Source organism: Bombus vancouverensis, chromosome 6 (assembly GCF_051014615.1).
Source record: "Bombus vancouverensis nearcticus chromosome 6, iyBomVanc1_principal, whole genome shotgun sequence".
Lineage (NCBI taxonomy): Eukaryota > Metazoa > Arthropoda > Insecta > Hymenoptera > Apidae > Bombus > Bombus vancouverensis.
Genome location: NC_134916.1, coordinates 16027272 through 16137258, shown reverse-complemented (window position 1 = coordinate 16137258; position 109987 = coordinate 16027272). Strand labels below are relative to the sequence as shown.

At 37.8% G+C, this 109987-nt stretch overlaps 4 protein-coding genes and 1 long non-coding RNA gene across 10 annotated transcripts; 2 read left to right on the top strand and 3 right to left on the bottom strand.

Moving 5' to 3' along the window:
• The first annotated feature begins 32768 nt into the window (after positions 1-32768).
• LOC117157742 (tRNA (guanine(6)-N(2))-methyltransferase THUMP3) lies at positions 32769-34775 on the top strand. 3 transcript variants are annotated; one of them, XM_033336010.2, is made up of 7 exons: positions 32769-32926; positions 33004-33116; positions 33243-33705; positions 33775-33953; positions 34034-34213; positions 34296-34433; positions 34502-34775. In XM_033336010.2, the coding sequence occupies exons 1-7, from the start codon at positions 32833-32835 to the stop codon at positions 34658-34660; spliced, it is 1326 nt and encodes a 441-aa protein (XP_033191901.2). In that variant the 5' UTR covers positions 32769-32832; the 3' UTR covers positions 34661-34775. The 3 variants fall into 3 exon arrangements, with proteins under 3 accessions (XP_033191901.2, XP_076475752.1, XP_076475753.1); XM_076619637.1 differs by lacking the exon at positions 32769-32926 and having other exon boundaries at positions 33231-33705; XM_076619638.1 differs by lacking the exon at positions 32769-32926 and having other exon boundaries at positions 33037-33160.
• On the bottom strand, positions 34689-36489 carry LOC117157743 (putative ribosome production factor 1). Its single transcript, XM_033336013.2, has 3 exons — positions 35403-36489; positions 35050-35314; positions 34689-34980 (listed from the first exon to the last, which is right to left on the bottom strand). The coding sequence occupies exons 1-3, from the start codon at positions 35977-35979 to the stop codon at positions 34803-34805; spliced, it is 1020 nt and encodes a 339-aa protein (XP_033191904.2). The 5' UTR covers positions 35980-36489; the 3' UTR covers positions 34689-34802.
• A 172-nt stretch (positions 36490-36661) lies between these two features.
• On the bottom strand, positions 36662-37848 carry Bet1 (blocked early in transport 1). Its single transcript, XM_033336014.2, has 4 exons — positions 37707-37848; positions 37276-37353; positions 37037-37200; positions 36662-36953 (listed from the first exon to the last, which is right to left on the bottom strand). The coding sequence occupies exons 2-4, from the start codon at positions 37292-37294 to the stop codon at positions 36798-36800; spliced, it is 339 nt and encodes a 112-aa protein (XP_033191905.1). The 5' UTR covers positions 37295-37353; positions 37707-37848; the 3' UTR covers positions 36662-36797.
• Positions 37849-38251: 403 nt separating this feature from the next.
• On the bottom strand, positions 38252-107450 carry Kank (KN motif and ankyrin repeat domain-containing protein 2 kank). Of its 4 annotated transcripts, none has more exons than XM_033336006.2 (10): positions 107266-107450; positions 66133-66240; positions 62511-62710; positions 61614-61842; positions 45615-45733; positions 45437-45517; positions 44110-44337; positions 41688-42925; positions 40286-40883; positions 38252-40202 (listed from the first exon to the last, which is right to left on the bottom strand). In XM_033336006.2, the coding sequence occupies exons 2-10, from the start codon at positions 66176-66178 to the stop codon at positions 39756-39758; spliced, it is 3186 nt and encodes a 1061-aa protein (XP_033191897.2). In that variant the 5' UTR covers positions 66179-66240; positions 107266-107450; the 3' UTR covers positions 38252-39755. The 4 variants fall into 4 exon arrangements, with proteins under 4 accessions (XP_033191897.2, XP_033191896.2, XP_033191898.2 ...); XM_033336005.2 differs by having other exon boundaries at positions 107270-107450; XM_033336007.2 differs by lacking the exon at positions 107266-107450 and adding an exon at positions 71323-71470.
• Positions 55541-58926, top strand: LOC143302881 (uncharacterized). Its single transcript, XR_013058726.1, has 3 exons — positions 55541-57077; positions 57400-57950; positions 58754-58926. It is a non-coding gene; the product is annotated as an uncharacterized LOC143302881 (long non-coding RNA).
• Positions 107451-109987: the final 2537 nt, after the last annotated feature.

Sequence of the window (109987 nt, the reverse complement as noted above, 5' to 3'; positions counted from 1 at the left end):
TCCATTATAACTATTCGATTATACTATTCTAGGTTTCATAAGCGAAAATATCGTAATGTATAAATGGATAGCGTGATAAGTACCATTACTCGTATATCTTTCTTGACAGATAAATAGATAGATAGATAAATTAGGCCAATGCTTAAAAAAATTGTGCAAATATTTAGCCAAAACCTCACGATGCCAAGTACACTACACTATATTCTGTTCCTTATCATTCTTCGGAGAATCGGAGGATTAGTCGTAAAGACAATAATAATCTACAAATATCCCACGTATATCCACGTGTTACCTAACTATTCGACAAAAATTCCACCTTATTACGTTTAGCTGTATCTCTCGAATCAATTCGCGTTATCAAATAATCACGTATTCAAATAACACGCGCGTTGTATATTCTGTGAAAATCGAACGATTACGCAAACTAAATCAGCCAAACCTGGGCAAATTTCTCAATAAAAATACTACGCGTCTAAAGGTAATACATGCTTTCTTTATTCCTGCAAACAGCAGATACCAATTACTATCATCAGGACCAAATAAAGATCAACGTTGCTGTTGCCACGATGATTCACTCGGTACAACGTTTCCTGGCCTAATAAAACAAGTCGATATGATTTCTTCCGAGGTCCTCGATGCGATTAAAGGAGGTTAAAAACCTCTTCCGTTCCTTCCTCCTTCGTTTTCCTCTTTCTCCTCATTTTTTATCGATCACCTCGAGGTATATACCGTGTCTCGAACAATCGGTAACTTCTTCACGGATCGGCGGAGATTAAAATATTTGCGATACGACGAGAGATATTCCAGTGACGTTTCGGCTTTCCCTCGGATAGAAGCTAATAAACGACACTGTGGCGAGCTTGTCGCACCTGAGCCACGTACCGTTCTCCGTTCGATCATTCATCCCGGGACGAATCCGATTTTAATGGCGCGCGCGAAGCTCGCGCGTTTCGAAACAGGGATTTTCCCCTTGCTTCCTTCGAACGGCTCGATTCGATTTAGACTTCAAAAACGCGCAGCTTTTTGTCGACGTCTGGATCGAACGATCTTCGACCTTCGAAACGCGAAGCATCGCCGATCGACGCGGAACAAAAGAGAGAGGGGTGAAGGGTGGCGCAAGCTGGGAGAGGGAGAGGAAAAAAGAAAAGAAAAAAAGGCTTTGCACGGGCTGCATGCTATCACACCACCTGGATCGCATTGTTCTCCCGGATGCATTCATCAAATAAATTGCTTTCATCGAGCCGAGTGTCGGGTTAGCCTCTCGATTCGCGCGTTTGTTACTTTGTTCTGGTTTCAGGATGACGATATGTGTTATAGAGATATAGTATATATATATATATATATATACTAAAAAAGAAAGAAAAGGGAACGAGAGAGGGGTGAACGCGTTCCTGGTAAACGATTAGAAACAGCAACGGTGGAAATTTTGGTGTAACAGTTTCGAAGGTGAAAAAGCGTCACGTTTTTTTTTTCCTTCTCTCTTTTTCGGTCGAAGGGTGAATTCGTGGCTCGACTATAGGGGTGAAAAGCTTCGCGTCATCGGTGTTGCGTACGTGTGTTCGCCGGCAGCCACTCGCAAGATGGTTCCTTCGGCTGGAAAAAAAAAAAAGGGAGCATTACCGTTGCTTATCCCTATCCTGACCTATCGTTACCATGGTGACGCACACCACGGCCAATCCCACCCTTTTACGCTAGGGGAGTCCTCCAAGGACCACGGGAAATTTCATTTCTCTCTGATCAACGGACAAAAAAAATATATAGCTAACTGCGTATTTTTTTCTCTCTTCTCTCTTGCACTGTCACCGGTATCCGGGTAATTTTCTGTACGTTCGTTCGGCCCTGATTCTTTTGTCGGTTTAAAATCCACCCCGTGGATACCACGGGGATGAAAGGTTTTCTCCAACGAAAAACCCGAAAACATACCGGTTTCACCAGTTTCAAAGGCTTCATATTATTATTCCCTCCTCTCCCTTTCTCTCTCCTTTTTTTTCTTTTTTTCATCGTTAGCCAGTTCGCTAACCGGAAATTTTTCGATATTTCTATACGGACGCGACAAGAGCGTCGAGTATATCTCGCGTCATTGGTGTGCACAGCTGCGAAAGCAGATACTCGCGGTATTGTACAGTTTGTTCAACTTCGTATCAAAAATCTCGAAAGTGCCACTGTACGTTTCCATCGTATGTAGGAACTTCCAGGTCTCTCCTCTTCTCTGTCTTCGTCTTCCTTTTCCTTCTCCTTCGTCGAGCCTTCTCGACGCCACGATTGTCGATGAAACTTTCTAATTAACCCGGCAAACGTCGAGTCCCCGTTCCGCGAATTTCTCGAAGCTCATCCGCAGCCCTTTTAGCAGCGTCCGAGCCACAGACCTCTTACGATCCTGGTTTCAGGCTTCGTAGTTTGTACTACTTATGCTCGATCGTAGACCGGTTCGACTCGACGCTTTTTACCTGCTCGGCTATGTATGTATGCATGTTGGTCTTTGTAAATCACGATATCGGTTATTATCGAAGCCTCGGAGAGAACTGGCCTTCACACGTCACTGACGACCAGGCGTTCTGACGAAACCGCGATTGTCTTTCATCGAGATGCCACTCGAGAAGCTTTCGGCCTTCGATCACTTTTTCATCGATCCTCTTTTGTATTGTACGTAACCGACGGGGCTTGCTGCTTCGTCGAAGCGAAGTTTCAAGGAAATCGTAAATTCTTAGATGGGTTAGATGGGTCTTTTATAAAGTACTTTGGAATTGAACAGTTTTCAGGATAATATCGTTTCGTAGCTCTTTGTTCGATGGTTCAGAAGTCGATTCTGTACGGCTAGTTGGACGTTTCATGAATTGCAAGTACTTTGATCTTTCAGGAATTTTACAGTAAATTCGTTTAGTAACTTTTCCTTTGCCGCGTTGTTAAACGTTTTTCTACGGCTATTCCGTGGCGAGTGTTTCAGTCATATTTGACAATTTTTCAGAATAAATTTAGTTATCGGGACCACAAATTTAACGAAGCAGTTGATTCATTGTATAAACTTAACGCACGATTTATTGCACGTGTGTACACTTGTACATTTATGGAAAATTTGAAAGTGCGAAATTGTACAGAACGCACATGATACGAGAAAATATATAAAAATATAAAACAAATAATATATACCCAGATTACAGTGCTTTTTATAACATTTGATAGGTAAGAGGATTCTCTTCCAAGATTTTAGTTTCTTAATTATATCCTAAAAAATATCTGCGTAAAAATCCACAGTCTACTTATACATATAAATAATATTGTACTGGGTATAAGCCTCGTACAATAAATAAATAAATAAATAAATAAATATGTATAAACACGTAATAAATATTATTATTAATGAAACCTTGTTTACTGTTTCACGATAGAAGAAGGAAAAATGGTATAAGCGAAACAAGTCAATTCAGCAAAAAAAAAAATTTCAATAGAAATATTTGGATTGAAGTGAAAAGGTCTGGAAATTCATATTAGAAGGAAGAGCAGAAGATAAATACGAATTCTATATAACGTTTCCTATATTTGTCTCGCTCTTCAACAAATATCACTTGTCATCTTCATCTCTCAGTTGTCTATTTTATATTCGATCGACGATCGAAATATTTCTATCTCTCGTATCCAGAATCTGTCAGTCTTCATTCTCAATGAAATTCCCTCCTAATTTACCCCATTGTTCTCTAATTGCAATATCGACAATTTCGCTTAATCCCTCGATAGAATCGAGAATATTTTATCTTCAATTTCGTACTGTGTCTTTTTACCGATGTCAAAGTTACCGAAGCTGTTGCTGTTAATACGTCACTGTATACGTGTACTATACAGATGTTTGGTCCCGTATATCGAACGCTGGGTTTATAATGCCAAAGAGAGACGCAGACAGAGAGACAGAAAGAGCGAGAGAGAGAAAGAGAAAGACTGAGAGAGAGAGAGTGAGAGAGAGAGAGAGAGCGGGGAAGACTACGACGCGAGGGTTAGCGGATTATTCTCTACCCAACGGGTGTAATTGAATTTTAAACTCCCCAAGCCCGCGTGCATATGCGCCCATTCATGGCTACGTAGAGTTCAGCCGCTTCGTAGAAGTCGCGGATTTCATACGTGAGAGAATCAATTGAACGTTTCCGCGCAGGAAGTGTTTTGTCCCTGTCGATATCCGTCAACCACTGTACGTACACTGTACCACGTGTTCCGCTATTTACACGGAAAAAATGTGCATGGTTCGTCGTAACCCGTAAAAGAAAAAAAAAAAAAAGAAAAATAATAAAAGTCCAGCGTTGCAGTTTCCATTGTGATTGTACAATGTGCACATAATAGTATCGCCTTATCGGACGGTATTTCGCATTCCTCTTGCTCAGCAGCGAGGAGACAAAAGGAGAGAAGACCGTGTTGCAAACGAGAAACGCATATTGAGTGGTTTTAGTGCGCTTTAGTGCAGCTTCCGTGGAAAAATTGTACGATTCTTGAAATGGCAAGTATGCGGTCGACTTGTTAACCCTTTTATTCGTAACAACGATTATGACCAACGTTCGCAAAGCGACTGTGAGAAGATATTAGGATTGAATTTATAGAGTGACCGCACCAACAGTCTTTGCGGACATTGATTATGTGAATTGCTTTAATGTTTAACATCTTTACGCGTTCTCTGAATGCGTGTACGCGTCGCATCTTCGCTTCGGAATCTCATCTCGTTGGAAACATTACTTTTTGAGAAAATGCAAAGATATTTTCGTTTATATAGCAATTATATAGCAGTTATGGTAATATATATAAAATACAGTATTAAACATGGTAATATAATAATATTTTGAATATAGTAATATTATTTTGTTAATTGAATTTGTCATTAGCTTATGCAGCTATAAGAATATACTTTTGACGTGGAATCAGAAAATGCTCGTACAATTTCTTTTTGTAGCGATAATTCTACACACGCATTTTATAGCATAATTGCAATATATACATATTTGATTGGTAGACGGCGGATGTTTATCCACTTGTGAAAAATTTTATAACGCAAAAATGTACAGAATGCCCATAATGTTATGCTGTTATAGGGAATATATAAAGCAAATTAAACATCATAATATTTCATAGCGTAAAAGATCACTGTTGAGTTTTTATTTTTTCAATTACCTTCATAAAAATGTAATTTTGCATAAACATCCGCAGTCTATTAATTAGCTACTATTCTGCCGATTCTGCGTTATATTTTTTTCCTTCTTTTATATACTGTCATAAATTCTATCGTTCATACACGCGAAGATAATAGCAAACATACTTTCTAGAATATCCTACAATAATTGCTTTACCCATCGTCCGCAATCTTATTTTTATTGGCGTCGTAGATGCACTTTGTTTAAATATATTGAGTTTTTTCAGATTTTTATGGTTTAATAAATCGCCAAGAATTCTTGAATACTCTTCCAAGTTTTTGAAATATCAGCCAATGATTTTTATTGCCGTATGTTACCTTAATTTTCTGAAGGAAGATTTGTCGTGTAACAAGTTCGGAAAATGGAAAACATTTTTTACGTAAATCAATAATAAACCATTTCAAAAGAATACTTCAAAAAACTGGACTCTAAAAGATAAAGAAGTTACAGGCTGATTTGTGAGATGCGTCACAGTTCAAGAATCATCGACGATGTACTTTAAACGCGATATATTTTCACGAAGCTGTGTCGTTTAAACAGGTGTGCACGAGAGCTGAGAAACTAATTGGTGAATCAATTTCGAACAAAGATCGTTCAGTTTCTTACAAATTCCTCCAGGACTGGAACCTCAAATTTTTATTTGCTTCTTTATTTATAATATTCTTCTAAATAATACGAACTCTACCTATTCACAGAAAAATTAAATTTTTCTTCTAAACGCTAGAACCTTTTTACTTTTCCATGTAGAGATAGATTCAAAAATAGATTCACAAAATAGATTCAAAATTTCTTAACTAAACAATAACGAGTATACTCGTCAAACACAGAGTATGCGTGGTTTCTATAATGTATTAGGTTGTCGCCAAAGTTTCTTTCGTTTTACAAGGAAATAATTCTTCTTTGTATCTTTTTAAAAATTTACTCTTCTAAAAAGGAAGGAATTATTATAAAACGAAAGAAACTTTTGTAGCAACCTAATAGAATTAAATCGTAATGAAATAACTCTTTCATTTTTTAATTTTATCACTGACAGGACTCGTGATAGCACAAAATATTGCCATTTTTTCACGACGAGTATACTCGTCAAACACAGAGCATGCGTGGTTTCTATAATATATTAGATTGCCCCAAAAATTTCTAGAAGGAAATAATTCTTCTTTTCATCTTTTTAAAAATTTACTCTTCTAAAAAGGAAGGAATTATTATAAAACGAAAGAAACTTTTGAAACAACCTAATAGAATTAAATTGTAATGAAATAACTCTTTCATTTTTCAATTTTATCACTGACAGGACTCGTGATAGCACAAAATATTGCCACTTCTTCACGACGAGTATACTCGTCAAAAACAGCTAACTGTTAAGCAAAGCTAAATTTAAACAAAAGTACGAAAAAAGAAATGATAAATTACTTAAAATTAACGGTTACGAAAACATGTCAATATGCAGATGGAAGGTGAAGCAACTTTATCTTAAAAAATGATGAATATACCAAGAATAGAAGAAATTTCAGGTTACCCAACTAAATTACGTAAATTCGTAGACTCTCTATTAATTCGTCTACCTGAAACGTTGGGAAATATCCGTCGAACACCCGCCAGACATCATTTTGTTTCTAGTCCCGGGATAAAAGCCTTTGAAAATCTGTCTTCTGCCCCACGTATACGCGATCTTGAACGTTCCCTACTGCAGATCGAGTGTCTGTACGTGAGATGGTGCGCGGAGAGGCAAACAAAGCTGAACGTTATACGGGGTGAGCCTGTGGGACTTGGTTGGTCGCAAGGCTCCTCGATCGCGTGGAAAATACGAGATACAAGTGTTTGATTCGTGGAAAATGTTTAATCGGCGAAATGCACGCTCGTTTTGTTCTCGAGGATGATAGGATCGCGGGAGTGTGACTTTCGTAGCTAATGTTTCAGCTAAATAGGCTAATGCACCGGGGACAATAGTGGTTCTCAACACGGTGATCTTCTTTTCGATGCGCCACGCTCTAGGACGAACGACTATTTTGTGTAAAACGGAATTTAGGGAAAATTCCGAGGTACGAATTTATTTTACGTTGACGCAAAGATTACAAGTTGCAGAAAATTTCGTATTAATATCATCGATCATTTAGTCGGAGGCTTATGCTCGATATCGGACTTATGACCTTGATTGTCATCAATCAGCTGAAAGGCTTTCACGCTGACTATGACAAATTTACACACTCTGTTATTTATACTTTATCTTGGTATCGTGTGCGCAATCTTTCCGAATCTTTAAATTTTAACGCCGACGTTCTTTACAAAATTCTTCCATAATATAATAGAGCTTTGAGATCTAAAATCAAATTTCTGCAAATCTTCCGACTCTTCGAAATTTATTAACAAAATTCTCCAGAAAATCCACTAACGTCTAACATAAAATTTCCGTGGATCTCCTGATTCTTCTTCAATAAGGACCGCAAAAAGAAATTTATGGAATTATCATCGATCGAATCTTCATTCTTTATCCGACTTTCTCTCGGAAGAATCGCTTGATCTAAGGGGATGAAACGATCTTCAGGACGTTGTTTCCAGGTGGATCGTGGAGAGCCTCTGCGGGGAATGCGCTCCTCCAGCATGACTCGTATTTACCAGACGCGGTTCCTCTGCCACCGCCGCAGATTCTTAACTCGTCCCGGCGACCCATCGTCGGGCCGGATCACGGACAATGTTTCGGATTTCCAGCAATGCGGTTCGACGTATTACCGGTATCCAGGTAGGAACATAACGCGCCGTCTTATCGCCCAGGTGAATCCAATTAATTGGGAATCAAATTCTAATTAAGGAACGCGCGCCTGAATAATTGATGTGCGTGTACTCAACAGAGCGTGATCGGTTGCCATATTGCAGGCGGAACGCATTTCCGAATTAATTGCATCGCGGACTAATCACCTGAAATAAAACAAGATTTCACCGACGTTCGTAGCCTCGATGATGTGAATTTTTCCTTCTACTTTTATTCCATTTCTTTCGTTTTTTATTTTTTTGAAATGTAAAAGAAATTTCATACAGCGTAGAAAATAAACATATTCGAAAATTAACTATCGACGATAGGAATAGAAGATAAAATTTCTATTCAGTTAGAGGAAAATATTCTTCGAGTTATTTTCCTAACAAACCACGTAATCAGACTAGATAGACTCTCCAAATTTTTTTACAGTTTATATATTCTTCTACATATTCTTCGCTTTGTTTCAAGCTTTCGTCGATATCTTATTTCTTAAAGAATAATAGCAAAACGAGTTAATATAGAAAATATTGCTTACAACAATTCTTTTAGGAAATTCAAATTGTACAAGTACTTAACTGTATAGTACAATCTGTCTCAAGTTTGGGAGTTATGTTTGACTAATCGGTAGATTAATTCACGATAGACACGAGAATTTCGAGAGTTTCGTAAATTATCATACAGTATATAACCCGGTACATAATATGTTTAACCCACTGTCTTGATCCTTGGAATTAGGTAACAGACCGTCTTGACTTGGAAACACTTGGGACGCTCGCGGAATTCGCACCTTACCGCGCTTCGCTCTTGAAACTTGTTCTCCTAGAGCGATGAACTTTGTGGTATCGCTATAGACCAGTTGGCGCTCCTATGTAGCTGATTCTATTACTCACTGCATCTAATTCGATGCAATTTCATTCACTGTATTTCAAGCTTGGCAACGAAGAACAATACTCTACATTCTCCTCAAAAAGATACAGATATTTCGTACACGTATGTAAATTATCTGGGTTAAATCGAACGTGTATTTAAAAAACTTCTCGAACTCGAATCCTACATTTTTTAATCTATATATTTTACGTATTTATACATATATTTATATACATATTACATAGTTGTACAATTATCAGCAAATTTCTCATACTAATTTATTTTGACAATGAGAACTTTCTAAAATATGAAATACTTCGATAAGAAGTAAAATCGTTCGAAACTCTATGCTTTGAAGTTAATACAAAAGAAATATCGTAAATTCCAACAAAGAAGAGGATTCTCAATGTTCTAGGAAAGACTGAAAATATATTTTCTTCAAACTTAATGGAATTTCTTAACGATAGAGAACCATAATTGGATTATGTTCCAAAATGATTCTAAAAATGATAGCAAAGTTAATGCTGAATTTATATAAATCAGGCCACTGTTCAAACTATCTTCATCTCTATCTTCATTCCTTTCAATATATCACCTGACAATTTATACTTCAATTATACCAATTATTGCATGAACGAACTCGAGTCTCGTTCCACGCCTTATCGAATGGCAGTTATATCTGTATCGCGACGAGCAAAGGAAAAAGACCGAAAAACGAAAGAATAGAAATATTTTACGATAGCGGTGGAAGAACAATCGCTCGATTTCCTTTGTTACTTTCGGTGTGGAATTCTCGCAAGAAGCCCAGGAAGTGGCGGGTTAAGCGTTCCTCGCCGCACGGAATCTTTGCCAAGCGATGCTTGCATTACGTTTATTGCCGCTCTCTCGGAGGCCGAGTTCTCGGTATTACATCGTTTCTAAGCGCATTTGCAACCGCCGCCTTCCTTCCTTCGGGCTACGCTCGCAGATGCTCAAGGCTGTACGACAAACGGATCTATCTCCTACCTTTCGAATTTTCCATTCTTTTATTTCAACGTCAAACGGATGAGAAGAAACCGTATCTTCCTTTTTATTCCTATTCGTCATTGTTTTTATAGCTATGTTGCAGTTACTTTTATGGGATAGTTTCCGTTCTTCGAACAAAGAATTTTTTACCGTCGTCAAAATTCTCTTTCAACTTCTTCCATCGAATTATCCTCATATCGTTCTCCACATTTCGGACAATGTTTCTGTACTAGTTTTACGATACGAGAGTTTCGACAGTCGCATTTATCTTCCAATATGTTTACCGATATAGGAACAATTATTACGCAACGCTGACGTTTTATAACGACGACATTAAAAATTTTATTTCGCTTTTTAACGCAATACCTAACATCGTAGATTACATCTATGCCTAAACGAGAAATATACGTATAAGGACGACAGGAATGCCTTTTTCTGCTCCTCGACTAAATCGACGAACAAAAACTCTGACGCTAATTCGAACAAGGTAACTTATCTCTTTCATTCCTCCGATCTACGTGTAGCTCTAAGCGAAGGATCACACGAATCTAAGTAAAAAAGCACGTGAAGTACTACGGAGACGGTTTTCAAGTTAAATTTCTTGGAAACCAGATCGAGATCATGTTCCAGAACGTGCAACACCATAAAAAGTCGAAGGAGTTTTGCATCTCGAATGACATTTCACACATTCTCACCATAAACCAAGAAAGTGATAATACGAGCCTGGAAAAGTTTCTCAAAAATCGGACACGAAGATATCCTAACGCGATTGAAACTATAGAACCTCGACTCTCTGATGTGCCACGAAATCCAAAACGACTAACGATCCAAGTACCGCGTATATAAAATCACCTTCTCCTTGGGAATAAACTTCCAGCAAATGAGAAACACAGGAATCTTATTTCATTGCAGAAGCTTTCAGTATGAAACACACGGACGAATTCATAAAGGATACAACCTAACAAACACGAGGATGGTACCCCGCTGGGAGTAGCCACCCACGTGATAATCAAACAGCTAAAAAATTCTACCAAATGTCCAAATTGGACAAATTGCGAATGTGAAATATTAAATAAAAAAAAAAAAAGAAAAGAACACGGACGAATGTCCTTCGACCGTGACTAAAACTCGAACTATATAAAACGCGCAAGATAAAAAGTCGATAGTCCACTAGCTACAACTTTAAAGTGGACTACCCAACTATAGTCAATGTACGTCACTTTTGGCACATCTAGTCAACAAAACACCGACTTTCAACCCACGCACACACAACCAGTCGACTCGTCGTTCGTTCAACTTCCTTTAATCGCTCAATTCGCTTTAACACATCGACCATACTCGGATACAATTAAAATCCTACGCGCAGGCTGTCACTGTACAACCAGAACTTAGCGACCAAGTTTCAAAAAGCGATTACCCTCGATGAGATCATCTGCCAAATCAAAATGTGTACAATTTAAATCGTATCGCGTGTAATTGTAGGCAAAATGTGAAATGTAAAAACGTGTTATCAAGCTATAAACATTTAGTTGAAAGGCTTGAAACACGCGCTAGTACATTCGAAAGGATAATATCTTCTTGGAGACAAAAGCGTACATTAAAAAGTGTTTTTTTTTTATTTAGTTGTTTACATTCAGAATTTGTCCGATTTGGACATTTGGTGGAATTTTTTGGCTGTTTGGTTATCATGTGGGTGGCTACCCCCAGCGGGGTACCATCTTAGTGTTTGTTAGATTATATCCTTTACGAGATCTGCTGGGTGTTTCCTTTTTAGTCTTCTTTCTATGCTTGATGTGTACATTAAAAAGTGTGCAGGAAAAATTCGAAATCGATTTTTGAGAGTCGCTGCAGTCGATGTGACTACAGTATATGGAAATTATACGAGGATACAAAAATAGCTTATCTTATTACTTTACGCGTAAAACTTTAAACAAATTGACATTGCGCTAGTAAACGAAATAGCCAGCTACAAAATTCAGGAAAATTCACTTAAAAATATTTAGACGAAATATCTCTCAACTCCTAAAAACCCTGATCTCACCTATTTAGCTTACATACGTACATGGTTTTGAAACATTCTCCTGCCTCTTGTTGATAAAATTCTAATGTATAAAAAAAATATAAAAAAATCTATAATAAAGTTAATTCACTCTTATAGCAATTAAACTCAGTTAAGTGACAGAAGTCACAGAGGAGAAGAAATCAGAGAAGAAGAAAGAAGCAAAAAAATATACACACTTATGAACTTTTAACAATCAATATGAATAATATGTTATTTTCGCCCAAGTGGGTTTGTGCATTGACCCTTTTCTCTTGGTCTTCGTGTCGACCTACAAGTTTTATGCGTGTTCTGAACCATCAAAGCCACGCCGAAGTAAGCACAATAGCAACTACGAATAAATCAAGTTGCAGAGGAGCCGGCTGAAAAATCGACTCGGACGACTCCATTTGGGACTCGAGCCGAGGAACCCTCGATTATGAAGCAAAGCCAAAGCAGATAATCCATTCAAATAGAGCCATTCGGATGAAAGAGGTGGTCATTCCTTGCTACATCGAATTTCCGCGAACTTAGCATACGAATCTTTTAGATGGCGCAATACCAAATATTCATTTTCTATGATATCTGACGATAATTTATGCAAAAGAACCTGTCAGGTCGAGTCAAATCCATCCGAATAGCTCTATTGACCGGATTAACTCTTTTATTTCAACGTTCAAGAAGAAATTGTATTTTTTTTCCCCCCAATATTTTTATACTATTTTTATGGAATACTTTCGTCTTCGGATAGCCGATTTCCTATCGTTATGTTTCTTCTGATCTTGCTGCTTGGAATTATATTTACAGAATTCTTTAATAAATATATATGTATATATAGTCGTCGTTATTTTTACGCTACATTTATACGACAGCTTCATTTCTGAAATACGTAATTAGTTTAACTACCATTATCGAAGTTTATTCTCAAGTTTCTTATCGTATCGCATTCAGTTCTCGGTTCAGCATCAACTTTCTACGTAGAATCGTCGTTATAATATGTATCAATATGTTCATCGATATTTCTAGTACGCGAGAGTCGCATCTTTGAGGTAATTGGTTTTCTGCCTTCATAGAATTTTCCTCTCGACTTTCTACCATATTATCCTTGACTTGTCACTTACGATGGAATCATGTTCGCAACGTTGGTCAATATTTTCATCAATATTTCTACGCATCTTCTTAATAATCGCCTCATCTTCGAAACAGGCAATTTTCTATCGTCGTTCAAGTTTCCTCTCAACTTCGTATTGTTCTCAACTTCTCACGTGGAATTATCTTTACAGTCACTGATGACACGTGCTACGCCGATGGCGCGGTGCTCGTTTCCACGAAAAACCATTATTCACCGTTAGCAATCATCGCATTGTGCCTTGGCAAATGACAGAAAATTATCCTCGAAAGTAAAGTGTTTCCTTAGGAGGACGACGAAGAAGCTGGTTTCTAAAGCTATACATCTAGAGACCCTGTAAGCAAAATATCGACACGCTTACCAATCCAACAATGAGCTTTTTTTCTACAAAGAATTGCGTTACAGACAGGTGAAATTGCAGCTGTCTTTAATTAATCGCGTCTTGTTGCATGCAACGGCACGCTTTCAATTACACCTTATTATTGTTTCTTCGTTTTTGGAATTTTCTTCGCTTTCGTATTACGAAAAAGGGTTGAGACAGAGCTATGTCTAATTTAAGAGAGTTTGGAATTTTTTTTTCGTACATCTTCTTCAGGTTGTTGCGCAGAACCATCTCAAGGTAGACGATTGCTTGGCCGGGCCCTTTTATAGTGACCATTATAACGCGTCCAGAGAAGTGTAGGGTTTATCGGCTATCATGACTTGCCGTATTATGTATATTGCTCGCCCGGGTCTTTCCACCTGCGAAACCACAAGCTTCTATCTTCTTCTTCCTTCTCGCTCTTGACCAGTCAATTTTTTCGTTTCCGATCGATCTAAAGTTTTCTGTGAAAAGATTCGAAACGATCGTATCCACCGTACCCTTAGCATCCTACACGAACCTCGACTAAACCGACTGCTTCCTATAACACTTTGGATACGTTGAATTTTCTATCTCCTGTTAACTTTGCCCTTCATTTAAACAAGAGAATGCGTATAGACCAGAAATTGTTTTTTAAAATAAGAACTGATATACACAGGGTGGTTGGTAACTGGTGGTACAAGCGGAAAGGGGGTGATTCTACGGGAAAAAAGAAGTCGAGAATATAGAATAAAAATTTAAAAATTTAAAAATTTTAAAAATTAAAAAAATAACGTCAATCGAGACAACGATCTATAGTGTGATCCGTTATAACGAGACGCGATAAAGTGCACGCGTACCGAGCGAAAATTCAAAGTCGATTTTCTCGAAAACAAAGCCTCGAACGAAAAATTTGTATTCTATATTTTCGACTTCTTTTTTCGCCTAGAATCACCCCCTTTCCGCTTGTACCGCCAGTTACCAACCACCCTGTATATTAACCTTCTCTAGGCAAAGCAGTAAAATTTCACCCTTAAATTTCTTTCCTCTGAATTTGTGTTTTTCTTCGTAAATATTTCAAACATTTGGCTTAATATAAAAACGTAGGTCTGCGTACGAACGATTTAATTTGCCTATTTGTGGATCGACTTTAAAAACTAGAAATTTGATTATTAAGAGAAAAAGAGCTTGATCGTTGAACGAAGTAAATGTGAAATTTCAAAGCTGTTTCGCGATAAATATTTCCCAATTATTTCAGCTCAGGAAGCCAAATTACCAGTGCAATTATTCCCGCTTCAAACGTAAAATCCTCGAACGTAAATCCACGAATAAACTCGTTGACAATGGAAGCCGCATAGTAGCTCATTACCGCGTGGACCGTGTGATCATCCCTTTAATTAAAAGCGCCGATTGTTCCCCGACAGTCTATGCAAACAAGCCATCATCTGTTGATCGACGTGGAAGAAACGAGAAATACAGATATTATGTCCGCAGGAACTTGAAGAAATATTATTATAGGATAAAATCCGACGTTGCGTCCGGATGAGCTGGGCAGAAATAAAGGAAACGGCAAGGACGGGTCAATTATTTTTCTCTCGTTTGTCGTTTATTGGCAATGAACGGTGTAGCCGGTAATTGTTCCATCACGGCTGGCTGAAAAAGCGCGTGACCAGCCAGCCGCGAATTTCTCAAGAAACGAACGACGCAAGAGGCCAATGAAGGAGCCGATGAACTTTTCTTCCGATTAATGAGCAGCCAGAGGAGGCCACCGATATCCGTCCGCCTCTCGAGAAATCTAACCTAGTTGCCTTGGAACGGTCTTCAAAGCTTTCTTACACGATTCTTCTTCTTCTTCTTCTTCGACTCCTCCTTCTTCTTCTTCGTCGTCATTTCAGTTCGTTCAGTGGCCACGAGCGTAACGTGGATTTATTTCACGAAAGCCAAAGGACGGGTTATTTTATTACACGTCGTATTTCATAGCGCCAAATCGTTCTGTTCCCTGTCACGTTTGCGTCACTGTGTTCACGTATTTTCCTCTCCAATTATTTTTGATTTGTTACGAAACAAAGGGAAACATCGAACAGCCCAAAGAGCTACAGGCAAAATGGACGTGAGATGGATTATACGGATGGATAGCGGTCAGCTGTGCCAGCGATCATACGTTCGTGCAGTGAACTACGTTTCCTCGAATATTATGTAATTGTTATAATAAGATTCTTAATAAGATACCTTTGTAGCTCGCGACATTTTCCAGCCGCGTAAATTACTCGAATCAAATTGCGCGTATTTAGAAAATTTCACAAATTCGAATCTCAAAATTTTGTTAATCGTTTGTGAGCAAATTTCGAAGACCAGTTCGCTGAAGCTCTCACGATATTAAACGCTTCGATAAGAGATAAAATTATTCGAGTCCTTTTATTTCGTATCAACCAACAACGTGAAAACCTTTGTTGTACCTAGGAGATGTCTTCCTCTAAATTATTCGTCATTCGTAAATTGTTTTATGCGTCTCTTTTTAAATTATCTATCTTTCGTAAGACGTCTCTGTCTAAATTATCCTACATTTCTCATTTCCTTAACGATATCGTTACAATCGTGAGTATAAAAATCCCTGTGCTCGAAAGGACGTTCGATGTAAGTCTTCGGTAATTCTACGATTCGCCACGGTATAAAATAGTATAAGAACCGATTTGAAAGAGGAGACCGTGACATTGGACCGAGATTTTTCCTCGGCGGAAAGATCGAGCGATTGTTCGCGGGCCAGCGTTTCCGGCGCTTCACTCTCACGATCGAACCGTTCGATTTCTTGCTCTTGACTCCTCGCGGATCTCTCCACGAATCCAATTCAGCCGTTTCCTCGAGGTATCCGGATAACCGTGGCGAGGAATTCTCCGCTGTGGATAATAGAACCCGTCCTGTCGTTTTCTGCCGCATCACCGTGCGTAACCGTGTTGCCCTTCTCGCAGTTTCTTCGGTAATAGCGTTCTAATGTTCCCCGTGGTCCCCGATTCCGGGCCCTTTTTATTCTTTTCTCCTTTTTTTCTTTTTTTCTATTTTCTCATTCCCCGTTTTTACTCCACCTTTTTTTTTCGCAAACAGACGTCAACGTGTTATTTCGTAAGTTTCCTACTCTTGTCGAACGGTGACGCGACTTTTCTCACCCGTGGAAAATAGGATTGCTCGGAGAAAGTTTAATTAAGTTCGAAAATCGAAGCATACGGTGGCTGGGTCGTGTTCACGCTCGATTTTTCGGGATCTAATGCGTGTAGGCTTGCGGCATTGTGAGGATGAGCGAGGAACGACGCGATAAATGACTTACGAAGATATACAAGCCCATACAGAAATCCCAAAATATCTCTATCCGGTGGAAATATTTTACTTTTAAGAACCGATACCCTTGACGTTATTTTAATTGCATCGTTCTTTATTAGGACGAATTTAATTTATACAAGGTGGTTGGTAACTGGTGGTACAAGCTGAAAGGGGGTGATTCTAGGCGAAAAAAGAAGTCGAAAATATAGAATAAAAATTTCTCGTTCGAGGCTTTGTTTTCGAGAAAATCGACTTTGAATTTTCGCTCGGTACGCGTGCACTTATCGCGTCTCGTTATAACGGATCTCACTGTAGATCGTTGTCTCGATTGACGTTGCTTTTTTAATTTTTTAAATTTTTAAATTTTTTAATTTTTATTCTATATTTTCGACTTCTTTTTTCGCGTAGAATCACCCCCTTTCCGCTTGTATCACCAGTTACCCTGTATAACGATAGCAGACTCAGGGAATATTTCTTGATTAGACGAATTAATCTTTTCGTTATCTCAACTATGGTAGTTTCTTCAGGACAAGAATCATTTTTTGATACGTCTATTTTCGTTCGATAACTCTAATAATTTTGTTAGCTCAATCTTTTTTTTTTTTTATAAAACTGACTCTCCTTTATAAATTCTTTTCCTCTTCTGACTTCTTCTAAACGATCTGACACACATGTTACAATAATTACACCTCTACTTGCTTCAATACTTTCGAAAGTTTTCATAATTAATAGAAACTATCAGCTATGAAAAAAAAGGTAATATCAGGAAGAAAGCATATTAAAGTTGGCCTCTGCATGAAATGCGAAGATGTTTTCTAAAAGTATACATACAGTAACGTAAATGGTCTAATACTTTTGCACAGTGCTGTATGTTAGCCAGAGGGGAAGGTTAAACAGCCAGAAAGTATTAGATACCTGAACAGAGTCGTATCCACTTTTATTCGAGCGATGTTTGCCTTGCCTTGATACGCCGTGAAGGTGATTTATCGCGCGGAATTCCAGACCGTGAAAATATTTCGCGGGAAAGTTCACTGTTACGCTTTTTAATTATCGAAAGAACGATAGGATATCCCGAGAGATTAAAATCTAATACGCAAAAAGCCTGGCGCAATTTTTCCTACAAGATATCCATCCAATTTACGTAATAAAAAATCAATATTGACCTTAGCGTATTTCACCGAGGAATTTAGAAACTCACGTTTGAACTATTTAATTCACCCATCACCGACCGTGGCTATATTAATAAATCACGCGATTGTTCGGCGAGTTTCGAAGCTATTGAAAACGTTACAGCTGCGCAAACACGCATCATCAGGTGAAATCGTTCACAGTGCGCACGATTTCCTGCCCCGTTTTTCCTCTATAAAGAAACAATTTACACGCGATCCTGCATTCGAATACATTTCACGGAGATCAAACGGAATCGCGTTCGAAGATTATCCATGTCGAATATATCATAATGTAATATCGTAGAATAGATTTGAATTAGAGATCGGTTGAAAATAGAAAAAACCGTGTACGTCGTCCTTCTGTGGTTCGTTTACATTTAAGAGCGCCTATGTGACTAAAGTCACCTAGTTCTTACAGAGATATAAGAGAAACAAGAAACAACGTTAGAGCAGAAGGACGATTTCGTGTTTCAAGGGCGGATGACCGAGAGGTCAGAGTATGCTACTAATTGAGTCGTTGAAGAGTAGAGTCGTTAGAGGTTTCGAGTTGTCGAAGAGTAGAGTCGCTAGAGGTTTCGAGTCGTCGAAGAGTAGAGTCGTGAGAATTGATAGAGTTTGTTAGAGAGAGAGAGCGTGTGTGTTAGATTCGTTGTGACGAGAGTGATCAAATAACTGTAAAGTTGTTTGATATAGATACGAGTATTGCATTTAGTTTCGGTTAAATAAATATCGTTCTCTGTCCAATTTATATCTGTATATTCAGTTTAATATTAATAAATTGTAAGTAATCGGAAAAAAATTTCTATCCTTATTTTTCGATATTACAATAAAACGAACGTTTTACGTGCGGTTTAACGTTTGTGAAAACTTTTTACGAATATACTATGTTTGTTATACGAAACATTTTGAAATGTTATTCAGGCTGTAACGAAACACGACCATCACGATCGTATCGATAAGCCGTAAAACGAATCTGAAATTTTATCGTACGTAGAATTTATAAGATTTTTATTCGCATTCGAATAGTCGATAGTTCGTTACGTTGATATACAGAGTGTTTGATAATATGCGAGACCCACTTCAGTACCAGGCAGGCGACACGGAAAGAACGAAAAAGATTCCTACAAACGCGTGTCATATTTGATCTCGTTTCAAAGTTATAGCCACCTTTGTGTTACAATAATACGCGCCAGATTATTTTCATAAAATGTACTCGAAATGGACATACAGCAGGAATTTTTAAAAGATCGCGAAATTCTCCGATACGGCGACTTGCGTGCAAACCGAGATTGGTAGTTTCATTTCTTTTACGAAGATAATTTGTCCTGGGTTACTGTGGCACAAAAGGTGGCTATAACTTTGAAACAAGACGAAGTAGGACGCGCTTTTATACGAACTTCGTTCCTTGTTTATTCCCTGTCCGATGTTGGCACATATTGTGAAACACCCTGTATACTTGGAATAAATATATCTTGCAACTTCTATATACGTTAAGAAAATACCGATACAATTATGACAGCCGTGTTTCGTTATAAAATTAATAAAATTTCAAAAACGTACATACAATATATTCGCAATAATTGTTCACGATAAATGTCCAAATATTTCCTTGACTCGCTGTACGTATCTATATCGTGATTATCAATATCGTAACGCAGTTCGAACTTCGCCAACCACCCTATTGATACTCCTTCTATTACACGTTTTTCCCCGTAAACGCAAGGTACTCGATTAAATTGGCAATCCAGGGACGTTGAATTTCCTAGGCTGTGATTAGTCTCGCGTTTGTTAACCGGTTTGCCACGTCGGACGTCCCGATATCGAAACGTTAATTAGAGCCGATTAGAGGCCAGTGGCGATCGGATCCATTAACGTTAACGTGAGCGGTAGAACCGCGCAAATTGGACCACCCTATAGATGGCAAGTACGCGGTACACGTTCGAGGATTCTCCAGCGAACATGATTTGCTTCTCAACTCGGTGCAATTCCAAGTTCAAAGCCACTGTGTGTGCGAGCGTGTACGTGTCTCGTTTCCTTCTCGGTTTCACGGATCCTCTTTGTCTTCACCTCGATCTGCACTTCGTGGCAGACCTTTCTCCACGTCGCATTCGTCGCTATAGCTTGCGAACCAGTGACGTAGCCAACGTGGCTGCCAGCAATTAAGGGCATTCGATAATGATGGAACTGTGGCCAACCAGGAACCGCGTGTATCTCTGTTACTCACTTTGGACGTCTTCTAAGCTGCTTAGAGAGGAGAACAAATCTGTCACTGTCAGACGTCTATTCACGATCGTACGGTGCGCGCTAACTCGATGAAAAAGCAGAGGACGTAAAGCAGTGAAATCGCGGCAGCCGAGCCGTGGATGGGCTTCACGGTGATTTTAAATCGTGTTTTATTCAACCGCGCCGGGGATGTTCTGTTAGAAGGAGTGGCTCGATACACTGGATTCTGGCGAAATGACGATTCACGTAATTATGTAGAGACGTTGGCGAGAGGTTTGCTGGATATTTAAGACGTTCCAGAGGTCTCAGAGTGGCTGGGAATAATTCGTTTGAAGGATTATAGCGCCGAGTAGCGGCGGTCCAATTCTTACGTTTCAAATTAGACTCGATTTCCTTGTCAACCTTTTGTAAATTCCAATTAAATTCCAATCGTCAAATACAAATCTTGCTTTCGAATTTAAACTTTTTTATTCGAAACTCAAAGGAGTTTGATATTTTTCAACCACTCTGTCCCGATTTTTCGTTTCATCGTTCACTTACATTTTTTCACACGCTAAACGTTTTCCTCGGCCGGCTATGTATCGAACGATTTTTTCCCCTCTTGCCTTTAAAAACGTGTAATTTGCAAGGTTCGAGCGTACCTTTAAGAAACGAAAATTATAGATCGAAACTGGAGATAGAAGGTAGCGATAGGTTTTCGGAGCGGAACGACGTGCGAGCGTAACGCGCGCACAAGAGGGGAACATTTTCGATTCTATTAGGCCACGGTTTAAATTTGACGTGCAGTTCGTTCGAAACTTGAGGTATTTGTTTAAGGATCGGAATTCTATCAGGCTTGGCAATTGTCATCGATGCTTTTCGATCGAACAGATTTGCCTGGAGCGGCTCGTGAATATTATCCTCCTTCTTTCTCGCTCTGTCCCGTTACCTCACCGTTTTTTCTTTTTTTCTTTTTGTCTCATTCACCTCTCGAGGACTCTCTTCCTCGAGTAGAGCTAGCACGTGCTCGTTTCTCAGCGTACGTACTCGATGGGCAGGATTTTCGAGGGTAAAAAACTCGTGTTCCAACGCGGGGACAAGGCTAAAAGCACGACACACATCGGATTACGTGTCTAAAAAGAGGAAGAAACTGATCCACGGGGAAAAACTGAAGCCTACTTTATTTCAAAGCCTTTCCCAACCGCGATCTCCTCAATAATCCGTTATACGTCTGCCGTAAGAAACTTTCTCAAGTTTTTAACATTAGGTCGCAACATGCGAATAACGATCCTTTTCTTTCGTTAACTTTCTGCTAAATTTGATTCTACTTTCCAGTAGAGTACGGCTGTCGATTTATCGATCAGGTTACCGGCTAATCGGAAGTTTCTATAATCGGAGAATTATCAAGATGGCTAAGCCTGGAGTCAGGAAAATGACTCATATTACGTATATATTCGTTGTATCTATGAAAGGAGAATCTAAGAAAATTGTACATATATACTGTACTATGTATTTTGGTATAATATGCGAGATACGTTACTCGATACAACTTTGAAGTATTTGATATATGAAACAGGAAATATACTGGATAATAAACGTCATAAATATAAGAGGCTACAAAAATAATTCCACTGATAGACGATATATTTACTGACGTAAGTAGAAGAATGTAATGCGTTCGAACGGACATTTTATTTCCTCGTATTAATCAACCTTTGCTTCCTGAAACCTGAAAAGGCAACAAAAATCAAACTTAAGAAGCGTCGTAAAAATCGAAGAGCCGCGTATAACCTTGACTCTGCATGACTCCGGGACGATTAGGACGTCCGTATTTTAAGTAATAAGGACAGAAATCCAGAAGGAGAAACACAGGTCCTCGTATTTCGGTATAAATTAAGCATCTGTCCTTTCCAAGCAGAGTTTAAAAATATCTCGCTCGTACAAATCAATATTCCTGCACGTGTCTCCCTTTTGTCCATCTAAAAATCATTAAACCCCGTTTAAACTGCCTTTGCCAGCATTCGTCCGGTGTTTTTGTTCCATGTGCATCGCAAAATCCGAGTTAATCCAAAGGTGGTGTGTTTCAACGGTCGTGAGGCGACTAAAAGGACGTCTGGAAGCGAAGAGAAAGGAAGAAGAGACGCGGAGAACCGACACCAAAGGATTATCACAGCCGTGTTGCATAACATGTCGTTGACCAAGCAGGCTGGATTACTCATGCTCCGCGTCGGGTGACCTTGTATCACAATCGAGCCTCTAACCCGTTCAGGCTAGGCCGATTCCCTCCGAGAGCCGACGATCCTGGACCAACCGGTGGCCCTGGATTCGAGGGCAATGCACCTTCTCGCCGGCTTCGTATCCTCCTCTTCTCTTTCCCTCCTAGAACAATGCTATATAAAGATCGTGTGTCACGCGTGTCTGTCAGGATTTACACGTTTTGCTCGCTCTAACATGATAATAACGTTGGGCAAATTTCTTCGTCGATGCACTCGTAGTCGTTTTATTTTATCGAACACGACGCGTCAACAGGTCGATGCTACGTTTTAACGATTTGCAAGATTTCCTTCGATTCAGCAAGAGTGGGGGATGTTGATTTGGAGAACAACGATGCGAAATCACGTAGTGCGTATTTTTGGAGTTGTTGGTTGCGATTCTTGCTTCTTGAATACATCGTAGAATCGCCTGTGATTCTCATTCTTTCGACGGAGTTGACGCTTTGACCTTTGGAATTTGCGACTTGTTCGAAGTCTTTGGAGTTTGTTAGAAATATTTGGAATTTGTTGGAAAATGTTGTATTTGCGGGAATAGAAGAATTCCTCTGGAGACTATTCCCCAAAGAAGTTTTTGTAATACGAAGTTTCGTGCAGTGACTGATCGCGATGCGAGCGTTTGGAAAGTAAATATCCGCGAAGTGGGTATTTTTAAATCGAATACCTGCAATGTGAATATTTGGAAAGTGAATGGTTGTAAACTAAGGATTTCTAAAGTGAATGCTTGCGAATAAAATATTTGTAATAGGAAAGCTTGGAAAGCGAATGGGCGTAAATGAAACTTGGCAACTGGAATATTTGAAACCCGAAATGCTTTTAAATCGAACAGTTGCAAAGTGACAACGGGGCGAGCGAGTGCTTTCGAATTAAATAATTGAAAAGTGAATCCTTCCAAATCGAATAATGGCAAAGTGAATGCTTTCAAATTAAATAATCGCAAAGTGAACGCTTCCAAATTGAATAATTGCACGATACTTCCACGGTACTCTGTTTTTAACGTAAACTAACTTTTATTAAAAAAGACGAAACGTCGATAATATCCTGCGCTCCAGAATCTGATCATTTCTGTCTTCGATAAAAATGCACTTGCAACTTTCTTATTGCCACAGGAAGTGTGTAATTTAAATAGACAAAGTCTATATTTTCTTACAACTTACTGTTGGATATATCATCAACGCTAGCGTGCCAAATAGAAAGCTACTTGTTGCCTTATTATACGAGCTGATTTTATCTTCTTCGTCGTATCATTGTTTCCTTTTTTCGACGAAAATTTTCCTTTCCAAGTCAAAAGTCAATTTTAAGTGACACAGGATAAAAGAGGACAAAAAGGAAGACACGTGCCTCGTCTATTTTTGAAAATGACTTCCCTGCACGATTCAGTAACCTGAAATTTTAACGTGAATTTCCTCGTAACGAGCTTAATCTCGTTAACGGCATTCGCCTCCAGGATTCTACATAATGTAATCGTATCTTCGTTTCCAGCCGATCTAATTACGAAAATGAGTTATGCACCTCGGATGCTTGTCGTATTTTCACGAGCCACATCGATAAGAATCTATAGTTGCGTTTTTAATCAGTGGATACGCGATAAACTTCGCGATCTCGCACAAAATCATTATCGTTTATGAATTTTCTACTTCGACGAGATTTATACCGTCAGACGTGCTGGAAAATTATCGACACGTAATTCGAACGAACTTCGCATCACACTCTGCAGATTGCCATTTTTAATTCTTACGCATTTCATCCTCGCGCATTATTTTAATAAAAAAAATAGTGTACAAATGAACGTAAAACGGTATCAATTTCAGTTTCTCTTTCCTGCTCGAAAAAACAGGAAAAACAAAAATGGATACGAAAGAAAAAGACATTCGACTCTCATCTAAAATTACTTTGTATTTCAATAACCAAAACACACATGGTTCTTCGCCAAAAAGGCAGTAGGAGGAACGAAATTAAATGCCAACAAGAAACATCCGAGTCTTTCCTAAAATTATTATTTCAATTTCAAAAACATACGAAATATGGGAGGAACGAAACTATGAAAAAAAGAATCGTCAAAAAAAGAAAGACAAAAAAGAACAAATAAGAGGAACGAAAGCAACTGTCTGCAAAAAGCACTCGGCTCTTTTCTAAAATTACTATTTTAATTTTCAAAAGCTCGGAAAATATAGAAGGAACAGAAATAGCCAGCAAAAAAGAAACAACCGGTTAGTTCGCTTCCAATCTCCGTGATGCGCCAGTTCGATGGGGTTACAGAGGATAATGGAATCAATGCTCCTGACGTATCCGGAATTGCAAGGATCTGTCCTGTGTGCCTGGATCTGTCTCTGGCTGGCAGGTATCCGCGGAAGCGACGCTGTTGCCTAATTAATAAAATAAATCATCCTCCGGTGCATCGACCCCGTCGCTGCATCAAGCCAGTTTGACTGACAGTGTTTCACCTCCGCCGTCGGCTAATTGTCAAATTACAAAGATCGAGAATATCTAATGGACGTCGAGCATAGGACGCGGGCGACGCGGCTCGTCGCCGATTTTGAACGACTGCCTCCCCTCTCCGTTGTCGCGCCGATCGCCGCTGCGCCGATCGCCACTGCGCAGAAGCGAAACGCGCCCCCACCACTGACCACGGCTAGCAACCCCTACCCCTTTTGCACCTGCAACCCTTCCGTCGGTTTCCAAGTTACGTCATTCGACTCCGGGACTCCGGCGGTCGTGGTCCAACGCTTCCGCTTCCGGTTCTCCCAGTCACGAGGCACACTCCTTGCTTCACCAACAGCTGGACCTTGGTAAAGACTTCTGACTTCGACTCTATGGACTTTGCGATGCGTGGTATACACCGAGTAGGATCGATAGGTATACTTTGTAGATTGTAGAAGATCGTTCGATCAGTATTGCTTTACCGTTTGATCTTTTTATTCTTCTTTCGTTTTTGTTCATTTTGTAGATTTATTTTTATCTCGTAGTGACTTGTCTCTTTGTTTCGTTGCTATTTGATTTGGTATCGTGTCGTAGATCGTTGTAGATAGCGGAAATTAATTTTTGTTTCGCTGCTATTGGTAGCTTTATGTATAATATAATGAATAAAGTTTTTGGCGTAGAACTGTGCTAGATGCGATTGTAGATTTAGGTTTCGATCGTAGTTGTAATCGATCGTGTATATTAAGTTGTGAATCGAATTGGTTTCGCAGTGTTTTAAATTCAAATACGCGCCACGGAATTTAAAAAAGCAACACGGTCGGTAAAGAAGAAATCCACTAAAGTACTTCGAGTTTAATCGGAAGAATTTACGTTGATCTCCCTCGCGATGATTTTACTTAACCAAACGAGTCTTTCATTGAAATTTATCGAAGAATATAATTAAAAAAGTATCGTCGATAAGGATCTTGTCGAATCATTGTACATACCTTGCGCGTAAACGAACGAAAGAAGAAAGATCTGTCGGCTGCCATCGCTGTACCGACATGTGTTCGATATCTTACGTGTAATGAAATTATGATTCGATAGCCCCGCTGGGCCATTCGTCTCAATCATGTTTCTGAGAAGATTGACGAGCGTGCAAGGTAGTTTCGATGTTTTCCAAGCTTCCGCGATTCTTTTCAAGCCTCGTAAGGAATCTTCGTCAAAACGAAATTACCTCCACGTCGTTGTTAATACTACGATTCCGATGTAATTTTAACTATTTTTTACATTTCCGTAGATTCAGACAATTTCGAATAATCCGTTTATTTTGTGTTGCAGATTACGAAGAAGCGACCGTTCTCCAGATATTCGTCCAGTAAACGCTCTTTATGCTTTTGATTGTTGCTCAGAAAGCCTTGATCACGATATTGGCTTTCGGGCAATAATCATAATCACGAAAGGGCAGAACCTCAACTCTGCCTGTTGCCGATGGCACCTGTTACTTCGAGACACAGCGCAATTTCAGATTTCGTTTCTTCTCGACGATCGCGAATTCTACGATTAAGGAAGAAACTGTTGTTCCACCGAGGCGTATACATTAAGAATATTTATTAGTGATGTGCAAAGATTATTATCTGAAATAATTTCAACTAATGTTAGAACATGACGAGTTAAAGGAAACGGTACAACAAAACGTTAATAGCTCTTGGAAAATAAAGCGAAAAATCTTTTGCACACCACTGAACCTAATTAGAATTGTAATAATAGTTACATTATTATTATTATTATTGTACCAGTAGTATTAGTATTACTTGTATACATTCTATAATGCGTTATCGATACGTCCATCAGTATATATCCATCGATATGTTGTATGTATTCGATAATATGTTAATATTATTTGTATAAACTCTTCTATCATCACCAACTCGGGCTCTAGCTATTAGTACAACATATATATACACGTGTGTGCGCGTATGGGCGTATAAAAAACGTTCTTAATTTCTCCTACAAATATTATATAATAGAGAAACCGATAATACTCTGCTTTCATAGTTTTTGTTATAAATTCATCGTTTTAGAAATCCAATGAATACCAGGTTGATTAAAGCACAAAAGAAAGTCGGCGAAAGGAATTGGTTTTTAAACCCTCCAGGCATTTAAGTTGAAAACAAATTGATGCCGCTTGCTGCTGTAGATCCGCGTCCGAATAAAAATAACTAAAAGAAAAGATCGTCTTTCATGATGCTGCACTTTATTCAATTTCATCCACGATACTCTCGACCAATCCCCCACCCCCCTCTCTCTCTCTCTCCCTCTCTCTCTTTCTCTTTCTCGCTCTCACGGAAACGAATTAAATTATTCCTTTGAAATTATAATTGCACACTTGACTCGTGGAACCATCGACTAATTGTTACTTGAACGATCGATTGACCGATACTCGTAGCTAATTGTACCGCCACTGATATGTATCGTATACTCGATAATAAACGATCGTTTATCTCGTATATCTGCCTAGCTCATCTGTTTCGCTTGTTTTTCACGCACTTTATATAAGTAGCATTCGATAACTGTTCTTCGACCACGTAAGAAATTAATTTACTATGTTCGTCACTGTTTTCACTACGAATTACGATATCTTTCTTTGTTACAAACTGATCATAATCTTAAGTAACCGGTGCTACTGGAAAACAGAAATTTTGATTCCAACGTTTATTATCTCGTAACCGTGAATTCAATCGCTGAAATAATATTTCGATACATTCGTCGTCGCTACGTCCGAAAATATCTCTGTTTATTATATCCTCGCAGAAATAAATTTCTATTACGTTTTCAGAGTGTCGTTATATTTATTTACGATCTTTAAAATACTCGCTATTCAATTTTCTTCGACCATTTTTATCAACTCATTTCAATACCAACGGAAAGAATAATCTACTCTAATCCTAATTTCATCATCTTTGCAGATCCACTGCAACGATTCTCCGCATCTATCCTAACTCCGTTAACAATCACCGTATTTCCTCGAACACAGCGTTTCTCCTCTAAAAATTCTATTTCTTCCAATTTCTATCTCTGGCAACAGCGAATGGAGCGTCGTTATTCAAATATAATGTTCGTCCACGCTTCCTCAAACGTAACGTTTCCCACGCAACGATTCTACTTCTGTCAATTTTCATTTTCCATACGTCAAACACAACTCCGTCAATCCCTAACAATTCCGTCGAGTATCGTTTTATTCAGCTGCAACGCGCCCCGCTACCGTTTGTTTTAATCCGAATTTTACCATCTCGAGGATCCACCGTATCCTTCGGCAATCCTATTTCCCCTGCAAATCCATCGAACACGTTCGCTGGCCGATAACTCTGTTTCTTCCAATTTCCATGCCGCGCAATTCCGTCGATTCCCAGCAATTCCCCGTCGTTATTCAAATATAACGTCCATCCATATCGTTTATCTGATTTTCCAACGGCGAAACGGATATACGATGTACACGCGAGGGAAGGAGCCCGATAAAATTCATAAAGAATTCAACGTTAATTACCGAAGATGGCCCCGCCTGGAAATCCGGTTTTTTTATATCCTCGGAGAGCACGCGATATTTTCGAAGCTCAGCGAGAACTTTCTTCCACGCTACATCCTTGTCAGCCACCTTCGTTTCCAGAAGAGAGCAGCGCCGAGTCGAGTGAGATACATCCGGTTTCGGCGCGTCGATGGTAACAGGTTGAGACGTCCGGGCGTTCCTCAAAAACTGCCAAAAAGTCGAGGCAACGAGGGTCGACAGGTGAAGGAACGCGGACAATGAGAAATTCCGGTGCCGCGAAAAGGGGCAGACGGGTCGGGCAACGATGCATTATTTAAATTTTAAAAGCGTTTCGGAGTGCCGGCTTAATTCGACGTCTAGTTAGCCCATCCCTCGGTTGTCGCGCGTGGACGACAAACAAGCATCGAAATCGCATACGAGAACGTTTCGCTTTCCACCCTCTGTTGCATCGTTGCGCCTGCATTACGGCAGAGAGATAGCTCGCGTGAAAAGCTATTTACGTTTGCCATTTTGATCGTCGATAAACCTGGCAAGAACGGAGATTTTAAAGAAGTTTTGCACCATTCAATTAACAGAACTTTTGAGTATTAAACGTAGATTCCGTTTGGAATTATAACATGGCAATTTTAATATGTAGTAAAAATAAGATTTACACTTGCGATTTTTCTAGGAGAAGCTGTCTAGGTAAATGTTGATTGTTCAAGTGCGGAAGAAAGCCTCGTTTGGCTTGCGAGCTTTTAACGCCTGTTTAAGCCAGCTTCGAGCATTCGTTGTCGTGATTCCACGTCAGATACAAAATATCAAATTTCTATCTGATTAATTCTCGATCTAAAGAATCGAAAGTAAAGTTAGAGAGGGAAGCAGACTTTGTTATGCGAATGCAATTTGTCTTCGCAGCATATCATTCGAAATGCAAATCGAAGTTATAAACCGAGAATTTAATTACGAAGTTTCTTCTGATGTCACTCGGTGGAGGAAATGAGTTTAGAAATTGCAGTTAAACGAGTAGAGTACGAGCATGTGTGATCAGACGGTAGAAGATCGTTTACGTCGTTTCACGTGAAATATATTTAAAAAATAACTAATTCACTTTAGAAGAGATAAGTAGTATATGTTTAAGAGTAACGTGTATACGTGACTGTTAAACAGTCATATTTTTACGTCTGTCCACCAGCAAAATCCGTCTCTTTAAATTTCTCGACAGTGCTGATGATCTGTCGTTCCTCGAAACCCGTGGAAGTGTAATCCCCTGATAATACTCTGACAGAGATATCCCGAAGCACAAAGTTTCGTATCACGGAGCATACTATCGAATCTTAAATCTTTGTAACGTATATACATCTCAGTCGAATTTACACGGATCATCGTCGTAATGTTTAACGTGGTACTTACAATAATTAAAAAATAAAACACATTCCATACTACATCGTACAGCACTATTTTATTATTTTCATTCCATATTTACACGGAGGGGCGTTCAAGTGTTAAGAAAATTATTACGCCAATGAGTTAAAAGCTCTAGAAATAGTTTCCGGAAAAAAAATCGAACAAAAGTCGTCTAATAAATCTTATCGTCTCTATCTTCCTGACAAACACGATTCGATCCTAATTTCAGTGTCATGCTGCTGGCATTAGATTAATTCGTTAAATGTCCATCGAAAAATGTTTTGAACATTTGCCTTTCTATTGTAAATCTGTATAACGCGCGGAATCTCGATGGCAGTCCATATTTATATAGTCAAAGAGGTTGACAGATCGACGTTCAGTCGCGCCTCGTTCGCCTTGTGCCGATGAATATTTCAGTCACTCCTGGCTTCAGCTGTCAGTCCACGGGACAGGATGCGCGAGAAAGAGAGGAAAGGGTGGAAAGATCAAGAGAGGAGGGGGAGGTTCAGTCGCTTCTATGTATAGAGACGTATGGCCCGACGAACTTTCGACCTGAAATGACCCGGGATGCAGTCACCTCCGCGAGTTTCTACCTTCCACGGTGGTAACCTCCCTCTTTAGCCTGCAACCATTTAATGATCGATTTTAATCCAGGATACTCAAACGATTGTCTATGAATAACAGGAAATTACATATTTACCTGCGTGCGTCCCAGATCAACGAGCGCTTCCACGTACACTCCGGATGAACGATGATTTTTATTTAATAACTGGAACCTCCATTGAACGATCATCGTTTCGATCTCCATCGTTTCTTTTTTCTCCACCTGAAATTTTATCATCAGGTTAGAGACCGTTCGAAACGTACACGAATTACTAAAACCATGGCTACTTATCGATGGCAAGCGACGTTCGAGTTATCAGCGGTGTTAGCATGCCGGAATAAACGTAACCAGGCTCCTCTTGTACCATGGAACTTGTACTGTTATCATCTTCACACGCTATAATTCCAGTTTCTTGAGAAATTCTCTGCTGAAAGAAAGAGAGAGAGAGAGAGAGAGATATGGAAGATTTTGTGCTATATCTTGTTGCAGGATTTTTCTAAAATTTATTCGGTTTATACGGTTTTATATGGTTAATGTACATATTGCAATTTTTATTTTGTTAAAGACAGAGATTTGTTTAGGAAAATGTTGTCGCGTAACTTTAGTCAAAGCTAAGTTGTAATACGTTGCAAAGATTACTCTTTGCTTTTTTCTTGCATCTAAATACTTGTTAAATATTTAGTAATTTAACTTGTAACATATAAAATTAAAATAAAAAGTTAATTAAAAAGAACGTCTGTTATGATAGAATTTTACTTTTTACGAGCTACGATTTGTAATCTGCAGATTCATTAATATTAATAATTGACAAATTATCGTGCAAGAAGATATGTCACGATAAATTTTACATTAATAACATTGGCATATATTAAAAAATTCGTACGTACATTGGCAAAGGAGTTTAAGAATATGTTAGCAAAACCGATATTATGTATTATAATATAACGACATATGTACATACATATGCATATTACTTTGAGCGATAATCTCTTTCGACATAATTGAGTAATTAATTGCGGCTCGAAATTGCTGGCCGTCGTCATTTGCAAGAATAAGATGTACGTGTTAATGTAATTAAATTGAATAAAGAATTAGGTGAGAATGAACCTAATATATACGATATCATTAAAAGTGTCTGACTTAAACTCTAATTACAAATTGGAACAAATTCTACGGTGTACTAAATAAATTTAATTATTTCATTATTTTTCCTATTTATAAATCTCATCGTTACAATTTTGCATCGTTATTCACATTTGAAGCTAAATCAACTTTTCTGAGATTTAACGTCGCGTGAAGTACGGAAACTGATTTCGCGGGATATCTATACGATGAATTAAATTGAGGATAAGTGCGACTGTCAACTGACGCCGACTGCTTTTCGTGAATATTCATTTGCATCGTGGAAGGATCGTTAAACTTCGCAATTGGATTTATAAAATGGAATTGTATAGATACCCTTCGCGTTTCCAAAGAAAATCTATCATTATATTGTAATCGATCGTTTATACAATGGTTGAACGTTTCAATTTAATTTTTGTAATTTTCTTTTGCATTTGGTCCTCTCTGATCGTTAGACCGATAAAATGAAATATTTGAATTTATGATCACCTTTGCACGGAGTACTTAAATTTCTCTTATCTTGTTGATAAGAAGACTTTTCGTTATTGAATCGTTGTCATTTAAATCTTAAGATTTTTTAGTAATTTTTTAAATAATTCTTCAATCTGTCTTTTGCTCAACGTGAACAGACGAACAACATGTGTGAAGCTTCTATGATTATTTTGTATTATCAAACTTAATTAATCCTTCGTGATATAGATACGAACTCCTTTGGAATGGCAATTACGAAAAATATATTACAATTATTGCAAAAGTGGATATAGTGACTGAATATATATAGAAAATTCAATTTATTTGAATTAACGAAGTTTTAGCGTGTTTTAACCGCAATTAAAAGTAAATAACGAAATAAATTAGAACATAACAAAACAGTGTCGGTGGCTGTTCTTTCGTCTGACTCGCGGCTCGATAAAATGCACATATCTGCGCACACAAATGCAATTTATATATAAATTTACAATACCGTTAAAATTATTGAAAATATTCGTTTCGCGATATGTACCGGTTTTCGTTCTATGTAATGCGTTTGATAACCATTTGTTGTTACATTTCGTAAAAGTTAGAAATTTTGTAAACTGTTGAACAAAATTGACATCTTGTATCAGGAATGCATGAGCTTCGAAGAGGTATTCTTTATTTTGCACAAAAACGGACTTCGTAACCGCGCGATTTTAGCTACCTTTCACTCGCGTATTAAAATCTCGAGGTACATAGATTTTCGCGTTCATGGAATGCTTTAATGTTCTAATAATATCAAATAATTATAAAGAACATTAAAACGCTCTGTTTTATATTAAAATTAATTTTTATGTAAAGTAAAAATATAAGTAGTAAAAGATTGCATGAGAAGTAAATAGAATATAATAATCATTTAATTTGATCTATAGTTAATATTATAGATTTATAATTAAGTGCAGTTTATCTGATTAGTGGGACACGTGGTGCTAGTTTGATATTAGTCACGTGTATAATCACGTGTTCATGAAGCATAATATAATTTACATGTAAAGTACAAAATTTGACATGAATGAGGACAACGAATCGAATTTACGAAAGCTTTTCATAGAATCATTAGAGAACGATAATGTTTTTATAATAGCAACGACAATAGATACAGGTAGCTAAATGTTCCCTAATTAATAAGATTAAAGGCACGTGGTTACATAGAGTAACCTATAAATCGTCTAATTTTAGGTTTCGAATGGCAAGCAGTGGATGAATGCAAAGAGAAATTAGATAAAAATGTTAAGATTGTTAAGGAACGCGGCAAGATTTATTTTAACGTATATTGGAGTCAATTCGCACAAGTAATATTATTTTTTGTTTATTTTAGAGCTGACGTTTTAAATATGTAAATTTATTTCTGTGAAGTAAAATTATTATTGTACAGAAAGCGAATTAATAATATTATTTTATTTGAGTTGTAATTTTAGGTACAAGAGATGAGATCAATAGACAATGTTTATATTGTCGCAGATGTTAGAAAATTTGAATTCTCAGGAAACAGTAAAGAAGCTGATTTACAATTATTTAAAGATGCTGTGCATAATGATATGAAATTAGAAAAAGCTTTGAACGCTTGGAAAAGTATTACTGGTTTTCAAGGGAAAATATATCCAACTACTGATGAATATAATGTAGCAGAAAAAGATCGTAAGCTTTGTAACACAACTGTTACACCAATCACAGTTAAAGGAAGAAAAAGAGGGCAAGATCCATCTGACACTAAGGAAGATGAAATATTAAGATATAGAGTAACGTGTGAAAGAACTGGAAAACATACATTTGAATCGGCAGAGGTTGCCAGAGCTATTGGAGGAGAATTGCAAGATAAATATCTGTGGCTTGTGGATCTATCGACATATTATTTAGAAGTAGTTTGTAAAGTAATTGACAGTAAGTGAAATAAATTAATATGTGGTTGTTTTTTCTTGTAGAGGATAATATGTATTATATCGTGAATAGATGAATTGATAACACAGTTACGTATTACACATGAATCTAAGCATCATAGGAATATCATGTGTTTTGGACCAACTACTCTTAGAGCAACTGTATGTTATAATTTGTTAAGATTAGCTCATCCTAATCCAGGAGACATAATAATTGACCCAATGTGTGGTAGTGGTTCCATCCCAATTGAGGTAATACAGATACATTTGTATTTCAATATAACGTAATATATTATGTTAAAGATAAAAATTATTAATATTGAAAATTACAGGCAGCTTTAGTATATTCCCAATCTTATATTATTGGAGGGGACAATCATCCAAAAGCTGTACATAACACAAAATCTAACATAGAGGCATCTTCCTCTAAATGTAAAATTGACTTACTACATTGGAATGTTTCACAATTACCTTTTAAAGATTCCTTTGTTGATATTATTGTTACAGATATGGTATTAGATGAAGTATTTAAATATTATAACATTTTTATTATACGTTACCCTATTTATTTATTTTATCAAATAATCCTTATAGCCATTTGGTAAAAGGAGTGGACAAATGATGGACAATAGAATACTTTATAAGCAATTCTTGATAGAGTTAGGACGAATTATGAAACCCTTAAGAGGTCGGAGTGTTTTACTCACTTACGACAGGCGCAGCCTTAGTATGGTACGCTATTAAAATTTTGAAATCAGATTTTTGTAGAATTATGATTGAGGTTGTTTTCTTTGTTACAGGCTTTACAAGCAGCTGGAGATTTGTTCTATGTAACAAAAACCTTGGGTGTAAATATAGGTGGTCTCCAAGCTGCAGTTTATGTCTTAAAACGAACAGATATACCCTATGAACAATTTAAACCGAAAGCTATTAAACACATGATGCGCAAAAAGAAATAAGGTATTCTTATTAACTCGTGTTAAAAGATAAATTTAAATATCTGTATTTTATATCTACAAGTTCACATTTTGTAAAAGTTTAATAAAAGGAAATTTTTATATTTCTTATAAAAGAGCTTTTATTTAGTTTATTAAATAAACTTTATAAGAAGAATTTTCTTCTGCTCGTTTCCATATCATGTCTTTTTCCTTGTATAATCCATTCGTATTCTCCATATTTGCTGTCAAATGTTCCATGTTGCAGTGACTGCAATTTTAGGGTAAATCGAGGTCCTAACTCTCTCAATCTGGGTTTATTCCTTTCCATGTCAAATTGATATCTGTAATATCACTTGTGTAATTGTATGTTCATTAAGCATTCTACCACAATAAAGACTAAATTATTATACCTATGATGCCTGAAAAATATATAGTCTCTTTGATTATGGAATGTTACCACTCTCCTGCCCTTAAATTCAGGTTCATAATGAAACAGTGCCCCTAACATTCTACCAATTGTACAACCTAAGCGAGTAGTGAAATTATTTAAAATAACTTCTGGTCTATGTTCAGAAATTTCTTTGTGACTACGTTTTAAATCTACTGTTAATTTAACATTGCTAAGTTTAAAATGTGCTGTTGGTCCATCAGGTAAATGAATAACTAACAAACCATCTAAGAAAACTTATAAGGAAAACATTAAATATACAAATAATACAAAATTGTTCTAAATAATTCAGTTACAGATGTATACAAAGGATACTTGGTTTGCATTGATCTTCATTAACAATTACAATATCAGTGAAATTCTTCGCTATAGCACTTTTTACCATCTTTTTTACTCCAGAACGGTTTCTATATAAAGAGATAGAATTCGGTATTATTCTTGTTAATTCTCTGCCAAAAATTCTGGTTTTTCTTGTCGGATTGTCACAAAAGCTAATCAAAACTTTAGGTTCGTAAGCATGCTTATAAAAAGGAGCAAATTCATCATGTTCAAAATCAACTTTAAGCTCTGCATTCTCTTCATCATCAATATCACCAGAAACAGTAGTTTCATCTTTCTCCCTTAAGCTCTCAAGAGTATGTGGTACTTGTTTTGGACCACCTTCTTGAATTCTTTTCTTCTTGGCTTCTTTTTTGGCCTTTGCTTTCTCTTTCATTAACTTCAGACATTTTTGATGTCGAACTGCCTTGCATTTTATGTGATTAAAGTTGCTGTCAGATGGCAAAATAACCTCTGATGTTTTGTGTTCTGAAGTACTTGGTTCTCCTTCCTCTTTCCCTCGTTGAACTCGACTCAAAGGATTTATTCGTAAATTTTTTAGCTTCATTTTCATAAATTATTTGTTTTATTTTGATATAAAGTTATTACTTAGTACCATGTATAGCCAAATATCTTACACGTAAATACTACTCGATAGTCAGGTTATAACAGGTTACCATTTACTATCTAGTTGCAGTTCATTGCCGCCAATCTTCAAACATCACTCGACGAAAATTTCGGATATACAATTATCTTTATTTCGCATTAAAAAATTTAAATATGTATATATATACATATATATATATATGTATACACCTATATATACGTTTTATCTTAACATAAAAAATATTTTTGATCATTCTTATAGATTATTTAATTTATGTACAAGATATCAAAAAATTATTTGTCATGGTTTTGGAAGGTGACTACATTTTCGGGTCGGTGGAGATCTGTTAAAAAAGTGAACCGCAAAATTAACCTGATTTTCAAGGTTAAATTCATTTTTTATTGCATCACGAAGAACGAAAGTCACATAGGAACCACGGATCACAACTTAACCATTTGTCTGAAAAAAATGTGAAAATTCCATTAGTTTTCAACAACCAACAGATATTCACTTTTCCAAAGGTAAAAAAATCACCTCCAAAAACTATGAGAAATAATTTTTTGACATCCTGTATATGTAAGTGTAATATTAGGATAAAATTTTTTATACATAGAATTCGGCTAAAGTTTAACTGTACAGCTTATTGAAATAGGTTTAAAATGTTATTTCTTATACACAAATATTAAATGTTATACTTGGAAATTATTATAAACATGTGTATAATAAAACACTTTATGGGAATGAATCCTGTTTTTGAATACCCCTTTGACATTACAATGTTCTAGTTAAAAGAATTTCACTGTTACCCATAATATGAAAAAGACAAATATGGAAAACAACATTAAATATAAGATGTAGTAAGTATGACTTCCTTTAGATAAACGTAATACACGTGCAACTGCGTTTGTTAATGAACCACTTGTCCTTTCAACATCTTCATCCTGATAACAAAAAGTTTCTTCTATATACTTCTATTTTCTATATATACTCAGTAGATTTTTATCTACACTAATGTGTTATTCACCATTCCACGGAGCATTTTATCCTGATATTCCACTTCATTTCCAATGTCAATCGACAGTGACTTTAGGGCATGAATTTTGTCTTTCAAATGATCTGTCATTCTTTCATTCTCATCTTCCAACTCTGCATCGTTCGATGTAGTTGGTAATGGTTCATAGGCATAATCTATCATAAAATACAAATCATATTAAGTTATAACAATTAAACATTATATTGAACTTTGAACATAGGTTAACCTACTTGAATGAGTCCTTCGCATTTTATTCTCAATTTTGGCGGTTAATTAATGTACTTTTGCAGGAAAAAATTATAGTGAATCTAAACAATAAACGTGTTACAAAATATTAATACAGTAAGACATAAATTAAACAAACAACTGATATTTTAATTATAAATATTACTTAATATTTGTAAAATATCTATCGTTTCTTTTATTACAACTTTTTTCTATTTTTAAATAATTTTATAAAATATTGAAACACACATAAACATGAGTTTTACGTTGAAATTTGTATTTTTAATTCACATAAAGTTTGAATTAGAAATTAACGTGTCATATGCAATATTACAACAAATTGTTTGTTTTAATTTATATTATATATCCACGAAATTGATAAAAATATTTAAACTGTTTTCATACATATTGATTATGTTAAAACACAATTACAAACCATGCGAAAAGAACTGTCAAGGAAGCGATCAAATAACGTACGTTATACACATATGTATACGTTAAACGTAGTGAGTGGTGATGTATGTACATATGACGTATGTATGTCAACGTCACGTTACGGTCATGATCATGATATGTAATCAGCACTGATCATCATTATCAATCAGGGTTGCCAACTTCGAAGTTCGAAACTTTAACCTACTTTAACTCGGATTTCAAATATGATGTAAAGTGTTCAAACTATTAACAATCAAATATATATGATTGTATTATTTAAAATTACGGTTTTGAAATAAATAATGTTGGGATCAATGTATAGTTTTTATGAGAATATATTTCTATTTGAAAAAGGACTATTACTATCAAAATGCTGAACTTCTAATAACGTATATGTATATTAAATTGATCCAATTTATATTTTATCGATAAAATATTCTTTGCTGATCATGGGACATTAAACTTTACCAAAATTTGCTTTTTATTATCATTAGTACATTTATGATGGTTAAGGGTTTCATATAAGTTTATAAGATAAAGTGAGGATTTCGATTAATTCATAATGTATTGTTTACATTAATTTTTGGTAAATTGTAGTATCATACAATTATCTTATGTTGTTTCTTCTCGATTTTATTATCAATTACAATATTATGTTAAATATAAAGGCACAAACAATGAAAAGTAGTTATCTAATTTCTAGATTCCTACGAGTCTATTACTTGATTCAGTACTATCTTTGATACATAGTCGTCACTTAACGTTAATATAAATCCTTAACGATAGGAATACTCATTATAGCGTTAAACCTAAATCTTTGATGTTGAACTTAAATACGTTCGTTATTTCTAGATATTCACAACCCTATGTAAGAATACGTTCAACGTTAAGATTATTCTTATACATCCAATTCCTAACACGAGGGTAACACAGATAAACGAGGAATGAAATGAAATTACATCTTTTGTATTTTGTTCTATATAATATAATATATAATATATATGTATATGTATATATATATATATACTGTATCCTGAAATAATTTCAACAACTATTAAACTTAGTAAATTTTCCTCGTATGCCCTCCGATATTTTGTTGTTATGTACGGATGCTATATTTATACTTTCACATCTATAACATTTCTACTTCAACATCGAACGATCACCAATAGGTTCTACAAATTTCTCCGTATATAAATTCAACATTATAGTCACGGGAATTAGAAATCTCGTATTTGTGCACCATATAATCATTACACATATTGTATCGTTTTCCTCTATGTGTATCAGTACATAATTATTCTACTGATAGTTTGATCCCCAGAATTTAACGGAAATTAGGCCTGACAGTTACAAAATATGTTATAGAGTAGATATAAGAAAAACTTTCTGCGACAAGAAATTCGGATTGTTTGTTGATTCGTTCTTTTTTTTTTTGGAATGTTCAATGCCACAGGATGTTGGAAGACATTACGTACTTAATTCTTTCCCTGTGTGGGCTCGTATTTATATATAAGAAATTTTTTTGTACTTTCACACATGGTTTCTAAAAATGTAAAAATTGAATTTTGAAGTTAACCATTTAGTCATCGTGACATCGTATAAAATTTATTAACAATGAAAATGGATTCATCTTTTACTCTGATAGCACCTAGAAAGAAGTTTCAAATTTTATACAAATCCCTCCTATCTACTAACGATATGAAACAACACGTTTCACAGATACCTTTTCTATGGACTAACTTTACAAAACATCCTCAAACCTTTTTTGAATAATTGTATACAAAGTTGAGCAGTTAAATACACATCTTAAATTAAATGTTTGCGCTGAGACTGATGAATGATTAGGCAAGAACATGATTGTTTCATCTTAAAAAATTAAAATCCTAAAATATTATAAATCGACGATAAATACTAAAACACGTTAGCAATAAATATAGGAAACACGGAACGCCGATTGTATTATTGCTTACTTGTATGATGCGATTATAATTCAAATTATTTACTAGTACGTTAAATATCAATAAAAAAAGTCTTCGAATATTGTAAATTATTTAGCAGAATATTTTGAGGTGTTTAAGGAAACTGTTGAAGAATGAATTCGCCGGGATGGAGCTGGGCTTACGGGAGCTGAAGGGGAAGGGCCGGTAGGTGTTGTTGGTTTGGAACCTCTTCTACTACGTCTCATCGATGAATATGGACTTGTTCCTCTATTCACGCGCTCGTGTGCATAGAGTAATACACCGATATCTCGATTGCCTGCTTCTAACGCGATTTTTAGAGCGGAACTACCATCTATATCAACGATCGATGGATCACAGTCTGGATGCGCAAGTAACAATCGTACGATGTCCGTGTGCCCATGTTCCGCGGCACACATTAAAGCTGTACTGCCATCTTCATCTTGAATGTTAACCGCTGCTCCAGCATCCAGAAGTAACTGTGTCATGTCTTTGCGACCATGAGATACTGCCAACATCAAGGCAGTTTGACCATGCTGAAAAATATTACAAATTTTAAGTATACAACAAAAAAGGCACAAAGTAAAATCATACTAAAGCCATTACTTAAAGTACTCACTAATTTTGCTCGAATATTAACATCTGCAAGCTGGAATAACCTGTTAGCCACTGAAGCATGAGTGGAATTTCTGACTTCAGCAAGAGCCGCCAACATCACAGCCGTGTATCCGGCCACATTTGCTTTGTTAATATCGCAAACTTTTGAATCAAGAAGTATAGATACAACATCAAAATTTCCATGAGATACTGCATAATGCATTGCGGTGTTCCCACTTGAGTCAGTCATATTAACAATATACTCCAATAAAGTACTTGAACATTCTTCAAAACAATCTAGATAATCTTCAACTTCTAAGGGATTGGCATTTACTGTACTTGAAACTTTGAACCATTCTTGTTGGATGATATTAATAGCATTTTTCATTTGATGAGAGATATTTTTACTAGGAGATTTTTTAAAGCTGTCGTTAAGAACCTTCATGGCGGCCTGCATCTCTTTCGATGGTTCAACTTTCTTCCTGGGTTTTTCTTGTATAGGTTGGAACAATGCAGATTCTGGAAGTTCGTGTTTTTCTTCACTATCTGCTTGTTTTTCTGTATTATATATTTCTTCTGATTTATCATCTTTTCTTTTCTCTCCTTGCAATTGTTGGATACTATAAAAAGTATGGAGAAATGTAAATATAAAAATATATAAAATATAATAAACATATAATATATAATATGTAAAATGTATAAAATATATAATATACGTTTTTTTTATTGGAGAGGATTAAATAAAATAAAGTGATTAAAAAGAAATCAATTACCCTTTCTCAACGAAACAAGCAGAATTTATTTCGGTGAGTTCGGTATCGTTAACTAAACGGGTAGTGTGTTGTTGTTGCTGCTGTTGCAGCATCGATTTGTTGAGATCGGATACACGATTTACTTATTCACCATAGCGAAATCGCAATGATTTTAAGTGCACTTTTTTCTGTCACTGACCTCTACGACGTTATTTACGATTTGACCTCTGCGCTCTGCTCCGTGAAAATACTTATGACGCATAGGACGCGCAACCATGGAGTTCGAAAAAACCAACAAATCCTTGATATGCACTTGATTGTCACTGACTATACGATAGATTGATTCTCCATGGTGCCAACTTCTTTACTACCTTTTTTACCGAACTACCCTTAATCTGAACTTTCCACCCTATAGATGGCGTACGTAACATTTTCTAGTGCTTATATCGACAGATATCGAACGATCTTATAAGATAATTTTTTGGAAAAATAAATCTTAATATGTAATTCAAATGAATTAATAACGATTACACATTACCAATTTCTAATCTACATAAGGTTTTAAGTATCTAAATAATAAGATTTATCATCGTGTTTCATTGAGAAGAGTAATTAACACAATAGAGACGAGAGAAAAATAACGGGGATATTATCCTTAAACGAGTTACTAACCGATTGTCATATTGTTCCTTGTTATCGGAATCATATCTAATCACACCTGCAGGTATCTTCGTATACGTATCCTGTCGTTTAAATTGTCTTCTGTAATCTATCGTATTGTTCAACGGTATTTGAGACGGCCTCGGTATCCTCGAGACGAGATTCGTGTTCTGGTGATTCATATTATTTTCCGCGTTGTTGACAATTTGTTTCGCCAAATTCTTTATAGTCTCCTTACAATTATCGCAATAATTAGCAGCGCATGAGATAGAAATGTGTGGTTTGATCGACTCTCCGACCGAGACGTCTGTGAATTTCTTTTTTATCGGCGAAGTACCAAACTCTCGTTTTCTAGGCGCTAGACCGGAAGTGTCGGTACTCTTTACCGTGGTTTTCACTAAATCATCTACCATAACGCTAACAGATTTTGTAGTTTTTCTTTTTAGCTGAGTATCGCCGTAATTAAACGAATGACTTCTCGAGTTCATCGAATTTAAAGATAACGACTGAGTAGCAACTGGATCGGGACCAACAGCGATGGTCCTCGTTGCAGGACCAGTTCTAACCTCGATTCCAATTTCACACACTCTCGGTTTTACCATGACTCCTACGTTCGTTCTCATTTTAAATGGTTCCGCCACCTGTATGTACTGATCCTTCTTCTCGACTATTTTTACCGGATCTGGGGTACACTGACAACCCCTAGACACCGTATCTTTAATTAAAGTACTCTTATAAATCCTGAGAGCATCATCCACGATAACCGCGACATCTTCTTTCGTTAAAACGTCTTTCATGTTTAACCCTGTCGATGTTCCACACGATCTTTTCTTCGCTTCTTTCTTTATTTCAGGTGCTATATCCTCGATCACAAACCGACTGTATACAAGATTCTTTAACTTGTTCCTCGTGTTAACTGCAACATCGCGAAATTTCTTTTCATCTCTGGCCAATTTCGGGCTGGTAGGTGGTATCGTTTCTATCTGAAGTGGGCTCCTCTTCAAACGATTCCTCATTTTAGCCTCCGACGTTATGTCTTCGTACAGTCGTCGGTTACGTGTTAAAGTCGATCTCCAACTGTCGTGGGAATCGCTCGAGTAGAGCTTATCAAGGCTCGACGACGTTCGATCGTCGGACAATGTGCTCTGGTCTTTAATTTCAGGTACGATTTCTTCGATTTGCAATCGACTCTTTTGCAAGGATCGTTTTATCGGGGTGCTCGTTATCATGCCGACGTCTCGGGTTCGAACCTGATCACGTGACAGTTCAACGTGTTACTACGTATACGTACTACGTACGCTGCCATAAGTATTAGGATACCCGATACTTGGTACAAATCGAATGCTATCTACTGCTTTTATTTTCTAATTATTTTATTATTAAACGTCACTCATTGTGTTCTTCCTCTGTCATCTTCATACACACATATATATATATAGATGAAATAAAATTTGTGCAAGTCAATGAATAAATATAACAAGTAGATGTCCTGATACTTATGCGCGAATACGTATCTTTCTTTTATTCGATTAGTTACAATGCTACCCTTGGCTTTTAGAACGAAGAGCCTAGAGAATACTAGACTACTATTTCGCGGAAGCTAATCGGCGAAAGTTAGTTACCCAGTTCGCAGCTAGTTTTCTAACAAAGTTTTCGATGCAAACTTTATTTTGATTTACGTAAGCGACGTATCTGACACGATGAGAAAATTCGCGGAGATTTTATCGACTTAACCTTTAATTCAATTACAGCGTAAAAGTGTGATGCAAACGAAATGTGCACGGTGACCCATTTTCGTTCGGCTATAAATACAAACGCGTATTAGGAAGCGGAATATCGGGCTCGTAATTAGAATCAGCAGATGCCAGGCAACCGAAAGAGAGAGAGAGAGAGAGAGAGCTAACTCGTAAAGGAGACTTGATAAAATAAACCGTCGAATAAAAACCATTGCATTACCGTCTATTATTACTCCTTTATGTTCACCGATTAATTTATTCCGCCTCGAATAAAATCAAGTAAAACGGACGGTTGCGTTCGAAAAACTTTTCTTTCATGCAAATGGTAACAAGCTAATAGAAAGGTGGCTCGCGCATATTCATAAGAAACCCAAGAAGTAGAAACTGCATGAAATTAATTGCATAGAATCATCCTGCCGAAAAGAGACGGGCTCGCGTTTCAACGGCGAATTTAAGCCCCATACTTTCTCACCAGATCCGATAAAGCAACATTCGCCTAACTATTTCGCTGCGAGTGCAATTAAAAGGTAGCCGAGCATCGGCTATATGCAAATTTTCCACCTCGGTCCGTTGAAGTTGATTCGACGCCGCGTTCTCAACGTGTTACGGTTTCTCAAGCGATGGAACATAAGAGAGCGAGAACAAAAGGAGATCGAGGGGGCCGATAAAACGGCGTGAAACGGAAGTCGACGGCGTACCTGCTGGTGCGAAACACCGACGTCCCGTGTCATTACGCCGCACATCGTTCCCATGTCTCTCGTTGGAGTGGCCGTGTTCCTCAGATTTCGCTGGGAGTCGCGTTGTTCCGAGAAAGACTGGCTGCGATGCCTGTGCAATACGCTATCGTCGTACTGCCTCGTTTTGCTCAGCTCGTCCACTTGTCGCAGCAGATTCCGCTTCTCCTCTTTCAGCACCGACACTTGCACCTGCGTTGGAGACGTCGTCAAAAGGGAAATGTTACGGCATTCGGGTAACCGTCTAATGTCGGTTCTGCTGTTTAGCGTTTCGGTGACACGGGGGAACTACTTGCATGGTGTAGAGTCAAGGGTTTGATCAATTTTGGATACTTCGAAATTTAGGCACTTGGGGTTTTGGAGGTTCAGGTGTTTCGAGTTTGCTAAACTCTTAGAGATTTGCATATATTTAACAGGGGTTTAGGGAATTTTGGAAACGCGAAGCTTTTGAGATTTAGAGGCGTTTAGGTATCTAAGGTTCGGCGAATTTTCCAAGATACAAAGATTCTCAGGGTTTAATAAATCGGACTCTTTGGAAGTTGGAAATTTCAGGCTCTAGACGTTTAAGATTTGAGGAATTTTTCAAGATCTCGAAATCTGTGAATTTAATTAATTAATTAATTAATTTTTAAAAATCCTTAAATTTGGAAATTTAAGAATGTATCGAAGTCGTTTGGTGAATTTAGAAAGTCAAATGATTCAAACGTAAGGGATCCTGTAACAAGTTATTTTTATCGCATAGACAGAGAAGAAGATAGATCGTTTGATCGATCGCGAAGAGAAGGTTAGTTCCACACGTTTGTCCTTGGAATTGAAATTAAATCGACGAATTTAGTTTTGACGTTACGGCGATACATTTTTTTTCAATGTTTACTGTATGAAAACTTTGCTTCCGAATAATCGTTTTGTGTTACCGATAAGCGCGAGGCACGGAACGTGCCACTGCAACAGTCAGCATTTACTTTGCGACACGTAATTACATTTCCTTGACGAAAGTATCGCGATGAAAAGAAAGAAATTAACTCGTGTTATAACGAACGTCGAGAAAAACACGCTAAACGAAATGTGAATTTCTCGAGTGTCGGTTCAACGAACAACGTGCGAAGTTATTATCTTACCTTCTTCAAAGTTCATTACGTTGTTGAGTCACGAGTTTACGATAATTAAAAGGACGACTCTCCTCCCGTAGGGATTTGAACACGATTACGTTATCGAAAGAAGGACAAACGCGATTCACGAGATTTACAGCAAGGAAAACGGTTCAGATTGAAATGAAAATTATTCTGTTTACCTGTAACATGGGAATTGCCTTGACCTGTTCCTCCAACTCTCGCATCCGTTCCAACGACGCCGCCATTTGTTCTCTGATGTTCTACAAATACACAAGTTTGCGTTCAGAGTAATACGATCTTACCGTCGTAGACGTCGTCAAGTGTACGAGTTCGATTTTGTTTACTTGTTGCTCCTACCTGTAGCGCGCCGGTGCTGAGATTCGAATTTCCGCTTCCGACGCTCGCGTTGTCAAAATCACCCCCGGCGTGTTCCGTTTGCGCGTTGTTCTGCGCTGGTGTGGCCGTGTTCGTTCCATCTAGAGAAATATTTTTATTATTTATTTCCATAATTTATTTTTTATTCCTGATATTTCGGCATCGACATAGCGAAAACTAGTCCATGTGCTCGTTTATCATCGGATGAAAATTAGAAGGATCTAAAATTGTCGAGGTTATTCGATGTGTAAACGGAGAACACTGGTGGATAAATTGTAAGGCAGAAAATATATTTAAATAGAAGTGTAATTATAAGTAAGAATACAATTTGAGCTGGTCCAGATCCGCACGCTAGCTGTGTTACCCAATAACTGAAAACCCCCAAGCCAACGTCGTCTGTTTATGGTCTGTCCTCGTCGCAGTCTTTTGTCTACACGCTGTCGATGGCTTCGGTGCTTGAGAAATCTAAGAAAGACCAGATGTAGAGTTTTCTTAGAAGCGGTGACCACTTCAACGAAAATTGTCTTTATCAAGGTTCCATAACTTCTGATTTAAATTGCTGATTTAATTAGATACATTTCATCTATGGTGTAACTACGGTCTACAACGATCACGTGTACAATATGGCAAGTATTTTGTCGAAAGTATGCCAAGTATCTTGTTTCTTTGGGAAGAGACAAACACGGACAAGGGTTATTTTTGTTACGAGCTCTTCAATTTATCTTACAATCGTGGAGTACATACGGAAAATGTAATGTACGTGCCGCTACTATCGCGTGCGTATTGTACTTTTTAACGACTAAGGATCTTGCTTTTGACATTTTGCACGAAACCAGGAAATATTAAAAAAAACTCACGCGCGTTCAGGTACATATTTCAATTAATCGCACGTGAACGATATGTAATTAAAGTTGGTGGATTCAATCCTGAATTTAATTTCAACTGGCGGCCGACGGAATGATTCTAATTATAAGAATGTCTACTCGCGAATGCCACAGAAATTCGTATTAAAACACAATTCTATGTAATGAAGTCAGACCTTCATATCGCGCTTTGTTCTTTATTAAAGCGAGCAGAATTTTTCTGCTTTATTAGAAAAAGGAAACACGTATTACACGCGACATTCGGAAAAATTGCTGCTTAATGAAAACGGAATTGTTCGATTTTTGCTCCGATGAGAGTGTACGTTATTTTAGCCGAAGGTTTTCTCAATATATCCGTTGAAATCGGTTTGATCGTTCTCTCCTTAATTTAATTATTCAAATAATTCTACGAAACTTTATGAAGTAAAACATTTCGTTATTGATAACGAACGCAAGTATGCCGCCCTCAATACAAACAAATTCTTCATGCGATTAAATTAACGAGCGAATGAATATTTGATTGATATTATTATTGATATTATCCAAATATACGATACGAATCGCACCTGTAATATGTGCAATACGATGTATAATACAACTCGACGTATTTTTTTTTTTTTTATGTTTATTAAGCCCAAGATACAAGTTTCTTAAATACCTTTTGGTGTTCACAATAAACGGTGAATTTTCGTAGTGATGTTTTTGGCAAAAGTACCGATACGCGACGGTACGACGTAGCCATGTTATGATGTGTGTCGGCACTTTACATTTTTCGTGTTTAATATGATTATTAGGTTTAAGCCGCTGCGGGAGCGGAGCTTCTGTGTGATTTTGTCTTTGTTTTTTCTGTCCTGAAAACTAGGTTGCGGAACAGGACGCTTCGGTAGCTTGCTTTTTGGGTGCTGTGTGACTTTGGGGGGGGGGGAGTGTCAAATAGGGTTATTTACAAGTGTTTACAATATTTACGAATATTTACCATATTTACAATTTTACACCTGTGTTACGCGGTGTCAGAGTTGCGTTCTGTTGGTTTGATGTTTTCTCTTATTTTGCTATGGGTTCTGTATCCACCAGTATTACAACTCGACGTATAGGATGATACAAGTAATAAAATGGACAGTAGGACCATTTCGTTGCGATAATGTCTTCCTTGAATATCCAAATTCCCCCGGTATACGTTTCGATACAGATAGCGAAGTAATCTTAGCTGTAAATATCTCAGCTGATGAAATTGTATCGATTAAATAGAAAATGCGTACGAATGTACATGTTGCTTGCAAAAGGTATAAGAAAGTTCTTATAGCGCGGCGAAAAATATTGGACACTGTGCAACATAGCGATAGCTTTTAGCGCGATGTTTAATTACCGTAGTTACGCAGAATGCGTCACGTAATACGCACACGAATAGGTTAATGGGACACCTGTTTCGTTGAAGGCGTAGAAATATCGCGATGGAAAAATTGGACAGCCGTGGAAGTTACTTTTTCCATGTGCACAAGATTTTACATAGATATAAAATATCTTTTGAAGAATTGCGTAAACACGTCGTTCGACCATGAAAACATTAGGGTAACGAACAGAAGATACTTGCATAGATAAACGCTTTTGTCGAAATCATTAGCGCTTGAGGTGATCAGAAAATTCTAAAAGATGATTGAGATCATATTGTCAGAGTCCTAGGTTATTTGAGAGCTAAGTGGGGTCATTGAGATTATATCGTCGAAACGCATTTGGAGGTCAAATGGGTTCACCGAGATCATGCAATCGATATTCAAGATCATCTAACGACTACAAAAGGTCATCGACCTTGTGTTATTCACGTCCACGGTCGTTTAAACGTCCGAACTAGTCACTGCGTGCAGTTGTCATTCGCAGTTACGATGACTTAAAAATTGCAAGATATTTTATGCAGAATACTATTGAATAAATAAATGTCGATTAAATCGTTTGGTCCTGACCCGTTCGCGGATTAACACGATTCGATTAAAAGGAGATCCGTAATTTTGCCATTTAAATTATAGAGTATCTGGTCTTTTATTTCGATCGTAAAAATATATTGCTCGTAACAGTATTTAATTAAAACGAAACGAACGATGAATTCTAACACGTTATGAAATTTTAATTAATGTCTCCATTTCTAAAAAATGGGATTACGCGTTATCTGCATGTGAAGTCCGAGGGAACAGCAATCTAATTTTCCGCGTACACCCCTCGTTCGTAACAATACGGTTCTCCACTCGAAACAGACGGAGAAACAGCGTACGTTACGCAAGCACTGCGGCAGCGGTGTTCACCTGCGCTGTCGTTCAATTTTTCTTTTAATTGATTGTTGCGTAACGGACCGCGTGGCTGCATGGAAACGAGCTTGGACAATAAAGAAACGCGCCAGACGCGGCATTTCGAATGCGTTTGACGATATCGTGACACACGTGTCTCAGGCTCGGCCTAATGCCAAGAGGTTTGCCGCACGCGAATCGCGTCACGCGCTCTCGCAGAACAACGTTCATCCATCGTGTGCCACTTTTTCCCTTCGTTACAGTCGACGCAAGCTATATAACCAAGTCATGAAATCGGTCAGGCATCGAAGTATGCATATTTTATTTGAGAATAAGCGGCGAGTAAGCGGATTGACAGAATAGAAGAGAAAAGGCCATAAAACTTTGATTCTTGGACGGCGAACGATCGGTCAATTTTGCATACTGCGTGATCGCTTTGCAAGCTATATTTGTTCTTATTTCGTGTAATTATTTTGTTAAACGGTTCTATTTGTCAAGCAACTTTAGTTACATCTAAGTTGTGGATTTTTATGCATTTATGGAAAATTTAAGGATTACAGGGCAAAGCAACTATCTCGCTGTTTTTAAATTCTAGTTTCTTAGCTACGTTCATGGAAATATAAAATTGCATAAATACCAGAAAGGGGTAAAGCAGGGGTAAAGTAAAATATTCGAGACTCGTGATCGTAATAATCCGGCTTCCGTTGGATCTCGTTAATCCTTAAACGGATTAGTCAAGTTATTTAAATTTAAGTAAAAGGACTCGAAGTCAAGTTAGTGGAATTTAATTTGAATCCGAAGAAGGGGGTTTAAAGTTGTTTCAGCTAACTGGATGAAAGCATAAATTTTGTGACAGATTACTTCTTCGTTCGAATTAATCGGTTGTTTAAGTCGTTTAAGCAATGGACGTTCGATGTCTGCTTTTAAAGCTTCGCTATTGAGACTCTCGAGGAATCTAGGACTACCTCGTTGACCTTTTTGAGGATACAGAATTAACAAGTATCGAAGGCTCGCAGGCTCATTGAGACAACCAACACGATGTACAAAGGGTACGCTTTAAGAGCGGATCGATCTGCCATTTATCAACAAGATGAAAGTATCGAAGATGTTTATTCATCTTGTTCCTTTGCGTTTCCCTTTATAAGATGATATTTTTCAATTTCCCTTATAACGAAATAAAATAGCTCGTAAATTCGACTGTTATAAGATCAACACGAGTTTATTACCCACGCAGTCGTTCGTATGAGAACAGTTAGAAATAAATTCTGCACCCAAAGGTGCACCTGCAGCACGCGGAACGAAGAAACTTGGCCGTTATCGATCGATCCTGTTGCTCGCTATAAAATTCATAGATTTAAATCGGCTTTCTAACAGCTTACTCTTCAAATCACAGCAGATTCTAGAATCAATTTTTACCTTTGAAACTTCTTTCCATTATTTTTACCGAGTTTACTTTAACGCGTTGGCTGAACGAATATTATTTGGAAAAAGAACATACAGATTTTTCAAATCCTTCGATTCTTCCAACTGAAAGTTGCTTTTCATATTGCTCTTTTTCACTTTATCCCTTGTACTGTTATTTTTTCCCCTGAATCGGTTATATACATATAAAACGTTTATTTTCTTTAAAAAAACACCGTTACGCTAGCATTTCAAAATATCAAAAATTTCACAAATATGACCATTTATTTATCTCTTCGTAGACCGATGCAACCATATAACCCGAATATTTAAGAGGTCATTTTTAAAACGATTGCTGGATTATTATACGATATATATAACATAATTATGTATTATTTTTGCTATTATAAAATATATATACATAACGTTACTGACATCACTGAGACCAATTGGTACATACTAGCAATTATATTAAAAACTATACAAATCTAGGTTAATGAAAAATATACTAGCGATCACCGTGAAAATCAATCTTCGTTAAGAAGTTAAGTTCTTGCAGTTCCATCAAAGAATTTCCCAATTATAATTTGATATTTCAGCAACTTTAGAAACTGACAGGACATGTAACATCTACGTTGACGAAAAATTTGTTCAGGAAGTGAGGAGCTTTACGCAGCCTTCTAGCGCTATTGAATATCCTTAAAAGGACTCGACACGGTCCTCACGCGAGCCGTGACAACGCGAAGGATGCACGAACGATCCAGCCATGTAAATAATGGCGCGTAATCGTTACGTTGCGCTTTATATGGATGAAACTGTGCTGGTTTCTCGCGTACGTTGTACATGTGGATTAGAAACAAGTACATATTCCTTTAAGAAAAAAAAAAACAAAAAAGAAACAACCGTCATCGGTCGTGAAAGTCAAATTAAAAAGGAGCACTCGACAAGTCCTCGACATTTCTTCCCTTCATTTTCCTTTTTTTCTTCCTGTTCAAAAATTGAAGGATTTGTAGCAATAAACGAGCAAAACATCTTTCTTTCCCATACGAATTTTTAAGAGAATATAAGTAGTTTCTTCGTAATGTCGTGTATTTAATCAAAACATTAAATTTTCATATTATTCAATGCATTTTCCTAACGATTAACTAGTTTCGTTATTTATGAGACTCTTTATAGGAATTTAGAATCTAAATATACTTGGAATGAGACTGTTACAGGGATCTTTCTAAAGAATTTGTTTACCGAAAAATTGTTTGGATGGAACAGAAGATGTCTGTAACGATAATCTTATGTCTCCGGTAGTTTTCGTGATACCTTTTCCCGCATATGAGAAAATTAAACGAATATTCTGGCTATTTATCGATAATATTGGCCAGTAATATCTAAGATTTTGATATTCTTATTGCGACATTGTGGTAACATTGAATTCACGTGGTTTATATCGAATCTCCTCTTTCTTAATATGATCGTTAATCTATAAGTGACAGATGATAAATTCTAACCGATGGTATTAGCTCGTCGAATTCAACTCCGAATGAACGATATTTATCGACGATAAATTTACGACGATCTTAAATTCGAAGGAATCGAAAAGATCCTCGAAATGATTGGGTAAAAAAGGAAAAAGCAAAGGAACGGTTGCCTCTGAATAATTTCCGATATATCCACGATTCCTATATAATTTGATTCCATGTCAAACATTCTAATTAAACGAACTGCTAGCCAACGAAAGATCGTATCCATTAAAATTTCTTCCACTTTCCATTCGATTACTGCCGGACGTTTCGTTTCTTCCTCTTTCTTTCTGGAGGGGAGGCGAGAAAACGTACAGATACGAATTTCTAGGGTCAAAGTGGCCAAACACGCGGTAGCACGATTCTCCTATCGCGATGATAATGAATTCTTCGTTTGTTTTAGCCTTCAGATAAAGTATCTTTTAATTGCTGTTGACGTTGAAACACGCGCGTCTCTGGTAGGAAAAGTCTAGTCTAAGCAGCGGTTAGATTCGAGCTGTACGAGTATGCGAAACGATATGCAAACAGTAGACGATAATTCACGCAAAAATATGATGAGAAAAATCGATATGACGTAAGAATTTGTTATCGTAACGTCTCGTAGATATCGCGAAGAAAAACAGACGCGGAGACTTGTGTATTGTTCGCCACTATCTATCGTTGAAATTTCAAATATATGCAATATGAAATTTTTCCATGTAATCATCGTGTAAAATAGATAAATATTAAAAGAAATATATATATATATATATTTAACTAAATAAACGTTTCGTCGTAATTCCTTAGCATCGTCGATCGCGACCTACTCGTACCGCTCGACAAAATGTGAAAAAACAGGAAAGTAAGAAAAATAGGCTCACGGTATTTCCTCTTCGCCTTCATCTTGCAGAAGGGTATCCTTTTCATAATAAAATTCTTCACCCCCATTTTGCCAATGTCTCGACCGCTATTCGACCCGCGAGAACCAAACTATCGAAACGAAACACTTGTCCACAGGTGTAGAAACCAATTAATTATTCATCCAAATCCCGGTAACAAGATGTTCCTCTAAGATTCGATATTTCCATACGCACTCTAGATCACAAGAATTGCTGATGACTTCGTGGAAACTCGTAAACTTTCTCTCGATTATCAGTCAGTGGAAAACCGAACATGATGATTTAAAGCGGTTGCATCGTTCGTTGTCCGGTGTTTAGTCGTTGTTTCGTTCGTTCGTTGTCGCATCGATCGATCGATCGTGCAGTGACGCAATGAATCCGGCGGAGAATCGCGCGATAATCGAATTGCCCTGATAATCAGAGCAGCCGATTCTCTTCGATTTGGATCCCCATGGATCGCATGCCGTGTCCGGGGTTTCTGTCGTTGGTTTTTCCAGCATTCGTGCCACTGTTTTGCCGCGGCCACTGTTTGCGTTTGACTGTGACGCCGAACTCTGGGCTATAGCCAACCAGGACTCTGACTACTCGCGATGAGGTGAATGGAGAGGGGAAATGTGCCTCTTCTCCTGTTCTTTGCCCGTAGCGACGGTACACTGACTGACGAGCGTGTATGCGTGGTGCATGCATGCTCGTCGATTTCTTAATCGCCGTGGAAATAATGCTTCACCCTCTCTAATTCGTCTAAACTGTCTGCTTACGAAGCTTCGTTTTGGCAACAACGATTCGCGGACATCGGGAAGACATTGGCTAGATATTTTGTTATATTTTCGTGATTGTTTCAGTACAATTTAATTTGACAATTAAGTTTCTTCTTTTTTCCTTCTTATTTTCACTTATTTTCCCTTTCTTCTTATCTCTTATCTTCTTTCGTATATTTTCTTTCGTTTCTCTTGTACAAATAAATTATGTCATATTTGACGTAAATGAAATCGATGAAAATCTGTTTTTACTATTAACTTCTAATTTCCTAAGATACAATCCACCAAACAGATTAATAATTAGCTTCGCAAAATCTTTCAAGCTTCGTACGTTTTGTAAGCGTAAAGCGTCGTATTATCGTTCCAATTCTCGGTAATACTCTGGTTTTGCAATTTCGTAATACTGCATCGTCATAATGTTTATCAAAGCGCAAAGCTTCTCGCGAGTCTATCTCTTTGAAGTACAAAAATAGCAGGCTCGAGGTGGTCGAATAATCTAGTTTAACCGCGATGCATTAAATCGTGTATGGTGCCGTATAAACGAACCCGCTGGTGCAATCGTCGAATCAAAAGCATCGCGTTTACGCGCGTGAACAACATTTTAAACGACCTCGGGCGCGTTCAAACGTTTAGTCGGCCGACCATCGATCGGCATTTTCGCTCGACCATCGCTTTCACGCGCCACGCGTTTCCTGGTTGCCTGATCGTTGTCCCAATCGTCGTGGGCCCATCGATCGTGTTGCCACTTTTTTTTAAATGCCGCCGGTTTTACAGCTCGTCCTCACGAAGAACAGTTGCGACAGTTGCTCGTACGTACGTTTAGGTCGCTGACAGGTGCACGCCGCCATATGCGACCACCTTGCTCTGACAAGGTTGCACCAAAATGGTTTAGCGTTCTCGATGAAGTCACGTCATACCTTCCAAATCGAGTTAAATGGAGTGCCACCGCATTCGCGCACCGATGTTTCGCACAGTGATGTCTCGCGTACCGATGTTTCCAATGGAGAAGTCCATCGTGTTTCCACCTTCTACCACAGACGTTTCTTCGTCCGTTGCGTTGCCAGAAACGCTTTTTCGATATTAAACCACGTGTATTTTCGGACGTGGAATCGCGGCCTCTAGCGAATTCGTGTCACACATTTACCAACGTGGTATTTTCGTACCGGTAAAACGTCTTTCGCAATATCGTGTCCCTTTTTCGCGAACGACTGACGCGTTTGGATTGTTTGCTTTCGACTGGAAAATTTGACGAATGCTACCGTTGATACGGTATCAAACCACTCGTGACACATGTATCTTCCTGGTTTGGAACTTTCAGTCGCGTTTAAGGCGAAAATTCTGGCACGATAGCAAGGAATACGAGTTATACTTAAAAACGAAGCTTTTAATTTCCAGTTTATGAAAATTACGAATTACCACTTTGTACGTACGCGATGATCGTATTGCGACAGATCTATCTTCTAAACGACGCAAAGCGTTTCTATTTTCAACAGGAAAGAAAGAATTTCAAACGATTAAGTGGCCGATTTTATCATATGGAAAAGTAATAGTCATAAAAGGAAATAGTAGAGCAACAAGTTAATCAGGATGCTGCTCTCTGTTCCTTGTGAGATTCGATTAGCCACTATCTAACATCTATAAGATACACGCGCGATTTCAACACGTCACGCAAAAGCGAAATTACGAGAATCACGGAATCTTCGCCTGTCTTTTTTTTCTACTTTCTAAGCATCCTCGCCAAGCGGTTGCTATTGTTAACGCTTTAATAAAGTCTGGATGATCGTCGACCGGTATGCCGACGCTTTCGTTAAATTGTACGCGTGCACACGTTGATGTTCGATCGCGGAACACTCAGCGATATAACGTACGAGTGGAACGTAATTTTCGGAACGAGTTTTTTTTTTCACCGACCAACGAGTCGTTTCTGAAACAAATTACATTATTTTACGAGTTTTACGGCTGCGTTCAAGTTCCTAATGAAGCGTGTCAGTCCGATTTGATGCACTTTCGCGAAAAGTTCGGCTGCTTTGAGAATCCTGTTACCAACGTCGAGAGAAAGTTACGCTCCATTAGAGTAATGGGTTTGTTCTGTTTCTCCAGAAAATCCTAATCTCTTTACACGAGACAATTTTTAAACGTGTACATTTTGAACAATGTACATTTTTAGCTCATCGAACATTTGAATTTAGCTCCGACAAATATTTGCGATTTCTATATCTTAATCTTGCTCACGTTTTAACAAATAAATAAATAGATATTTAATGTCCCGAGAGGACGTAAATAACGATTCGTGAATTTATCCCAACAGTTTCCGAATGCTAATGTGCCGATATTGCTGTTATGTAGGAAGATACAGAAATGTCTGTCGCTTTGAAAGAATCTTTGTCGTAAAATCGAAATGAAAAACCACCGACATCAACGACGATTCTTTCGTATTTGTTTCAAGCTGAGGAAACTTTTTCGAAACAAACGAAACGTACAATCGGTTTGAAACAGCCTTGAAGAACATAACGAGAGTAAATCGCGTATTCGTTCCCTGTTTTCGTAAAACTGGCGAATAAAAAGTTCCGGGGCTTGTTTGAAAAAAAAAATGTAGTAAGATGATAGGCAGATAATTCAATTTCCAATGTAGGAAGAATCGATGGAAAGCAATCTCGATATTGAATCGCAGAAACCTCCGATGCTGATCGATAAAACAGCATAAAAGGAACCTCTCGCATAATATCTCTCCTAATAGAATCAACTCTTTTAAGAATAGCTGCATCCTAACCAAGAAGAAAAAGGAGGATCATGAAACAGGATACGAAACGCAAAAGGAAGCATAGAAAACGAGGGGAGAAAAAAAACTAGACAGAAAGAGAGAAAAAGAAGCTAAGAATAACTCCCTCTTAACCAAGAGGAGAAAAGAAAATCATGAAACGAGATACGAAATGCAAAAGGAAGCGTAGAAAAGAGAAAGAGAGCCAAGCTAAGAACAGAGAACGACAGTTCGGTGCATTCAATCTTTTCGCATTCCTATCCGCTGGCGTGCAGATCCTACTTTTGTCAGGGAAATCGGCCCGGATGAGGAACTTGGAATTAGTTTGGTTGAAAGAGGACGGAACTTCGAACGTTATTGCCACGGGGTTGTAACACAGGTGCCGTTGAAGCGACGGTGCAACTGACGCGATGCCACGAGCACCGGAAACAGGTGGTTCCAGCCACGCACCGACGACTTCGCTGACGCGTTCCGGCGGCGTTCGAGCGCCGACTCTGCCGAAGAAGCCACCGGGACTATCTTTAAACCGCGATTTACCAGTCAGCCCGGCGATCAACGGCCGCGTGAACCATTCGCGATTTACTCGTCACGGAAACACGGGAATTGTATCGAACAACCGTTTCTCGCGATTACTTAACGGTGCGGTCGGACCGGTGCCGCGTTTTATTCGCTTCTCGATCGAATTATTAGCTTAGGCCTCTGTAACCGGAATTTTGCTTGCTTCGAGGGATAGAAGCGGTAGTTGATTATGTTTTGCCACTTTGATTTGAAAATTAGAAAGCGATTAGATCGTACGATCTTAGATTACCGTATAGATTAATGATTATTCGTAGAATGGTATAGCAAGAAGAAGTATACATAATGGTACGATAACAAGCGAATGAGTTAAAAATGCGAATATATAAATAAGAGAAGCGTACGTGGGAGAAACGTACGAGTCTGTCTTTCTTGGTTTTTTGATTTTGATGTCACTCGACGGCTGAGATAATTGCAAAAGGTATGCATAGTTTACTTCGAACATACAAAATTACAATCAAGAATAATCAAGAATACGTTTGACAAGATCGAAAGAGAAGCACAGTTTATTGTAATTCGAATTTTAAAATTGCCCCGTTGTATGTAGCGTAGAAACTTCCTTGAAGAACACCGAGAAGAACGCACACGAACGAGTGTCGATTCTCCTAAAATCTCTTAAAATCTGTTAATTTGTCTTACGTAAAACACGGATCCTGTTCGCAACTGATCTCGTGTTCCTATTCCCTCAAACGCATTACCTTCTACGCTATATAATTCTGTATTTATTCAGTTCCCATTGTTAGGTTTCATACTCTGCACCGAAGAAGTCCAATTTATCAGAGAGTGGCATCAAAGAGAGGAAACAGCGTCGTTCTCGTCGGTAGGACGCGTGTTCCCGGTTCAAGAAGCTTCTATTGTCTGACGACCGATAAGACAGGAAACGGGAGCAAGTGCGACCCAGGTTGCGAAACGTGAGAATCTTCCTGCAGACGAGCGTGCAGCCACGTCTTGGGATTGAGTTTGCGGTCTCGTGAGAAAATGACACGATCGTCGTATTTCGTCAACCGAACCGTCAACCGTGTCATCAGTAAAAAGCTGAGCCGCTTTGTTTCAGCGAAAGTGAAAACCGTACCAAGTCGAGGCGAAGCGTTCACGAGGACGACGAACCGAGGACCGAAGAAGTTATCCTTGATGGCGATCTTTCATCTTTAATGAGTTTTAACGTACAAGGTGTACGCGAACGAAAGAAGTTGTGCAGTCGTTTGTGTGCCTCCTATTGAATGTATTGTAGGCGCCACTAGGAATATTCGTCTTAGGTTGCTGTATAAATTCTCCTCGATTTTTGTTCGTACAGGTAAGCTATAGAATAAAACTATAATATTGCTATGTAAGTTGCTATGAAAGATAAGAATAAGATATGTATTTTTATATTAGGTATACAGACAGTTTTTCGCAAGTGCGATGACTTTGGTGGCAACTGATTTTTATCCTTTGAAAACATTAAAAAACAATTTTGAAAGAAAAGATTAAATAATTTTGAGGTCGTAGAAAACAAGAAGTCTCTTTTATAATAAACCCGGAGATAAATCTGAAGATTTTTATAAAAAATATATAATATCCACGTAGATGGATGTTACAAATGTGTTCTGACGAATACAACTTATGCAACAACTCAATGTCTCAGATTTCGGTGTTTCAATTGCGTTCTAGATAAATTTGGGACGAAAAATTGAGGAGCAAGCGTGCAATTGAATTATTATATTAGGTATATAGAAAGTTTTTCGACTTTGGTGGCAACTGATTTTTATCCTTTGAAAACACTACAAAACAATTTTGAAAGAAAAGATTAAATAATTTTGAGGTCGTAGAAAACAAGAAGTCTCCTTTATAATAAACCCGGAGATAAATCTGAAGATTTTTATAAAAAATATATAATATCCACGTAGATGGGTGTTACAAATGTGTTCTGACGGATACAACTTATGCAACAACTCAATGTTTCAGATTTCGGTGTTTTAATTGCGTTCTAAATACATTTGGGACGAAAAATTGAGAAGCAAGCGTGCAATGGAATTGTATCTTTTATTTCTATCTAAATTAAATTCAAAATTTTTAAACTCACGAAAGATAAGAATAAGATATGTATTTTTATATTAGGTATACAGAAAGTTCTTCGCAAGTACGATGACTTTGGTGGCAACTGATTTTTATCCTTTTAAAACACTACAAAACAATTTTGAAAGAAAAGATTAAATAATTTTGAGGTCGTAGAAGAAAAGAAGTCTCCTTTATAATAAACCCGAAGATAAATCTGAAGATTTTTGTAAAAAATATATAATATCCACGTAGATGGGTGTTACAAATGTGTTCTGACGGATACAACTTATTCAACAACTCAATGTTTCAGATTTCGATGTTTTAATTGCGTTCTAGATAAATTTGGGACGAAAAATTGAGGAGCAAGCGTGCAATTGAATTATTATATTAGGTATATAGAAAGTTTTTCGACTTTGGTGGCAACTGATTTTTATCCTTTGAAAACATTACAAAACAATTTTGAAAGAAAAGATTAAATAACTTTGAGGTCGTAGAAAACAAGAAGTCTCCTTTATAATAAACCTGAAGATAAATCTGAAGATTTTTATAAAAAATATATAATATCCACGTAGATGGATGTTACAAATGTGTTCTGACGGATACAACTTATACAACAACTCAATGTCTCAGATTTCGGTGTTTCAATTGCGTTCTAGATAAATTTGGGACGAAAAATTGAGAAGCAAGCGTGCAATAGAATTGTATCTTTTATTTCTATCTAAATTAAATTCAAACTTTTTAAACTATGGCAAATATAGACTACCATGGATTGGTTCTTTCCTTCAAGCCACCATGTATACAGAAAAAGTAGTTCAAATCATAGAAGCATTAGCAGGTGAACCGTTCTCCGAGAGGAATCCAATTGACGGGGCAATTATTCGATTTTCGATCGTGAATCGCCCGCACTGTGAAGATCTTAATTGAGAGGAGAAAATTGTATTCACCTGTTTAACTGATTGCCTTCTATGACGGGCCCGTTAAACGGATAGTAAAATAGATCACTCGTTAAATCGCTTGAAAACCATTGAAACATTCTGCAATAAAGAATTTTTGATACGACGAAATACACTACCGCTGATTGGTTTCCATATATCATATACGTATGTACTTTAGTCGATTTGTAACAATTTGTAAAATGTGTAAATGAACGAGTAACTCGCGATTAAATAGGATTCTTATCATTTGACAGAATCGCGAAATACTACATTCTATTTATACGCTTAAATTATACGTTGTTACTAGTCCAGAAATATCTTTCGTACGTGAACTTTATCTTAGAGATCAGATACTCTTTCCTAGGAGGTTGTTATACATCTTTTCTTTTTTTCCTAATTTTGAATCACTTTTTTGATTTATCTCGCTTCTGCGGGACATCGATAATTATCTATCGATGCTCTTCAAGTCAATTTCTCCATGCCATAAAAACAGCATACTGATACAGAATGCAATCATGATCTATCGATAGAAAATTTTGACCGGCGATTCGAAGATTAAATTACATCTCGTCAAAAACGAACGAGCGTCCGAATTCTTTCGAAGCAACAGAGTACGTACGAAAGCGCAGACGTGAAATTGCGAAGAGAAATTTTCATACAGCTCGTATGCATTCCTCGTCAACCGTAATTACACGATGAGTTGTTGCGTTATAGTTTCCACCTGCCACTTGTTCGATCGCGAATACGTTTCGTTTCGTAGGAAACGTCAGCCAGTTCCAAGATTCATTTTCCTGCTACGCGCGATTCACTTCTGCTTTTTATTTCGTTCCTTTCTTTCTTTTCCTCGCTGGTTTCTACTCGTCTCTCTGCTCGAGCCCCCACGTTACAAGCGTATGCATTTCGCGGCGAGAAACCACCTCGAGGCGATTACGACGGAAAGCAACTCATTAGCGAGACCTGTGCATTTATTTAACCGTTGTACGAAGCATTTCAGCGAAACAGTGACTCTAAAGCGAAGGAAGCATTTCTCTTTGCACGGCATCATTGTGTATCAGGTCATTGGGCCATGGAGAATCCAAAGATGGCCGAAAGGATTCAGCGCGAGGAAATCAAATGTGCGTGAAATTATCGGATCTATTCCCTTCTTTCTCTCTTTTTCTCTTGCCCCTTCGTTTCTTCACCGCTGCGATTGATATTGGCTGCGATCGGTTGCATCGTACGGTACCTCCTTTTTGTATCGTTCGACAGAAAGACGCCTCTGTTACGACATGGAAAATAATTCCAAAGAAAGTCTACGTAATCAGGCTGCAGTTCACGAGACGCCAATTGCGAGCGAATGGAAGGAAGAAAAATTAAATGAACAATTCTTGTCTTGTGATTTTTTTGCGAGATATCTACGTGACCGTGTGATATCGAAATAGAACCCGGGAATCTCGATTATATCGGCACATTAATTAACTCATTAAGAACCAACGTTGCGTTAGCGCTACGTTTTATCTGTGATCTTTTTCGATCAACTTATATTATCGAATTCTATGTTTATAACATCGCGGCTGCGAAAGAGAATTCCAAGGATCGGCTCGATATTTTTCTCTATGCAAATTCTACAATTTTAGGAAACGTACGGAATTGGAAGTATTTGTCACATCGATGACACATTTTTTCAACGCATTTCTATTTCAAAGTTTCTACTTGATATTAACGTTCATAGAGCGATTCGATATAAGCGATTTTCGTTCGTACGACAATAAAATTAGATGATTATCGGTATGGCAAATATCATGATCGTTTCAGGCAATCAAGTTCTATCGTATGTTACGCGTAATCCGTATTCGATAACATACAATTTGAGGAATTTCCAAGCAAAGTTACGATTCAAACTGTATTTTATTACAAATACAGGCTGCTTTTATCGAAACCGCAATTACGACTCGATAAAATGGGACGAAACGATCGAATAGAAACGAAAGATAAATATGTCTGACCGTTTTCTGTGCGATCCTCTTTATCGAAAGTCTTGGTGGATTTGGACGAACGTTTCAAGGTCGCCTCGAAATCGCCCACCACGTCGCTGAGGTCGAGAGCCGTTGATACTTGCGTGCACTCTTGCTTATCGTGGGTCGACCTCGGCAGAGTCGTCACGCCATTCGTTGTAGCAGGTTCCTGTGGTATTTTCGGTAATTCCGTCTCTATTCCGACGAGGGCTGGACTCACCTAAGATTAAAAATATCAAACAATTTACGAAACCATCTTCCTTCTGTTTATTATGCTTGTCTTTCATTTTTTTCCTCGAGGTGAACATCGTTGGACCTTCGTTCGACCTAACCCATTGAGTATCAAGCAGTGAAATAACGCGTGGAAGTTACGTAAATGCAACATTTAAAGTAGGGAAATAAATCGTTGTCGAGTTACACAAAATCTACATAGTACAGTCGATACGTTATATTATTACGCGAATCAAAGATATGGAAAGAATTCCTATAATTAAAAAGATACGCCTTATCGTAAAGATATAAAATACCTCGATCTCTTTAAATTTCATAAAACTGTACCGAGGAAATAATAACGAAAAGCTATTGCGCGAATTCTTCACATTCCTTTCCATTCATTGTAAGTGCAATGGGAATTTACATATTCAGAAATATTACGTTAACAGAATCCTGGTTTTTAAATGGATCGATATAAGGTGATTCGCGTGATATTACATTGAGATATAAAATGAAGAAAAGGAAGATTAAAAAGGATTCTATTATCACGGAACGAAAGTCCATTTGATTTAGGTAACGTTAAACCGTTCAACGATTGACGTTTGAAATGGAGCGTCCTAGATTCACAATTTGGATCTAGCAGCAGTTTAATTATGGAATGAAGCGATCAATTACCAGACCCAGGAGAACCTCCATCGACTGACATTGCCTTCGACGTTCTCTTTTCTTTCGTCTTTCGATGCTAGACCTGTCGCCGGCACTTCCTGCTGCAACCGCCTCGCAATATCGCACGAAGTCCAGGTCGATGTGGTAGCCGTAAGGGCAGCAAAGACACTTCGAGCCTGTCGAACCGGAAACGTAGGCCTGCGTCCCCACTGAAGTATACCGGGAACAAGTATAAAAAATATCATTATCTATTCGATAAAAGTTTTTATCTAACACTTAAATCAAACGACACATAAAACATTTATGTTAACCACTTAGCGCACATGCTACACGTGTTGGTGACATATACAGGTATAAATCACATTTACTTCAGATAGTTACTTTAGCTATCGATCTTTATGAATTTAATACGATATATCGTATGTGTACGTGAATACGTATTGCGTATGTTGATGCAAATTCATATTTTTATGAACGTAATTAACCGAAAGAAATGGAAGCATTTCCAGGTAGAAATCTGATTCACTCGTCAAATATTCTGGAATATATCATACACGGTACATTTTATATATCTCTGCGTGTTTCGTGCATTTTATGTATTTTTTGTATATTAAAATATTTCATTACTCGTATTACCAAATAGAAAATGTATTTTCGCTTGTACGTTACTTTTGTATAAGAATTTGATCGACTCCATAAAATGGAGAGGAAGATTGTGCGTTAGAAGATTAAAATGGAATTCATATAAAATCCGTGGAGTAATTATTTCAATTCCCCGAATCAAGCAGAGCATGGACAATGGTAACAGTTTTTTCATCGATGATTCTGATTAAACCCATAACCAAAGTCCCAATTACATACTGTATCACGTACACATTTTTTATCGAAGCATCTTTCGTAGAGGTTTCACCAACCGAATCCTCGACTGCACCGAATATTAATGTGTTATAATAGTAATTTAGAGCAACATCAATCTTCTTCAAGATACTCGAAAATAAAATGACCCTATCCTGCTTCGAATAGATCGAACAGAAAATCGAAGGAAAAATATCTTTCGAAGTTAGGTTCGGTGGTATTTTATTTCAAGAAGCGGACAATGGTAACAGTTCTTTCATCGATGACTCTGATTAAACCCATAACCAAAGTCCCAATTACACACTGTATCACGTACACATTTGTATCACAGCAACATCAATCTTCTTCAAGATACTCGAAAAGAAAATGACCCTATCCTGCTTCGAATAGATCAAACAGAAAATCGAAGGAAAAATATCTTTCGAAGTTAGGTTCGGTGGTATTTTATTTCAAGAAGCGGACAATGGTAACAGTTTTTTCATCGATGATTCTGATTAAGCCCATAACCAAAGTCCCAATTACATACTGTATCACGTACACATTTTTTATCGAAGCATCTTTCGTAGAGGTTTCACCAACCGAATCCTCGACTGCACCGAATATTAATGTGTTATAATAGTAATTTAGAGCAACATCAATCTTCTTCAAGATACTCGAAAAGAAAATGACCCTATCCTGCTTCGAATAGATCGAACAGAAAATCGAAGGAAAAATATCTTTCGAAGTTAGGTTCGGTGGTATTTTATTTCAAGAAGCGGACAATGGTAACAGTTCTTTCATCGATGACTCTGATTAAACCCATAACAAATGTCCCAATTACACACTGTATCACGTACACATTTGTATCACAGCAACATCAATCTTCTTCAAGATACTCGAAAAGAAAATGACCCTATCCTGCTTCGAATAGATCGAACAGAAAATCGAAGAAAAAATATCTTTCGAAGTTAGGTTCGGTGGTATTTTATTTCAAGAAGCGGACAATGGTAATAGTTCTTTCATCGATGACTCTGATTAAACCCATAACCAAAGTCCCAATTACACACTGTATCACGTACACATTTTTTATCGAAGTATCTTTCGTAGAGGATTCACCAACCGAATCCTCGACTGCACCGAATATTAATGTGTTATAATAGTAATTTAGAGCAACATCAATCTTCTTCAAGATACTCGAAAAGAAAATGACCCTATCCTGCTTCGAATAGATCGAACAGAAAATCGAAGGAAAATTATCTTTCGAAGTTAGGTTCGGTGGTATCTTATTTGAAGAAGCGGATATGGAGAAAGTTCGACCCTCCTAATGATATTCGAAAAGAAAATGATCTCGTCTTTGTTTGATGAGTTCGATAGAAAGGATCTATCTTTGGAAATTAGATTCGATTGTGTTTTATCTCGAGAGGCTGATTGTTCGAGGGTAATGACCGATGCGAAGCGTAAACCGAAATATGTTGTAACCATTGGCGATCATCCAAAGCCACGGTAATAATAATCTGGCAAAGTTCGTTAGCCGCGACAACGTGGGGATCCCATTTACGTGTCATATTGGTCCGTTCATGCTATCGCAACGTATACGTGGCAATGACTCAATGAAGTTCTACCGCTGTATTTAAAGATCGTAGAAAAGATAACCGCGATAAACATATTTTTCTTGATTTTCTGATTTTAGTGCACGTCTTTTGGTCATTTAAGGGAAGAATACGAAGTAGTGGAAGAAAGGAACAGACTTAAGGTCAATTAAAAATAGATAAGAAATGCACGATCTAACGATAGTATTCGTTTAAATCGATTAATTAATTTGTCAATCAACTTTAAATGTACAAGACATATTTATTCTCAAAAACAAACGAAAAGATAGTTCTAGCGTGGAGTTGATTGACACGATATCAAAAATTATTCTTTCGCACCAGACGAGAAATTGTGATTTATCACATTTTTCATTAGCGATCTTCGTACATTGTCGTCTTTTACTTGTTTATTTTATTTATGTACGCGATACTTTTTTGGGTAATTAAAGGATCAAGCTGATCATGAACTGCAGTAAACTGTATAAAGGAAATGGTGGCGGAGATTCGCATGAAATTTCAATTTAGAGTTCAGGGAGAATCCGGCTGCTTCATTAGTCGGATCGTTTGTAGTTTGTTGAGAAAGTTTCCTCGGTTAGAGGCGCGCTACCACGTTTCCAAAGTTTTATTGTATTTATTTATAACGACGCGATGCAACGAAAACAACGAGTTGTTTTATCCGATAAGACGAGGAACTTTATAATGTTTTCTTTGTGCTATTTTTCTACAACTCAAATATTTTCAGCTAGACGCAAAATTTGGATTATCAGCAGAGTATATCGTTATCACTAACATTATTATCTGTTAATATCACTTACGTAATGTTACTTACACGTTTTCGTTGAAAATGCAGATCAAAGATGTAAATCGAATATTATATAATAAATTAATAACAAATTGTATAATCTTTCGCAATCGAAATAAAGGGTTTTTCGATATTCAATTTAAATCGTACGAATTATATTCGACATGGCTAATGCATATCATTATCGATAGTCCGCGGATTTGCATTCATTTATTCATGGGAAACACATAGATGCAAAAATAATTACATATAATCCATATAATTTGAAAAGATATATAAAATATGCAAAGTACACTACTGCTTACGATATTTAATCGTGTTTATAAAAGTATAAATTTATATAGACATCTGCAGCCTAATTATCGATAAAATTATTGCAATGTCGTTGTATGTTAATGCGACTTACCGTTTCCGTTGAAAACGCGGGCCGAGGTTACAACGGTCAAAGCCATTTTTCTACACAATCAGTGTTACTGTGTTTCACCACCAATCACAGGAAAACATCCTCACCACCCTGAAAATAGAAAAAAAGACCTTCGTTAGTCTCTCTTTCTCGTATTATAAATTTGCTACATATTATAAATTTCTATCGTGTAGTAACACGCATGACGACAACGCGCGTAACAAACGGAAGGAAATTAATTCGGAAAATATGTTGTAATTTAAAGAGAGGAATATTTCAGAGAAATACGTTTATTACATTTATCCGACTAGATTTATTAGAGAGCGGCGCTAGTATTATTCTACGAACAAAAGATTCTCAGAAACGCGTAATTTCATTAGGCGTTCGTTGAACATTCTCTGTTATCTATCGTCAGAATCGCGTTAAACGTGGAAATTCAACCCTGAAGATCTGCGACCTTTCTTTCGCCGATTCTACACCAGCGAAATCTTCGTTTTTAATAAAATGCGCTATGGAATTCCATGCAGCGTGCGCGGCAAATAAATTAGTTTCGTGGAATTTCAGACTGTCGGTTATAATTGACGATACAAAGAAAAATCGCGAATGGGATGAATCGCGATAAGGTTCGATACGGATGAGCGACAGCGATACGGTTGCCGTGTTTCAACGATCTGATTATGCGATCGAACTAACGCAAGCAAGCTTATACCTTCGATATATGTTTCTGAATTTGTTATTATGGAAAATGTAAGAGTTATGACTGGAAATATAAAGTTTAAAGCTAAAGAGTCTCAGAGAAATTTGTTTCTAAAATTTTCAGTTTTTCGCCACTTCAACGCGACAAAATTTAATTACGAATATGCAAAATCGAACAATTCTGCTTACAGAAGTTACTGTTATAAATCGTTTCATTGCGTTCTGATCTTAACTTTTGTATAAGAAAATATTCTGTTTGCTGCTGTCTTTCATTTTTGTCGATAAATTGATCTATCATTTTTGGGAATGGAAAGAATAAATGGGAAAGAAAAGATTTTCAACACGATTTCCAACGTGATATATAAAAATTAGAAGTTTTTGGTTCATATTAGAAGGATATAAAATATGCAATTGGAAAGATAAAGATTAGTGCAGTGTGTTACAACGTTGTGATTTCGCAGTGGAGGCACTGTGCGATATGATAGCTTCATTTCTAACAATGAAATTCCATGTTAATATACACTGTGTTAATTGGAGTACGAATTTGCCAAACTGCAGAGTCACCGCTGTAAAATTCCAACGATATCGCATCGTTCGTCTGCGCTGGGGATGTAGAAACATAAATCTGTCGAAACGCATAGCACGATGCAATTTAACAACAATGAAACCGTGGAAGGTCGTAACCGAATAACCGCGATAAAAGCGTCCTGGAACCAAATTAAATTTGTGATACGTCAATCGAAAGAGCTTCCCAGAAAAATCATTTCGACAAACGTTTACCTCCCTATTCCTATTATTAGAACAGTTATTGACCTAAACATGTGATTTACAGTTTATGCTTGATTTATTTGCCGTATCCAATGAAAGATTATTTAAAAAAATCCGAGATACTGTAAACATGGTATTACATATCTGGGAATTTTGTCCAATTTTTTGACTGAAAAGCCCAATTTAAAAAAATTAGGAAACTCTTAAAATGCCAATTTTTTTTCTTATCAAAATTATTAAATGATTACATTTATATCTGTACGGTAGAAATTGTTGCGAATCCTCAACTAGGTGACGACCAGTCAGCAACCGATCAGTTGATATCGCGAACCGTGAACGCTATTAACGCTCAAGGTAAAGGTAGATTAAAGATGTCGAGTAATATACAGGGTGGTTGGTAACCGGTGGTACAAGCGGAAAGGGGGTGATTCTACGCGAAAAAAGAAGTCGAAAATATAGAATAAAAAATATACAATAAAAATTTACAGAATAAAAAAAATACGTCAATCGAGACAACGATCTACAGTGAGATCCGTTACAACGAGACGCGATAAAGTGCACGCGTTCCGAACGAAAATTCAAAGTCGATTTTCTCGAAAACAAAGCCTCGAACGAAAAATTTGTATTCTATATTTTCGACTTCTTTTTTCGCGTAGAATCATCCCCTTTCCGCTTGTACCACCAGTTACCAACCACCCTGTATAACATAACGCGAATAATAAAATAACACGAGGAGTATGACGCTCTGATGAAGACTGTTTTAAGACTGTTTGAAGAAGCTTCGCCTGGTCCTGATATACTACCTCTCCGTCCCGTGGTTTTCCTTCTTACCATGGTTTTTACGGGATGGGAATCTATTTCTTCCAACCTTGTAATTGTGTATCTTGGTGGGCGCATATCCTCCGATGTTGCTGATTGATACCAGATGTTTACTTTAGAGCGGACCCATCGAGTACTTAGAGCGTTAATTAGCCTCTTAATGAGGTCTGCACCGTAAAGTTTACAACTTGGGAGGTAGGAAAATCAGATTTTCTCAAAAAAGGTAGATGTGCTGTTCGAGTGATAAACGGACGACCATTGGAAATGCCGAACAGAAGCTAATTGTCATGTTTATTAAGCGATGATTTTATCAGATTTTTCGTAACGGTGCGACGCATTGTATTATTAAAACTATCAGCGTTGTTGATGCGAAATCGCAGCAATTGAATTGGTAATCCAAACCGGATACTAGGATCAATGCAGGCGACTGGAACGTCGCTGTGATTTCGTAACGGCGACGCTGTACGTTTTGACAAGTTTATATTTTTCATGAACCGATCTACGAAATTGTATTGCTCGTCGACATCGAGTCTTACATTGTCAACAACGGTATTACAAATTTATGTGCGCTGGATTATTAAGAGTATAATATCGCCGAATCGTGCAACGTCATCGCTGTAAAACTGCAACGCAAAGTGGAGAGAAAAACGCGTTATCGGTCTGCATCGGGTCTCTATATTGTCCATAGCGATATCACAAATTCGTGTGTATCGAATTATTAAAAATACAACCCAGCCGAATTGCACAATGCCATCGTTACAAGGCTGCGACAAAATCGCAAGGTAATAGCGATATTACGCTCTTTGATACGCGTTGAATCGTTAAAAACATAATCCTATGAAATCTCTATCACCGATACGAAATCACAACGACGTCCAATTGCTCGTCTGTGCCAGTCTTAAAGGGATAGAAACGTTAACACGAAGGCTCGTAACGCCATAGCAATGCGAGAGCTTTAAGCGCGATATCTACGATGTCCCGTACCGCGGGGCTAATTCCGTATGCCGGATTTCTGGTCTGACGGCAACACGTCCTCCTGGCTTCTCCTCGACTTCGCCAACTTTAATTGTTCCACGCTCAGCTTCGTCCAGTTTCGCGCGGATATTTTTACTATCGTTTCCGGTGAAGATTCTTAGCGGATGATTTGCCTGGCTTTCGCGTCTCCAAGAATTCACCCGATGACTACATAATACAGGCTGATTTTCGCTGCGAATATATTTAGATGTACCGCGGATAAATACGTTTCGTGCTGTAGCAGCAAATAGAGAAACCGTGTTTTCGTTAGATGCAAACTAAACGGGTCGTGTCGATACGCGACTACTGCGGTAATTTTCTTCATTATATCAGGTGGAAATTCGTGTTACGGAGTAATTCGTCGTATCTTTATCTAGATATGTCTCGAAGATAGGAGTGATTTCCCTATTACAGTCGGAATAATCAATTTCACCTAAGAGGGTAATTCGGAAATTAGTTTGGAAATTATGTTGGAAAGTGATTTCGCATAGCCAGAGGGCTGCCACGAAATTCTCTAGGCCCTTTTTAATCCTTGGCCTGGAAACTTCGCTCCGTACTACGTGATACATTTACCAAGGAATCATTCCCCGAAGTAATTAGGATTCACGTCGCGATCTGCTTGAGGTCGTAGGGCCGGACGGAATAAGGGACCTTACGGCGAACACGTAACAACGCATTTCCTCCTTTCCTCGAGCGACGAAGTCACGACAGTTCGTTGATCTTTAATGAGCCGCCTAACGTCCTCTTCGCTTCAAACTAATCGGTATTAATCGAATAATCGTGAGTTAAAGGAGTAAATGTTCGAATATCGCGGAAGGAAAACACGATGAGTATGTCTTTATCGGTTTTCTGGTTTTGGCGTTACTCTATGATTAAACTTGTATTTTCATACGGCACCATTGAAAATCGAAACGATCTGTTGGGTTGGAAGATGCAGCTTTTTTAAAAATACCTGATATATCGACGAAATTTGGCAAGCCAGAGATACGTACAATTATCAAGGCAAAGAATATTTTAATTTCTTCGATGTTTTGTACATTCGAGCATTAAGACAATTTCTTTTTTATTTTGAAGAAAATAAAGGAATAGAATTTCGGAAAAATTTGACGAACGCCGTGTAGAATTTTAAAACCGTTTGGCTGTTAAAAAACAGGCAACGCGGCTTATCGTATTCTTCCCAAGTCCTCGTTTACATTTATCATATATCTTCCGACCCTTCCGATCAATTTTTTCGAACGAGGTAAGGGGACAAGCGAGTTTTCTCGAAGGAAAAGTCTGTCGATTTTCTTAGATGAGACCGGTATTCCTCTCACGAATGAGGGTTACTTCTTCGAATCGATGTCCACGCGAAATGGAAACTTGCGGCTCATTACGTATGGAGGTTGATGCAACGAGACGTTACCTTGGAATCTTCGAACGGATACGTTCATCTTTACCAAGATAAGAATATTAAATTTAAGACTCTGCCGATACGTACTAGCGAAATTTCGCTTTTTCTCGTCGACGAAAAATGAATTCGCGAGATTCGAATGAATCAAAGCGAGCGGTAACAATACCTCGCAATTTTTATTGTCCGGTGTTTTCCGTTAAAAAATTGACAAATTAATCTGAATGTAAAAAGATACGTATTGCACGATACGATTAGCAAAGGATAAACAATAATTTGTCGAGTTACGAAGTAATAAAATGTCTACGGTTATGAGATGGACCGACGGTATGTTAATACATTTTTTTTTAAGTATTCATTCGTTCGTTTAAATATTCATATGCTGTCATTCGTTTCTGTGACGTTATTATAAAGCGACACGACGGCAATCGTTATCTAAGAAGGTACACCATGTAAAACGTTGTTTATAAGCGGTAGCTGATAAATGGAAATAGTCTGTAAATATTTACCATGGTGTTAGGACGGCTCGTGTTGAATTTCGGCGGCGTGGATAGAAAGCCAAACTCTTTCACTCGAATCCTTTGAAAGTAGTAAGCATTGAAATTCAAGCAACGACAACGACGTGCGTGTGCAACGTCGATTCATCGACGACTGATTGCTTTTGCTCTGACTAGCTGACGCTTTACCACGTTTATCTTTATAGCGTTGATAATTTCGTCAATAAAGATCCGTACACGGTATATGATCGTACGCAGTTGTTGTTGTGATCGATATGTCGTATTTATTAGTCATCATCGATGATCGAACGGAATTGTGTAGAAAAGTGATGTACGTAAGTACGCAAAGGTCTACACAATTATAAAATCGATAATTTTATAGATTCGTATTAGCAACTCGAGAAAAGATTTATTATATAGGATTTATTGCACGAAAGTATTTTTTTTTAAATAAAATATCTTCATTAAATTAAAATATTTAGCTTTTTTAATGGATTATTATTTCATTAATCCCGTGTGTGATTAATTTCAAATTTTGAAAACGCACGGAGATCACCAACGAATTAAAAGAGAGGAAAAAAAAAAGAGCATGACGTCGGATTACGAATTCTCTGCTTTAAAACGTATGAAAACTTATAATTGGGAATATCGATTTTTTTTCATTATTTTCAATAGAAAATTATTATTTATTTCTCGCTATATTCTTCTTTCTTTTACCTTGGAATCATCTACTCGATTAATTAATGGTAAAAGAAAGAATAAGCAACTTTTGGATGTTTCTTAAAATGTTATTCGTCGCGCAAAAGATTAACAGGCAAATTCTATTAACCGCAACCACGTAAATACGACATTGACCCATATAACATTAACTTACCGCTCGTTAGTGCTAAACCATCGAAGCTAACGCATATTTCAATATTCTGTACACTCGGTTCAAAGACGTTACAAGACACGACGTTTAATCCTCGTTATCGAACATCTCTGGACTATCTTCTGGTAAATATTCCAAGGCCAACAAACAGTGTACTCGCATCTTCAGCGTCACACGAAACTTCTTAATGATTTAACTTTCGACTGTACACCACAAATTACAAGAAGACACAAGGTATACGACTCTGTTCATCGAAACGATCGAATCAACGACGATATTACGAACTGACAAGCAACTCACGTACAGTGGCTAAGAAAAGTATTCGAACGGTTATAGAAACCTTCCATGAATATATTATGCGTATTATGTAAACCATTTTGAACTAGCAATGCAATAAGATACTATCATCGTGATTACATCGATAAATTTTGAAACCGATCCGAAAATATAAATATAGAGGACATTTTGTGCAAATATACATTTCACACAGATCACAAAAATATTTACACGGTCAATTTATCCATTAGACGAATAAACTTGGACGTTCAGTGGACATATTTATCATTAATCGCGCGTGCAATACTACTATTTACACTGCGTAATAATTTTTCACTAACAATAAATATATTTGCAACGAACATCTCGTAGCTTTTGTATGCATTTTCAAATTGCTTTCAAATTCACTGGTTGAAAAATGCTGCTAATGAAATTTCACAATGTCTTGTATGATAATGTAACATACTATACAGGGTGGTTGGTAACTGGTGGTACAAGCGGAAAGGGGGTGATTCTACGCGAAAAAAGAAGTCGAAAATATAGAATACAAATTTTTTTTTTAATTTTTCCATCGAGACAACGATCTACAGTGAGATCCGTTATAACGAGGCGTGGCAAAGTGGACGCGTACCGAGCGAAAATTCAAAGTCGATTTTCTCGAAAACAAAGCCTCGAACGAAAAATTTTTATTCTAGTTTTTCGACTTCTTTTTTCGCGTAGAATCATCCCCTTCCCGCGTGTACCACTGGTAACCAACCACCCTGTAGAAGATATTTTGTGCAAATATACATTTCACACAGATCACAAAAATATTTACACGATCAATTTATCCATTAGACGAATAAACTTGGACATTTAGTGAGCATATTTATCATTAATCGCGCGTGCAATACTACTATTTACACTGCGTAATAATTTTTCACTAACAATAAATATATTTGCAACGAACATCTCGTAGCTTTTATATACATTTTCAAATTGCTTTCAAATTCACTGGTTGAAAAACGCTGCTAATGAAATTTCACAATGTCTTGTGCGATAATGTAACATGTACTATACTATAAATATAAATGTGTCGTGTGATAAGTGTTCAAACACTTTCATGGATCACTGTAAACGTAACTAGAGCCATAGAGGAAGATTTCGTCGAACGGAAGGCAAAGTAGTTGATTACACGCGAACCGTGGCCTAATTTCGGAAATTTAGTCGAAACCAGCATCGAGCAATGCGCGATGGTTGAAATTTCACGTTGGATTTAGATTCGACACCGATGGAAGGTTGCGAACGTGAAATAGCTATAACACGACACTGCCTACCGCCGAATGGATCGATACGCAGTTTAGTTGATAAACTGACCAACTGATAGCACAGTTAGCTTACGAAGCCTGTTTGAGAGGATCTATCAAACGTTCGCTGCTTCTGTCATATGACATTCCTCGTTGCCCTAAATTGATAATTTGTGAGGTTTGAAGGTTTGGACGCGAGCGGACTGGTTTCCGATGCTTTGGCTACGAGTCATTCGATGCTTAATCCATTACTTCCTTCTGTACTCGAGTTCTGCGATTTGATTGAATTATTTAAAAGTTCATACGAAGATAAGAAGAATCGAGGTCGTTATTTTAGCGATTTTAAAGTTGGCTAAAAGATCTTCAAAGATCCTCGAGATCCTCAACACCTTCAAAGTAGACAGTTTTCGACAATTTTTATAACTTTTCTCTTCACAACAGAAGTTTTATCTCTTCAATTGTCAAGTTCGAGAATTCTGTTCTTAAAAAAAAATTTTTTTGCTTTCATTGACTTTTTATCTTATTCGTAAGATGAAATAAACGAATCTTGCTTTTTCTTTGCTTTCATCGTAAAGCATAATTGTACAATTATGGCATGTCGTATAATCTGTACGTATATACATTTCGTTTATGGACATTTTTTAGAACCGCGCGATGAAGATGCCTTCGTCTTTATCATCAAACAAGTCCTCCGCGTTTTTATTTTAACAAGGGTCTTACGGCTGTAAAGAACGAATGGATCAACAAGATTTTTCCCCAAGATGTTTACTACGTTTGTAATACTAAACTTAATAAAATTCCGCTTTTATTAAATATTAAACTTCATGTTGGAGTTTAAAGGCTGTACTTCCGCTAATTAACAAACATACATAAATGTTATTGCTTTCCCATGTTGCTTCAGTAGACAAGTAATTTATCGCAAACTAAAGAACTTCTCTTTTGCCAACCAATTAATTACGCCAAGCTTTCATAAAAACTCGATACAGCCAGCGTAAAAAAGTTCTACCTTTCAGTTGCCTTGAAATATCCCCAGTATAGACGAGCATCGAAACCGGTATCTCAAAAAGAACAAAAAATAAAAAAGAAGGAAACAAAACCATCCGTGTTTCCATAGTGCTCCTATCGCGATTCGTTGAAATATACGTTCGTTTTGTAATCAAAGTCTGTCTCTAGCATTCGAAAAAAGTATCAATATCCATATTCACTCGTATATTGTATAGATTTTCCGAATACCTATACAACCTGCCAAAGTGAAATACTTTAATTGTAAGATTAAATAACTGGACACAAAATACGATCCAACGATATCAAATCCAATTAATCGACGATGAATTGATACAATTATGTGTACAAATATAATATTTCTATACATTATGTCACATATAGAAATACAAATTTGTCTGGTGCAAAAAATTAGGATGATGTTAACTTGACTCAAATATCCCTAATTACCTACGACCCTATGCCAATTAGAAGCTAAAATCTTGATTAGGTCATCCTATAAGTTCGTGCCGACTTTTGCGTATACATTTCATGTGTCGATTTCTAAACATACGGCGATAAGGGACCAATGCACTCGAGCTTAACTGATCGAGAACAGGCTAGAGCAGATTTTCGTGGGTATAAGATCGTAATATAGCGAACACAGTGACTTCTAACAGTAAAAAATCACGAGCGAAATGCGTATCCATTTTCGACATCTCGTGTTGTATGAATTTCGAAAAGGAAGTTCTGTAACAATTGCCACGAAAAACATATGTGCTGTTTACGGAGAAAATGCGCTTTCATCTCGCACCTGTAGGAAGTGGTTCCGACGTTTTAGAGCTGGGAATTTCTGTTTAGAAGACGAGGAACGCTCCGGGCGTCCTCCTCAGACAGACGAAGATAAAATTCGGGATCTTGTTGAAAAATCACGAAGTCTGACAGTTCAAGAGATGTCGAATGTTCTGAAAATACCTAAGACAACGATTCATAGGTGTTTAAAAAAAATAACATATATATACCCGCTCGAAAAACGGCACGAACTTATGGCATGACCTAATAATTACGAAGCTATACAACAATATGTATGCAACACATTTCGACTACAAGTTAACATAAATGTAAAAATATTATCAGAGCGCATGGAGGTAAATCGTTTAGAGTATCTCGCTCGCGTCCTCGCCAGATTAACCTTGCGCGGCCACTTTCATCCCCCAGCCCTCGTTATCGTTGGAAAATTACCTCGTTAGCAGAGTGTCGAGCACGACGCACAGTTCCATCGAATGAAACTGTATTCGAACCAGCGTTCTTCCATACAGAGTCCAGCATTACGTGCTATCATTAACGTTCCGTTGTTTGTACAACGATAAACAAAAAGGAAACCGAGGAAAATTGGTTTTATCGTGTCGACACTAGGGAAAGAGTTGTTTGCCAGCGCGTCCAACAGTTCTTCTCGCATCAGATAAGAGATTCTGTTGCTATATCGCGGACAACCTTCGGCATTGCAGCTCGTCCTCTTTGTCTGTCTGCGAGATACTCGCATGCTAGGCTGTACAATGGCCTGTAAACAATAGCGAAGAAATCACACGACAAACGTTTGCGTGATTATGAAGTTTCTTTTGAAAAGAGAGGCGTCGGTGCGTTTCTTTCGAGCGGCCATTGTCCAGGCAATTTGTTCGCTATTTTATTTACGACTTCGTGACTTCGACGCGGGTAAACCGTCGTTCCGAACGCGTGGGTGGCGGTCGTTCTTCGAATGCAAGGCGAGAGAGAGGAATGACCGCTGTTCGAATAATTCAATTTGGAACAATTGCCGAGGAAGCGAAGGAGAAACTCAGGAAACTTGATATCGTGAATTTTTGTTTCTCCACTGGTTGTAAAATCTGTCACTCGCCTAGTTCTCGTAAATTACTATGTTTCGTTACTATGTTACGTTTGTGTTGCAATGTAATTTCGTTTTATGATTTTCCATAGAACCATTTACATTGCGTAAAGAGCGTCTTGAAAAGATATCCATTTTTTTTTAAATTACCTAATATGAAATCTAAATTACCTGATACAAACGTTTAGTTCGTTCGAACTCCGAATAAAAATGAAACTTTGAGAAACATCGCAAAAAGAATCGAACAGTTTTTCCATGGCTACGGTACTTCAAGCTTAGAAAGCAGATAATTTGAGGAGAAATTAGTTCAGTATGTACAGAATGTTTCATAACGCGTGGAATCCATTTCAGGAGTGGATAGGGCATACGATAAAAACGAAAGTAATTCTGTACTCCTATTCGACATTCCTTCAAAGTTATAGCCATTTTTGTGTTTCAATAATCCACGACAGTTTACGAAAGAATGCTCTGTATGTCGGCGAAATTCGTCGCTACGACTGCGTACAAACCGAGGATGGTCATTTCGAGCACCATCTATGAAGATAACCTGTTGCGGATTATTTTACGTTATGAAATACCCTGCATATACAGGGTGCCGCTGAATAACGTACAGCGAATACTCCAAGAGGGCGCGAGGCGATTCCTTATGAAAAAATAAGAACAAAATATGAAATAAAATTTGCTCGTTGGAGGCTTAGTTTACGAGAAAATCGAGTTATTTATCAAGTATACTTGAACATGGCTAATTCCAGATTAGACAGGACTAAATAATCGACAGGAGGTCGTTCTACGCGTGAAAATAAATCGAACATGCAGAGTGTAATTTTTGCCTCGAGACAATTTGTTTCGGAAAAAAATAAATTTGAAAATTTACCATACGCGTGTATTAGGTCGATTCTCGACTAATCACGATCGAATTTTATTTTCTTAAAAACGAAGCCCCGAACGGAAAAATTGTATTCTACATGTTCGACTTATCTATTAACTCGGTCCAATAGTTCAATTTCTATCACTTTGCGCAAATGTTTTCGAATCGTTACAATGTACATAGATGCAACGCGAAACAAGCGATAAACTCATTTTCTTTTTCTTTTTTTTTTCCGCTTAGAGATCATCTCCATATCACCGGCGCATATTCCATCGAAATTCCTATCGTTCCTGCGAGGTATATCTTCCGATTTTCTCTTTTCCTACGTCGCAGCGCTATACAGCGCAACACATATAGCTCAAGGCGTTGTATCGGTCGGTTAAAAATCGCATCGGTAATTACAAAGCGTGTATAATTAAAATGTAATGCGCGGGTGCGTCAAAGTATCGTGCAGGAGTCTGTGGAAGGAATTAACGGAACACGAGAGCAATTAATTTCCTGTTTTCCTGCCGTTTAATTCCACCTCGCTCCGGCTTGCCGCTTTTTCTCTCCATCTTTTTTTCCCTTCTCTTCAAAGGGTAACATTAACCCCGCGTTGTGCGGTCAGATAGTAACGAGCACACGCCAGCCACGAGGCTCGCGAGTGTATAAATAGGAGAAGAGAGCCGTGCAACCGGCGAGAGAAACGCGCGAGATAAAAAGTCATACGTGCCACGGTCAAAGCAGCCGCCACGGATGACGAGGAGGACGCATCCTGATGGAGATTAAACACCGGGTCCCCACCGGCGACGATCTTCAACGTCTTCGAGGAAGCACTTAAACTTCCGTGGACCAGTGTAAATCATACGGTTAACCGCGTCGTTGATCTCCTGTGTTTCCTTTCGAGGCTCTTGTTTTGGTAAAAGTATACACACGAGTCTATCCGTCTGTCAAGAGAAACTTGTATCTAAACTGTGGATGTTTATGAAAAAAGTTGCAACCACAGTGGATATTTACTTCATCTACTACAAGTTACGGCTACTTTGTATATTTATGTTATGTTTTATATATTTTCGTATTCTCAAATTTCACGCAAGTGCTTATGAGAAGCGGAGGAGCTCTTCGTCAAATTCGACTTTCGAAATAACAAATGACAATAACACGTTCTAATAGTCGGAAGCTAAATAAATTCCATAACACGCTGGGATTGGTATAATAAAAAGTGATTTACGCTGGTGTGCAAAAGTACAGAGCTGGTAGATTTGTCACTTTATATTTGGAAGGCGATATTAAAAGATTCTAACTGGTACTGTGTATAACCAGATACAGTAGTGTTTATTTATTTTACTGTCTTTTACTTGTTTATATAAAAATGATATAATATAGTGAATATTTTGTCAATAAAGTTGAAATATATGGAAGGAAAGTCAAAGACGTTACGGTATACTTTATCTTCAGAGACAAATATGGATAAGGATCGTTTCTATCATGAACCCTTCAATTGTTTCTCATTTTTGCTTCCTTTGCTTTTTTCTTTCTTTTGCCTTTTATCGAACAGTGTACGATTTAAAAATATCTAGAATTCCCGGAATGACGTTGTCTCGCGTACACACCCCTTGTTTGTTAAGCAAACAGAAGAACGACACCGTAGAATCTTTAACAGTCGACAAAATGGAGAAGGAAGATCGTAAAGGAGAGACGGTTCAAAGTTCGCCATGAGATCTTGCGAATCGTAAATTTTATTTACACGCTCCGTAAGCGCCACTTCATTCAGACGGTCGCCTGGTCGCCTGGTCGCCTGGCTGCCTCTGGTCGCCTCTTTAAATAACCAACCCGCGAAAATCGGTGCAAAGGCAAGCCCACGAAGGTCAAGATTTAAAGTAGCTGCTGCAATAAGGAGGCAGCTCCAATTTTTAGTAATTTGACCGAATCAACAGAAACCGACTCGGAGTTAATTAAGATCGAATCACCTTCTGCAACGTATTATAAATTCATAGTCAATTAATATTCGTAGTAATAAACGTTTTTCGAATATCTCCTCCTAAATGCACTCTTTTGAATATGAAAGCTATTCATTTCTTTTCCAATAAACGTAATTCAAATATCGCAGTTGGCACCCGACAATTTTCAACTCGACTTTTTCCTGTCTTCTTTATTCCTTTATATCTTTTATCCTCATTTGATCCTTTCATATACTTCATCAGCTTTAATTTTTTCATATAGCCCTTCTTTTCTATCACTTTTATCTCTCTTTTCGAGTTAGCAATACAAATTTTTGCGCTTTCGTACAATATAAGAAATCTGTGATATTTCTTCTCCATCGACAAATACAGTTTTTCCTGTCTTCTTCATTCCTTTATATCTTTTATCCTCATTTGATCCTTTTATATACTTTATCAGCTTTAATTTTCTCATATAGCCCTTCTTTTCTATCATTTTTATCTTCATTTTCGAATTAGTAATACAAATTTTTGCGCTTTCGTGCAATATAAGAAATCTGTGATATTTTTTCTCCATCGACAAATACAATTTTTCCTGTCTTCTTCATTCCTTTATATCTTTTATCCTCATCTGATCCTTTCATATGCTTTATCAGCTTTAATTTTTTCATATAGCCCTTCTTTCCTATCACTTTTATCTCCATTTTCGAATTAGTAATACAAATTTTTGCGCTTTCGTGCAATATAAGAAATCTGTGATATTTCTTCTCCATCGACAAATACAGTTTTTCCTGTCTTCTTTATTCCTTTATATCTTTTATCCTCATTTTATCTTTTCATATACTTTATCAGCTTTAATTTCTCATATAGCCCTTCTTTTCTATCGTTTTTATTTCTATTTTCGAGTCAGCAATACAAATTTTTGCGCTTTCGTACAATATAAGAAATCTGTGATATTTCTTCTCCATTGACAAATACAATTTTTCCTGTCTTCTTCATTCCTTTATATCTTTTATCCTCATTTGATCCTTTCATATACTTCATCAGCTTTAATTTTCTCATATAGCCCTTCTTTCCTATCATTTTTATCTCTACTTTTGAGTTAGCAATGCAAATTTTTGCGCTTTCGTACAATATAAGAAATCTGTGATATTTCTTCTCCATCGACAAATACAATTTTTCCTGTCTTCTTCATTCCTTTATATCTTTTATCCTCATTTTATCCTTTCATATACTTCATCAGCTTTAATTTTCTCATATATCCCTTCTTTTCTATCACTTTTATCTCTATTTTCGAATTAGCAATACAAATTTTTGCGCTTTCGTACAATATAAGAAATCTATGATATTTCTTCTCCATCGACAAATACAATTTTTCTTGTCTTCTTCATTCCTTTATATCTTTTATCCTCATTTGATCCTTTCATATACTTCATCAGCTTTAATTTTTTCATATAGCCCTTCTTTTCTATCACTTTTATCTCCATTTTCGAATTAGTAATACAAATTTTTGCGCTTTCGTACAATATAAGAAATCTGTGGTATTTCTTCTCCATTGACAAATACAATTTTTCCTGTCTTCTTCATTCCTTTATATCTTTTATCCTCATTTGATCCTTTCATATACTTCATCAGCTTTAATTTTCTCATATAGCCCTTCTTTCCTATCATTTTTATCTCTACTTTTGAGTTAGCAATACAAATTTTTGCGCTTTCGTACGATATAAGAAATCTGTGATATTTCTTCTCCATCGACAAATACAATTTTTCCTGTCTTCTTCATTCCTTTATATCTTTTATCCTTATTTGATCCTTTCATATACTTCATCAGCTTTAATGTTCTCATATAGCCCTTCTCTTCTATCATTTTTATTTCTATTTTCGAGTCAGCAATACAAATTTTTGCGCTTTCGTACAATATAAGAAATCTATGATATTTCTCCTCCATCGACAAATACAATTTTTCCTGTCTTCTTCATTCCTTTATATCTTTTATCCTCATTTGATCCTTTCATATACTTCATCAGCTTTAATTTTCTCATATAGCCCTTCTTTCCTATCATTTTTATCTCTACTTTTGAGTTAGCAATACAAATTTTTGCGCTTTCGTACAATATAAGAAATCTGTGATATTTCTTCTCCATCGACAAATACAATTTTTCCTGTCTTCTTTATTCCTTTATATCTTTTATCCACTTCATCAGCTTTAATTTTCTCATATAGCCCTTCTTTTCTATCACTTTTATCTCTACTTTTGAGTTAGCAATACAAATTTTTGCGCTTTCGTACAATATAAGAAATCTGTGATATTTCTTCTCCATCGACAAATACAATTCGAACACCGCAACTGCCTCTTTATCGCTGCAAACTTTTTGTCTCTTCTTTCGCTTCTGTAATACCGGCTTTCTTTGCATGCTGTTTGACAGGACGCGATTTATGTGTTTGAAGGAGTCTCGGATATGTCTATATAGTAAATACGAGAAGTGTCTACGTTGGCATGTACTCTAGGCCCGTTAAGATTTTTCTCAATGAACGTACGACGAAAATATCATGAGCAACCGGATGACGAGACCATCACGTATTTTTGTCATTTTCTTAGGCCGGTTCTGTGTCTTCGTTCTTTCGGTGCTTGTATAAAAACAGGAAATACTTTTTGCCCGTTGACAGCAAACACGAACGAATAAGCCGAGGAGGAATGAACTCTGTACTTATTAGACTGACGAAGTGCAGTTATTTTTCTACGCGATGTTATGGTTAGTTAATCGTTTCTGGGCAAGAATGTTCTCCTTGTTAAATTTTCTAATTACCTGCTATTTATGGCTACAAATGGTGTTACAGTAGCGTACAATGCAAACGGAGAACAATTTGTTCGAATAAAAGGACAATAGGTGTCTTCGAGAAGAATTGTTCTACCAGAAACGTTATCCGTTAAGCTATTAAGGTCGAGGCAGTGATGTGCAGAAATTATGTAAACGTATATTCTTGGAGAACGTATGCAAATAAAGTAATCTACATAGCGAAAGTACCAAACTTCGCTAGCTTTTTAAAGCATAAGAAAATCTATTTGGATAATGAATATTTTATGGAAGCTTGGCAATATAAATCAAATTTCCATAATTTGGCAAAAGCTAGCTTGTATCGTGGAAGATGAAATAATAGGAATAAAGAAAGATATTGTACAAATCCTTGGAATTCTCTACCGCGACCACGATATTTAAAAAGTAGAATTCAGTTAGGTAAATTGATCGAAAGAATTGCAAATGAAATTAACGAGATGTGAAAACAGCAGATTATGATAATAATAAAGATTTTATCGTATTTTATCGAGTTTAAGAATTTCCTTTAATTATATTTGAACTGTTTCTCGCAGCAAACGAGTTAAGTTAATTCATTGCCTCTGTAAATGTTATCTCTCGCGTGGGATGACCTGGTCTGTCTATCGAGAGTTGCACATTTATTTTCATCGATTGTATTCTCTTATAAAGTATAAAATAGCACATGTAAAATATCAAGCTTCAGCAGCTGAATGGAACGTACGTGGATCCTGCGAAATTTACCCTTTCATCGGTCTGACAACGTTTAATTAAAATACACACACACGAGCAATCCATTCATCACTCTGACACGATGAAATGCACACGGATTCGAGGATTTCTCGATACACGACACGCTGATAATCGCGATTTAGTTGAGCATGAAATTGATCTCTCTATTTCTTGCATAGCTCGGTAATAGGATATTGATAGAAATTATATCTGCCTCGCGAATCGCATCGATGGAGATGAAATTAAGCTGCCATTGATCGCGATCTAAAAGATCATCGCGATAAATGGTTGTTCCATGGATCGTTTGACAACATCCTTCGATCCCTGCGAGCGATAAGATCGCAGATATTTATGCAAATTTGTATTTTCGTGGAAAAAGATAAAGAAACGATATCTAAGAGAGTTGTTTCATCCACTAAATATTAGAACGAGTATCTTGCGACTATACTTTGGATACTTCGCATAGTTACGCAACTTTATACTTTCCATGCATACGTAAATATTTGCGGCCTCACTTTGGATAGAAAATGACTGTTTTCTGAATGGAAAAATCATAAAATTACGTCTCCGGCATTTACGTACGGAATATTTTAACGTTTCATAGAAATTAAACTAAACAGATGCTTAAAAAATTTGTTAATGTATATTACATCGCACAGCTATGTACATAGTTTCGCTTTTGCATTTCACGAAACTGCACTTTCTTCCCCTTCAAATATCTCTCTAACTTTCCCCTTTATTCCAGCTATCTGCCTTTTTCTACACCTCTTCGACACTTTTCCTCAACGATTATGCATCGATTAGGAATTTTTCTCGAACGCGCATCGATTCTGACGTAACGTGCATTTATTCGTGTGTGTACGTTTATTTATGATCGTGATATATTTTGTCTTCAATGGAAATTATATTAAGGTTACTTGTATTCCTGTTTAATTATCATAAATCTGGTTTCGCTATTTGCCGTGAAATAATAGCAGTAAATCCGGTAAATAAACCAGCGTGTAAATTTAACCAAGCTGTCAAGCGCGCACGGATTTATTTTCGCGTTGGAAGAAATTAGATTGACTTCTCAGCCTATCGACCGCGTTTAATTATAGGTAACACAGCCGGTCATATTTTTAACCGAAAACATTCCCGTCATCAGACTGCTATCGAGTAAGCGCCGCAATGTCAATCCTGTTTCTAGCGCAGCAATTTGTCCTCGTTTCTATCTTACTTTTATCATGCAAATGTGAGATAAAAGACACGAGTATTCCGAGAACGAATATTTTCTTGTTCCCTTCGCGCGTTAGATACCTGGCATTCTTTCGCGTAACCAAACCGATATTATTAATGAAATTGTACACGTTAGTAGTTACGAGTTACGAACGTTAATAAAATCTTATATACACACGACATATTGTACATTACGACAGTAACGAGTTCGATGATCGAACAAACGAAGTTTTACGAATAGCTTTTGCAAATTACACGTGAGAATCCGATATTATGAAATTCTACGAACAGCGAAATTTTGCATGCCGCTAGTTACAAGTTAGCAACAAATTCTCTTGCGTAACGGCGGCAAGTATGATAATGAAACGAACGACGTTGTAATAGGAGAGGAGATAGTATACAAAAAATGTCGGATGAGTCAAAGGTTCTAAGTGACCAAACGTTTAAAAGTATAATAATACCGCAATTGCGTGTTTACGACAGATACCTTTGTTAAAAATCTGTCGGTATTTACAAGATTACGAGCATCCAATACGCGTTCCACGCAATAACTTGGAAACGATACAAAGTTCAAAATTACCACCACTCGCTCTCCGACGATTTACCAACGTCTGCTTAATGATCGAAGATCGAAGTTTTAACGAGGAAATATTATACGAAGGTTAGAAGAGCGTTTCGTATCGAATTATGCATTACGCGCTATGGAAGAAGGCGACGCGTATAGGTGCAACTTGTGAAAAATGACTAGATGCAATTATCGAAGTGCCGTGCCGCGGATCGATGAGCAAAACAACGTCGCGAGTACAATTGCGTCGGCATCAAATATCGTTTCCTAGCTACCATTTACTAGCCAACGAAGAAATCGAATAGCACGAGCCGGAGAACCGCGAGAGCTCCTCGGGCTTGACTTTGTTTTGCATAGATATCGTCGGGCAAATGAACGACTTCCGGCCGGTTGGACTTGGAATACGGGATCCTCGATCGCGCCTACGACTCGTGATCTTTGTTCATCTCGATAAGAAACGCTGTTAACACGTTGACCGCTGTTGAATTTTGCCTTCAGAGTCACGATAGATGGAAATATTCTACACCGTAAGATCGCAAAATTGCAAGAGATTAATCGAACTAACGAATCGATTATATGGTAATATTATCTGCGTCATTCGCGTTGTTGAACATTTTCTAGCCGTTGAAATTTATCTTGTTTTAATGGATTAAAGAAATTCGGTGAAAACGATATCAATCGATGTCTGTGTGTTTGAAACGAAAGAGTATCCTCTCCACGTTACAAATCTGAATTGATAATTCGAAGGTAGCAACTGACGTGTAATTTAAAATTGTTAATGAGATACGATTTCAATTGTTGCTGTAACGTACATATGTAGCAATTAATTAACGAAGTAACTTTATCCGGGAATTAATAAGGTAAACAGAGGCAGGATATAATTTATTCAGCCATCGTGGATCATTTTCGATGTTGAGAGAATTATATAATCAGATTTCAATATTATATCAAGCAGAGTGATTCTCAACGATTTTTCCGACATCGACCATAGTTAACACTGTACAGGTAATAATATGCGATTACACAGAACTTGATTAAACCATGCATATTATTGAATACGTGAAATCAGTTTCGAGAAATTAACAGATGCGGTGAACAGCTTCTAATTCGAGCGATCGCTTAATCGCGTAGTACAGACACTATGGAACTGGTCGTTAAATAACGGAGGATAAGAAAAACACAGTTACGAAGTCGTAACGATTAGGAAGGAACGAACTAAACAACAGACTTGTACTTTATAATTTGTTAAGCAGAAATCGTACAACGTAAAGAGTGGCATTAGCGTTCTTTGATCGACTGCAACGACAAAAATTAGCTAGACTCTGTCTATAATTTTACTTAAATTCTATTTACTCGTGTCTTTCATCCTCCGTTTCAGAAATTCTTCTGTTATATCAATATATAAAATATAATATAAAAATCTATCATATCTCACTTTCTCTAATATTCGCAAAGGTATCATTAGTCGAGCTGTTATCGACTACAACGACGAAACTTAAGAAGCAATTGGTAACGAGCACATGTTCGAAGCAAATTGGTTGCGCTTGTTCGACTCTGATAGGAAACTTTGTGTATCGAACGGCTCTCGAACCTGGCTGTCGTCGAAGCTGCTCGACCCTGCACCCGTGCGCAAACATCAATTTACAATCGACGCTTTAACGTTGCCGCAACGAGTAGATTTAATTAACCTCATAACAGCTCGACCTGCGTTAATTTAGTCACGAGGTACGCACAATTCTTTTGCGACGATTATCGATAATACATCAACGCGGTGAAGTGATTCTTAAGATACGTTATATTTCATTCTGAGTGATATAGCAAGCGGCGAGTAGCTGCTATGATTAACTACTAGTTCGAGAAATTAGAAACGCGCATTAATCTCGTCCATCGACTAGTCATTCTCTTGCTCCTTGCCTTGCAGCATAAAGTCCGGCATCTTACGGTCGATCGGCAGACTATTCTCTTAGATCATTATACTTTCTATCGCATCGTTCATAATAAGTAACATTTCACTTTCACAACATTGTTACGTAAATTAATAAAATCGATTTCTAACGCTGCCGCTATCGATTCTCGCGTACGTGAATCCTTCTTATTCGTTTCTTCGGAAACTTTCTTAGAAATTGTATATAATCTATATGTCGGGTTCGAATTCACCATTTACGCTCGAATTTACCATCGCGGTTATAGCTGATATTTATTGGTACAAGTGTGGTCACTACAAGAGGCTGTGAGTAACAGCGGCGAGATGTCGACGACAACGAATTCAGGTTCGATAACGAATCCACGGCCAACGGGATGACGAATGCGACGTGATACACGTATGACTCCACGTACGAGTAAAATTTATCTGAATGAACTCACCTGCAGTCCAAGTGGAACTGCCCTTATATATTCTTCTGCCTACCTGTCTTTGTTTTTAAGGAGAGCTATATAATTATTCCACACCTCTGTCAGGTGCACGTCCCTCCCGCGATCGTGGCTACGTTCAGTGACCCGTTATGTCACTTCGAGCCCAAGCCTATCGTCGTAAAATCGGATTGGAACATTAAAACTATTTCTTAGTTTTATTACTTAAGTGTAGCTGTAGTAAAAATCTGGACTAGGGTATTGGAGGTTCTTGCAACATTCCAAAAGTTGTACTTTGTACTCCGATATGTACAAAGTATGTAACGGAGTTTACCAGCTTCTCTATTAACGAAGAAATTTATTCAAAATACACATCACCCGAATTAATCATTTTTATGTTGCACATTACCTAACGTCATTTTTACACAGAATGACGAGAGGATTTTACCTATGCAACAAATTACACGCTTCCACTGAGAAAAATGGTGCAACTTGCATGATTGCACTAAAATGCATGTGCATGATTGCACTCGCGGACCATTCATCATCTTCCGACATTTTTTCTAATTGCAGTCAGAAACAGATATGGCTTGTTCCAATTACGTGAATTCCTCTGTATATATATATATATTTAATTACTATACATGTAAACTATAACGACTATATAGATCAATCCAATCTACGCTGGATCTTAGCTGTGAAGCTACCTTAAAACTCCCAATTCTTGCATAGGCACAACGTGGCAGATGTAACACGACAAACGTAATTATATTATGCAATTATGTTCAATTGGATTTATAAAATCGACTCCATGCAAAGTTGAATTTTCTGTATAATTAAATATTCTACGCTGGTTCCGGCAGTTATAGGACAAGAAGAAACCAAATAGTATTTTACACGAAAACGTCCAGAAACAGCACAAACCTATTCAATCGTAATTCGTTCGAGCAACAATTAATTAATAGACGCGTCGAAAGGACGATCGTAGAGTTAGGAACGAAGCAAAGGGTCAGTTTTGCGCAATCCAAGAGGGAATTTCTCTTCTCGGCGTCTTCCACAGCTCGTTTCAGCTCGCGTGAATTAATTATGCCGCGAGTTTCTCTCCTCTTGTCGTTCCTTTATTTTCTCCTTTATCGCGGCTCGTTTTACCCGCTCTGCGCGCGTGTGAGTGCTCCTTTATTGGGCCTGTAACACTGGGGCCTGATGCAACGAGCCGCGAAGGCGTAAGCCGCGTAGGCGTACGCACGACGTTGTGTTGTCTTCTCGTACGCGATCGCGTGCACAGTGTGGGTGATCGAATGTAAGGGGTGCCTGGAAACATTCGTACACCTGACGTAACGAACACGGACCAGGATACGACGAGGACACGCGTCTCTGTCCTTGGCTGGAAAGCGGCAACCAAAGGGATCCGCGCTCGCTTAATCACCATCGTCCTCGAGTCACGTAAATTTCCACGCTGTCGATATCAGAAGCCATTCTCAGCTGCGTCCTTCGCCGATCGATAGAATCGCAGCAGTCGGAGAAACGACTCGCTGGTAATCTAGACCGGAAGTTGGATAGTAGGAAAGGAATTGAAGAGTGGTTCGGAAAAATCCTTTTGACCAAGTTTGCTTTTTTGTCGAGTCCGAAGATCGAGAATTTATTCGGAGGCTGTGAACGTAGGGTGGAGGTGATGACAAGTTTCGGTCGTCGCGGAAGATCGGTTTCTTGCTTTTGACAAACGAATCGCGGAGATGCGTTCGTTTGGAAAAATAGAGTAGTTAGAGAAGACTGTAGTTTCGGGGAATCAAAGAGGTTCAAACTTTTACCTTCAGAGTATTATTTCTTAAGTGTTCTCAGAGATTTAATTTCTTAAGTTCGATATAAGCGCCGTTTTAATTTCTTGTCTTTAGTGTGTGGTGCTGGTACGTTCGTGGGTCGAATTGGATAATAGATGGTAGAAAGTTGACGTTTAAGGAACAAGAAAGTTTAATCGTTATTTTACAACCTATTCAATTGTAAAACTGGATAGTCGAGGTGAAAAGAATTGAACTTTAATGGACTCGGCAAGTTTCGTTTCTTCCTTTCGACGTGTATCACGTCGATGAAATTCACGAAAGTAATTAATCAAAATTAGAAAGTGGAAGTTGAGAAATCACGAGATTATAATCTCGCATTTTTAACCTACTAATTTCTGAAATTCAATAATCCACGATAGACGATAGAGATCTATACAACCAATGAGATTTAATCTCATCCTATCGATATATAATATACCGATACACGTACCATAGAATCGAATGATCAAAATCAGCAAGTTCAAGTTCGAAGTATCGAGAAAGTTGAATTATTTATGCGATACCGACTAATCGAGGTTAAAAGATCGAAATATTCTTTGTCCGTTTCACCGTGTCAACCATGTTCAAATTATAAAGCCTCGAAGGACGAACAGGGTCTCGTTCTTTCCTTTTCTTTACGAGAAAACGTCAGTTCAAGGTTATGGTCTCCGATCTAAACATCTCGAAGGCATCGATTTTACGATCGCTAGAGGTTGGAACACTTGGTTCCACCCGGTACATGAAAAGGAACATAAGAGAACCCACGTGGGCTCACCTATCAGCCTTTCTCGTTCGCCCATGCACATTACGCACACGCGTGTGTGACATGAATAACGCACGACCCGGTTCGCGATCATACAGGCATATTCCTTTAAAAGAGCTTTAAAGACCGGCAATCGGGAACATTTCGCGCGAACAACGTTCTCCATATACGCCATTTTGGTCGTTTGCAGATTCCATTAGATCGTTCGTGACAATCTGGAAAGTAGGAGGAGCATATCGTCGTTCAAATATAATTTCATCGTCAGACCAGCTGCGTATCTTTGCCGTTTTTATTTCGAGGTCGTTCATGGGAAATCGTCGGCCTGTTTTCTCGAATGGGAGAATCGAAACACCATGGAATACCGGAGTATACTATATCGAGACGATGATGGTTAAGCTACGTCCTTGTTGAAGCAACAACGAGGTATTTTTCGTTTCGTTATTGTTGCCGTATACTGTAAACGGTATCGAATGAACGAAGAGCACAGAAAAAGAGAGAAGCTGTAAGTATATGTTACAGAGCAAATTGATTAAATCCACTTTTTATAAAGTTATCAATTTCACGTTATCCAGCTAGGTAATTCGTATTGAACATCTGAGAAAAGACATCTTATTTTCATAAATATATTTCTCATAAGGAGACCGCGTAAGCAATAGTCGATTCCAAAGAAAATTTGTCGTTCTTCCATACAGCTTATATGTAGCAGCTTTTACGTTCGCTGATCGGTTTGACTACCGAGAGGCTTACTCGTTTCTATCGCTGTGTTCTTTACGTTCCTTTGATCTTTGCCGCTTCGAACGGAAACAGACAACGAGCATTACCTTTTGTTACTTTTGTATATAGCGCTAAGAACCCGAAGAAACGCGAACAAGCATCGAACAATAACTAACAACTTTTTCAACAAACGATAGAACATCCACAAAAGGTTGCTCGTTTTTGCTTCGGCGAGGATGCAGCTTCAGCGCGTATACGATACGCGCGTGCTGAAGCAAAGGAAAGATCGAAGGAAGCACGGAATGAAAATCGAGGCGTAACGACGGTATAAATAACGCTGACACGAGGAGCACGCGTAATGGTGATCCTTGAAGACGATTTTCTCGGTCGCGAACCAAGGAATTCCGAATGACACGCGTATTTTCTGTGAACGTGCCTAAATCGCCGGCTCAAGGTGACGAGTACCAGCGACCACGGCGGTAAACCTTCGCTCGAAACTATATTGGCATTCGTGTTCCGAACACGAAACGTGTTCGAGCTTCTTCGAAGCCAGATCTCCCCCGCGGATCTCTGTATGTGGCAAACGCATACGATTAACTTTATTTTCTCTCGTGTTCTCCGTTCTCCGTTCTTTTTCCCTCGTCCTCTTCCTTTTCTACTATTTATTTTCCTTTCTTTATCTCCAATTTTACAAACGCGAAACATATAGCTCATTTAATTTGCTTCTTCCATTCTTTCTCTCGCCCATCTGTATTTTTCCCCGTTATCCGGTCCTTTCGTCTGTAACTTCGATTTTACAAACACACAACGTAGTATTAATTCTATTTGTTTCCCTTTCGTGCTACTCTATTCTCTTTTCCTCTCCATCCTCTCTTCTCTACCCTTTCCTACTATCTACGCGATTGTCCTTCTCTGTCCTCTTTACCTATACAAATCTGGAAACCTTTTGTCGATTGCCAATTATCACGAAATATTGAAATATCGAAAAAATCCGAATGGAATTCTTCTGTCTACGTTTATTCGTCTTTCTATATCGTTATCACTGTTATTATTTATTCATAGCGCACGCATCGCGACTTAGGATGCCTCCCGATTTACATTCGGGACCTCGCTCGAAATACGTGCTTAAAACATTTTTACGTTGTAACGTTTACTCTTTTTTCTTCCTTGTCTAGAAAAAAAGTCTCGCTTTTTTCCCCCCAGTACTCTCGCTTTTCTACGAATTTCTTTATCTTCGACCTTAACGATCCGATGTTTTTCCCATTCTTTTTACCTTTGCTCGTTGCCCACCTCTTCTCGCAACTTTAACGTTCCTGTTACGCGTCGTTATCTCTTATGCCCTTTTCTATTCGCTTCAGCCAAGCATCGCGGTTATTCCCGCTTGAGTTTTTGCGCGTTTTTCATTGCCACGGGCGATCATGAATACGTCCCAAGACCGGAATATGGGATTGTTTCCTGGTTGTTATACCGAACGAGGCATTAAAAAGCGCAGCCAGAATGCTCCATGCGTCTTGCGTTTGACATGCACGAGTCCAGCGTGGATTGTACTCGTTTTAAACGAGCAGACATTCAAAGTTCTTCTAATTGATTTATCTAGGTGATTTATGTTATCTTTGACAGTGATCGGAGAGGAAATGGAGCTCGTTCTATCGTTCGTATCTACGAACGAAATATTTCACGATGTAACGTCGTGCATGCAACGTTATGCACCGGGTATTTCGCGTGTCTCTGTAATAACACGTTTATTATGAAAATAATAGTAGTTTTACAGAGACTTTAAAAGTAGAAAATCACAAGCTTGCACGAATAAGACAAACGAGAGTTCGAAGAATACCCTTTCAAACATTACGCTCTGTATTAATTCAATCCTCTTTCGTTCTTTGGTTGCCGGAATACTTTTATCGTTAAAAAGTTGTTCAAGTGTGAAAAAAATACGAGAAAATTTCAACTTCAATTTCAATTTCATGCTACAGTTTCTCATAAAGTATTCCAAGTCTTTCCGACTGTCGGAACAAAAATGAGATTGCGATATAAAAATTCAAAGACCCTATAGTTGGATCACTTCGCCTGGCATCGTTATAGGATAATAGATATTTTCTTTTTCCTTCACATATTCTCCTTTATGTTTCGTTTATCAGGCATCAGGTTCCTGAATTACAATAACAAAGCTGGTGTTAAAAGGTGCATTCAGCTTGTTGAATGCGCTCGGAGTTGCATTGTGTCGGGAAGAAACGGTTCTCCAATTAAAACGGTGATTTATATTTCTGTGATTGAACAAGGAAACCTCTCGGATTCAGCCGAGGTCAGATTCGGATTCAGCTAAAAGAAACGGTTAGTTTTTCAGCGTACATATCGAGCATCGTACTATACTTTTTGAATTAATGCGTTTCATACGTTGCGTGGGAATTTCAAGTCGGCGAGTTTTATCAATCCATTTAAAATTCAGCCGGTTTTTCGAAATGTTCTCGGTGTATTTGATGAACTGTACGAATCTGAATTTTAAATCAACTGAATATAAAATCAGGTGATTTTAAAGTAATAAGAGAACGAGATTGATATGTTCCGTTATAATTACATTCCGAAATTCATCCGAACGGATCGTATATTTCGTCGAATCTAATTTTACCGATTTTTTTACCGCAATTTCACGGATGATCACAATACACAAAAATGAGGAAGGAAATCCCAGAAATTTTTTTTCTTTTTTTAGCCTCGAGGTATTTCATTCCGAAGATGATGTAATATATTCGAAAAATATTAGGTCATGCCATAAGTTCGTGCCGTTTTTCGAGCGGCTATATATGTTATTTTTTTTAAACACCTATGAATCGTTGTCTTGGGTATTTTCAGAACATTTGCAATCTCTCGAACTGTCAAACTTCGTGATTTTTCAACAAGATCCCGAATTTTATCTTCGTCTGTCTGAGGAGGACGCCCGGAGCGTTCCTCGTCTTCTAAACAGAAATTCCGAGCTCTAAAACGTCGGAATCACTTCCTACAGGTGCGAGATGAAAGCGCATTTTCTCCGTAAACAGCACATATGTTTTTCGTGGCAATTGTTACAGAACTTCCTTTTCGAAATTCATACAACACGAGATGTCGAAAATGGATACGCATTTCGCTCGTGATTTTTTACTGTTAGAAGTCACTGTGTTCGCTATATTACGATCTTATACCCACGAAAATCTGCTCTAGCCTGTTCTCGATCAGCTAAGCTCGAGTGCATCGGTCCCTTATCGCCGTATGTTTAGAAATCGACACATGAAATGTATACGCAAAAGTCGGCACGAACTTATGGGATGACCTAATATATACTGTAAATTTTCGAAAGATAAAAACATGGCTCTAACTGTGTAGAAAATAATCGAAATAAAGCTTCTAGATACCAAGTCTTCTTTATTATTTCTTTCCTATTTGCCAAACACGCTGTGACGTACTGTTTTAAATTTTACCATCGAAAGATATATAAATTCTATTCTAACGAAGCTAAATATCAGCCAAGTTCGAGTTATTCGATTACTTTTCAGAACGCTGATTTAAAACACTGGTATGGCCGAGCGCGCGTCAAAAAATTAACGAGTAAAATCATTGAATCGCGATTGAAGTTAATTTTTAATGCCAAGAGAAATTTCGTGAACCTCTGGTCCGTCAATAATCATTTTCCAATTTCCAATATCTATCGTGTCTGAATCGTATTATTTTTTTTGTTTAACCATCCGTGCTATCGTCATTGTTGCAATTTACAGGGTACGACAAACGCTGCAATTTCAGATGCGTTATCGTGTCGATGAGTTTAAGCTCGCCGGATGGAGCGATATTTTTCAACATTTCTTTTTATTTATTTCTATGAAATTGTATTAAAAATACCTTTGTCGTTTAGGAAATCGCGCAGAAAGGATTAAATCTACGATAACATTGATCTTGAAACTTTTCAGAATTTTAATTACATTTGATTTTAATTTATTATTTTTGATCACTAAAGAAGATCGATCTAAAGTTCGCCTACTTCCTCGACATCAATCTTTTGATTTCACCATTCTAATCACCATAATCTAACAAACACGAAGATGGTACCCCGCTGGGGGTGGCCACCCACGTGATAATCAAACAGTTAAAAAATTTTACCAAATGTCCAAATTTGACAAATTGTGAATGTGAAATATTAAATAAAAAAAAAAAACTTGATCGATAAAATCGAGTAAAAACCAATATTAATGATGACTCGGTGACTCGCACCATACTGGATCCATCGATCGCCGATCCAACACGCAAAATAAATTACGGTCGTCTACGTTATACACAATGCACGGACGATCGACGATTTATGCAAGTTTCTCTCGCGAGCATCTCGCTGTTTCGCGTTTTAACTTAGCTAGTCATGCTTGGCGAATGTTTATGTTAATAAACGAGTCTCGTCTCTGCGTATAAATAGTTATAGCCATCTGGCGATAAAAGCTATCTTAACCCAGGTAAACTCGACTTATTCACACTTCACACTGAACTCATCATCGTTGTATACTCTTCCTATATTTCCTAAGATAAGATAATCGAATTTATATTGACGCTCCTTGCGTCACTGTCATTGTCGTCTTACATAATGACTAATAATGACGTACCTTCGTGTCGTGAGGCACGTTTTCCTTTTTTTTTTTTTTTCAGGCTATTTCGTCGTCGCGTAGGTCAGAGTAATTTCCACGTTTTGAGTAATTTCCTCGGATTTCACGTTTCAAACGATCGTGCAGGATATTACTAAATTTAATTGTATTTACGCTGCGATATGACATTTTTCGTATGAAATTATTTCTTTACAGTTACGAAATATTTGTACGGATTACTTCTCCAGCGTTGATAGAATGAAATTCCTCTGTATTGTATTTGGTGGATTGCTAATTAGCTCGGAGAAAGAATTTCATTCAGAATCCGAAGTTATGCAATCGAATATCTGTGTTAGGTAAATATCGAGAAAGCAGTTCTTTTTCTTCAACTGGTATCGTTGAGACGTACATAGGTAGATGTAAGAGATGATAGATCATTTAATATTCAATCGTATTTTATATTCTACAGGCTGGTTGGTAGCTGGTGGTACAAGCGGAAAGGGGGTGATTCTAGGCGAAAAAAGAAGTCGAAAATATAGAATAAAAATTTTTCGTTCGAGACTTTGTTTTCGAGAAAATCGACTCTGAACTTTCGCTCGGTACGCGTTATAACGGATCTCACTGTGGATCGTCTCGATGGAAAAATTAAAAAAAAAATTTTATTCTATATTTTCGACTTCTTTTTTCACGTAGAATCACCCCCTTTCCGCTCGTACCACCAGTTACCAACCACCCTGTATATTTTAGGCAATAAACGCTGTTCACATTTTTACTTTGCTTTCGTTTGTCGTATCGACCAAAGTAGCGCGTTAAACTCTCGGACAAAGGTAAGGTACAGAATACCGTATTACAAAAATAAATTTCGTCACGATGTATTGTGAAATTGAAACTCGATATTGCGCTAGAAAGAAGTACAAATTCAAAGAAACTCGTGAATTGTTCACAAACGCGTGTTACATAGCAAAGTATCGAACACCTTTGGCTCTGTATCTTCTCTTTTTCATATAATTATTCGGATATATAATTTTTCGATACGTAATTACCATTATTTCCTTTTTTTCGTTATATCCGGTTTAATCTTCGCAGCGGAAGAGCCACAGGCTAGTTCGTAACGCGGCACGCGCTCGCGAGTGTTGCTAATTTAATGAAAAGATCGCATACCGACAGTGCATCAACATGCTGACCGGGCACGATTATCGGTCGTTCGAATAATTACCAGCTCGACGAGGACAAAAACTCGACCTAAAGAGCCAACTAAGCGAACTATAATTTATTTCGTCTGATTTATTATCTACCACGGCTCTATAGTTAATTCTCTTCATAGATTCAACGATTTTCCTACTTTCAACTCCGTTCTTGTTTTCACACAACGCGTACTAACCTGGCAACGTTAAAACATCAGAAAGTTCGTTGAATATTCCACAGGAAAAAATGATTCTAACGAGTCTGGAATAAAATATCAGGGAAAATCATGGAAACACGTATTATCGTTGGTCAAATTTCCGTAAAGTAGGACAAGGCAACGTTTAATTCGATTCGAAGGTTTTCAAGCTTTTTGTACTAAAAATTTTCGAGAAGTAAGTTTTCGAAGATTAGAGAGAACGAAGTTTTGATAAATGGATTATTGATTTAACGTTTCGGCGATGCAATTCTATCGACGCTACATCGACGAGATAACTTTACAGTTTTAGGTTTTGCAGCGTAGAGTACACACATCAATCCGCTTTTTTTCTTTGTTAAGCAAAACGAACACGAGAAACGCATCCGACAGTTTTCCGATGATACAAGTAAAAGCAGTCGCATGTCTTGCGACTACTTTGCGAAATAAAAGTTTACATTTTCTCCGAGGATGCTGTGGCATGAGGTAATACGACAGGAGAAATTTGTTCTTTTTCCGGATCATTTCGAAACGTTCATTTCCGTAACCGTAAGGTATTTCACTCTGAACCGACGTTATTTAAAGATATTATTTTGCACATTTTACGAAGTGACAATTTTAGTAAATATATAAATACGCGTGTTGTAAAATTCATTGTCATTTGTTGGACTGTTTGTTAAACATAAATAAATAAAACGTCTGGAATATTTATTCATGATTTCATATTCCCTACAGAGAAATTAATTACAAATAACCGCCGAATGAGTTAAATAAGAAAAGAAATGATTTAAAATTCGCATATAGAAAATTCTTTATCGAGTCAAATAAGCAACGTCTGTGTAGATATCCTTTTCACTTATCGTTCAAATTATATGAGAATATGTTTGCTTAATTTTACCTCGGTATACTAATAAACCATCGCAATCTGCAAATTGTACATGAAACGCGATTCGTGTTTCTCTTTTAATAAACCCAGAGGCAATGTGAAAGAGATGGAATGAAATTTAATATTCGATCAAATTCGCGAAATATTAAATTTTTAATTCTTTCCCTGCGAATTTCTGCCTAATTTCCTTTTTTATACTTTGTACAGTTCTGTTTAATTCCAGACATTTAAAAAAATATAGGTTCATTTTTTAACCTTCTCAAAAACACGTTGCGACAAATTCTTTTTCATCATTTTTGATTTATTAAAATTAATCTCACCAAAAGAAGAAACGACGATTTATCGCAACATATTCCAAAATGTATTGTCTCTTTTTGTCATTTCTCCACAAACGCGTTGTGTCGCATTTTTTCAATCGTTTTGTTAAACTCTACTCCATCGAAGATATAAAACGCGCTACTTCAAAGAAGCTAACGACAAGTACCCATAGTGTGAAATCTTATCTTAAGGCTACCTATAATTTTATTCAATGAATCTCACGTAACTCGTGTAGAAGATAAAAGAATTCCTCGTTTGTTTCGATCGAACAGCGTCACTGTTGGCATCTGGCTGCAATCGAGCGGCAAACGTAACGTTCGGTTAATTAAGAATGAACGCGCATCTCGCGAATAACGATGTAGCCGCAAGCGGATTATATATTCGCGGAGCGTATTTCAAGGCGATTACGTTTGCTCGATGACGACGTTATACGCACCGTATACCACGAGTTATTCTCATAGCTATCAAAAGCGCAACGCCGCCGCGCCAGCCTGCCTGACGATTATTAACATCGTACTTATTCCTACTGCTGACTGAGGAAATAATGTCAAGGTCGTTAGGCGTGTCTGCAAAACTATACCAATCGAATAAGCTTGTGAGAACATAGTGGAATAAACTTGATAGACACATAATATTATATATTTATATTCGCATTATATATTCATATTGATTGTTATATATGTCGAAGAAGGAAAGACAACGGGATTTGCCGTCCGGAATGTTGGGACAAACCCCGATACACTAGTCCAGACTTTTACTATAGCCGCCCTTAAGTAATAAAAATAAGAAATATCTGACTTTATGACGATGAGTTTGGGCTCGAAGTGACATGGCAGGTCACCGGACGTAGCCACGGTCACGGAAGGGACATGTACCTGACAGAGGTATGAAACGATTATATGGCTCTCCTTAAAGCAAAGATTAACCCGAGGAGCGGGGACAGGAGTATATAAGGGCAGCCTCTTTTGGATCGACGGAGTTAGAGTGAAAGTTAGAGATTTTAGTTAGTTAGTCGTTGGGCGAACTGCCGAGTGAGTTACGCTGATACTGGTCATCCCGTGGACCGTGGATTCGTTATCGAACCTGGATTCGTTGTCACCATCATCTCGAACATCCTATTGCCGTTACTCATAGCCTCTTGTAGTGCCCATATTCGTACTGATAAATACTAGCCACATCCGCGACGGTAAAGTAAGCGAAGGTTCATAGAACGCCCCAAAATGCCAACCTGACTCCGACATCAGAAGTGGGATCAGTGCCGGTTATAACACTGCAAGAGCTTACGACCGATTCCGCTGCATGATGCGCAGCTATCAATTTGATTACGGAGAAAAATCCTCAGAAAGCAGTGCCCTGAATATAATTTCAATAACGAGCGTCCAATCGATAGTGGAAGCATCAACTGGTGGATCAAGTCATCCGGGTGAGTCGTTTCCATTTTACCCCGATTTTTGGCAGCCAAGTGTCCACTGATTACAGAATCCGTAGTCTTGAGATTCTCTGGCAAAAGAACGATCGATATAGTCGTAATGCGAGGAATGAGAAATATTGGTACGTCTCGACTCTTGTCCGTCGCGGGCGTTAGTGGTTTTGCATTAGAAATAAATTCGTCATGTCCTCGCTGATAGTTATTTTAAAATATGATATCGCGATTGATCGTGAAATTACAAGTCAAGGTTTCGACGTAGTATTACACAAAATAGCCTCGCTATGTGTAAGACAAATAATTAATGCCTGCAATAAAACCGCCGAAGACGAGATCGATGTTAATGAAGTGACAATGGCGTGCGAAGTAGTGATAAAAGTCTGGACTAGCGTATTGGGGTTTGTGCCAACATTCCGGACGGCAAATCCCGCTGTCTTTCCTTCTCCGACATATATAATAATTAATATACGTGATTAATATGTACATATAAAACAATCACACTAGGTTTTACGTTTACGATTTGATGACAATATAGGTTGATTGTATCCAACAATTACAATGCACGAATGGATGAATAAATATAAGTGTATTTAATTAATGAATGACTATAACATAGGCATTAACGTGTCAAATAGAACAGTAAGTAATTACAACTCAGATGTGAGAATAATTGTGACAGTGAAGAAGGTACTAATATGAAGAACTTGTAAAGTAAAATTATTTATAGATGACTAAAAATAAAAAAATAGCTAATTAACTAATTACCTCGATCGTAATATGATAATGATAATAATAATAGATAGAGGAAACTGTTATCCAAATAAGTCGATGACGAATGAAACGAGTTGCTGAATCTTGGGAAAATTCCGCAGATTCATTTCAGCAAACAGTGAACTACCCTGTTAAGCAGGGCTCGAGCAAATACGGACGAACAATGCCACGTGAAACTCGCTTTTCATCGAATGAAACTGCTACAGTCAGGAGATCGGATCGTTTTACGATTTCAGCCAGGAAAGTCGATTTCGTTTCCGCGAAATGTCATGAAGCGTTCTTGTGCGTACTTATGCTTACGGTTCTATGAGAAATCTCCTACTTATGTTAGTTCCTATCGATATAGTATGGTAGTCGTTTGGTCAAGTGGACAAGTTTTCGCAAGATTTTACAGAAAACTTTCAGAAGTTCATAGATATTATTACTTTACTACTCTAGCAATAACTAAGCCACAAATTTCTATGCCATTTTATTTTATTCTTTTTTTATATAGAAGACGCATAATATGCAAAAATATCTAAAATATACAGGGTGGTTGGCAACTGGTGGTACAAGCGGAAAGGGGATGATTCTAGGCGAAAAAAGAAGTCGAAAATATAGAATAAAAACTTTATCGCGTCTTGTTATAACGGATCTCGCTGTAGATCGTTGTCTCGATTGACGTTTTTTTTATTATTCTATAAATTTTTATTGTATATTTTTTATTCTATATTTTCGACTTCTTTTTTCGCGTAGAATCACCCCCTTTCCGCTTGTACCACCAGTTACCAACCACCCTGTATAGTGCTCGTATTTGTATAGATATTCACAGTCTATCGATTACATTACGCTGTAAATTCATTTACTGGAACGAAATTTTAGTTAACGTTCGACTAGATAAACTCGCGTCCATTGTGAATCTACTTATTCGACTGTGGGCGCCGATTAAACGAGCGAAAAATTATAGCGAGAAAAATCATTGAATTTCTACTATTATAAATTTCAGTCATATCGTATTTAAAAGCTACAAACCCTAAAATCGTCAACAAATACTAATACACAAAAACGCAAAAGATATCTTCCAAATTACACGCATGTCGCATAAATAAAAATATCTAAAATTTCGCTAGAGTACCATTGCACTCTATGGTAGTGGAATAGTTGAGATATCTTTCTATTCACACAGAAATACCAATTTCCATCGAATTCGTTATTATACCGATTACAGGTTAAATCTCGAAATAGCTATGAGATTCGTGGGAACAAGTAAACGTGGAATTCTGGAAAATGATCGCAGCAAGAAGTTAAAATGTCACTGGGCCAGCCTGGAAAATTGCTGGCGAGTTATCGATAACGTGGCCAATCCCTTCGCGTTGCTTTGCCTCGGTTCGTCGTTGCTTTCGATGAACTTTCTACGGTCGCTTTAACGAGCTTCGGAACGAAGTCTCCGCCAAATAAGGATTCCGTTTGCCTGAACGGACGGTCGATGAAAGGTAATGAATAAGTTGAGATACACTTGAAAGCGGTTGCAAAGCCAGCAGCCCGCTGTCTCGACTGGTAATTTATTTGTTTAATCTTGCAGACGGTGTAATTAACAGAGAATTTGCTGTATTCGAAATACGTTCGCTTGAATTACAACAGAGAAACGCCCTTTCGTTTGTTCCTTACTTCGCTGTACAATTAATTTTGCGCCGAGTTTTGATCACATAAACGGTTTGATCACATTTCAGTTTAATCGTTCTTGCATATAATTCGTACTTACTACATCTTCCCTTGTTATTATATCGCAAAATTATATCCTTTGCTGGTGATACATCCGAAGCTTTTCTTTCTTGCCACAACTTCCGTACGAAATGGTTCTTTTGAATTATTTTACACTCGAACGTGGTCCTTTTATCGTTAACAAATTTCTTAAATAAATTCGAAGAAAGTATGAGAGAATCGCTGCTTGATTCCTCGTTTTAGATGTACGTTCTTTTTGAAACATTAAAAATCTCGCTTCTTAAAACAAGCATGAGATTCGAGAATAAAAATTCTCGGATCGCAAGTAAGTTGTTACTTTTTTGCTAGTCGTTTTAATTTATCTTTCGAGATATGAGTTCGTTGGCCCGTTACCGATAGTGTTTTTAGCATTATCAACTACTCAGAAGTTGGATTGATCGAGCCAAATAATATTTTGGAAATTACAATACGTATAACTAGTTTCTAATTTGTCAGAGAAAAGGGTTAATCGGTTTTAGTTGTGGGCTCGTTAACTCGTTGGTAATTGTGTCTTTAATATATTACGAGTCACTCGATAGCTAAACCGATTAATTCGAATGATCGATAAATCGATCGGTTTGACTTGTGCGTGGCTCATACTTTGATTAAGTATGATATATCGTCGTTGGTATTAACTGTTGGTAGTATAATATATTAGCTACTGTTCGATAGCAAAAGTGTTAGCGTCATGCCAATTCACGTCCCAGATAAAATGCACACGGATTAGCATAGAAGTGACTAGAACGCGCATGTGCTAAATACCCTGCTTTGTCCAAGTCAAACAAAACGAGTATTACAAATAGTTACGTAAGGCTGCACATGTGCAACGATGCTTTTAGACGCACATGTTCGTACAACGTCGAAGAACCGGAATAAGGATTCTTCTCTCGATGCTCTGAGTCCACGAATTAATATAAAAGTTCACTTGCGTATATACAGCAGCGTAGAATAAACGTAAAATCCTTCGTCAAATAATGTGTCTATTAATAGACAGTCTATCTGTACCTGAGCGTTTAAATATGTATCTTCGTGAAGGTAAATTGACTCTGATTTTTAATACTGAATCAAGCAATTTCAATTCTGTTTACAAATGTCCTAATTCCAAGCTTGAATATACATTAGCTGAATACGAAGATGATTTGCACGATGCAAATTCTATGCATAAATGAATGTATAGAGGGTAGAAAAAGCTTCGAAAAATACTTAGCTACACTCTAATCGACTATATGTACATGTACATACGTATGTATAATGTAAGACCGTATAGCTTCTAGTTCTTATCACCAAACTATTTATAATTCCGATTCTAATTACGAATACTCCAATTCCAGTTATAGGCGGCTTTACTAGAAGCGTAATTTGCACGACACAAATTCTACGCGCGACTAAAATAAAAAGAGCGTGCGAAGGATACTTCAGAAATGTCTACTAATTTCTTCTCTCTAATTGTCAAACTTTCCGAACGCGATTACTTGCCAAAAGGAACAATACCGTCGTTACCTAAAATTCGTAAATACGTACAAAACTGCACTCTAGATTCACGTAAAACCTTCTTTACGAAAAGGAAGCTCGTTTTATGGCAAAGACGATCGAGAAGAGCGTGGAAGGCGTCGATGAACTTACACCCGTTTCAACGAGTCACGTAACAGATCGAATCGTTTTCCGTTCGTTACCATGGCACATGTCAAAAGCGACGCACTCAATCAAGACGAAGAGAATAAGTACGCGACTGTACACGAGGTTTAATAACTCTCTTTGCTAGAGGGACGCTTAAACCACGCGTATACAGTATGATATATACGTTAATGGCAGCCTGATGCTTGGGTGATCGTTGGAGGATTATCAGAGATAACTTGGTATTTGCAGCGTTAATTGCACGCACTTGGGGATCGTGCACGCTTCGGGATATAACTGGCCAGCAAAGAGAAGAGAACAGAAGAAGCAATATATAGTTGAGAGGGTTTGTTGCGATGCCAACAGGTATCCTTATATGTATCGACAGAAAAGCCGCGGATCTTGATAAGTTACGAGACGAGGACCGACTGTTTGCCGGTTGCATCGTAAATATCGCATCTGTCATTGGATTTAAAGGAACCTTGCGACGTGTCAATTCGCTAGAGCGCGAGGAAATCGTAAATAATCGATGCTTCGAGCAACTATGGTAATCGTCGAAACGTGGCAATATCGGCCAATTTTTGGAGCGATAGAAAATCGGTTTAACACGTTCACTGCCACGACACCCGTATTCGGCTGTCAGCAAGGTTTCTGGTCAGGCCACGTAACCCATAATCGGGTTTCGCTTGTTTGACTACTTGCGAAGGATCGTCGTAGGTATTTGAAAAGCTATTCCATGATAATAAATTGTTAATTAATAATAATTGTAATAATTGTTATAAGATAAAAATACGAAAATGGTTTATTACAAAAATTATTTAGAATGTAAAACTTTAAAGCATTCTATACATAGCTGAGGCTGGTCGGGACAATTTGGACAATAAGTTGAAGATTCAACTTGACGCGCGAGTTTCTCTTTGGTCCGCTAGGAAATTTACTAGTAAGCGAATTTTTGTTAGAAGTATACCGAATCGAAGGGGCGGTTCCACTTTTCAGTACCTTGAGAAAAGCAACAAAACCGAAGCTCATAGTCAATTAATATTTGTCGTGATAAACTAAGATGTGGTATACTTTAATATAAGCTACACGTCAATTTGTAGATTGTATTCATAAAGACGAATGGCTAAAATAATGAACTTCATTTTATAATTCTAATTTATAACGTCATTTCATAATTCTAATTTATAAAATCATTTTATAATTCTAATTTATAACATCATTTTATAATTCTAATTGTAATACACAGTTGGGTGCTTTCTGATGTAAAATCTCTCTGAGAATATTCGTGAACATTTGTCGCTGTGTGTTTAAGGAATTGGCACGTTTGAATGGAGACGTGACGAATCTATCGATCGCATGGGTGCGAACACTCTTCTCGATTCCTTTTTTACTTGGAGTATTTATTTTATGACGGTGCATCGTGTCATATAGGATATTAAATTGTATCAATTCTTTTCCTTAGATATACAAATAAAATTGTCCCTATGCAACGTAATACGATTGTCATCAAATATTTAATTGGCCTTATATCCTCGATAGTTCACCAAGTGACTGTCGTTCAACCAGATAATCTCGTATCTATTTAGCACAGTGTATTTTGCGCCTATCTTTTCTAAATTAACCATCGCACTTCATATTTCATATTTTCAAGCAATTAATCTATTCGACAGGATGTACCATATTTGAAAGACGAAACAAACTCTGTGTGTATAATATTCAATTCGCGCGTTAGAATGTTTTGCATTTTGCATTTAGTTTGCAACGCAGGAGGCGTTGTCTTGGGCGTCACTTGCAAAATTCTCTGTTTCCATTATTTAATATCTATCGTTACAGAACTAATCTTTCCCGCTTTTATGCATATCGGCAAATGAATCTACGTTTGAAAAAATAAATAAAAAGACTGATAGCTCGTACCCTAACAAACGAAATGAACTTATTCACGTGCGTTGTTTCGAAAAGATTTTATGTCAAATAAAAGCTTGTCCGGAGAAACAAATAAAGAAATAAATAAACTATCAACGCACGCTTTAACAAACTGGATAAGCCTGTCCACTGACTCGTTTTCAAATAATTTCACGAATGTGTTGCTTTATATTACGTCGAGAATGAATTGAAAAAAATCTGGAGGTCGCGATCGGTAACGTTTGATCCAGGCAGTAGCGACAAAAGGCAACATGTGTTATCGTCGTACGTATTTCCACGTAACCGAAGTCCACTTGTTTCCACGAGCACGAGATTATGCGCGTGCGGAATGTAAGCAGCGATCGGATCGCTCGTAAACACGAAGAAATAGCGGAACGCGATATGTAAATTGTAGACGGCGGTGTAGGTGTAGTTTGAGCAACCGATAAAAAGCGTCGAGTTGGATCACCATTTAAATTCGAAAGAAATTATCATTTCCTACAAATCGGTGTTCTCTAGTCGAGCTAAAGAGTATACGAGAACTTGTTTCCTATATAGAGAGTATACAAACGCGTCGATCTACAATTATATCAGAAAGAACTTCATATAATAATTTTTCAAATTGAATCAAACAAAAATTAAATTAAAAAATTAGTCGAATACTGTAAACAACATTGGATTGTCATTCTAAAATTAATAGCAATTATTATTTTTCTAAACGTTAGATGTCAGAAATTAAAGAATTGATCCTCGTGTATGTCCTATTAATTCCATCGATGTCAATTTAATCGTACACTGCGTCTCATAAGTATGAAACCGTCTAAATTTCGTCTATTTTACTTCACATACTTCTAATTAAATCTTGTCGTATCGTATCTTATACCCTGTATCTGTGTACGACTGAAAATTTCAGACTAGTTTCATGATTACGAGACGCAGTGTATAATACGAAACATTGCGTTTTCTATTGATTTAACGTAGACACGTCATAGTTCACCGCTATCAGAATTTTATCGCGGATTTACGACTTCGAGATCGTAGCCCAGGTTATTGACTTCGTTGTTGTGGCACGTAAAACGTGTATACGGCGCGCATGAAATAATTATTCTTAATAAACTAATATATTGACGCAATCTATACGTGCAAGACGCTTTAATGAATGCATCGTCGAACCCTGTGTGCTTCGAATCGCTGGTGAATACGATCAATGGATAACGAGTGGACGTTCAATAACCAGGCAAATCGATTAATCGTACATCGAACATCCTCTTAGTACGTGTTTATCTTCCGTTGTTCTGTTTTTGCATCGATTAATTACCTACTAATTGCCAGTTTCACTCTGTACTAAATTTATGTCGTCTACACGGGAGTTACGAGATGCTATACGATGAATTTTAATATGTCCCACGCTGATTCGCGGCATTGTCCTTCGAATATCGTTTACTTTACTAATTATCAACGACAGACAGAAAGTCACCTACGCGATTTCGAGATCGAGCTTCTGATTCGTGGCGCCTGACAGATCGCAATTGGCACCTCTATACCACGATCTTGTAATAAAACGATGAATCGTGGGACGGGGATCGAATTTTCATTTATGAATTTTGTTGCAACGATAAAGTGTAACGTACGTACATGTATATACGGCAAGTGATAAAAGTAATCGTATTATCCAAAGTAATCGACTTCGCTTTCTGTAAATTTCGGGATTTCGTTACATAGGTACAGGATTAATTCAATTTTGAAGAAACCAACGAGTTATTTCCATAAGCTAAGCTTTATCGTAAAAAGATCGTGTAAATAATAGTAAACTGTAAGGAAGAATTTCAAAAATCCTCTTTGTAATACGACAACGTTTCTCTACTTTTCATTTTATAGGATCGTGACTTCTGAATGAATTCTAAAATCCTATCGATAGATATAGAAATAATACAAAATATTCTTTCGTAGATATTTCCCTCAATTCTCGTTTATCCATGTACGCACATATATATAAAAAGGAATACGAGGCGCTTGCAAATCGTTCAAGGAATGCCATCCCACAGTAAAAGCTGTGTATCCTACATCGTTAAAAATCACAAATATCCCAAAGAGAATGATGAAAGAAAATCAGTTAGAAATATCGTTTATCACTCTCTATAGATCGAGCAATCTATCGATAAACGCAATTGCATGGCGGAATTTCGTTAGCGGTTTTTCGGCACGATGTCACGAAGGTTTGCAGTGGGACAGCGCTTGTCGAACGCTTTTTGCGCGGCTCGAAAATCGACTCACCGACCTGTCAATCGTCCGCGTCCTCGACGTGTATCCCCGTCGTCATCCTGGATCGATCGATCCACGCGATCGTGGTTGCGCACCGGGAGCGGGAAAATGTCGAGGTGTACACGATCGAGACAAATCCACGCGCTGGTCCCCGTACAGACTCGAAGAGGTGACTGGGAGATTCTGAGGACCGACGGTTCTGGTTCACGACTGGTTCTTCTCCTTCTCCTTCGGCCTCTGGCCCCTTCCATTACTCGCTATAGCACCAAGCAAAGAGAGACACGCGTATAGTCGTATTGCGAACGTTAGACGAGGTCGGATAAAACGCGTGTTCGAAATAGAAAAAAGAAAAAAAAAAGAGAAGAGAGGGAGAGAAAGAGAGACCGCGGATGCTAGAGAGATCCAGCAGAGACGCCAGCAACGGCAGGTTGCTCCTTTCGAAGAGAACCTTCGGAGGGACGGGGTGAAGCCCTGGTTGGTAGGCCCCACCGGGCGAAAAGAAGTCGATCAGGTAAGGGTCAGGGACGCATTCGCAATTTCTGCCTCGGTCGCCAGATGCTCGATCATTCTGTGTCGTTGGAATCAACCAGCTTTCTTCCCATACACACTGCGCGGTAGGAAGAAGAAGATGTACGGACGTTGATTTAACGACGCTCGTTAATATCTTACTAATTATGAAATACGAGAATATACGGATAGCATAGTAGACAGTTGCGTGAGTATTTTGATCGTACGTTGATAAGAGGCGAGGAACGCGTTATTAGAGGAGAGGAACTGCTTTTACAAAAGAGGAAGTCAGAGCGAAGATTGCACAATCACCGTACAAATAGCACATCGACGAGTTTTCATCTGGGTTTATGTAATCGCTGGTAAGCGCGATATGAGATCACACAGCCGAGTAATAATCGGCGATGCTTTCACGCCGATCGTTTTACGATTATTACTAGCTACCTCGATTTACCCTGATGAAGGTAAATACAGAGCGGGAAAGGAAGCGTCTCGAGAGAGCGATACGACCTTATATACGTTCGTAAGAGCGATTCGAAGAAAACGAGGGATAATCTTCTGACGAAGCGACGGCGAATGTATTTTTACCTGCGCCCGGTTCCACCGCAAACTCGGGCAGGGAGTTCGCTCGTTTTCCTTTGAACGCTAGCCGAAAGCAGGAAGAACGTGACAGGGAAGAAACAAATGACGTCACGGGGTACTATCTCGAAGAAACCGGCTATTCAGTTAGCAAATCTTCGGCCCTGAATAGGACCGTTCAGGGTCTATACCCCACCGAGTTAGCCCGGTTTGGGCGCAGATTAGTCCGCGAACGTTTGTAGCTTCGTTCCAGGTAGAGGAGATCCGACCGATAAACTTGACGCTATGGCCCAAAAACGAGCACGAATACGGGAAACGTTTTATTTTTTGATTACATCAGGAATCGTCTTTCTCGACGAAGGTCCGAAGAAGCACGTCTCGTAACAATATGCACCGAGTAACTAGCCCCGACCGGTCGGCCAGGGTTAAAACGACGCGCATTGTTCTTTCGAAACACGGTGTCTCGTTACTCGCGGTGCTCGTGTGGTTGAGCTACAGAGGGCTTAAAGTTGTTCTCGTTGGTAGATCTTTATACGTAAAACGAAGAATATTACAAAAATAGCAAAACTGATTTCAAACACTGGCAAGAAGTTACTCTATCGATGATAGGGATGAAGGTACCTATAAGTATTATATATACGCTTGATAACGTATCTCTTGGAATTTGGAATAAAATCGATCCATTTTCGCTCTCTGTCTCTGCTGTTTGTCTCTCTCTCTCTCTCTCTCTCTCTTTCTTCCTTCCCTGGGAACCCTATTTGCGTCACCCTACCAGTCGAGGGGTTAACGAGCCAAGCTCCGTAATAACGTAACGTCTTACCAAGAGCAAGGCGTGTTTGCCTTGAGAATGACGCGATGCTTCGCTCGCGATGGACATACGTATACCGACATCCGTAAATTCTAGTCACGTCGTACACAGTTGCGTTCGGAATCAGATGAAACTGATAACCGGTACACCGCGGTGACTTTGCGGTGATTTGTTTCGCCGGATTCCAGGGCCAAAGTCAACAATAACCAATGGAGACTTGACGTCGGCGCGAGCAGTGGCAATGACCCCGAGAATCGCGCGAATCCCTCGATCGGGTCCAGCTGCTGCTTCTGCCGCTAGTTTAGTCGACAAATAGATCTCGTGCTTTTCCACCTCGCGTGCGCTCTATGCATTTTCGAGCGGGATGAGTCAGTCTTCCACTCGAAGTTCTACCGGTCACTCTTCTATTTTAATAATTGCCGCAGCGGTCCACCTCTAATTTTACCTCGACAAGAGGTCTGGTAGCGAGACGGTGCAGCGAAGCTACGAGCGCGAGCCGCCCTCTTCGCGCTTCGTTAACGCGACCGCTTTTGTTACGATCGAGCGGAGCTTCAGCTGAAAACACGCAGAACAGTGGAGCGGGCTGAATTAACCATGTCGTGCGATTTCATCCGTCTGACACATTCTGTTGCGCGTTCCACCAGCTCCAAATCGAGCCACGGCGAATTAAACGGTCTGCTTCTCCTTACCTAACTTCATCAGCCGCTTCCAAATAAATGGAATCTGGCTTCTGCGGACTGTCTGATGTTGTAAGTATATGTAAAGAGATGTTCCTCGATGCGCGAAGCCTAGTTTAAAATAAAAGAGAAAAAGAAATGAGAATGGCGAGATTCGTTGGCG

Excerpts from the sequence above, each read along its gene's own strand:
- LOC117157742 (XM_033336010.2), top strand. The coding sequence starts at position 32,833 with ATGAATGAGGACAACGAATCGAATTTACGAAAGCTTTTCATAGAATCA. Across the intron at positions 33,954-34,033 it reads GTGGTTCCATCCCAATTGAG|GCAGCTTTAGTATATTCCCA; the intron begins GTAATACAGATA and ends TGAAAATTACAG. Across the intron at positions 34,214-34,295 it reads ATATTATTGTTACAGATATG|CCATTTGGTAAAAGGAGTGG; the intron begins GTATTAGATGAA and ends TAATCCTTATAG.
- LOC117157743 (XM_033336013.2), bottom strand. The coding sequence starts at position 35,979 with ATGAAAATGAAGCTAAAAAATTTACGAATAAATCCTTTGAGTCGAGTT. Across the intron at positions 35,315-35,402 it reads TGAAGATCAATGCAAACCAA|ATGGTTTGTTAGTTATTCAT; the intron begins GTATCCTTTGTA and ends AAGTTTTCTTAG. Across the intron at positions 34,981-35,049 it reads ATATTTTTCAGGCATCATAG|ATATCAATTTGACATGGAAA; the intron begins GTATAATAATTT and ends GTGATATTACAG.
- Bet1 (XM_033336014.2), bottom strand. Across the intron at positions 36,954-37,036 it reads ATAAAATGCTCCGTGGAATG|GATGAAGATGTTGAAAGGAC; the intron begins GTGAATAACACA and ends TTTTGTTATCAG.
- Kank (XM_033336006.2), bottom strand. The coding sequence starts at position 66,178 with ATGGCTTTGACCGTTGTAACCTCGGCCCGCGTTTTCAACGGAAACG. Across the intron at positions 42,926-44,109 it reads TCGGTGTTTCGCACCAGCAG|GTTCGAACCCGAGACGTCGG; the intron begins GTACGCCGTCGA and ends TCACGTGATCAG. Across the intron at positions 40,884-41,687 it reads AAGGAACAATATGACAATCG|TATCCAACAATTGCAAGGAG; the intron begins GTTAGTAACTCG and ends TACTTTTTATAG.